This window comes from Melitaea cinxia, chromosome 11, assembly GCF_905220565.1.
Source record: "Melitaea cinxia chromosome 11, ilMelCinx1.1, whole genome shotgun sequence".
Classification (NCBI taxonomy): domain Eukaryota; kingdom Metazoa; phylum Arthropoda; class Insecta; order Lepidoptera; family Nymphalidae; genus Melitaea; species Melitaea cinxia.
This window is the reverse complement of record NC_059404.1, coordinates 10194557-10319619: the sequence shown is the minus strand read 5'-3', so window position 1 is coordinate 10319619 and position 125063 is coordinate 10194557. Positions and strand designations below refer to the sequence as shown.

The 125063-nt window shown below is 34.6% G+C and overlaps 3 protein-coding genes across 3 annotated transcripts; all 3 read right to left on the bottom strand.

Annotated features, from left to right (window-relative positions):
* Positions 1-26886: 26886 nt before the first annotated feature.
* LOC123657783 (solute carrier family 46 member 3-like) lies at positions 26887-75783 on the bottom strand. Its single transcript, XM_045593296.1, has 8 exons — positions 75344-75783; positions 37062-37966; positions 34972-35131; positions 33222-33323; positions 32421-32558; positions 31988-32071; positions 27701-27857; positions 26887-27145 (listed from the first exon to the last, which is right to left on the bottom strand). Exons 2-8 carry the CDS (start codon positions 37947-37949, stop codon positions 26887-26889), a joined length of 1788 nt encoding a protein of 595 aa, XP_045449252.1. The 5' UTR covers positions 37950-37966; positions 75344-75783.
* A 7139-nt stretch (positions 75784-82922) lies between these two features.
* LOC123657695 (angiotensin-converting enzyme-like) lies at positions 82923-106012 on the bottom strand. The gene is made up of 11 exons (XM_045593214.1): positions 105662-106012; positions 104224-104631; positions 103984-104145; positions 100449-100554; positions 99522-99857; positions 97727-97973; positions 97271-97404; positions 95334-95571; positions 86482-86580; positions 84340-84462; positions 82923-83426 (listed from the first exon to the last, which is right to left on the bottom strand). Exons 1-11 carry the CDS (start codon positions 105671-105673, stop codon positions 83054-83056), a joined length of 2238 nt encoding a protein of 745 aa, XP_045449170.1. The 5' UTR covers positions 105674-106012; the 3' UTR covers positions 82923-83053.
* Positions 106013-106184: 172 nt separating this feature from the next.
* LOC123658104 (glutathione S-transferase 1-like) lies at positions 106185-114353 on the bottom strand. Its single transcript, XM_045593571.1, has 6 exons — positions 114232-114353; positions 112483-112663; positions 111838-111896; positions 110850-110991; positions 108302-108466; positions 106185-106384 (listed from the first exon to the last, which is right to left on the bottom strand). The coding sequence occupies exons 1-6, from the start codon at positions 114249-114251 to the stop codon at positions 106244-106246; spliced, it is 708 nt and encodes a 235-aa protein (XP_045449527.1). The 5' UTR covers positions 114252-114353; the 3' UTR covers positions 106185-106243.
* Between the last annotated feature and the right edge of the window lie 10710 nt (positions 114354-125063).

Genomic DNA, 125063 nt, shown 5'->3' with positions numbered 1-125063 from the left:
GTAATTTAAGCATAATCTTAAAAATATATTAGCATTCTGCATTCCTTCTCTATATAAACTATATGTATGCAAAAATTTCATACTGCTCTGTCCGCACAATTTTCGTAAAAAGAGGGTACAAAGTTTTTCCTTCATGTATTAATATTAGTAAATAGAAGAGTATATAATATGCGTATGTGTTAAATACATGGTAGTGTGTGTAATTTTTTTTTTTTTTATTGATTTAATGTATTTTTTATGCACAATTAAAAAAAATATTAGGATTCTGCACTTCTCTATATAAACTAAATAAGTGAGTGAAATTTTATACTCTACCATCCGCGCAATTTTCGTAAAAAGGGGTATTCTATACGAATAATCGACGGGTCCTACGCATAAAGTCGTAATACATAAAAAAAAATTTTTTTCAGGACAAACCATATTTATTACCGTTACTGTTAAAGTTCGTTTGAGATATATCTTCGAGCAGTGTTTTCGATAGTGATTGTGTTTGCTCGCAAACGAAAAAAAAACCGACTTCAATTACATCGACGAGTAACACAACGTAGATCGACGAAAAAATAGTCAAGTAACTACGCGTTATCAAAGATTACTCAAAAGGTGGTTATCATATCTCGATAAAATTTATATGTGACCATATGATAAACATCAGCTTTCGATTAAATTAAAAATTATTAAAATCGGTACACCCAGTAAAAAGTTATTGCGGATTTTCGAGAGTTTCCCTCGATTTCTTTGGGATCCCATCATCAGATCCCGTTTTCCTTATTATGGTACCAAACTAGGGATATTCCCTTTCCAACAAAAAAAAAATTATCAAAATCAGTAAATCCAGTACAAACTTATGCGGTATAATACAACGTAGGTCGACGAAAAAAGCGTCAAGTAAAAACGCATTATTAGATATAACTCGAAAAGTAGTTGTTAGATCTCAAATAAATTTAAATGGGACCAAATGACACACACTTTCGATTGAAAGAAAAGTCGAAATCGCTCCACCCAGTCAAAAGTTCTGAAGAAACATACATAAAAATAAAATACAGTCCAATTGAGAGCCTCCTCCTTTTTGGAAGTCGGTTAAAAAGATAAAGGTCACTGACTCACTCATCACGAGAACAGAAAAACCGCTGGATGGTCCACCCTTCCAGGATGGACAAAGATGAAATTTGGCAGGGAGGTAGATTATAGTTAGTAGACGTCCGCTAGGACCGGGTTTAGCGATATTCCGCCGCTGCGGTGATTTAATTGGGGTTGATAGTTTGTATGAAACATATACAGCAGGGTCGGTTTAAAAGGAAAAAAGCCGTGTTTGCAACCCTATGTGTTCAAGAAACATTTATATTGATCATTTATAAGTAGTACAAAAAAATATATTTTATATAATATGTAACCTTTACGTTACTAGAATAATTTATTACTAGGATATTTTATTTACTCCTGTCGTCACGGAGTCACGGAGGAGCGTGCGTACGCTATTCCGTAGCATTATATTTTAAACATATTAACACTACCATACTATATTATTACTACAGAACCTGGGTGACCGAGCCCAGCTCGGTATTTTTAGTAAATCGTGAAGGATTAGTAGTAGAAGAGAGAGTTAAAATGATTCGCTGCCGGTTTGTATGAAGTCTTTTTTAACCGACTTCAAAAAGGAGGAGGTTACTCAATTCGGCTGAAGGAAACTCAATATATATATATACCTTCGGTGCAACAAAGTCACAATTCAGGACACTTTTTTTGTTATGTCTTTTATTAGGACTTATTGATAATTTAATATAAGATTTTTAAACTATAGCAAAGAAAGTAAACTATTAATTTTATAAAGATTTCAAACCTACTATAAATAGTAATCCAGAAATGAGGAAGTAAAAGCGAAAAAAATAAAATAAAAATCCTCTCCTGTGAAATTAAGAAATGAGCTGTTTTAACTTTGTTGCACAGAAGGTGCGATATATATCACTACATAGCATAAAACAAAGTCGCTTTCTCTGTCCCTATGTCCTTATGTCCCTATGTATGCTTAAATCTTTAAAACTACCCAACGGATTTTGATGCGGCTTTTTTAATAGATAGAGTGATTAAAGAGGAAGGTTTATATGTATAAAAACATCCATTAATTTTAACAGTATTAGTGGAGAAATACTGTTATTTTTGAGGTTTCTAATGTGATGTCGTAAATAATTACATTTTTTCCGCTTATATTGCAAACGCAGCCTGAACCCTACGAGATTAATCAAAATAATGTACTAAGTATTATACACATAGAATTAAGATATTATAGATTGAAGATATTATAGATTAAAAAATTGAGATACTTAGCGTTTGCGGCAGTTCCGGCCGGCTTTTACTCTAAAGTTAACGCGTGCTGGCCACGGGCAGTAATGAATAAATCAAAACTACTGGATCGATTTTAATCATTTTTTATGACATAGGCTATAATTATATTTTTTACCCGTGTGAAGCCGGAGCGGGTCGCTAGTATATATATATATATATATATATATATATATATATATATATATATATATATATATATATATATATATATATTAATGTATGTTCGGGGATAACTTCGTCGTTTATGAAAAGATTTTGATAATTCTTTTTTTGGTGGAAAGGAGATATCCCTGGTGTGGTAGCATGATAAGGAAACCAGGATCTGATGATGGTATCCTAGAGAAATCGAGGGAAACTCTCGAAAATCCGCGTAAATTTACATTAACTACATAATACTTAACAAACTACTGGGTGTACTGATTTTGATGATTTTTAACTTAATTGAAAGCCGATGTTTATGTGGTCATATTTCATCGAGATCTGATTACAACTTTTGGAGTAATCTTTGATAATGCGTATTTGTTAACTATTTTTTCGTATACCTACGTTGTATTACTTGTCGATATAATTGAAGTCGTTTTTTTTTTCGTTTGCCTGCAAACACAATTATTAATAATTAATTAACGCAAAATAAAAATAAAAAATAACGACAAATTAAAAATTAATATAAAATACACAATTACAACGCTTCAGCCTGTAATATACCACTACTGGGCATAGGCCTCTTTCCCCATGCAGGAGAAGGATCAGAGCTTAATCCACTACGCTGCTCCAATGCGGGTTGGCGGATATATTCCCTACTAAGCGAGTAACGATCGCTATCAGGTGTACATGGCAAAAACCGGGGCCGACGGTTTAACGTGCTTTCCGAGGCACGGTGGGGAGACCCACAAGGACTGCACAAACACCCAGACTACGGCAAACACCTGTATGGCCAATACAAATGTTTGTCACGTGCGGGGATCGAACCCGCAACCGCCAGCGCAACAGGTACAATCCATGGCGTAACCGTTGCGCCAATGCGTGTCACACACAATTACAAGATTGAGAGTAATTGCTTCCCAAAAAATGACAGGCGTTCCAACAAACCGTGTTTTTTTTTCTGAAAATCATATTTAAATACGAATTACATATTTATAAAATATTAATAATATTTTTTTTACCGACAATAATAAAAAATATAAATAAATATAAAAAATAAAAATTAAAAAATAATAATGATAAAATATGAATAATATTTTTTAATTTTACCAACATAATAATAAAAAATAAGAACAGCCTATTTAACTAAAAAATAACGAGTGCAATTAGAAAAAGAAAAAGAAAAAATAATTGATCAGAGACATGGGGATTTGAACCATGATCTTCTCAGTTGATGCCGACCGGCCGATTTCCCACCGAGCTATTGCAACTAAATTGATAAATGCGAAATTTACCTTCGTATTCTAACGATATTTTTTTCACTCCCTAAAAACAAGAATAAAACGACATTTTCTGGAAATGAATCCTAGCTAGATAGATTTATCTCCCCCGAAACCCCCTATATACTAAATTTTATGAAAATCGTTGGAGCCGTTTCCGAGATCCAGATTCTATATATCTATAATCTATCTATAATATATATAAATGCGAAAGGTCACTCATCACGAAATCTCCGAAACTATAACACCTACAAACTTGAAATTTGGCAGGTAGGCTCCTTATAGAGTGTAGACATCCGCTAAGAACGGATTTTACGAAACTCGATCCCTAAGGGGGTGAAACGGGGGTTGGAAGTTTGTAAGTCCCATGTTTTTTAAGTAAGAGACTTGAAGTTTAAAGTGTATGCTCTATAGATGGTGAGGAGGTGCCTTAATAATGTATCTTTAGAAATAAACTCCCTTTTGGGGTTAAAACGGGGGATGGTAGGTTGACTCTCTAATCACGAAATCTCCGAGAATATAACAGCTACAAACTTGAAATTTTGCAGATAGGTTCCTTATAAGACGTAAACATCCACTGAGAACGGATTTCACGAAACTTGACCCTTAAGGGGATAAAACGGGGGTTCAAAGTTTGTATGAAAGTGCTATGTTTTTGGTCACCAACCCGCCTGCTCAGCGTGGTGACTATGGGCAAAACACACGAGTTCACGTTATTTTTGGCGTAAACTTGTGGAGGCCTATGTCCAGCAGTGGACTGTATAGGCTGTAATGATGATGTTTTTGAAGTGAGAGACTTGAAATTTAAAATGTATGATCTATAGATGGTGAGGAGGTGTCCAAATAATGCATCGTAATCTAGAAATATAAAAGGGAAAGGCCACTAACTCACTCATTACGTGATCTTAAAAACCGCTGGATGGTCCATCCATCCAGGATGGACAAAGATGAAATTTGACAGGGAGGTAGATTATAGTTAGTAGACGTCCGCTAAGAACGGATTTTGCGATATTCTACCGCTAAGGGGGTTTAATTGGGGTTGATAGTTTGTATGAAATATATGCAGCAGGGTCAGTTTAAAGGAAAATAGCCGCATTTGCAATCCTATGTGTTCAAGAAACATTTATATTGATCGCTTATAAGTAGTACAAAAAAATATATTTTATACAATATCTAACCTTTACTTTACTAGGATAATTTATTACTAGGATATTTTATTTACCCCTGTCGTCACGGAGTCACGGAGGAGCGTGCGTTACGCTATTCCGTGGCATATATTTACGTAGAACCATATTAAAAACTAAATTGCATGCAGTATATTTTAAACATATTTACACTACAATACTATATTATTACTACATTATTTTATACCACAATTCTGATGAATTCAACGAACCATTTTGTTCGACGCGACGCGCGCTTCACGCGGACGTAGTCGCGGGCAACAGTTAGTGTCAACAAAGTCCCCATAAATGTATGTAATCGATTCCCTCAAAATCTACTGAACGGATTTTCGTGCGGTTTCACCAATGGAGAGAGGGTTCAAGAGGAAGGTTTACGGAACGGTTAAGCCGATTTTGATGAGAGTTTCACTGGAAGTTTGCCGGGAAAACTTTGTGACACACTGATTTCAACGCGAGCGTAGCCGCGGGCACAGCTAGTATATATATATATACAAGAATTGCTCATTTAATAGTATAAGATTATTTCATACCACAATTCTGATGAATTCAACGAACCATTTGTTCGACGGGACGCGCGCTTCAAGCGGACGTAGTCGCGGGCAACAGTTTGTGAATTATAAAACAAAGTCCTCAAAAATGTATGTGATCGATTCCCTCAAAATCTACTGAACGGATTTTCGTGCGGTTTCATCAATGGAGAGAGGGTTTCAAGAGGAAAGTTTATGGAACGGTTAAGCCGATTTTGATGAGAGTTTCACTGGAAGTTTGCTGGGAAAACTTTGTGACACACTGATTTCAACGCGGGCGTAGCCGCGGGCACAGCTAGTTTAATATAAAATTGTAGGTAAAATAAAGTAGTAGGTACGATTTAAAAAACGAAACAAAAATTATTGTTAACGTCATTCTTGTAAATCGATTTATTCATATAACAAATTAAAGTATGTTTATAGGACACAAAATATTAAGTTTTAACTTTTATTTTTCTCAACAGCTAAGCAGTTTTAAATTTGATTACCTGTGCATACGAAAACAAACAAAAAATTTAAAAAAGAATCCTATATATTTAATTAGTTCAGTGCGTTTACATACCTTTCAATTATAAAAATTTTGTTCACAACCAAGTTTTATCACAATCACTGAATTAAGTCTGTATTATTATCCGTATAATATTTATTTTGTTTAAATTTTAATACTGTCGCAATAATGTTAGCTTATTTTTTATTTTTTTTTGTTTTCGTCCAGTTTTTTTTAATCAATCACTTAAATACAATTTGCATTCGTATTTCGAATTCGTCGCGTGCGGTGTCAAATTCACGAGCCGCGTCGCGGATTGTGCGTTAGCCGCAAGTGGTATTATCTACTGTGCTGACTTTCTATCGATCTCTATATATATATATATATATATTATTGCAAAGTTGATTATAGGGATACAATAACCTTGAACGACCGAATATATCTTATTATACAAACAAGAGTCAAGATTGTCATATTCGATTTAACTCTACAGACTTTAAGCACAATTGATAGATCTTTAGCGATCAATAATTAACAGTTACGAAGGAAAGACTCCATTATTCTGATTCATTATTTCGATAGTAGAAGATTTCTTCATTTCATGCTTTTACTTTTTTTTATTTTATTTATTTAAACTCATTTTACATTAAAGAAAATTACAGTAATACACTCTAAAAATCGCAGAGATTTGTCCGGAGTGTTAAGTTTCAATACAGTTCATTTAGGCAATTAAAAATAAGGTGGGTAGTTCTACAAATTAAAGTAAGTAGGTATCTTTTAATTAGGTGTAAATGCGTACGCGGGGAAGGCGATCGAGACGCAATACCGGTTTGTTACAAACAGTTACAGGATGTTCAGATAATACGACTTCAATTCATTTCTTAAATTTTTTGTAGTGATTCTTTTCTTAAATGCCACATCTAATCCATTCAACAAACGAGGAGTCAAATATTCAGTGCTCCTTTCACCATATACGTTATTTGTTGCAGTTGTTGTTATAAGTTTTTGTTTTGTTATTTGTCGTGTATTAATTTTATGGTGAATTTTGTAACAACTAATATAATACGAATATTACTAGTGCTATAATTTTAATTAATTATTTATTTGCATGATCAAGAAAATATGTACACAGTCTATTCTTTTAAGATAAGTAATATTTCGTTTTATTTGAATAGAATACCACTGACATTCGTGACCCGTTGAAACGTGTGTAACGTAGGTATACTCGTATCACTTTTTATTTAATTTAATTTGTTTTTAAGTTACGCCTAATTATCTTGTCTATTATTTTATTGTATTTATTTCTACTTTCAGTACAACATAGTTTTTTAGGTTGGGTGTCGTAAGAGGCGAGCGACTAAGGTATAACACAGTTCCGCTACCACCTTGGAACTTAAAAAGCCGACCGGTGGCGGGATAACCATCCAACTGCTGGCTTTGAAATACACAGGCTGAAGACGGGCAGCAGCGTCTTCGGTGCGACAAAGCCAGTACTGCGGTCACCAACCCGCCTGCCCAGCGTGGTGACTACGGGCAAAACACATGAGTTCACGTTATTTTAGGCGTTAACTTGTGGAGGCCTATGTCCAGCAGTGGACTGTATAGGCTGTAATTATGATAGTTTTTTAGGTATAGGTCTGTGTTAATGAGGGTGACCTTATATTGGAAAAACTGAAATGGTTACTTAGGCCATACCATGCAGAAGATTATAGTTTACACCTTAGGAGAAGAATCTCGGATCTGTAGAGAAGAAGTCGCTATTAACCAACAAAAATGTTTATATTCTCTACGAAATCTCTCTTCCACAAAAGCTAGCTTTTTTTATCCCATTACTGCCTACACCTTGCGATTTTACACTTGTAATTTCCGATCCCGTGGAAATGTTAGGATAAAAGGTAGATAGATATTACTCTTGATCTATCGACATATTAAGTTTCATTACAATTAGTTCAGTAGTTTTGCGTGAAAGATTAACAATCATCCACTTAAATATCCTAGCATAATTTCGCATTTATAATATTTTTATAGGACTTTATGACTATAATTTTAAAAGTTTTAATACATTTTTGTACTAACTAGCTCTGCCAAGACGTGTTACCTAGCTAGCTAGTATACAAGACAACAAACAGCAAGACATCTGAAAGCGTAACGTATCTTAAATATTATAGTTTCTCCCGTTCCTACGTTTCTCAAATCGGAATAACTGTTTTGGCTGTTGTGCTGTTATTACACTAGACCGCAATGAAAAAGGGTCGGTTAGAAACTCTTCAATATCTTCAAAAATACCTGACCTATACCTGACCTTTATGGAATAAAGACTAAATTAAAGAATATTTTAATATGCTTAAAAGATAAAAAAATCAATCAAGATTTTTATTTTTATTAATATAAAATAAATAAAAATACGTAGTTTTTCCAGTAACGTAATGTAGATTCGTTACTGATGTACCGTTTTCATGCATTCGAGTACTTTGTGTTGCCTTCGCGAGCTCGCAATACCGATGTTATGCGATTTGGTATACTTTCTAATAGGTTTAAATAAACTGCTTTATTCATATGCTTCATTTATAAAAGGATAAGCTACAAAATCCTAACAAATATAGTAAATATTATAATATTTTTTATCCCCCCTTTTGAATTTAGGTAAAACACTTCTGAAATGAAATTATTTACTTCACTTATAACAATATTTCTTTTGATATATATTAGATGGTGAGCTACGTCGTTTGTGTATTGATATTGTGTTTGGAGGTGTTGGACAACAACGAAAAATACCACCGCAAGCAAATTTGGGCCTATAATTACGAATATACGAGTATGTGTGTGTGTATGTATGTGTGTGTGTATGTATGTATGTGTGTGTGTGTGTGTGTGTGTGTGTGTGTGTGTGTGTGTATGTGTGTGGGTGTGTGTAATAAGTTGGCATTATTTGGAAAAGGTGGTCACAAAATTATACACATTGATGGCACGTTAGTTATTTATGTGTTTAAAACGATGACAAATGTACGACGTGACTAACACTGATAGAAAAAAAATTGTATTATTCGTATTAAAACTTCATGCGCTTATCTCATCTTTGATCGACCTTATCATATCTGAATAATTTGAAATTTCCTCTTTGTTTTTGACATGTAGAATGACAGAGTGATAATTTTACTTTACTGTATGTACCAACTGCTTTGAGTAATCGCTAGAATCGCTTATGGTAGATTGTTTAAAATGTTTAACTCTAAATAGTTACTCACGTTATAGAGACACAACGCATAAAATATAATATAAAGTATTAAATAAATACATTTGTACATATATGCTGGTAAAAAATTGCTGTCCTATAAAAAACGGTTATTTTTTTAAAAATGATCTCATTGGAAAACCGCAGAATTTTGCTTGATTGTTCTTTTCTTTTCAAAATTTTACAAAATGGCATAAATTATCCACAATTTCTTGAGAGGTTCCATATCCGCGTGTCGAGAACTTATCCTCGAACTCCTATTTCTCCGCTGTGCCCGCCCTTGCCCTTTCGCAAAACAACTCTGGGTGCCAACTCATCGGTACCGAGGTTGTCCAGACTCCTTAACGTAACTAACATCGATGTCTTTGCTGACTCATTTACCAAGCTCAGACGAGAATTGTGCGTGACATGGGCGAATTGTTTTTAAGATCGCTACTTCTTATGTATAATTGATGACTGTTGATTTTTATACATTTTAAATATGTTTTTTTACATTGGAATGTAACGCTTCTTTTTGCATGTGGTGTCCACCTTAAGAAATTGTAACATTTAGCTGTGTAGTATTTATTATGATTAAGTTTACGTTATTGCGTAATTAGTGTTAACAATTACTGGTGATCCTAAATAAATAAATAAAATAATTGTGTTTGCTCGCAAACGAAAAAAAACCGACTTCAATTACATCGACGAGTAATACAACGTAGATCGAAGAAATAGTAGTCAAGAGAAAAAATAGTCAAGTAACTACGCGTTATCGAAGATTACTAAAAAAGTAGTTATCAGATCTCAATAAAATTTATATTTGACCACATGACAAACATCAGCTTTCGATTAAATTAAAAATTATTAAAATCAGTATACCCAGTAAAAAGTTATTGCGGATTTTCAGGAGTTTCCCTCGATTTCTCTGGGATCCCATCATCAGAACCTGGTTTCCTTATCATGGAACTAAACTAGGGATATCTTCTTTCCAACAAAAAAAGAATTATCAAAATCGGTACATCTAGTAGAAAGTTATGCGGTATAATACAACGTAGGTCGAAGAAAAAAGCGTCAAGTAAAAACGCATTATTAGATATAACTCAACGTAGGTCGACGAAAAAAGCGTCAAGTAAAAACGCATTATTAGATATAACTCGAAAAGTAGTAGTTAGATCTCAAATAAATTTAAATGGGACCAATCGACACACACCACCTTTCAATTAAAAAATTGTCGAAATCGGTCCACACGGTCAAAAGTTCTGATGTTACATACATAAAAAAAATACAGTCGAATTGAGAACCTCCTCCTTTTTTGGAAGTCGGTTAAAAAAATATTCATGCAGAGGCAATTTGCAAAACAGCAAGTTATAAAGATGTAGGTTTACATATTGTATTTCGATTTATTTTGAAAATTTTCTATAACATATTCTTTCATCATTTTAACACCTATTAAAATAATATACATTATCCGTAAATAATAGAATGCTAATAATTGTCATCTTAGCAACGCCGCAGCAAGATCTAAAGGGAACAGGATGCCAAGTCAGCCAACATCAAGCCAAAGTTGCCAAGCCAAAAGTTGTATTATCTACCTCCATCACCCCCTTGTCGGGCGGTGATGATAGCGGCCAGAGCAGTGGGCATAGAACTTGATCTCATACTCACTAATATAATGGAGGAACAACATAAAATACCGGAATTTTTAAAGGTAGCTAAAGTGTTAAAAATAATCTCTGATAACACGAGTATCTAATTAGATTCAATGTTAGGTTATGTGTTGGTAAATTTATTGTGGTCGCTAGCATTATCATGAAATGTGAATCTATATAATTGTTTGGTGAGATACATTCCAAAATCAGTCAGCATCATATCCTGAATTAATGAATATGGAATTTGTCAACATATAGGTAGCACAGTTATGTAGATACAATTTCAAGAGAACTGAATTTCCGCACGATTCGGCGTTTTATTCTGCGTAGGTACATCGCTTTATTCTAGGCGTTAGGGCAGATTAGCGTACATATTTTTCTACCTCAATACCTCCTACGGAGTCTTTTGACACGTTAAGCAGAACTCCTCAACTGTTGTTAATTCATCAAAACTGCTTCGAGATTGTTGCTTTTAAAATCGAAATAGTTTTTTTTTTTTTTTGGTATTTTATATTTTCGCATACTTTAATACTTTTTTCTGATTTCTAATCTGTTTAGTGGGTGTCGTATTATTTCATACAACACAATTTTAATAAAACCTACGCAAGTTTATGTAATAATGTAATAACTAAAGAATTTTGTTTCTAGATGAATCCACAACACACGATACCGACTATGGATGACAATGGTTTTATGTTATGGAAAGGTCTGTATTTAAGTCAAATGGTTAATTTATATAATAGCTATTTTTTATTTGATATTGATAAGATTGATGGTGGACAGTTTCGTAGGTTGGAGGGTGTCGGAAAGGCTATAGCCACGCACGAAAGAGGGGCGGCAAAATCACGATTTCTTTTTTGGCAAAAAAAATACAAAAAACACAAAATATAGGAGGATTAAGAATCCTTTATCGAAGTCGGTCAATGATCATAATGAAAATTGTGCTTGCAATGAGTGTGTTAAAAAAAATTGGTAGGAGCGGCAAATTTTCGGTGGTGTTAAATAAGAATTATCAATATGGACATCCGTTAAATGACAACCTGTCGAAATACAATAGTTAAGATTGTGAGTCAGAAACAACCATTGCAATCATCGGACAGTTATTACTTATCACAAGATAAGACGACAATGACACATCCGGTATAAACGTAACATTGACCGTTTATTTATTTTGTTTACATATATGTGGTCATTTAAAACAACTATTTTATCACCAGCAACATTTTAATTTTTAAATTATATTACTATACAACGTCATCGCACATGACTTTCGATATATTCAAGTTGAAAACGTTTAAGGTTTAATAAACACGCACAAGGAGAACTGCACGAATACTTTTGCCCTTTTCCAACTTGTTTCAACACATAGCACTTCACATCCACCAAACGCCTGCTTACAACAGTCAAGTGTAACATATTCAGTCACTTTAATGTTATAGTGTTAGACATTTGTCAACCATTTTGTATTCAGTTCCACAAACTTATTTAAATTTATGCTCCTGTGTGGTGCTATTGTGTTATCTTGTGACTCACTGACACGAAAATAGTTCTTTTTAGTAAAACACCATTATCAAGTGAGTACAGCTTTGGTTGAAAATTCTCTTGAACTTTTAATTTTTTTCTTGAAACTTCTCTTGAATCGTTGTAATTTCATGTTATCTGGCAAGGTATCTTCATCTTTTTTGTCTCATATTTACGGTGCAAGACTATGTGCCTTTAACAAAAAAGACGGTAGTATCCGTCCAATTGCTATTGGGACCACATTTCGCCGTCTGGCGTCTAAATTGGCATGTAGACTCCAGCCTAAAAACAAAAAAAATTTCAAAAATTTTAAAAATTTCAACTAATAAAAGTGGGCTTTGGAAGCAAAGGAGGCTGTGAAGTAGCAGTTCACGTGGCTCGTACTTTTTTAAAAAGTAATGAGGCTGAAGTTCTGCTGAAAGTTGAGTTATAGAATGCTTATAATTCTTTAGACAGAGCAACCTTGCTTAACGAAGTTTCATTACATCTTCCTGAAATTTACCCTTAGGTTTGGCAATGTTACAGTTCACCATCTAAACTACTTTTTAGCGAAAATACATTTTTTTTCTAATGTCGGGGTTCAGGAAGGAGACCCACTAGGTCCGGCTCTTTTTAATCTAGGTATCCACAAATGCATCTCGAATTTAAAATCAACATTGAACATATGGTACCTAGATGATGGAACCATAGGACGATGTCGTAGAAGACAATCAAGATTAAAAACGAGTTTGATAAAATTGGTCTCAAATCAATTTTTTTTCACATATATCACTTTCCAAAATTAATTTGGCAACGGAATTATTTGATAAAATTGCTCCTAATTTAAAAATACTTCAAAGAAGTACACTTTGTCTTCTAGGTGCACCACTTTTTGATGAAGGCATACAGCCAATTTTGGATAATAAAATTAAAATATTCATTGAAAACACTGACAACTTGGGTACTCTAAATTCTCATATTGCCTACACTATATATGGATATAGTCTATTTGTCCATAAATTAATGTATATTTTACGCGCAAGCACAATTTGGAAATTTCCCGGAATGACCGAAAAACTTGCATCGGCGTGAGAAAATTTTCTAGTGTCGCTCTTCCTGCGTTTCTTGCTTCTGTGCATAGTATCAAGGGTTTATTTATGCTCTGATATCTTAAAATCTAATTCAGTCCAAATTACAGATGCTACAGATGCAATAGAAAACTGAAAATTAATGTGTCCTAATGACGATATCCCGAAGGACGTTACAAAAAAAACTTTGTGATATGCCTATTATTTTACCTACTATTTTTGGCCTATTTATTTACCTACTATTTTTGACCTATAGCAAGTCCAAACATATTCGTTTTTCAAGAAATAAAAACATAATCCCATCCACCTTTTCGCTGGGAGATCATATACTCAATACTGAAACGTCGATTCGTGGCTTACGTGACGTGGTGTTTATCTAGATACAAAGCTTACACTTAATACACACATTGATCATATAATAAAAAAATCTTACCGCATATTAGGTTTTATCTGCGAAAAGAAACATTTATGCGTCTTTACAAAAGTTTGGTGCGCTCACAACTTGTGTACTTATCACCCATTTGGAACCCTTACTACGATACATACAAAAATCGCCTAGAATTTGGACCGGACTTGCGACCTAGGTGTAGGTTTAAGGAGATCCCCTTTGAGATGCGCATCAACGCTCACCTTCACTTCTCGAGTTATACGCCCCGCCTAGCCAAATTAATCGTAATAGATAACAATTAATTCGTTTGCACAAATTAATTAGTGAACGAGTCTAGGTTAAGCTACTAGCAGGATACAACAAGTGTATCGCGCCAAGCCAGAGCCAAGACTGCCTTAGCGGCGGTTGCACCGTTCGTTTCGTACACGTCAGAATAACTCGAGTAATATAATAAATGAGGGTAGATGACTATCGAACGATGTGCTAGGTGGCGCGATCGTTGCATCTGTTGTTTATAAATTCCTTTCTAATTGCGTATGACAGCGCTAATATTGACATATATAATTTATATATATTTCATAAATATTTATACAATCTAATTATGTCAGTCCGACAGACAAGTTGCAAAAAAAAACCGAAATTATTACAACTAATTTATTTATTACAATTACAATTTATAAAAATTAATATTACATGACAATCGTGTTCGATGTGAGAACAGAAAGTGAGGTACAAATGCCGTGAACTTGATTCCATTGTTTTTCGCAACTGTAGGTCACGTTGAGCCGATTCAGCGTTCCCACACTCGTCGCCAGACTGATGCAATATTTATGAATAATGTAGTCATTTCCCTTATATTGCGTATTCCATGGAGTCGGGATACTTAACATCTCCCTCTCAAAGATCAGCGACTATTCGCAGATTGGTTTGAGAATAGCGCTGATAATTCAGGTAGAGTCGAATTAGTATTGGTAGCAATCTCTGCATAGACGTTGCCTCGTTCCATCTCGCCATTTGCACGTTCAACTGTAACTTATGATGAGCGCTGCCTCAAGTACTTTCGTAATTTGAAGGCGATACCCAGTACACTTGCATCTAATAGTATCAAGTATAGCGGCGTTATAGTATAGTATACGCTACGCAGATCGATATTGTTTAGGGTCAGCGGTGCTTCTATAGATATTTCTTTAGCAGCGACATGGAGGCTGTGAAGATCTGCGGAGTTGAGTGTCAGTCTTCTAGTTTTGAAGTTTTCGATGGTTCTGTTTGCAAAGGAGGTGTTCATTATTTTCAAAACTTGCCCTTTCAGTCGGTTGTCCTTGTTCGTTAGTGTTAGATCCGGTGTTTGTACGATACATCCTTTTGGAATTATAATGAGGTAACTGCCTTTTATAGCATTATATTGAGTTTCAGTACAGGACATGCAGATCTTCGTGGGTGCAGGGAAGCTTGCTACGTAGTGGCGGTCGTCGAGTACTTCTACAGCTTCAGTCTTCAGCTCGGTAGTGGTGTATTGGCATGATTCGTCGATTTGTTGCGTGGTTATTTTTTTTTTTTTTCTTTTTTTTTTTTTACAAGTCATATACATCCACGGGCTTATAAACCCATGTCCTTTTTTATTCTAAATACATGCAATTTTTATTTTTATTTTTTTTGTATTTCAAGGTAGACGTTACTCAGCAACATCGCTATTCAAGTCAGACTGTTTTTAATGTCTCCAAAAGAGACGCGAGTCCACCGACCGGTTCTTAATCTAATGTATGGTACAATTTTTTTTTTGTATTATTATTATTTCCTTATAATACTATACTTACATCTAGCTAAATCTTACATTATTTACATGCGTAATAATCGTTTTCTTAAAAATATTTTTTTTAATATTGTCTATATTACTACCAACTTACTCCTCCCAAGCAAAGCAACCTATTCCAATTTTATTTTGACATCTCGAGAATACTCTCAACGACGGCGGTGTCTCTATTATGAATCGCCATCTTGAGACTATGCTCGAGGATGTCTTTTCCCGTAGTTGCGTGGTTATTAGACGATGGATACATTCGCCTTGGCTCTTGTAATGTCTATTGATGCTATCCTCGCAGAGATAGTACTGGCCGGACTTCGGGCATTCTGCCTCTATGTACGTAAAATCTTTGTCGTGAATTGCTAGGAAGGGATAGGATGGGATTAATGTTTTATTATTTTTATTGGGGACTATGGATAGTTTGTAGAGGTTATAAGTAGTAGGAAAAACGACTGGCAGCTTAAATACTAACACCAAATTTTTCATTATTATAATAGTAACCTTTTTTTTTTTTTTTTTTTTTACGTGGGGAAAATCCATCATGGATACCCTCCAGCGCGGGGGCGCCAGAGGGTTATGTCAGACTCCTACTGACTAAAAACCACCACGTGTTAGCAGTCATCCGCCTGGGTGGGGCGAGAGGGGTCGCGCTAGCATTCGCCACCTCGCCTCAGCGGTAGGCCCGGACAAAGCTTCCGGGCCCCGGCATGATGGTGGGGTGGCCTCGCTCACAACAAGGCCACCCCCAGGCGTATGGGGTCGTGTCGTCCGGCCGGCCGAAGTCCCCCGACTATCGGCCGCCGACCCCACTATTACGAGGGAGAGGGAGGGGAGGAGGTGGGCAAACCGCCTTCTCCTTGCCCCCGTACGTCTGCGCCGGAGTGGGCCAGCAGAGGCGTCTTCCTCTCTGGCCCGCTCCGCGGTCTCCTTCTGCGTCATTACCTCTTCGCAGAAGGAGACCACCGCCTGCCACGATCTCTCGCTGTCAAGCATGGCCTTTACGACACTCGGCAGCGAGAGATCCCGTCCGATAACCGCTGAAAGCGTGCGCCGCTGCGGTTCCCAAGTGGCGCACGCCTCCAGCGTGTGGAGCGCCGTATCTTCTGGCGCTCCACACTCGTGGCAGGCTGGAGTCGCCTCCCGTCTCGCGATTTGGTGCAGGTACTTACCGAAGCACCCATGTCCGGAAAGCACCTGCACCAGACGGAAGGTCAGCGGCCCGAACCGCCGCCTCACCCACTTCCGGAGGACCGGCTTCACTGCGTCCACCGTCCACTGCCCGGGGACTGGCGAAGCCAAGTCCTCCGTCCACCGCCGCAACAGGGTGTCCTGCGCCAGCCTCTGCATGCGTGCGAGCTCCTCCCACGTAGGAGACTCCCCCCGGGATCTCCTCGCCGCCACAAAATGATATGTTTCGGCGAGGATCTCCGCCTGCAGTTCCCAGGGGGGATCGCCGGCCAGCACGCACGCCGCCGTCCAGGACACCGTCCGGTAACCGCGTATCGCCCTCGTCGCGATGACCCGCTGCGGCCGTCGCAGCTGGATTTTGTTGGCGCGACCGAGGGCGTCCGCCCAGATGGGTGCCCCGTACATGGCCATACTCCGGATGACCCCGGAGTACAGCCGACGGCAATGGGCACTCGGACCACCCACGTTCGGCAGCAGCCTTCCCAGTGAGGCGGCGGCTTTCACGACTCTTGGGGCTAGCTCTGCAAAATGAGCCCCAAAAGCCCACCTCCCGTCCAGGGTGAGACCCAGGTACCTCATCTGGGTCCCCACCCGGACCGAAACCCCATCAACAGTCACCCGCGTACCTGGACGGGGTCCCCCTCGAGGCCCATGGAACAGTAGGGCCTCGGTCTTCGTCAGGGCGACTTCCAGCCCCAGGGCTCGTATACGGCCGACCACAAGTGTTGCGCCAGCCGTGGCCAACCGCATTACTTCCGCGAGGTCCCTTCCTTTTGCCACGACTAGGGTGTCGTCGGCGTAGCACGAGACCCGCACACTTGCGGGCAACGTGCCCCGAAGCACCCAGTCGTAGCCGATGTTCCACAGGAGCGGTCCCAGCACTGACCCCTGTGGAACTCCGCTCGAGACACGACGTCGCTCGCGCCCTGGCAATAGGACCTCGCGACCCTGGAGGTAGTCGCCCAGCAGCGTCCGCAGATACAGAGGCACCCGGTGGTAGCGGAGTGCCTCCAGTATCGTCGCGTGTGGTAGGCTGTTAAAGGCGTTAGCGATGTCAAGCGAGACAGCCAACGCCTTCTCCCCGTCGCGGACCGCCGCCTGCGTCCATCTTTTAAGCCAGAACAGGGCGTCTAATGTGGACCGCCCCGCTCTGAACCCGTACTGGGCCTCGGATAACCCGGGCTCAGTTACCTCCAGGTGCCGGACGACACGGGAAGCCACAACTCTCTCCAGGAGTTTGCCCGCGTCATCCAGCAGGACGATGGGCCTGTATGCGGAGGGCGAGTCGACGGGTCGCCCCTCCTTCCGCAACAGGCACAGCCGTCCCTTCTTCCACGGCTTCGGGAATCGCCCAGAGGCGAGGCAAGCGCTGAACAACTCCCGAAGCCGATCACCCATCTCCTGGAGGGCGATTCCCAGCACCCGGCCCGGGATGCCGTCCGGGCCGGGCGCAGTCCTCTTTCCATGCAGGCGGCGGACTGCAACCTCCATTTCCGCCTCCGACACAGGCGGGATGGAGCCCTCGTCTAGTTCCTCGACGAGAGGGGAAACGTCCATGAGCGGGGGGGTGTGGTTGGGGTCTCTTGCGGGGAAAAGCCCGCCCAACACCCTGTTCAGGACCACGGGGTCCAACGACTCGGCGACCGGGGGCGTCTGATGCCGGAAGTTTTTCCGGGCAGCCTTGTACGGACGCCCCCATGGATCCCTGTCGAGGCTCGCCAGGGCTTCGTTGAAGGCTTGTGACTTGGCCTTGACGATGGCCAGCTGTAGTTTGCGCTTGGCGTCGCGGTACGCCTCGTATAGCTGGCGCTCGACCTCCAACTCCACGGCTGGCATCTGCTCGTCTGTCCGGCCGTGGCGTCGCCTCCTACAGTGTCCGTAGGGTCGCCTTGCCGCTGTGCAGGCGGCTCGGAGTTCCGCGATCTCCGAGCTCCACCAATAGACCCCGCGGCGTTCGGGACGGTGCCGGCACCTCGGCATGGCCGCGTCGCACACGGCCGTCACCGCATCGCGGAAGTGATCCGCCGCAATGTCTACCTCCGGGTGCATAGGAGTAGCGGACCACAATTGGACGATCGCCGCTTCCTTCGCCAACTCCACGTCGAGGCGGGTGACGGCCCAGCGCGGAAATTGCAACGCCGCGTGCCGAGGCGCACCTCGGCTGTGGGAGGTGGAAACCTCGAACCTCACGTACTTGTGATCCGAGAGAGTCTCCACCTCCGACAGCACTCTCCAAGTTTGCACACGTGCGGCGATGGACGGGGAAGCGAACGATAAATCCACTACGGACCCCCCGTTGTGTCGCACGCACGTGTGGGCCGACCCCGTGTTTAACAGGGTCAAGCCCGCAGTGACTGCCCACTCCCTGACTACTTCCCCGCGAGAGTCAGTGAAGGGGTTGCCCCAGTCCCGGGCCTTGGCGTTCAGGTCGCCGAGGAGGACGACCTAACGTGGTGCCTGTCTTCCAACCGCAGCGACTAGGAGGTCTAAGAAGGCCTCCAGCTCCGCTACGGTTTTGTTGGGGGAGAAGTATGCGCCCACCACAGCATACTCTCCCCACTTGGCCACCACGTACCCGGGTCCCCTCTCTTCGACTGAGAAGGGGAGGCTGCCGTCATTGGATCGACTCACAATGGCAACGGTGCCGTTCAGGTCCGCAGCCCAACAAGGGTGTGAGCTAGGAACGAAGTACGGTTCCGCCGCCACTGCCACGTCTATGCGCCACTGCGCCAAGGCCTGCATGAGCAGATCTTGGGCCCGGGCGCAGTGGTTCAGGTTCGCCTGGAGGAAGTTGTGATGTCTGATCTGGTCCATACTATTCAGACATCACAACCTCCTCACCGTCCGCCACCGAAGGGACGACCCCTTCCTTGCCGATCTGGCTCGCAGCCGCTGGGGTGGCCCGGGCCCCTGCGGATCTACACTTTATCTTCGCAGGCTTGCACCTACGACCGCCCATCCTGTGGTCGGAGGGCTTGCCGGACTCCACGCAAATAGCGCAGCGCGGGGTGACCTCTTCACACGCAGCTGCCTTGTGGCCTGCACGTCCGCATGTCCGCCGTCGGCAGTGCCTCCAGAGCCGTCACGCGTGCTGAACTCCATCCGATCAGTAGCCTGCCCTTTTCGGTCAGCGTTTTCGCTGCCGAAATCGGGCAGGAGACCACGATGGAGCTCGTGCCATAGAAGCCGGAGCGTAATGCTCCGGCCTTTACGAGCCCGACGTCAATTCCCGTTGCTTTGGCGACCACCGCTGCCACTCCCTCCTTAGTGGCCGTTTCGTCCAGGCCCGAAATCCGCACCTCCGCAGATTTGACGGGCCTGACGATATTCGCCACCCCAGACAGGGCTCCACGAAGCGATTCCGCGAGCCTGTCCGCCTTCGCATTCCTTTCAGAGCCAGAGATCTCCAGCATTCTCGCCGCCGTGGCCGTCTGCCGGGAACGGATTTGGTCGATACCCAGCTCTTGGAGGTCGACTTTTTCCTGGGCCGTCCGAAGGACGGAGCTGTACGTCAGCCCCCTTTCCACGGCCTCCGGCTGCAGCTGAAGAACGACTGCCGCGGTCTTCGGCGTCTTTAACTTCGGCTTGGCAGTCGCTTTCGCAGCCGGCTTTCCGGACGGCATGGCGGTTGACTTCGCGGACGTCTTCGCGGTCGACTTGGCGGCCTGCTTTGCAGACGATGCAGTGGTCGGCTTGGCGGCTGACTTCGTCGCAGGTGCAGGGGCAGGGGTGGAGGACTTTCCCTTCCCCTTGCCCTTTCCTTTCCTAACTACTGTTGCCCAGATTTCCTCCTGGGCGGCAGTGGACGGGGCCATCGAGGGAGTGGCTGTCGTCTCGGGACCACGAGGTGCAGGTGACGTCTTAGGTGGTGTGGATGCCACTACCTTTGCCCTTGGTGTAGGACACGAGGTCCACGCTTTGACCTCTACCTTCAAGGCCTCCACTTCCAGTTTGAGGCGGCGATTTTCGGTTCTCAACCGCCTCGACTCCTCGGCTTCGCTTCGGCTCGAGAGCGCGTCAACCACCTCGGTAAGGGTCTTGGCGGACCTCTTCAGTCGGGCCACAAACTCCCCCTTGAGGTTGCCGGACTTTTTGGCAACCTCTATAATGCAGGCAAGGCCCTCACCTGCGCGCGCACGCAGCTCCTGCGCATTTAATGCGCTGGTATCCAACGCCGCTAGGTAATCGGACTCGTTTCCAGAGGAAATCGGAGTCGTCCCTTCCGTAGCGCTACCTGGCCTGTACTGCCTGCCACGCAGTACAGCCTCCAGATCATCGAAAACAGTCGCCGGAGCAGATTTTAAAAATTTTGCCCTTGAACTCGAGCCTGCTTTCGAGCCCAACGGCCTCCCACGCCTGGCAGTGATAGTTTTCGAGACTTCCGTCTCCTCCGTCTCCGTGTCCGAACGAAGAAAACGGAGGAGGACGATCGCTTCTTCGCCTCGGTACGGCCCTGAGAAGAGCCCTTAATAGATACGTCCATTTCGAGGTCAGACTCGACGTTAGACTCGTCCAAACGACGGTCGGCCTCAGCTTGGCCCTGAGAAGGGCCTTGGGGTTAGCCCTGAGAAGGGCCTTGGGGTTGGCCCTGAGAAGGGCCTTGGGTTTGGCCCTGAGAAGGGCCGTTGGGTTGGCCCTGAGAAGGGCCGTTGGGTTGGCCCTGAGAAGGGCCGTTGGGTTGGCCCTGAGAAGGGCCGTCGGCTTGGCCCTGAGAAGGGCCTTTGGTACGGGATCGCAACAGCATCGCGTCAAAATATTCGTGAAGCGCACACAACAATCGATCACCAAGTATAGTTTGCAAGGTTCAGTCACCCGCCTGCCACCTGCGTTACCGGGGTCAGGACGGGGTCCAGGGGAGACGACGAGGACGTACTTATCAAACACTTGGGGACTCCCCCATTATAATAGTAACCTAACTTAACTATATCGAAATATTCTCTAAAACTAATATTCAGTATTTGTTCTCTGCTATAGAGCGTATTAATTTGGTCTATCATCCTATTAAATAGTTCTCACTTAAACATAAGAAAATGTGTGCTTTTGGCACGTATAAATGCTAATAAATTTTCTAATCTTAGTAATTCATCGGATTCAATGTTATCTGCTAACATTATAAGATATTGAGCTAAGTGCCCAATTACATACATTACATATTAAACTAAATCTTTCTCGCTTTTTACATTATTTAACATAATTCCATCGACAACTTCTCTAATTTTATTTTGATTTTGAGTCAATTTATTTAAAATTTCTGAATTTTCTGTCATCTAATGTTTATTTAAACTAACACGACTATTTAATTCCGTAACAATTTTATTATCATTTTCTTGTAACGACCTGATAGCAGTATCATAGCGAATCGCGTCGGTATAATCTAATTTTCCAAATATGCTTTTTATTACCGAACCCATCGAATAGGGCTCGTTTAGCGCAATGAGATTGAAACAGTTTTACTTGCTCGGATAACTGTTTAACCTTACTATACGGGTATTCGATGTGAAGCTGATATAAAGAAAGAGTTTTATTATGAAACTGAGGCGAAATATTATCTAACTGGTTCTTTACTAAATTAACATTACTACGAATAATATCTAGGTTAACGGGTTGAATGAAAGAATGATAGTGAGAAATGATTTTTGTTTTTCCTAACAAAAAGGGTAAGATTCCGGGTTCGCTATCCAAATTATTCAGGGTTATGTCTTCCGCTCGTACTGGGCTCAAGATCAGAAGGACAATCCTGTAACAACCGACTACTATTAGGGACTCGCTTCAACCGAGACTTAGCGACTGGCCCCCGTCTCTTTTTAGTATAAATGTGTATTGGCGTGTCAGCTAAGACTATGTCACTTGCATATCTCGGGGCTAATTTTTGACGGTTGGCCATTTGGGTTCCGTACAAATATACGTTGATCTGGGGAGTACTTTTACTCTTATTGCTACGTACAAAGTTTACAATCATATTCAATACAGCTTACAATACAATCAATACAACTTAAATTAAAATCACCTTTTATGCATGTATACATATTATTATGAAGCTCTGATACACGATCACAATTGCTAAGGAAACCACCGAGAGTTTTTTAACGAGTGGTGGAAGATACACTGCACGGAAAGCAATTGAACGGATCTCTCTCAGGTTTGGAGTGTTTATAGTTATTCAAATATCCTCATTTTCACTTTCCCATTCATATTTTCTATTAGCTATTAAGTTCTTTTTTACAGGAATTAGAACTCCTCTACCATCCGTTTTATTGCCAAGCCTACAGGAATTTCTATCTCATCTATACACATTATATCTACTGTCAAAAACGTTTCATCCTGTAATATCCCACTACTAGGCATAGGCCTCTTTCCTCATGTAGGAGAAGGATCAGAGCTTAATTCACCACGCTGCTCCAATGCGGGTTGGCGGATATATTCCCTACTATGAGTAACGATCGCTATCAGGTGTACATGATAACAACCGGGACCGACGGCTTAACGTGCTCTCCGAGGCACGGTGGGGAGACCCACAAGGACTGCACAAACATCCAGACCACGGCAAACACCTGTATGGCCAATACAAATGTTTGTCATGTGCGGGGATCGAATCGACTGTCAAATAACTCACTGCTAAATATTGAACAATTCAACTACGTTTCAGTAAGAATTACAATATCGAAATTGTTAGAACTTACATTACGGTACACATCATGGGTCTTAGTTCTCAGGCCACGAACATTTTGGTAAAATATATTTAGACGAGAATTTTTACACAAACATAACTTATAATCATGAATGACTTCGGAACTGAGAAACTCCATGTCCTTAATTATTTTAGGGTCAGAACTGTCACCTTTTAAGACAAAAATGCGGCCGTTTCTTACCCACACGTATTTGTAGCCCTTTTCTTTTGCCTTGATTCTTGTAGCGGCGTGAAGAGCTTTGTTTGCTAGGGATAAATGTTTCATCACACAAATAGATTTTTTATGCCTCCTATGCATATATGCGTTGTATTTGGTTTATCGTTAGAATGATTCTTGTTATATTTGATCACCGAGGCCACAAAACTATCTCGCACATACAGAAAGCTGAACTGGACAACGATAGATCCGAGTATAATTTAAAACTTTATCATGATGTAGCTCTGAGCCAACGACACTACCCAATTGTTTCATAATCGCTAATAGGTTTTCATTATTATGTTCTGGGACGCATTGGATCTCCAAGTTCTTTTCTCTGGCACGCTGTTCAAGATCGTTGATGCGAGCTTTCAATTCGTTAATGTCCGTTTGAACCTTGACATTTTCCTCTTTCACTTTCACTTTGATAATATTAATATTATCCTTGTGTTCCTTAATAAAGTCATCATATTGGCTATCAATGAAGTTAATCGATGCTTTCATTTCGCTTAGCTCGTCCCTAATAAGTTTTTATTCATCGTTTATAGCAGATTTAATTAACACTATCAAGCACAATTCTTACAATTTCTCTGAGTATGTCGCGGTATTCAAGATGCGATATTGCACCGCTTGAGGTCAGAGTAGGCGGTGAGGAAAGTGCCATCCTTTTTTTTTGTTAATCGCTTGTTGAGTTTTGCGTCCGAATTGTCCGGCTTGGTATTTACAGGCATATTCTCATTGTTTCCCTTTGACCGCTTCGGTGTGCAGGTAGGACAGTACCACACTTTTGTGGAATCGAAGTTGTCGGATACTTGTTTTTGTAGTTTGTTCCGTATATTATATTATTTATAAATTAGTAAGCAAATACAGGATACACGTCCGATCACACACGCATGTGCGCGGGTATTTTTTGTGATCGTTTGTGTTGTTGTAACTGTTTGTGTTGTTGTTACTATTGGTGCTGTTACAATCGTTGGTTTTGTTGTTACTGCGGGTGTTGTTGTTACTGCAGGTATTGTCGACACTTCTGTAGACCCAGCGACATTATCATTATCCGACGTGTTCTGCTCTCTTGTTATTTGGAGTCCTTGATTAGATTAAAGCAATATAACCAAATAACCAATATAAAGAATATTAGGATACGTAAACGAATATGTCTAAAAATGTTTTTTTAGGGATTAAAAAAGTTATAGTATATGATACTATAGCACTGTTTTTTTTTAATAATTCAATAAAATTAATAAAAATGACGAGTAATATGTATGTCATACACACAAATAATACTGAAAATTATATAAGATCCAAGAATAACTTAACATAGCTCAAAAAATAACTAATATTATAGAAAGAAATAAGTAAAACAGTCCTTTTTATCATCACATTTAATGTCCATTTTTTTATTATCTATACATATAATAAATATTTTATATAAATATAATAAAATATGACCCAAAATAATAAAGAGTATGAAGTATGATAAATCAGCACGTGTGTAGAGTCTGACGAGTCTGTATAACTCATGAGAATTTATCCTATTAAAATAACAACATTAACAGATTTACTCAAAAAAAATATCTACGACTAATTAACTATTACTCGCTAAAGGCATTCATCTTTAGTAATATGTTTAGGCTGAAGAGTTTGTTTTAACGCGCTAAACTCATGAACTACTCGTTCATACAGAAAATTTGCTTGTATTCGATAGGCCATTATTTACCTTTAAAAATTTCTTATATTTATTATAATATAAGTATGATGTTTGTAAGATGATGATATCTACAAAAAGGAGTATTATGTTATAGTATCCATACGATTACAAAAAAATTAGGGAAATAGTAATAATTATATATAAAATATCCATAGTCTATACCGTATAATAAAACAAAAATTGTAAAACAAATAATTTATTTAATTTTCAACTTAAGTTATACGCCTATATTTACTGTGTTTACTGTATAAGTACTTAATAGTCATCATAATTTTATTATATATTAAAAACAATAGTTACCTAATACTCAAAATGGAAATCGATTTTATACTCCTCAATATAATAATATTAATTAAATAATGTCTTAAGTACCTAAATAAAAAATATATTTAAATCGATTTTAATAATTAGAATCACAGGATTAATATCTGTAAAATAATATATTATTAACAATAATAATTTCTTCAGATTAAAATTATTAAATCCCATCACAGTCATAATATCGTGGCTATATAAAATATTTATAAATTATGTAATATATATTAAAACTATTTTTAATAGTATACACGTTGTTTTAGCATCATTATACATATCACAGGCATCTTTCCGTTTTTAATTACTTACTATAATTTCAATGTCGCATTCTCGTCTGTTAAGGGGAAAAATTATATAATGTAGTCGTATCACTTAAAACAATCACATGTACCTAGGTACTTGTTTTTGTTTTTTAAAATAAAAATTGCATTAAAAAGTAGCAAATCAATTATATGAGTAATTCTGATGAATAACTACGATTTTGAAAAATTCAGTATCGCCAAAACTTTTAAAAGAAAAATATATATTTATTGTTCTATATTTAAAAATTTTGCTAAAAATGTGAAATAAATATTTCTAAAATATTATAAATATAAAATAATATTTAAATTATCTTTTAACAAAATTTACAAGTGAAATGATACCGATAAACAAAATAATAGAAAAATTATAATGTTTATTGAATTTTGACCAGCCTGTATCAACTTGATAACACCTAAAATACTATTTTAATCTAATAATAACTTAATAAGTAAGTTCGAATTGGAGCCGGTTTTATGGCTTCCGTAACCATAGAATGAAAAATATTGACAAAACGCATGCATGTGAAATGGTCCTTGTATGAATAAATAAATAAATATAACATACCCTCAGGGTCAACAGTTCCTATGTTAAGCAACTTAATGCTTGTGTTACAGGTAACAGCCGACTGTTGTAGCTAAATATTTACTATAAATATACTTACATAGAAATAATACATATATAAATTTATAAATACATATATTACACCCAGACTCAGGCGGGAATCGAACCCGCAACCCGCGGAACAGAAAGCAGAGCCAGTACAAACTGCGCCACCGGGCTAGTGAGAAATTCCTTTTTGTTGGTGTTAGTCGGTGAAAATTATAGTGCTAAATATTTCACTGTGGTGTGGAGCCCTGTGCTTGTTGATTTTGTGCTACATCTTTAAATGCTACAATTTACTAGTACAAAGCATACTCTCTGTAAAGCCCATTTCGATTTGAGATTGGCTGACGGTTTTTTCGAACTTTTCCGTATCTTCTAACTGATTTGACGGATCAGTATTGTTCGGTATCTTACTCTTGTCCTCGTTTTCGAAAGCTTTGTTGTCGATACCGATCTTTTCCGGTTTATGTTCTGCTACTTGAGCTTCTCTAAGATTTTGTTGAGAATTGGCGTCATTATATTTCTTATTTGCCAAATATAACCATCTGTCAATAAATAAAATTTATTACATTAGCATTAAATAAGCCTACATTTAAGTTTTACACTTTCTTGAACCCTGCTTTTGGACAAAGATAGAGGAGAGCTGTAGTCGTTATGAGATTCCGGATAATACTCGGGTTGCCCGACTAATACTGAAGTTCTTTAGTCACATCTATAGAAATGAGAACTCTTTGGAATGACTGGTAGTTCAGGGTCAGTTGGAAAGAAAGAGTGCACGCGGTCGATCGCCAACCCACTGGATAGACGTTATCATAAAGTCTACTGGGTCCTAACAAACGAATATAGAAGCATATCGCCAGAGGAGCTACCCTCGGAAATGTTATCGACCCACCGAACATCCCACCCTGTACCGCGGCAGCGCAGTATCAAAAGTATTCGACTAAAAAGAAGAAAATTTGATCGAGATCGTATTACTACTTATTGAGTAATCTTTGATAACGCGTGTTTACTTGACTATATTTTCGTGTCCCTACGGTGTATCACTTGTCGATGTAACTGATGCCCTAAAATATATGTTCGTATGTGTTACAAGTACTCACAAAAATATAAGTACAGCTGGTACAGTCAGCCCCCCACCAAGGAGGAAGAAGGCCCCAGGGAAGGTTTTAATAGTTGCACTGTACACCGTCGTATACATAGGAGCATACACCAGGGGCATCATTGCTTCTGCCACTCCGAAGAAAGAGTTCACCTTCCCTGTAAACAAAATACCTTGTTTAAACTGTTTTAAAAGATTATAGATTAGGTTGAACTTTTTAAATTATTTGATAACACATCTAGACTACTTTCAGGAGCAGCTTTAACTATAGTGCAGGAGGTATTATAAGTAAGTATATTACGAAAAAGTCACTGAAGTAATGTCGTTGATATTTCTATTTTTTCAGCATAAATAGGCTACTCATAAAACGTAGATACAAATATGAGTAAATGTTACGTTGAAATGAAATGAAATGAAATTTATTAAACAGAAACAGAAAATATTTTACAATTTCAGACATATAGTTGTAGTTACGTTATAAAATACAGACAAAACAGTATATATGTAAGGAAGTTCTATTTCTAATCTATTCATTACGTATTTCCTTAATCCTTTAATCATATTAATTTATTTTTAAGTGCTCGCTTAAACTATAAAGAACCTTATTGGTGTCTTTTAAGACTCTTGGATTCATAGACTTTATATGCTTATTTATTTTGTATATGCTTATTTTAATTATTTAATAATATATCTGTGCACTGAATTTTAAACCCCTGCCGCCTAAAGTAGGAAAGTCCTGTATCTTAAGCAGGCAGTGATTCCTCCAGTAATTATATATAGCACAAGTTAGATATATGCATATGTTTGGTGTTTTGTCTTATTATACAAACATATTTTTTACATATATATTTTTATACATACATATATATATATATTCTTTTTTTCATATTTATGACATGTATCTGGAGTGATGTGTGCCTGTCCGCCAGTAACAGTGTGAGTGAAAGAGAGAAAGAGAGAGTGAGTTTGTGTATGTGTGTGTGTGTGTGGGTCTGTGTGTGTGCATTGTATCTGCGTGCCGCCCCTGCCAGCCCTACGACTAAGTTCTTGGGATCGGGTTAAACCACTGACCAGAGCAGACCAAGATATAGATTTCAAATGCTTTCACTTAAGCAGTTCCTCGGTATCATTGTAGTTCAATGTAAGTAGGAAATTCTGAGCAACCTGTTTGACTTTTCTGTAGGTAAGTGAATAAATATGTATAATCCTGTCAATATTATTGTATACTTTGGAACTCAAAGCCCCACTTTGGTTACTAGCCCACGATGTACGACATCTAGTATGTGGGAATTGATGGAAGCTATATTCTTCTTGATTTAGATTGAACAGAAGCTTGTGCAAAAGGGGATGAGGAATTTTTACGAAGTATCATACGAATAACGGCCAACTGTCTAACGGTGAGTACTTTACATTGAGAGTAAAGTTGGTCAGTTGGGTATGTTCGCTTTTGTCGTATTATGGACCTTCAGGATGGCTCGTTGAGCACGCTCGAGTGTGAGCAAAGAAGACTTATTAACACAACCCCAAACTGATATACAGTAAGACACAATTGATTGGCATAACCCACGGTAGACCAAGAAAAGGGTGTCACTATTAGCTGAATTGCGGAGATTTTTGAAAACATAAATCTGTCGCCGAACTCTCACTGTGATATTATTTACATGGACATGCCAATCAAGTCTCCTATCCAAAGTTACTCCCAAATATTTGACAGTGCTTACTGTTTTAAGAGCTTTGCATCCGCATAGATTTGAACTCTGCTCACAGGAGTGCAATGTGATGTTGTCAAGAAATGCATCCCTTTCATGGTTTGTTTTACTTATATCAAATTTAACAATTTGTGTCTTATCCTAATTTAGCGTCAGACGATTTTCAGCAAGGCATTCCATAACGACCCCCATAGCATTTATGACATGATTCCTGGCAGCCTCAAAACTATTACCAGAAACCAGTAGGGCTGTGTCGGTATGTTTTGATAGTAATTTTTTTTTAAATATTTTGTTCTCTACTAACCATTACATCACATAGGTACCTACTAATTACGAGTAAATAACGTAGGTACATAACGTAACCTAAACAAAACGACATACTATTTATTTATCATCGAAAAATGGAATAAAAAAGATTTATTAAAAAAGATAAGTACATAATTTAATTATCTTTCGTAATACTATGTTAATCGTCAGCTAAAATAAAAATCTTTATTAGGCAGCTATAATTTCACAGTAGGTAAGCGAGATGAGGTTTCCGAGAGGTAATGTGCTTATTATGAAATAATACAACGTAGGTCGACGAAAAAAGCGTTAAGTAAAAACGCGTTATTAGATATAACTCGAAAAGTAGTTGTTAGATCTCAAATAAATTTAAATGGGACCAATTGACACACACCACCTTTCAATTAAAAAAAAAATGGTCGAAATCGGTCCACCCGGTCAAAAGTTCTAATGTAACATGCATAAAAAAAATACAGTCGAATTGAGAACCTCCTCCTTTTTTGGAAGTCGGTTAAAAAATATATTTGATGGACTTTTTTTAAGTTTTGACTTATTGTGTAGCTAAAATCTTAGTTCTTACTATCTGATAGCAAAAAACACAAGGTTATAGTCAACCGGATGTGTAGAAACAGACCAAGCTATTAAAATCGAAAAGAATTCCTAAGTTTTAAGCACATAACTATTGGTTCAAATCAATTTTATTGCATTGTATTTCTCACTGGCCGTACGTTTATGCCATACATTTGCATCACTTTAATATATTTCGGCATTTAATTCTACCTACTGATTGCTAGTATCATATATATATATATATATATATATATATATATATATATATATATATATATATATATATATATATATATATATATATCTTTGATAGCGCGTATTTTCTTGACTATTTTGTCTACCTACGTTGTATAACTTGTCGATGTAATTGAAGAAATGCAACTATGTAGGTAAGTATCTACTTTTTTTGTTGTTTAAAGTTTGTTGTTTTAAGGAATAAAACCAAATCATTCGTAGCTAAGTAACTATTTATTTATAAATAACTTTTTACTTTTGTATTTTTAATAAGCAGATGACAAGTGCGTGTGTGCAATTCATACATCATAGAAATAAAACTTGAAAAGTAGCCTGTGAGAGAGAGGGAGATTACCAAGAATATAAATACTGGGTAATATATTCTATCTCATTCTCTCCTATAACACACATATATGATGTGTTTGTTCCTTAACGTGACACATTTTCGTTTCGTTTCAGCCTGTAATATCCCACTGCTGGGCATAGGCCTCCTTCCCCATGTAGGAGAAGGATTAGAGATTAATCCATACACTGCTCTAACGCAAGTTGGCGAATAAATTCCCTACTATGAGTAACGACTCCTATCAGGTGTACATGATACATAACATGCTCTCCGAAGCACGGTGGGTAAACCCACAAAGACTGCACAAACACCCAGACCACGGCAAAAATCTGTATAGCCAATACAAATGTTTCTCATGTGCGGGAATCGAACCCGCAACCGCCAGCAACAATAGCAACAAACCAGTGCTGTGACCTTTGCGCAAACGCGGCGTCATTTTTAACCTACTTCCAAAAAAGGAGGAGGTTCTCAATTCGACTGTTTTTTTTTAATGAATGTTACATCAGAACTTTTGACCGTGTGGACCGATTTTGACAATTTTTTTTTAATCGAAAGGTGGTGTGTGTCAATTGGTCCCATTTAAATTTATTTGAGATCTTACAACTACTTTTCGAGTTATATCTAATCATGCGTTTTTACTTGACGCTTTTTTCGTCGACCTACGTTGTATTATACCGCACAACTTTCTACTGGATGTACCGATTTTGATAATTCTTTTTTTTGTTGGAAAGGAAATATCCCTAGTTTAGTACCATGATAAGTAAACCAGGATTTGATGATGGGATCCCAGAGAAATCGAGGGAAACTCTTGAAAATCCGCAATAACTTTTTACTGGGTGTACCGATTTTAATAATTTTTAATTTAATCGAAAGCTGATGTTTATCATGTGGTCACATATAAATTTTATTAAGATCTGATAACTACTTTTTGAGTAATCTTTGATAACGCGTAGTTACTTGACTATTTTTTCGTCGATCTACGTTGTATTACTCGTCGATGTAATTGAAATCGGTTTTTTTTCGTTTGCGAGCAAACAAAATTATCGATTCATCGAGTTTCAAATCACAACGATTCTAAGGTAAAGAAAGTAAGTAAAACTTCAATTTCAAAAATATATTTCGTAATAATTGTAACAATAACACTCACCTAATTCATCCTTTCCCACTAGTTTTGAAACCATCGACCTCATTGCAATGAACGAAGTACCATTGAAAATTTCAATTAACGGTGCTAAAAAAAACAGTGGTTAATAAAAAAAATAAGAATTTTTTTAAATATCTTAGCAATTAATACTTATCACTAGCCTACCTATTACAAAATTGATATTCACTTCAGCCTATCGCAGTCTACTGCTGGTCATAGGCCTCCAATAATACGATTATGATAATAAATTAATTATGTAAAAATGGCAGTATTATATTGTAATATTTATATTGCATTTTACTACATTTTAAAATATACCTACTGTAATAATTTATGTATTCCTTAATTAAATTGCACTGTTTTTAAAGTAGATAAAAACTTCAGAAGAACAAAATTACCGTACATCAATATACTTATTAAATAAAATAAATCGTACCAATGTATATTTGCCAAGTTTTTGTTGAGAAGGCGTACATAAAGCCTGATAATATCTTGCTCATGCAAGAGATCACTCCGATAATAGCATCATCAAATTTTAACAGGTGGCTGAACACTCCAACGGAAAATAGCGTCCCTGTGAACACGCAAACGACAATATGCATTTTTTTTGTTTTGTACATATTTGTAAAATTATATATACATATAAATACTAAATAATATAATAGTAAACTCGAGCAACTTCAATCAATTACAATGGTTACAATCAATCTTACATTGATAACAATCAATTATTAATTAAAAACATTCCTGAATCGAAAATATGAAAATTATTTCTAAAATGTAATTAGTTTTTATTATAATTAGCAAAACAGTCATCAACAATGAATTAAATGGTTATGAATGTAGATTTTTTTCTAGTTTGGAATAACGTTTTACGTGTTTTTATGTCTTACTGTTTTAAGTTATTTTTAGATACTATATCATTAGTAGTTACCTACTTAAGAATTTCAAAAATGCTTATTTCTTTAAAATAATCATTATACCTAATTTTAATTTTAGTTTTATAAAGATACATCTTACAAATTATTTTCAATTATTGTGGTTAAGTTGAAAAATATAAAAAAAAAATTTTACCCTTATGGTTTATATAATTTAAAAATAAGAATAACGTGAATCTGTCTCCATACAATGAATCCATTATCTTTTATCAGATAAGTTATAAGTTGTTACTAACGTCATCTATCCAACAAGGAAGCATTGTTAATCTCAATAGGCATACTACCGCAATATTACGTACCGACGAGAGAAGTGCACATGGCATAAGTCGAAAACATGCTAAAATCCACTTCGTTCCAGTTAAACCGGTACCTCGTGAACAGATACATCACGGATAACTCTCCTGAAATTTAAAAATTGAAGTCAATTAGGTATGTATGTAACATCAGAAGTACGTACCTACTTAATACGGTTCCTAAATAAAAAACTGTTTGCAATTACTGTTTGTTTACAAAACAAATTTAAGGTACTTTTGGGGGGTTTTTAGACTAAATTGTTAGGTACTTTGTTAGTCACTACAAATTGTGGTACGAAAGGTATCAATTAATAATTACGTAAACCAAATGTTTTATAAACAAATATTTTTATGTCATACATCTGTACAAATGTACAAGAGATAACATAGCTTTCATAACCATTGCCTATAACCAACAAAAATAACAATAAACACAATTTATTCGTGTCTTAAGAACATTTCGATCCAATTTATACCAAGTCATTGTAGTAATTATTATTTACGGGTCACTTTTTATTAAAGTTTTTACACATTTTCAATTATGCATATTGAAAATGAATGACGCAAACGGCTGTCAACAGCAGGAAATAGTGGACAGTCGAGAGTAGCGTTACGTTGCAAAATATTCACCTGATTTAACTTATATATTATACAACGATACCATTTTAGTACCCTTGACTTTGATTTATTTTAGCTGTTTACGATTTAAGACAAATAGTATTTGAAATGTCGATACTTGCGTTCACGCGGTTTGTCAGAAAAAAAAATCTTTTAAGAACGTTTTGCATGAAGTCAAAAAACTATAATATGTTATGTTATGTATATGTTATATATTATGTAATTTGGTTCAATTTATTTACATACTACATACAGTTACGTTAATTGACCGATACATATTTTTAGCTACAGCATGTAATATTCAATTTCATATTATAGTCCGTTCAAATTAGACAAAAATGCAAGGAGAAAGCGAAGTCCTTTTGAGATTATCGCTTAAGAGAAGTCAATTTCTGCAAATACTTGAGCGCAATCAATTAAATCCTTCTTTGTATATTTTATGCGTATAAGAAACACAGGTTGGCATTATTATTTAGATAATTTTAATTTAATATTAAGAGCCTGACTATTTATTTACGTGACATTTGTGTGCATATAATGCAGAATGTAACAATTTTAGATCCGCGATATCTTAGGATTTAGACCAGTGCAGATAGCTTATGAAAACCAAAAAAATAATTATAGTAGGATGAAACCCATTATAAAAGAAAGAGAATACAACGAAAATGAAAGAAAAAATAAATTACGGGCGATCTGAGGTCGAGAAGATGACGATTCTGAATTCCAGTAGATCTATCTGGATCCAGATAGCCTAGATAAAATATGTATAAAAATTGTATGAAATTTTTGGAATCCCTGTTTCAAACACACGATAGTTTACAATAACTTTCAATACAGTCATCGATTTTTATTTGGAACTTTTAGCAGGGGAGGTTTTGATATAACGGGATCTACCGTCAAGTATAAACAGGTTTCAATAGTACAACACTAACAGCTCTACCAATACTGTGGTAGAACCTGTCTATCGATTTCCTAGAGATAATAAAACTTTAGGTTGGTCAGCAACAATAATACCTATACCTAATTGTTCTCTTTTAACTGCGATTCAGCGAAGTAGAATTCCTATTTTAAAAATAAAGACTGGGCTTTTCAAATTAGTTTATTATATTTTTAAATGTTATATAGTCTTTCAACTTACCGTAAATAGGTCCAATTACAACACATAAAACAACGACAAGCATTATAACTCGTAGTCTTCTATTGTTGGGACCGCGTTTGAAGGCAACCATCAGGGTGTCTTTAACGTAACGCGTGTCAAAGAAATCTCGCAGCCATTCACAACAGTTACTTGTCTTTTTCTAAAAAAAATAGTATGATGGATGTTTACTTGTTTATTAGTAATACTTTTACATGTATAGAAATACAATGTCTCCAACAAAATGTTAGCTTTACTGTAGACTGTACTTAAAATATACGAAGGAAACACGAAAAAGGAGTTACTTACTACAGACTAACTGGAGTGTAGCCTAATTAAGTTTATTTTATTTCTTTATAAGAATGTTAGTTTCGTCAGTTTGACGATGCCACTCACACAGGTCTTATTAAAATATGTAATACAATCTACGCGTATTAGTTTCATATTTTGTACAGCTTTTTGAACTCCTGTGATAGAAGGTAAGCCAAAATGCAGTTAGTTGTTGTTGTTCTTTTTTGCGTGATTGGCTGGGGGGCACTATTCGTGCAGTTAGTTAAACTTCCCGTTCCGTTTACCCGTCAGTCGACTTCATTCCGTACACATTCACCGTAACGTGATATAGGTCTTCCATTAAACAAAACACAGAATGTACTCTTAAATTACAATGTCAATATTAAATTACTACATCATCAAATAATTTTCAAACAATTCACTTAATAATTTTAATTAAATAATTTATATGTACAAAGGGTTTCTTGATATTAGTCTACAATAAATATTTAATTTTAGGCATAAAATGATTTATAATAGATATGTGACTTGTCGTCTACTATTCGTGTGCTAAAACAAAATATGCTTTTAATCTTTATTAAAATTACAAAATGGTAAAACGAAAGCTTGATAATCTTATAAAAAAACAAAGTAATCGCTACGGACAATCGAATTCAATCTAAGTGCTATTAATCTAACCGTTAGATTCTAATATAATTTTACGTTATGTTTTCTGCTCTGCACATACAATGAACCTAATTATGAGCCAAATCTAACTATCTTTCCACTTTTTTAGTACTTTGAAACATACGAGTGAGGACTTTATACGAATGGTAAGTTTACCATTGCAACTGCATTTTGTGTTTGCATGTCCCTTACATTAGCCTTGAACCCAGCTCATGAGCTTTTAACCGAGGTAGGGCACAGCAGGAATTTCCTGCTCAAAATATGGAGCAGCCCGACTGGGGTAGTACCTCGACCTTAGAGAAGATCACAGCTAAATAATACAGTTTTCAAGCAGTATTGTGTTCCTGTTGGTGAGTAAGGTGATCAGAGCTCCTGGGGGGATTGGGGATGGGGTCGGCAACGCGCTTGCGATGCTTCTCGTGTTGCAGGTGTCTATAAGCTACGGTAATCGCTTACCATCAGGTGAGCCGTACGCTTGTTTGCCGACCTAGTGACATAAAAAAAAAGAACTGCAAGGACTTAGGTACACTTGATTCTAATGTTATTATATCCTAAATGAGTCAGAAAACTTTGACTTTTGGATACGTAGTACATTCCAGAAAATATTTATTTACTTTTGTCCTTCCTTTCAAGCGAGATTGACACCAAACTAGGTCAAGTTGATGGACTTTTTCTATTGTTACGCTCGATTATTATCTGATTTAGTCATTGAACTCGTGGCCTATTATGTAACCGAAGACGCAACGCCAATTATTCATGGCCATATCTCGTTCCTACTTTATTTCTTATCGATGGACTTTTTAGGAATAAAAATTCCTTTTAAACCTTATAAGTTTTAGTAAGTTAACGTGTGGTAAAGTTAAATGTAGATATATGTAACTCCTTTTAATAGTGAATGCTTTATCCAAACAGTTATTAGGAACATAAATGGTAATAGGGAAAATTAAAATGAGACTGTTTTAATAAAAGACAAATATTAGTATGACTTTTAAAAGATTTCCAAAGACATATAACATTTTTTTACTCTAATAAAACTTTATAAGTTGAAACTTAAAATTATTTATTAAAATAAATTCCGAAAATCCCACTTAACATCAATAAGATTTATCAAAAAAAAACCTGAAATGTGTACATACCAACTGAATATCGCTTCTTTTGACCTCTTTAATCCTATAATATCCGTAGAAGAAGCTCAATACGTAAATAGTTGCACTTAATGAGAAAACACCGTATAAACCAATTTTTCGCACCAATATTCCACTAAGAGCCGCACCTAACGGCACTCCTAAAGAATAAAATAGGTTCACAATTCCAATTCGTAACGTCCTTTGTTCCTCCGTAGTCACATCCGCTATGTAACTGAATACGCCTATAAACATGGTAAACCAGCCTCCAGTTAAAGCTGGAAATATTGCTTCTGTCACAGCAGCTACTTCGACTGGTAGTTGGTGAAAGAAATAAGTATTTACAATAAGACCTATACTAGTTAAGAATTCTCCGACGATAGGTAAAAGCATACAAAATTTTCTTTGTCCAATTCTATCACTATACGCTCCGACGAATATTAGTATTCCACATGGTAAAAATGATTGTAATACTGTTTTCCATCCAGCTACTGAAGCTACTAAAGTTTGTACTGCTTCTTCTTCAAACGTATAATTAGCAGTTTCTCTTTTAGTCAGTGCGTCACATATGTGGTGTTCAAACCCCAAATTAACTCTACAGGCCTTATCCAGATACAAGTTCTGTGTAGCTAAAGCTGACAAAACAGACGGCATAACAAAGCATGCTAAAATTGGTTCTACCGTTATTAAGGAGATCATAAGTTTTGCTTTTTGGAATATACTTAGACCTTTTAAAGGATCATTCTCTGTATCATCCTTTTTAATTTTTAATTTTTCATTATTTTTTATAAAACTATTTCTTAAAGTTTCGTTTGCTATTACGTTTTTATTACTATTAATTTTATTTGATTTATCCATTTCATTCTTTTCTTTTTTATCCGTTTTCTCATCAATCGTCATTATTTTGGATTAAATATCTGAAACATATAAATAAAAATTAGAAAACAATTATGGAGTTATATATATTTTAACTATGTGATGTTAAATCTACTTTTATATGTTTGCGAGATGTTTCTAAAAAATTATAAGTTTTGCTAATACTTTACCATTTAAAAATTACTAGTAATCGCCTTGTGGTCAAAATTCGACCATAATTATTTTATATTACTACTTTAAACATTATTAAAGTTCTGTTGTTAAAGATGTTTTTTTTTTTATTATTGATTTGATTAATTTTTAAGCAAAATATAAATATATATTAGCATTCTGCATTTTTTCTCTATATAAACTATATGTGTGCAAAATTTCATACTGCTCTGTCCGCGCAATTTTCGTAAGAAGAGGTACAAAGTTTTTCCTTCACGTAATTAATATTATTAAAAAATATTTTTTAACAAAAAAAAACCGACTTCAAAATGGAAACTAAAAAGTGAAAAATAAATTTACTTAGTACAAAGTAATTCGTATTATGATTTAGTTAATCAGAAATGATTAAATAAATATTTTATAATTTTGAAGTCGGTGCCAAGTAAAACATTAACTACTCTAGTATCTACTCGTAAGTTGTATGTAATTTGTTTCATTGACTATTAGGTTGAATACTGTTATTATTCTGTTATTGTTTTGACATATCTAATAATATTTTTTGTACTTGTTTGTTGTGTGTGTGTTGTTTGTATTTGTTGTTGTAGCCAGGTTGTTGTAGTATTTACTTGGCACCAACTTCAAAATGAGTAGTATGAGTAAAGTTCGCTATCAGGTGTACGTAATAACAAACGGGACTGACAGCCTAGCGTGTTCTCCGAGGCTAGGTTGGGAGAACCACAAGGATTAACAACTAGACCGAAAATAAATATTTGTATAAACATAAATATCAACTCCGAGCGGGAATAGAACCCGCGACCGTCGGTGTTTAGGCGCCGCCGACACGGTACATGCACCATTATATCAAAGCGGTCGTCAAACAGCAAAAGGTAACTGCTGTAAATTGTTGAGAAATTCCCTGGAGTGTTTATGGGCTCCATCATCAAACCTGGTCCTGCGACACAGATGATAACACAGCAGGTAATTGCTTTAAATCGTTGAAAAGTTCCCTCGACTATCGTTCGTCTCCATCATCAGACTTTAATGGCACTTGTAACTCATATATATGCAAAGTTCTCATCAATAGAAACGAATTAAGTTCAAACAACAGGTAATTGCTTTAAATCGTTAAAGAGTTCCCTCGACTAACTTTCGTCTCCATCATCAGACTGTAATGGCACTTAAAACTCATACAGGTGCAAAGTTCTCATCAATAGAAACGAATTAAGTTCAAACAGTAGGTAATTGCTATAAATCGTTGAAAAGTTCCCTCGACTATCTTTCGTCTCCATCATCAGACTTTAATGGCACTTATAACTCATAAAGGTGCAAAGTTTTCATCAATAGAAACGAATTAAGTTCAAGAAGCAGGTAATTGCTATGAATTGTTGAAGAGTTCCCTCGACTATCTTTCTTCTCCATCATCAGATCGACTCCAGACCTTTATTAAATAGTAGTGATTTATAGTACTTAATGAAAACATGATTAAATTTACTAGTTACCCTTACGATTTTTGAAAGTTTCCCTCGGTGTCTCTGGGATCCCATCATCAGATCCTGGTTTCCTTGTCATAGTACCAAACTATGAATATCTCCTTTCCAACAAAAAAAGAATTATCAAAATCGGTTCATAAACGAAGAAGTTATCTCCGAACATACATAAAATAATTGTGTTTGCTCGCAAACGAAAAAAAACCGACTTCAATTACATCGACAAGTAATACAACGTAGATCGACGAAAAAATAGCCAGGCAACTACGCGTTATCAAAGATTACTCAAAAAGTAGTTATCAGATCTCGATAAAATTTATATGTGACCACATGATAAACATCAGCTTTCGATTAAATTAAAAATTATGAAAATCGGTACACCCAGTAAAAAGTTATTACGGATTTTCGAAAGTTTCCCTCGATTTCTCTGGGATCCCATCATCAGATCCTGATTTCCTTATCACGGTACCAAACTAGGGATATCCCCTTTCCAACAAAAAAAGAATTATCAAAATCGGTACATCCAGTAGAAAGTTATGCGGTATAATACAACGTAGGTCGACGAAAAAAGCATCAAGTAAAAACGCATTATTAGATATAACTCGAAAAGTAGTTGTTAGATCTCAAATAAATTTAAATGGGACCAATTGGCACACACCACCTTTCGATTAAAACAAAATTTGTCGAAATCGGTCCACCCGGTCAAAAGTTCTGATGTAACATACATAAAAAAAAAATACAGTCGAATTGAGAACCTCCTCCTTTTTTGGAAGTCGGTTAAAAAATATATACGGTCGAATTGAGTAACCTCCTCCTTTTTTTGAAGTCGGTTAAAAAGAAGAGTATACTCATATATTATGCATGTGTGTCAAATACATGGTAGTGTGTAATGTATTTTTATGCATAATTAAAAACATAGGATTATGCACTTTTCTATACAAACAATAAGTATGTGAAATATGTACGATTTTTATTTTTGTGTTACCCACAATTAGGAATTCTAAACATTTTTGAATATCATATCAAAAATTGACCGCTCCAGCGGGATTCGAACCCGCGTCTTCGACATACCGTGTCGACGCTCTAGCCAATTAAGCTATGGAACGATATACTCGCTAGAGCGAAACTTTTGATATGATGATTTTTACTTTTCGGTTTAAGCGAACCGTGGCGCCGTCTATAGTGAGTTCTTTACAGAGACTCGTAACTATTCAAAGTTTCATATTACAATGAAAATCTTTGACAGGAGACGACACCATGCTATTTTTAATATGTACGATTTTTATTTTTTGTGTTACCCACAATTAGGAATTCTAAACATTTTTGAATATCATATCAAAAATTGACCGCTCCAGCGGGATTCGAACCCGCGTCTTCGACATACCGTGTCGACGCTCTAGCCAATTAAGCTATGGAACGATATACTCGCTAGAGCGAAACTTTTGATATGATGATTTTTACTTTTCGGTTTAAGCGAACCGTGGCGCCGTCTATAGTGAGTTCTTTACAGAGACTCGTAACTATTCAAAGTTTCATATTACAATGAAAATCTTTGACAGGAGACGACACCATGCTATTTTTAATATGTACGATTTTTATTTTTGTGTTACCCACAATTAGGAATTCTAAACATTTTTGAATATCATATCAAAAATTGACCGCTCCAGCGGGATTCGAACCCGCGTCTTCGACATACCGTGTCGACGCTCTAGCCAATTAAGCTATGGAACGATATACTCGCTAGAGCGAAACTTTTGATATGATGATTTTTACTTTTCGGTTTAAGCGAACCGTGGCGCCGTCTATAGTGAGTTCTTTACAGAGACTCGTAACTATTCAAAGTTTCATATTACAATGAAAATCTTTGACAGGAGACGACACCATGCTATTTTTAATATGTACGATTTTTATTTTTGTGTTACCCACAATTAGGAATTCTAAACATTTTTGAATATCATATCAAAAATTGACCGCTCCAGCGGGATTCGAACCCGCGTCTTCGACATACCGTGTCGACGCTCTAGCCAATTAAGCTATGGAACGATATACTCGCTAGAGCGAAACTTTTGATATGATGATTTTTACTTTTCGGTTTAAGCGAACCGTGGCGCCGTCTATAGTGAGTTCTTTACAGAGACTCGTAACTATTCAAAGTTTCATATTACAATGAAAATCTTTGACAGGAGACGACACCATGCTATTTTTAATATGTACGATTTTTATTTTTGTGTTACCCACAATTAGGAATTCTAAACATTTTTGAATATCATATCAAAAATTGACCGCTCCAGCGGGATTCGAACCCGCGTCTTCGACATACCGTGTCGACGCTCTAGCCAATTAAGCTATGGAACGATATACTCGCTAGAGCGAAACTTTTGATATGATGATTTTTACTTTTCGGTTTAAGCGAACCGTGGCGCCGTCTATAGTGAGTTCTTTACAGAGACTCGTAACTATTCAAAGTTTCATATTACAATGAAAATCTTTGACAGGAGACGACACCATGCTATTTTTAATATGTACGATTTTTATTTTTGTGTTACCCACAATTAGGAATTCTAAACATTTTTGAATATCATATCAAAAATTGACCGCTCCAGCGGGATTCGAACCCGCGTCTTCGACATACCGTGTCGACGCTCTAGCCAATTAAGCTATGGAACGATATACTCGCTAGAGCGAAACTTTTGATATGATGATTTTTACTTTTCGGTTTAAGCGAACCGTGGCACCGTCTATAGTGAGTTCTTTACAGAGACTCGTAACTATTCAAAGTTTCATATTACAATGAAAATCTTTGACAGGAGACGACACCATGCTATTTTTAATATGTACGATTTTTATTTTTGTGTTACCCACAATTAGGAATTCTAAACATTTTTGAATATCATATCAAAAATTGACCGCTCCAGCGGGATTCGAACCCGCGTCTTCGACATACCGTGTCGACGCTCTAGCCAATTAAGCTATGGAACGATATACTCGCTAGAGCGAAACTTTTGATATGATGATTTTTACTTTTCGGTTTAAGCGAACCGTGGCGCCGTCTATAGTGAGTTCTTTACAGAGACTCGTAACTATTCAAAGTTTCATATTACAATGAAAATCTTTGACAGGAGACGACACCATGCTATTTTTAATATGTACGATTTTTATTTTTGTGTTACCCACAATTAGGAATTCTAAACATTTTTGAATATCATATCAAAAATTGACCGCTCCAGCGGGATTCGAACCCGCGTCTTCGACATACCGTGTCGACGCTCTAGCCAATTAAGCTATGGAACGATATACTCGCTAGAGCGAAACTTTTGATATGATGATTTTTACTTTTCGGTTTAAGCGAACCGTGGCGCCGTCTATAGTGAGTTCTTTACAGAGACTCGTAACTATGCAAAGTTTCATATTACAATGAAAATCTTTGACAGGAGACGACACCATGCTATTTTTAATATGTACGATTTTTATTTTTGTGTTACCCACAATTAGGAATTCTAAACATTTTTGAATATCATATCAAAAATTGACCGCTCCAGCGGGATTCGAACCCGCGTCTTCGACATACCGTGTCGACGCTCTAGCCAATTAAGCTATGGAACGATATACTCGCTAGAGCGAAACTTTTGATATGATGATTTTTACTTTTCGGTTTAAGCGAACCGTGGCGCCGTCTATAGTGAGTTCTTTACAGAGACTCGTAACTATTCAAAGTTTCATATTACAATGAAAATCTTTGACAGGAGACGACACCATGCTATTTTTAATATGTACGATTTTTATTTTTGTGTTACCCACAATTAGGAATTCTAAACATTTTTGAATATCATATCAAAAATTGACCGCTCCAGCGGGATTCGAACCCGCGTCTTCGACATACCGTGTCGACGCTCTAGCCAATTAAGCTATGGAACGATATACTCGCTAGAGCGAAACTTTTGATATGATGATTTTTACTTTTCGGTTTAAGCGAACCGTGGCGCCGTCTATAGTGAGTTCTTTACAGAGACTCGTAACTATTCAAAGTTTCATATTACAATGAAAATCTTTGACAGGAGACGACACCATGCTATTTTTAATATGTACGATTTTTATTTTTGTGTTACCCACAATTAGGAATTCTAAACATTTTTGAATATCATATCAAAAATTGACCGCTCCAGCGGGATTCGAACCCGCGTCTTCGACATACCGTGTCGACGCTCTAGCCAATTAAGCTATGGAACGATATACTCGCTAGAGCGAAACTTTTGATATGATGATTTTTACTTTTCGGTTTAAGCGAACCGTGGCGCCGTCTATAGTGAGTTCTTTACAGAGACTCGTAACTATTCAAAGTTTCATATTACAATGAAAATCTTTGACAGGAGACGACACCATGCTATTTTTAATATGTACGATTTTTATTTTTGTGTTACCCACAATTAGGAATTCTAAACATTTTTGAATATCATATCAAAAATTGACCGCTCCAGCGGGATTCGAACCCGCGTCTTCGACATACCGTGTCGACGCTCTAGCCAATTAAGCTATGGAACGATATACTCGCTAGAGCGAAACTTTTGATATGATGATTTTTACTTTTCGGTTTAAGCGAACCGTGGCGCCGTCTATAGTGAGTTCTTTACAGAGACTCGTAACTATTCAAAGTTTCATATTACAATGAAAATCTTTGACAGGAGACGACACCATGCTATTTTTAATATGTACGATTTTTATTTTTGTGTTACCCACAATTAGGAATTCTAAACATTTTTGAATATCATATCAAAAATTGACCGCTCCAGCGGGATTCGAACCCGCGTCTTCGACATACCGTGTCGACGCTCTAGCCAATTAAGCTATGGAACGATATACTCGCTAGAGCGAAACTTTTGATATGATGATTTTTACTTTTCGGTTTAAGCGAACCGTGGCGCCGTCTATAGTGAGTTCTTTACAGAGACTCGTAACTATTCAAAGTTTCATATTACAATGAAAATCTTTGACAGGAGACGACACCATGCTATTTTTAATATGTACGATTTTTATTTTTGTGTTACCCACAATTAGGAATTCTAAACATTTTTGAATATCATATCAAAAATTGACCGCTCCAGCGGGATTCGAACCCGCGTCTTCGACATACCGTGTCGACGCTCTAGCCAATTAAGCTATGGAACGATATACTCGCTAGAGCGAAACTTTTGATATGATGATTTTTACTTTTCGGTTTAAGCGAACCGTGGCGCCGTCTATAGTGAGTTCTTTACAGAGACTCGTAACTATTCAAAGTTTCATATTACAATGAAAATCTTTGACAGGAGACGACACCATGCTATTTTTAATATGTACGATTTTTATTTTTGTGTTACCCACAATTAGGAATTCTAAACATTTTTGAATATCATATCAAAAATTGACCGCTCCAGCGGGATTCGAACCCGCGTCTTCGACATACCGTGTCGACGCTCTAGCCAATTAAGCTATGGAACGATATACTCGCTAGAGCGAAACTTTTGATATGATGATTTTTACTTTTCGGTTTAAGCGAACCGTGGCGCCGTCTATAGTGAGTTCTTTACAGAGACTCGTAACTATTCAAAGTTTCATATTACAATGAAAATCTTTGACAGGAGACGACACCATGCTATTTTTAATATGTACGATTTTTATTTTTGTGTTACCCACAATTAGGAATTCTAAACATTTTTGAATATCATATCAAAAATTGACCGCTCCAGCGGGATTCGAACCCGCGTCTTCGACATACCGTGTCGACGCTCTAGCCAATTAAGCTATGGAACGATATACTCGCTAGAGCGAAACTTTTGATATGATGATTTTTACTTTTCGGTTTAAGCGAACCGTGGCGCCGTCTATAGTGAGTTCTTTACAGAGACTCGTAACTATTCAAAGTTTCATATTACAATGAAAATCTTTGACAGGAGACGACACCATGCTATTTTTAATATGTACGATTTTTATTTTTGTGTTACCCACAATTAGGAATTCTAAACATTTTTGAATATCATATCAAAAATTGACCGCTCCAGCGGGATTCGAACCCGCGTCTTCGACATACCGTGTCGACGCTCTAGCCAATTAAGCTATGGAACGATATACTCGCTAGAGCGAAACTTTTGATATGATGATTTTTACTTTTCGGTTTAAGCGAACCGTGGCACCGTCTATAGTGAGTTCTTTACAGAGACTCGTAACTATTCAAAGTTTCATATTACAATGAAAATCTTTGACAGGAGACGACACCATGCTATTTTTAATATGTACGATTTTTATTTTTGTGTTACCCACAATTAGGAATTCTAAACATTTTTGAATATCATATCAAAAATTGACCGCTCCAGCGGGATTCGAACCCGCGTCTTCGACATACCGTGTCGACGCTCTAGCCAATTAAGCTATGGAACGATATACTCGCTAGAGCGAAACTTTTGATATGATGATTTTTACTTTTCGGTTTAAGCGAACCGTGGCGCCGTCTATAGTGAGTTCTTTACAGAGACTCGTAACTATTCAAAGTTTCATATTACAATGAAAATCTTTGACAGGAGACGACACCATGCTATTTTTAATATGTACGATTTTTATTTTTGTGTTACCCACAATTAGGAATTCTAAACATTTTTGAATATCATATCAAAAATTGACCGCTCCAGCGGGATTCGAACCCGCGTCTTCGACATACCGTGTCGACGCTCTAGCCAATTAAGCTATGGAACGATATACTCGCTAGAGCGAAACTTTTGATATGATGATTTTTACTTTTCGGTTTAAGCGAACCGTGGCGCCGTCTATAGTGAGTTCTTTACAGAGACTCGTAACTATTCAAAGTTTCATATTACAATGAAAATCTTTGACAGGAGACGACACCATGCTATTTTTAATATGTACGATTTTTATTTTTGTGTTACCCACAATTAGGAATTCTAAACATTTTTGAATATCATATCAAAAATTGACCGCTCCAGCGGGATTCGAACCCGCGTCTTCGACATACCGTGTCGACGCTCTAGCCAATTAAGCTATGGAACGATATACTCGCTAGAGCGAAACTTTTGATATGATGATTTTTACTTTTCGGTTTAAGCGAACCGTGGCGCCGTCTATAGTGAGTTCTTTACAGAGACTCGTAACTATTCAAAATTGAAGAAAAATAAATACCGGTATTCTCAAAAAAAACTTGTTATAAAAATGCCTAGATACACAAAACATTGTCGGTCAGTCGGAGACGCGGGTTCGAACCCCGCTGGAGCGGTCAATTTTTGATATGATATTCAAAAATGTTTAGAATTCCTAATGTGTGGGTACACAAAAATAAAAATCGTACATATTAAAAATAGCATGGTGTCGTCTCCTGTCAAAGATTTTCATTGTAATATGAAACTTTGAATAGTTACGAGTCTCTGTAAAGAACTCACTATAGACGGCGCCACGGTTCGCTTAAACCGAAAAGTAAAAATCATCATATCAAAAGTTTCGCTCTAGCGAGTATATCGTTCCATAGCTTAATTGGCTAGAGCGTCGACACGGTATGTCGAAGACGCGGGTTCGAATCCCGCTGGAGCGGTCAATTTTTGATATGATATTCAAAAATGTTTAGAATTCCTAATTGTGGGTAACACAAAAATAAAAATCGTACATATTAAAAATAGCATGGTGTCGTCTCCTGTCAAAGATTTTCATTGTAATATGAAACTTTGAATAGTTACGAGTCTCTGTAAAGAACTCACTATAGACGGCGCCACGGTTCGCTTAAACCGAAAAGTAAAAATCATCATATCAAAAGTTTCGCTCTAGCGAGTATATCGTTCCATAGCTTAATTGGCTAGAGCGTCGACACGGTATGTCGAAGACGCGGGTTCGAATCCCGCTGGAGCGGTCAATTTTTGATATGATATTCAAAAATGTTTAGAATTCCTAATTGTGGGTAACACAAAAATAAAAATCGTACATATTAAAAATAGCATGGTGTCGTCTCCTGTCAAAGATTTTCATTGTAATATGAAACTTTGAATAGTTACGAGTCTCTGTAAAGAACTCACTATAGACGGCGCCACGGTTCGCTTAAACCGAAAAGTAAAAATCATCATATCAAAAGTTTCGCTCTAGCGAGTATATCGTTCCATAGCTTAATTGGCTAGAGCGTCGACACGGTATGTCGAAGACGCGGGTTCGAATCCCGCTGGAGCGGTCAATTTTTGATATGATATTCAAAAATGTTTAGAATTCCTAATTGTGGGTAACACAAAAATAAAAATCGTACATATTAAAAATAGCATGGTGTCGTCTCCTGTCAAAGATTTTCATTGTAATATGAAACTTTGAATAGTTACGAGTCTCTGTAAAGAACTCACTATAGACGGCGCCACGGTTCGCTTAAACCGAAAAGTAAAAATCATCATATCAAAAGTTTCGCTCTAGCGAGTATATCGTTCCATAGCTTAATTGGCTAGAGCGTCGACACGGTATGTCGAAGACGCGGGTTCGAATCCCGCTGGAGCGGTCAATTTTTGATATGATATTCAAAAATGTTTAGAATTCCTAATTGTGGGTAACACAAAAATAAAAATCGTACATATTAAAAATAGCATGGTGTCGTCTCCTGTCAAAGATTTTCATTGTAATATGAAACTTTGAATAGTTACGAGTCTCTGTAAAGAACTCACTATAGACGGCGCCACGGTTCGCTTAAACCGAAAAGTAAAAATCATCATATCAAAAGTTTCGCTCTAGCGAGTATATCGTTCCATAGCTTAATTGGCTAGAGCGTCGACACGGTATGTCGAAGACGCGGGTTCGAATCCCGCTGGAGCGGTCAATTTTTGATATGATATTCAAAAATGTTTAGAATTCCTAATTGTGGGTAACACAAAAAATAAAAATCGTACATATTAAAAATAGCATGGTGTCGTCTCCTGTCAAAGATTTTCATTGTAATATGAAACTTTGAATAGTTACGAGTCTCTGTAAAGAACTCACTATAGACGGCGCCACGGTTCGCTTAAACCGAAAAGTAAAAATCATCATATCAAAAGTTTCGCTCTAGCGAGTATATCGTTCCATAGCTTAATTGGCTAGAGCGTCGACACGGTATGTCGAAGACGCGGGTTCGAATCCCGCTGGAGCGGTCAATTTTTGATATGATATTCAAAAATGTTAAGTATGTGAAATTTTATACTCCACCATCCGCGCAATTTTCGTAAAAAGGGGTATTCTATACGAATAAATAAAATTGGAATATATGTTTGTTATATTAAAGTAACCGCTATTTACTAAATGTATTTATCCATATACACTAGTATATACCAATACATATACCAAAATAACATTTTTTACAATTTTTGTCTGTCTATCTATCTGTCTGTCTGTCTATCTGTTTGTTCCAGCTAATCTTTGAAACAGCTGAACTGATTTCAACGGGACTTTCAGACAGATAGCTGATGTACCTAATAAGGAGTAACTTAGGCTACTTATATTTCAAAAATTTATTTATTTTGTAACTCTATTAATTTCTATCAATATTCTAACAATATTTTTTTTAATTCCACTAAGACGAAGTCGCAGGTACAGCTAGTATATAGACAAAAGTGTTGTGTATAATTCATCTTCATCACACGTCATACAATTATTTGCAACAATTGTTGAAAATACGTTTTTCAGACCAATTATTTATATGACAATTTTAAATGCCTCGGTGACCACAAAATTTTGTACCTTTAATTGATTAATGCTTTAATGCAGCTAATACCGGATGCGGTAATCATCTGATGATTACTGCGTGCTTATTGTTATCGTTTGAACGCTGGACAGAATTAACTTAACCTAGTCAACGTTTTTATCATACATCACTATCATACTGTCATCTAACAGTTTTACAAGAAGCATTGCTACAATTAATCCATCTTATTATTAAAAACAATCAGACCAAACAATAATTAGAAAAACTGCACCTACTAGGTAGGTATTAACTGTAGATATTAACTGAAGACGACGCGTTGTCGCAACGGTCACAGCACTAGTTTGTGGATTGCGCTGACGGTTGCGGGTCCGATACCCGCACTTGACAAATATTTGTATTGGCTATACAGATGTTTGCCGAGGTCTGGGTGTATATGCAGTCCTTGTGGGTCTCCCCACCGTGCCTCGGAGAGCACGTTAAGCCGTCGGTCTCGGTTGTTCTCATGTACACCTGATATATCGTTACTCATAGTAGGGAATATATCTGCCAACACGCATTGGAGCAACATGGTGGATTAAGCTCTGATGATTCTCCTACATGAGGAAAGAGGCCTATGCCCAGCAGTGGGATATTTATTACAGGCTGAAGCGTATTAACTGAGGACAGAAATTTACTTTGATGGTTCAGTAAATTTGGCGGGCTGAAAAAATTGAAGAATACATTTCCGTTTGTAAAACAACGTTTGTTTGAATATAAGTACTATTGAAACATTTCAAATACGTAGGTATATACATATTAAATATCAATATATGATCGATAACAGTTAGAAATGCCACGATGTGTGCAAGATGCAGTAAACGAATCAATATTTTTTAAACTATCCCAATTATGTAGAAAACTGCGTCAAGATCTATTAAGTAGCAAAACGTGATTTACATGTAAAGACAAACAGACGTGCCTGGATTACTTCATGACTTTTGTATTGTAAGATTAAATATCAAGAAGTTACTATAAGAGTTTATGTATATGTGCTTAGAGATTGTATTGTTGACTAGGTTTTACTCACAGAGAGATAAATAAAGTATGAAATGAGTAAATGGTGTGTGAATGAGAAAAAGAAGTGAACTAATTGATCCAAATAGTCGCAACTAACTTGACTGGATTGCGGTAGGCCACAGAAGAGTATATCTTGCTAAATATCTGGAGCAGCCCATTTGAGGAAGTATCTTAACTTTAGAAAAGATCACATCTAAATAGCATTGCTGTGTGTTCCTGTGGTGAGAACGGTAGCCAGAGCTCCTAGGAAGGGTCATGGATAGGATAAGCAACGAGCTGGTAATGCTTGTGGTGTTGCTGCCACTTGTTTGCCACCATTGTTATAATAAAAAAGACAAGACCTATGTAGTCGAATAGTAAAATTATAACACAACTTTCATAATAAAATAATATAATAAGTAGTAGTAGTTAGTAAAGAAACCGATTTTTATTTTTCATTCGTTTTTTATACAAAAAAAAATAATCGGTTGAATTTGTAACTAAACACGTAAAGACAACTTCGAATTGACAAATAAAGAAGAAAGTTAAAAAAGTGTGTGTGTCAGCTCCGACGCACGACTGGAGTTTACTCATTCAGACTGACTGTCTAAATTGGCACAAAAAAGGCTTACTATTCTAAGAAAAAGACTAATACCATATCAAATTCTAAATAAACGAATGAAATAACGTCATCTATCATCATCTAAGATGGCATTATTAAAAAACGTCGTTACGCCATCAATCGGAAACCTATTGGAATCCGATAGATGACGTTACAGAAAACGTAACGAAGTCATACGTTCAGTAGATTTTACTCCTGCTATTTTTTTCATACCGGGGTCTTATATGAAAATCGATTTCTAAAGAGGAGTAAACTCCAAAAATAATGCTTCATATACTAATTGTAAATGATAAATAAGGTACTTTACCCTAATCTAAAAATTTAGAAGAACATTACATAACTGTCGCCAAGTGCCAAGCGATTATTGTGGGCAGTTCTCGGCAACTGGCCTTGATTGATACAAATTCTTTACCGAACCTGATTTTTAATAGATACTCAATACCATTTGCCTTAAAGGTTAAGGATCTGGGCATAATTATTGATAAATCCCTTTCCTGGTCCGATCATGTAAATGAAGTTTCGCGTAAATTCTACTCAACATTACATCCCTTACTACACATTAAGCATTTCTTACCAACTAAGGCCAAGCTCCACTTTGTGAATACCTTACTCTTGCCCATAATCGACTACAGAGATGTGTGTTGTGTGGACCTCAGTCAGGTCCAAACTTGATCGATTGCTCAACACCTGCATTCGTTTCATTTTCGGGTTGCGGAAGTATGGTCATATTTCCCATTACATATCTCTCCTTAAATGGCTACCAATCCGTGAGCGTAGGAACTTGAGAATTCTTTGTTTACTCTTCACTATTCTATCCAATCCTAGTAACCCTTCTTACCTTAAATGTAACATCACTTTCCTTTCCGAATCTCATGAAATATCTCTCCGCTCTTCAAATAATCTATCTCTTTCTACTAATATTCATCGGTCTGGGTTTTGTCTGATTCGTTTGCTGTTTCTGCTGTTCGTCTCTGGAATTTGTTACCCGAGTCCATCCGTAAAGCTATTTCACGTGACTCATTTAAGAGGCAAGTTAAGGGGTTCTTCTTAGCCAAAATTTAATCTAATTTAGTGAACTCAATAAACACTGTAATTGAGTTTTGGTTACTATTGTCGTCAGCTTATTAGGTATTATGTATGTAGGTATGTATGTATGTATGTATGTATGTATGTATGTATGTATGTATGTATGTATGTATGTATGTATGTATATGTGTATGTATGTGTGTATGTATGTATGCAAGGTTGTATCTGTTTATGCATGTTTATATTTTTATGGTATATATATATATATATACGAATTTATTTGCTCATGTATATACTAAGCCACAAACTTTACTTTATATTTCCTCCCTTTTTTTCTTCTTTATCTGAATTTTACTAATACCCGATTTTTTCACACCTACAAACCTTTGCTCTTATACGTCCTAAGGTTGGGCTGGTAGAGAATGCTTTTAGCATTAAGCCCACCTTTTGTACAATTCGTTAATGTATTGTGCAATAAAGTATTAATAAATAAATAAATAAACATTTTGCACAAATATGTTGTACTGCATGCCCGTACGATAGGAGAAGCTGGGTATAAAATTGCACGGTTCATTGGTTTGTATTTTTTCAAAGTTATTAGTATCAAATGTTTATTTTTTTTATTTTTTCATACTTTTACTATGCTTACGATGTAATATAATATGCTAAACCAAAGTATATACCGGACGCGGTAATCACATGATGATAATTATTTTATAATTTTTACGAACGTACAAAAATCGTACAATGAATACCTTGAGGACATCACCACAATACGCGCTAACAAAAACTATAATATGACAATCTCATCGCAGTGGCCTCGTTCGGTTGATTCCGTGTTCCTTATCAAGGTTAGTGTAAGGAAATAGGATTCGTGAAATGTTTCTTTTGAAGGTACTTAATGCTAATCATTTGTTATATTTATTCCTTTTGATGCTATAATAAATATGTAATATAAGTGAAAAAAACCGCAAGCAAATAATATCTGGAAAAAAAAAATATTTTTAATTAAAATTAAACATGGTAAAAGTGTCGTTTGGCCAATAACACATTACGCAGTAAATTGATCTTTAAAAACTGTACTTCGACCTGCTCTAAAGCCAAGGCTCGGGTAGAAGCTTGTATTAAATACGACGTTACATTCGAAATAAAACGGAAAATACTAGAAACTTGTGTTCGTAAACGAAAAAAAAAACAAACTACAATTACATCGACAAGTAATAGACGTAGGTAGTTGGTAAAACGCTAAATTAAATACGCATTCTTAAGGATAACTCAAAATTTTCTAGTCAGATTTCGACCTAATTTTAAACTTTTTGATTGAAAAAAGAATCATAAACTCACAAAAAAACTCAGTCGAATTGAGAAGTCGCCTTTTTAAAGTCAGTTAAAAATGTTACAAGATGTTTTCCCTTTGGTTATTTTAATTGTTTATATTTAAGTTCGCTTCATTAAACACACAAATAGTTTCAGTAGTAACGAGTTTTTGTTGACGCTAAGCGTGAAAACTAAAAAAAAGTAAAATTAAATCCGAAGCAATTAATTTTTTGTTTTATTTGTTATAAAATCTTCGATGTCTCTACCGACCTTTTTTGTTCTTTATTGGAGCCATACAGTCTTAAAGACTAAGTCGGCTCATAAGTCTTAAATACTAGATCTGTGTACAATGATTTACATAGCTTAGGTCATCTAAGTCTGATTGTCTGAGAAACGTAGAGTGAATTATGAAGCTGAGGGTTCTATCACTGAAAGTTGTTGTAAATTTAGAGCTATAAGCGTTATGAAAAAAAGAGGTTTTCCCTGCCACAATAAATTTCTGTTAAGAGTTCCTGCCTCAAGGGTTTATTTCTGGTAGATTCCATGAATACGTGGTAAAGATCCTCATGAGAGCCACAGACGATACAGTTAGGACTATTAGCTTTACACATAAGATAAACAAAACAATTAAGTGGAATGTGGTAGGATCGAACTCTTAAAACAAGTACAAGGTATCGTTTACTTAGTTTAATTTTACAGAACCACGGAACATTTGGCAGTTTATCTGATAAAGTTCGGTACCACAAGCCACATGCTTAGTAGGCTATTTTCTTGATTATACCCAGGAAATCTGTGTAATCACGCCAATTGGAATCCCATCATATAATGCTATTTTTGAGACGCTACCGTTTTTTTATTAAAAAATAATAAAATCTAAAATAATTTTATTAATAAAATAATATAATATAAACAATAGATTGTTAAAAAATTATAAAGAAGAAATTAAATTACAATTGTTGACATCTATCAAAAAATATTTTTATAAAAAATAAGAAAACATTAAATGAAGTTTAAATTATTGTTCTGATATAAAAAGTTTGTATATATGATACCCCACAGTTTAATGTAAACTAGTGGTCGCCAGTGGTCGAAATTCGACCATAATTAATTTAAATTATAAGTTTGAATATTATCAAAGACTATATACTTCTATAATAATAAACAAAAGAGTATATATGCGTGTGTGTGTGTGTGTGTGTGTGTGTGTGTGTGTGTGTGTGTCAAATACATGATAGTGTGTTCAATGTATTTTTTTATTGATTTAATGTATTTTTTTTTGTATAATTAAAAAAATATTAGCATTCTGCACTCCTTCTCTGTATACTGTGTGCAAAATTTCATAAAAGTTTTTCTTCACGTATTATTGTATAATTGTAAATGAAGCGTTAATTTTGAATAAGACGTGGCTCTGTGGTACTCGTAGGTATTAGTAAATATTAGTTATACAATATTGTTAAGTACGTGATTCTTCACTACATAGTATAAAACAAAGTCGCTTCCCACTGTCTGTCTGTCCCAGTGTATGCTTAAATCCTTAAAACTACGCAACGGATTTTAATGCGGTTTTTTTTAAAGATAGAGTAATTCAAGAGGAAAGTTTATATGTATAACACATGCATAATAAAGTAGAGAAATACTGATAATTTTAGAGGTTTCTAATGATATCATAAATAAACACATTTTTTGTAAACCGTACGAGATAGATCAAAATAATGTACCACAGTATTGTACACCTTAAAAACGTCTACCAAAAATCAACAATGGTATACGTCTATATCTTAGGGATAACCCATAATTACCATTTTTTATCCTTTACTTTTTACGAGAAATAATGACTTATTTACGAAGCGATTTTAAGCAATACAGCATTAATCCTTATCGCATTGTGCATTTAATATTGATCAATATGGTCCTTAACAGCATGTAATTTTAATTCATATTTTCGAAGATATTACAGATTTAAAATGCAGGAACATAACGACTGCGGTGGTACCGGCCGGGGAGCCAGCGCCAAAATATTTTCGAATTTGTATATTCGTACTTTAGTCAATATTAAGGTTAATTATTAAACTACATTTAAAGTAATTACATTAGCTTGGATATGATTAGACTAAAACCATAATTTTACCAATTCAGGAGTAATCTCTAAAGATAACGTGTTTGTATTGTCTAATGACAAGCTGTGAACGTAGACATTCTGTATTATTTCTGATTTTTTTTTACTTCATTTTATATGTTTTCAATGAATATGTCGATATCAATAAGTTATAAAGATTAAATTTCTCAAAGTGCACACTACTTTTATTTATAAAATAATAATAGTTACATTTTTTTGTAAATAGTCAAATACACTATACTTTTATAATAGATAGAGGTATTTACCTCTATCTATTATAAAAATAGCGAATTTTGCCATAACTAATTGACAACAATGTTATTTTATTATATTATATTTTAGTAAAATGGACAAATGATAATTGAATGAAGTATTTTTTTTTAACTACTATTACTTTTTAAACATTTGTTTTAATATTGGTATACCCAGTCGTGACACGTTTGCAGGACGTGTCACGGTGCTGCACGGCTGATTGACAGAACAATGGGTAATTGTAAAGTTAATATGATTTTCTCTTGATGTTCTCGTCCTTCCGAAAAGTGCTTATTTTAGAAGAACCAGGAGTCTCACTAGTAGTTTTAGCGGTAAGACCGCCTCTTCTTTTTTATAACCATATTGCTAAGTAAGTATATTTTCATGTAGAATAAAGTGTATAAATACATAAAAATAACTAAAAATACATACTTATTTATTTAATTATCGATAAACTAACATCATAACAAACAGTACGTTAACAACATGTTTGAACTTCATATTTTACAAAAAAAAAAAACAATAAAGCAATTTACTATAAAGATTTTTTTTACTTAATTTACTTTTTTTATATTTTTTACATTAAATTTACTTACATTCTTAAAAGTCTAGTAAACATAATGAAAATTACTGTTTAATATTTTATTATAATATTTAAATGTTTGCCAATTCTAACTATAAAATTATTAAGATACAACGAAACAATGAGGTCAAAACATGGTAAATACATATACCCGTAGTTGAACTTTAGAAAGATTTTTTTTTTAAATAACTGACGAAAAAAAAAACAGAAAGAAATTAATGACTTCAAACCAGAGTGTTTTAACAAGTTATCGACAACATCATTAACACAGTCATGCTATATGTACCTAATAGTAATAAGGACGAGTGATAAGTATATCTAGTTAATATCAACAAAATTCTTGTTGTAAAGAATAGTAGGTACAGTAAACATTCACATCTATAATTGTCTAAAAATGACTTAGAATCCTTTAAAAATCTGCTAACTCACTAAGACAGCCATTAATAAATTCATATTATTAACCAAACAAGTCAACGCTAAAAAAATAAAAACATTTTTAACCGACTTCAAAAAAGGAGGAGGTTACTCAATTCGACCGTATATATATATATATATATATGTATGTTCGTGGATAACTTCGTCGTTTATGAACCGATTTTGATAATTCTTTTTTTGTTGGAAAGGAGATATTTCTAGTTTGGTACCGTGATAAGGAAACCAGGATCTAGTGACGGGATCCCAGAGAAATCGAGGGAAACTCGAAAATCCGCATAACTTTTTACTGCGTGTACCGATTTTGATGATTTTTAATTTAATCGAAAGCCGATGTTTATCATGTGGTCATTAACATTAGTACAGTAACATTTAAATTTCATCGAGATCTGATTACAACTTTTGGACTAATCTTTGATAATGCATATTCACTTGACTAATTTTTCGTCTACCCACGTTGTATTACTTGTCGATATAATTGGAATCGGTTTTTTTTTTTTCGTTTGCCTGCAAACACAATTAATATTTAAGTACAAACTTTATTTTTATTTCTTAAACCATAAGTTTAAAATCAAAATGAATACAAGTGTAAAAGAAATTTTGTATACAAATATTTTATAGGTAATAAGTAAGTATTTAGTCATCATTATTATCATCATCATCACTTCAGCCTATCGCAGTCTACTGCTGGACATAGGCCTCCACAAGTTCGTGCCAAAAATGGCGTGAACTCATGTGTGTTGCCCATAGTCACCACGCTGGGCAGGCGGGTTGGTGACTCCAAGGCTGACTTTGTCGCACCGAAGCCGCTGCTGCCTGTCTTCGGCCTATGTATTTCAAAGCCAGCAGTTGGATGGTTATCCCGCAATCGGTCGGCGTTTTAAGTTTCAAGATGGTAGTGAAACTGTGTTATCCCTTAGTCGTCTCTTACGACACCCACGGAAAGAGAGGAGGTGACTATATTATTTATTTCGATAGCCACACAGGTTATATTATATGCTATAGTCATATATTCTTCATTTTATTAACTTTTTATTAATTCACAGACAGCAGGAAATATCCTGCTCAAAATTTGAAGTAACCCGACTGGGAAAATACCTCGACCTTACAGAAGATCACAGCTAAATAACACTGCTTGCAAGCAGTCTTGTGTTCCTGTGGTGAGTAAGGTGACAAGAGCTCCTGGGGGCGATTGGAGGTAGGGTCGACAACACGTTTGCAATGCTATTTGTGTTGCAGGCGTCTATAAGCTACGGTAATCGCTTACCATCAGGAGGGGTGTACGCTTGTTTGCCGACCTAGCCTGCCAGACCTTTATTAAAAAAATATCTATTAATAAGGAGCTAAAAACATTGTGTATTAAACATATTACGCTCAACGGACCCCAGTTTAATGGGGAACTCTTGTGAAGGCCCATGCCATGACAAACATATTAATAGCTTATAAAACCATTTGTCAACCCGCGGTCCTTAGCGTTACAGTAATTACGCTTGACCATTACGGCAATCCACCGTCATCATACCAAGTATTAATAATGTTATTTGCGGAGTTAAATAGCGTTACACCAAGACATATATAATTTTTTTAATAATACAACAAAATCTTCTGATTCGTTTGTTTTTTGATGACAAGTAATACGATCATAACAATATAAAATAAAACAAAAGCTTATTTAAGTTGATTGCCGAGGGGCTATTAAGGTCTTTAAAACTTGATCTGAATTTATAATAATGGTGCAGCTCGTCTGATCTACGCTTTATTAACTAATTTACAATGTCCATGTCGATGGCATCAGTAAACCTATCTAAGACACCGGTGCGAATCGAACGACAATACAAACACACCAAACACAAACACACACACACACACTTACAATACAATACAATATACAATAATTACAATAGTTTATTAAAGCAACAATATTTATAAATGCTTATTTCACCACAATTTAACCCAAACAAATTCCCTCTTTTACACGTAATAGTGACAATTTTATTTCTAAATGTGTTTCTATTTTAATAGAAATTCGAAAAAAATCTGTATCTCTTTATTCATATTAACATCGTCAGCACCATCATCATTCATTAACAAGGATGATAAGTTTCGTCACCTTACTCCTCTGTATATCTTAACATCATAAGTACATTCATAAGTACAGTTTCCTCGCGGTGTTTTAAACCGCTAAATAAGAGAGAATTTTGAAATAAATTGAACACTTAAAACTCAATTGTCAGCGTCTCTAGCACGAATTAAAATTTCCGTCCGACAGTGCTAGTTGCAATACAGAAATTAAGCTAATATTTTATCAAAACAAACGAACCTATCTACAAAAACTAATAGATTGAATACGTTTAAAAATAATAACTGAAATACACGGTGAATCCAAATGTATATAGGACATACCCTTCCTTTAAAGTCTGAAGTATCAACAATAAGAAAGACCTTGTCACCGTTATTCGATTACTCCTACTTACATAATAGACAAGACTATATATTTTTCGACAGTGTCTAAGATCATATCCGAAAATGGCTTAATTGAATATTTCCAATTAATTTGAACTGTTTGATCGAAAAATTAAGTTGATGTCTGCATTTTTTTTTTCAAAATGATGCATTAATTTAAAATCATTTCTACAACATTTTAATTCGTCCTTGGTATTTAAATAAAGAACAAAGTGTTTCTTTTTAAGACGGTGATAACGCACGTATTTTCGATTAACCTCAGTCACTATCCTGTTGTTTAAATATGCGATAAGCACAAAAAAAATAACATCACGATTCATAGGAAATTCCGCTTGTTTCTGCTGGTATTTGGTGAATGTTTTTTGTTCAATTTTCAGCGGTCATTCCCATGAATTAAAAATAAACTACTATGAACTAACGAGTTGTCGGTATTTGTCCAGCTGTGTACTATAAAAGATATTGACGAAACTGCATTTCATTTCATATGTCGCTATTGATAGAACTTAAAACAAAATCTTCTATACATATAAATAAAATTAAAGTCTGTGATTTCAAAATAACAGTTTTGTAAGTGCTTATAGTTAATCCAACGATACTAAAACACAATCAAACGATTTTAAAATGTTTGTCTATCTTCTTGTTTATCTGGGCTAATTTCCGGAACGGTTGAGTTGATAGAGGAGGGGGTGAAGCAACATCTAGGCTACTTTTATTCCGGGATTTTTGCGAAAGCGGAATTTCGGCGAAAAAAACTTCGTTTCGCGCGCGTGTAAATACGGACCAAATAGATATTACTTAACTTAACATTTTTCTATTAAACACGATTTTCTTTTCCGGACAAAAATAGTTAAAGTCCCAAAATAAGATAAAAGAGGTCACATAAAAATATGCTCCACGGGATCAGGATCAAGCTGTTAAAATTTTTTATGAGTTTCCAGATACAGTCTACTCACATGAACGGAGTCGCGAATACAGCTAGTATAAATAATTTTGTTTGCTCGCAAACGAAAAAAAAACCGACTTCAATTACATCAAAGAGTAATACAACGTAGATCGACGAAAAAATAGTCAAGTAACTACGCGTTATCAAAGATTACTCAAAAAGGAGTTATTAGATCTCGATAAAATTTATATGTGACCACATGATAAACATCAGCTTTCGATTAAATTAAAAATTATCAAAATCGGTACACCCATTAAAAAGTTATTGCGGATTTTCAAGAGTTTCCCTCGATTTCGATTTATCTGGGATCGCATCATCAGATCCTGGTTTCCTTATTATGGTACTAAACTAGGGATATTTTCTTTCCAACAAAAAAAGAATTATCAAAATCGGTACATCCAGTAGAAAATTATGCGGTATAATACAACGTAGGTCGACGAAAAAAGCGTCAAGTAAAAACGCATTATTAGATATAATTCGAAAAGTAGTTGTTAGATCTTAAATAAATTTAAATGGGACCAATCGACACACACCACCTTTCGATTAAAAAAAATGGTCGAAATCGGTCCACCCGGTCAAAAGTTCTGATGTAAAATACATTTAAAAAAATACAGTCGAATTGAGAACCTCCTCCTTTTTTGGAAGTCGGTTAAAATAGACTTATTCATCTCTTCATTTAACTCGAGATTGTCTTTCGGAATACACGGCCTTTCTTGCAACTAGAGTTCATGTCCTACAAAAGAGTTTTTGCTACCATCGAAGTTCCTGCTTTTATCAAACCTACTGGAATAAGTCGCGATGATGGCACGGAACCCGATGAATTAACGTAGATTCCCTGGGAAAGAACGCCTTTGCGGGACGCAACCTGCGTTGACACACTTGCTCCGTCTTATGTCTGGGAAACAGCCTTAAGAGAGAAGTCACTGCGAAAAAAGCTGAAGCTACTAAACGGCACAAATATTCATCACTAATTTCAAAACATGGACTTTGAAGTAGCAGTGTTAAATTTTTTTTTTAAGAAATAGTTTCTCCTCTTATTTCATCCACTGGTGACAAGAGGGCTTGTGGATTTTGAGCCTAGAGAATCGGCATAGCGATTCAACGGGGAAAAGCTGCCAGCATAATTGGTATCATTCCACGCGGATATGCTTTATACCATTATACCTTAACTATCTGTAATTGTTTAGTCCTAAAGTTGTGAATTGTAAATATATATGTCGGCGCGAGACACTCCGATGTCAAAAACACGTTTCTACGATTTTCTTCTACTTATATCAAAGCGATATTACAGTTACAATTCGTGATTAAACCTGTTTGTTCCACAATATAACACCTATTTTCGTGATATATGAGAATAGATGAAATTTTAGACGAAATGTTCTTACATCGTTCGATTTTACGAAAAAATGAACGATGCTTTTATTATTGGTGCGGTGTCTGTCTGACGGTCGCGCTACATCCATTTGTTATTCTTATTGAAGCCGTCTGACTATTAAACATTACTATTGTTTTAGTATAAGCGTTACAATTTATATTCATTTAAATATTGTTATCAAGTGTAACGCTTAAGTCATTGTTAAAAGTGTTGTAAAATTAAAGTGGTTGTTTTGCATCCAAAATAGTTTTATTATGAAACGCATTACCAAGAGTATAGCACGAACATGATTATTTTGAAGATAGTGACGTCATATTGCTGACGTTACCTTATATGTAAATAAACGTTACTTAAAAAAAATGTATAAACAAATACATAAACATAAGATTTCTTGCAAACGTCTTTATAATTATATTTAAATTTTATTAATATGGAATCATTACTTGTTGCCTTGTTTAGGCGATTTTTTGAAATGAAAATATAGACGATGTAGACTATCCCTAATTTTCAAATCAATGAATTGTAAAATACATTGTATTATTATATATTTTTATACGGCTATATTTTTCAAATCCACCGCATGAATGATTGTAGTAAGGCAAATATTGTCTCCTATGCGAATAAATTGAACTTATAATATTTATATTAATATAATACAACGATAACAAAATAATAATTAGCTGATCAGGATTATGATTATTATATATTTTTTAATATGTAATTGTTGTTTTATACATTATTATCTTTTTACGGAATTCGCATTGTGTTACAAAAAAAAGAGTGTGGTCTAAAGCATAATAACGTGTGTATGTTTATATCTCAATAGAAACAAAAATGCTGACGTATGATATATTTGAAATAAACACACACGAAAAAATGCGAATTACATAGTAAGGTTCAATTGCAGATGTTAATAGGTGATGAGAAACATTTTTGTATGTTTCCTTTTCTTTCAGACGAAAAAAAATTGCGTACTATAATAATAAGTATATGTTCACACAAGTTGCACTCGCAAAAAAGCAAATCATACTGGAATTTTTTGTCAATTGGAGTAAAGTACTAACTGGTGCTATCCTGTGTTGTTCGTGTTACAATCTTAATTGTAATAACTTCTGTTACGTTTTTATCTCAGCTTCTTGAATAGGTATGTTGAAATATGTATGAAAAACTACATGCGTGAACTGTCCTCGTGACAGTGACATAATATAAAAAAAAAATTAAAGGTTTTGAATATAGAACAGCTTAGCGGTAATCGCTTACCATTAGGTGAGCCGTACGCTTGTTTGCTGACCTAGTTGTATATATGAGAAACAAATTGAAGTGAATTTGAAATGAGGGATCTTAGACTATTAAAAAATAAAAACAGACTCTCTCTTAGACTATTAAATAGTAAAACACTCGTATTCCACCATATATACATATTGTATACATATTGTACCTACAAATAGAAGTTTGTCAAATTTTTTTAATGTAAAGATTCCTTAAGCGGAAATAGAAATCTTTTCACCTACAAAGTACAAATTCCGTAGCTTTTATCAACGGAAAAGTAATAAGTAACCTTTAACTTCTCAGACGTCTAATATTGTATTGCTTTAATATCTTGCAAATATAGTGTGCGATAGTATGTTAGTAAGAACTATTTAAAAGGTACGTAGATTAACAGACAGAAGCTAGCAAACATAGCTTGCTTTAATCCCTAACAGGGGCAATATAAATTATTTATTTATATTGCCCCTGTTAGGGATCCGGGGATAGGGGGGGGATGTACCTATTTATCTATTTATTCATTATACGACTAAGGTAACAAAAAAGCGTACGGCCTTTCTAACGGTACGTAGTTACCGTAGCCTATAAACGCCTGAAACGCCAGTCATTTTTTTTATCTGAACCTGAAAAGTGAATATTCATAAACCATTTGCTTGTAAATAAATTTAGGCAAGTCGATCTGTGGTATCGATATTTTAAGGTGAATTGTCGATGTGAGTTTGAGATTCAAAACCTTCTTGATTAATTTCTATGAATCTTCGTAGGCATAAAACTCACTATCCTACTGGGTATCCGATCCTTGTAAGATATCATCAATTTGTAAATACAAAGCGTTGATTGCATTCCAGCGCGTTTTTATGTTACGTAATTCATCTTGCAGCTCCCCTTTTTCCTAGATTTCATCTAATTTCAAACAATTTACTTGTCGATGAAAGGCTCGGAAGTTTGTTCTTTGGAGTGTCATTAATTCGTTTGCCTGACCTCGATCCGTCGGTGAGGTCATAATTAATTATGACATATATATTAATTGATGTAATCGACAAAAACCGTTCGTTCAAGTCGGATATCGATATTCAATTGGACCACCTTCAGGGGTCCAGACCAGTCTCTATATCTTAGTGGATCGTGCGACCTTGTTGCGCCTTCTCAATTAAACTGGTGGAACTCGCTTCTGGGAATCCAGCTAACCGATTCGCAGTCACAAAAATTCGAAGATAGAATCCACAAGAAAATAGGCAAACGTGAGCGTAATGGCCACTTTATCTGGGTTATCCATACGTCGATGGAAAACCCGCAGAGTTTGAAGTCTTAATTGACTGTAGTACTCTTGTTTGGCTGAGAATTGTCTTGTAGAAGAACTGTGGTTTTCTTAAAGAATGATTTTCTCTCAAAGAAATATATTTTTCGAAGGATCAAATAACTGTGTAGTTCGAAGGTCCAAAATTGCTGTAACGTTGTCTCTTGGAAATACTGTAGTATTCTTAAAGGTCCAAAATGACGATAATGTCGACAGCAAAACCGTTTTCTCGAAGAACCAAATATCTGTAAAGTACAGTCTACAGTGAGATATAACATGTGAGGGAAATACAATATTATGTACAAAACCGAGTACTGACGTACGTCATATATGCTGAGTGATGCGTTTTCCTGATCCTTGGAATTAATGATGTGAGACTTCATCTGACGACACAAGGTCTCGTGATCCTCGGGTGTGAACAGTTGGTAATCCGAAATATTTATGATGAAATTCATTACTGAATACTGGTTGGGATCGTTATCTTTTCCTTACTGACCTGAATGTATCTATTTCGACCGAATATAGAGAATATTTTATTGTACAACCATGACCAATTTGTAAAAGATCATTCCCGGTCAGTGTCGTCAATACGACTCCAGTGTCAATGCAAAATATCCGCATGGTGCATTTCCCACAGCAAGAATAAAGGCACTTGCTATTGTTATGTAACTTGACGCAGCGCACGCGAGACGGTGCTTCCTTTGTTCTACATATTATTGTATTATGTATACTCAAATTACAAACTCCACTGGTTATTTGTGATTCGTATATCGGCTAATTGAGAGAGCATAATAATTTGTTTGTCTGTTTATGGACACAACTTTCTACATCTGGTTCTGTTAGGACGAGTAGTAGGTCCTTTTATGTATTAAATGCAATGTTTGGTGCGATCAATTGTATTTTATGATGCTAGGAAGGTTTATTACTCTATACAGTTCATTTTTTTTTAATTACCAAAAGAATCTTGATTTCGATTATCAAGTAAGAAGAACCGATGTCATCGTTTATCTTCATTAAGTGATAAAGTTCCTTAAAATCTTTTTTATCGGCAGGTAAAGTCAGGTTATTTAGTATAAGTTGGTATATGATATTTAATTGATCTTCCAATTGTCCAGGAGGCAACAAATGTGCGTTTAAATGACCGTTTAATATAATAAATAAATAATCATAGCTTAGACGGGGGATGATAAAATTTGCAATTCATTGTTAGTCGCTTTCTCAGTTCAATTAGTAACAAAGGTAGCTAAGATTCTTTAGACATTTTTGTATTATTCCGAATTGCTTCATTTTTTTTTTTTAATTTCTCAGAAGAATATTATACTGCGCTTCTACTGTATATATACTGTATTTGGAGACTTGTATGATTTTTTTAATAAGAATCGTAGGTGGTTCTGGTTAACAATTTTTTTTTCTATATCCTTTTCATATTTTTAGCGAAACGCTCATCCAAGACACCAATTAATGAGTTCGCTACATCTTTTTATATATATATATAACTTGGTCGGCAAACAAACGTACGGCTCATCTGATGGTAAGCGACTACCGTAGCTATAAACGTCTACAACACCAGAAACATCACAAGCGCATTGCGGACCCGGTAGCTCTCAGGTCACTTTACTCACCAACAGGAACATTACACTGCTTGAAAGCAGTATTATTTAGGTGTGATCTTCTGTAAGGTCGAGGTACTTACTACCTGGTAGTCGGGCTGCTCCATATTTTGAGCAGGTAATTTCCTGTATGCTTGTTTGCCGATTTAGTTATATATATATATATTAAAAAATTATACTCTCCCAATATTTTTTCTTATTTTTATTACATATGTAGCTATATCAGCCGGCTGCTACCTATAACACAAGCATTAAGTTGCTTACTTTAGGAATAAATGACCATGTGTGCATGTTAAAGATATTTATTATTATAACGTTTTTTGTATACAATTCTTTTTTTTCTTGGTCTTTTTTATGTGTTAAATACTGTATTTGGAAGACTACATAATAATCTAAATTACATATCCGTATTATTAAAATAAAAACGTATGAAAAGGTACGGTATGGTACGGTTTTTATTAATTGTATTTATTACTACTTACTATATTACAAATACACTTTGAACATTTACAAAAAGAAAAAGAAACGAGTGTGCTTTAGACCACACGACTGAAGCAAAACTTACGAAACGTAACTCTCTCACTGTCTCTCTTTATATCTTCAGTAACATATCTCCTTCTCAACTTCCATTCGCCTCACTCAATCACACTTTTCGTAACGCTCTCGTCACGCAGTCACCAACTTAAGCTTAGCGTGCTTAAAGAAGTTTTACTTTAAAAAACTTAATCTAAGATTTTAAACTTTCACATTCATTATGACCACTTTTTCTTTTAAGGAACATACCACTATTTTCTGCCGGTCACGAATGTTAGCCATGACCATGGCGTCTGCAACGTCGCCGATATATCAGAAGTTAATCTCGTAATTCACCACGCTGCTCCACTGTGTTTTAATAAAAGTTATTGAGTCTAAAAGAGGCTAAAAGAGACGCATTACAATTTGGCAAAATTGTGAGAGGCAGATATAATACAATTTTCATATTAGAATTATTCGAAACAGATTTCAAGCGAGTGGAGCTATGATAATTTTTTATGAGACACGTACTAAAATCTCCAATAATAATGGAAGCATAGAAGCATACATTGTCCAGCATTTCCCGACACCAAAACGCTTCCTCGCCTCTAAGAATACATCGTATTCAGATTTCATGAGGAATTCTGACTCGGTGATACCCGTGACTTTCAACTTGGTTTTAGCAAATAAGACCTTATCACGTATCACTATGTCAGTAAATTTAACATCATTGTCTATAATATCTAATAAGACAAAAATTGATGATTGATGTTATATTTTTAAGTTAATATAAATAAGTAGTGATTATTTTGATTTTTTGATTGGTTCGTTCTCTATGTAGGTACAAATATATATCCATTGCGTACGGGAACCAAAACCCGCAACCGCGTGTGTTTAGGGGCCTAGACGGCACACGCAACTTTAGTAGGAGTAGTGTTTTATATTACACCTTTATTGGCTGTTCAAAAATCAAAAAAGGGATTTTTCAAACAAAATATGTACTAATCATGGGATCAGTTTCTATATGAATAAAGATATTTCTTTTATTTAGAACATTTTTTTCGGTATTTTTTAACCTGTAATACCAGTATTTGATTATTATTTATCCCAAATAACTTTATGGTTTTGCGAACACTAAGATAATACCATCAAGCATTAAAGTTAAACCAATTTGTCACATATGTATAAGTATCAGGCACCGTAGTTATATAAACCTTATATTTGTTCTCTAATCAATTATAACTCACAATGCTGATAAGTGCAGTACAATTTATATAATTTATATGTGAAGTTGGGTAACAATGGAATAACAGGCTTTGTAGCGGACGAGGTCACGAGGAGACTATGAGAGGCAGATGCCATCATTACCATGGCGTTTATACTCGACAATCTTTATTACATAATCATTTTCTATTAGTACAAGTGTCGCAACAATTTTAGCGTGAAGTAATAAAGCATATGTATTAAAAATTAGTATTATGCTTTATATTAAACTATTTCGTAATAAAATCAATAGTATTATTAGTAGTGTTAACTTTTATCTCGGCCCTGTCAACGAAAGTTTTCAGGCTTAAAACGTCGTCACTAACTTTTATATATATTTAGTACAGTAAGGTTTTACAAACGCTAGTATTTATGACGCTTTTATCTTGTCCTTAACTGCCCATTTCACCGGGATTCGGCGTAGTCTATTTTCTTTTTTTAGGCCATATTAAGAAAAGTAAGGTAATATGTAGACGTGGAACAAACAAAATAAACTTATCTTCGGCTTTATTATATAATGTTTAAAATAATAAACCACCGATTTGTAAACAAACTATATTCTTTAGAAATATCTTAAATATAGACCTTCATTTTCTTGAATATACAACTGAATACTTGTAAATTTTGTTTAGGCACTGCTCAGAAGTTTTTGAATAAAATGATTTCAGCAATTACTGCAACGGAAAGGCGACACGTGACACACGCCGTGATGACGTGGTGGTGATGACCGAATAAATGTGGCGATTCGAACAAAGGAAACGGATTAAAAAAGTGGTAGCAAAATAACTCTCCTGAAGGTAGAGAAATGTACAAAGCTGCTGAACGAGCCAGTAAGACAGCAGTAGTCATAGCTAGCAGCATAATTTTATCACCACTATATGGTAAGCTTGAACCTGTGAAAGGCAAAAGCTTATTTACAAGCTGGTACGTGCCCGGGACAAAGCGACGCAAGACGTCACAAAATGTCTTTGCGTTAGGGACTATCAGGGCGCGCTTCTTTGTTACCACGCCTCTGTTAAGGAGAGGTGAAGTAGCTAATTCCAGGAGCTGCTGAATAATACGTACCCGTACAGTCTTCCGCACAAGTCGCCATCCACCTAACCTTGGGTTTGTTGTTTATTGAAATTCGTGATTAATTCTTTTTTCAAGGTGCGTTGACATGACTGTCCCTGGAAGTAGAACTACCGGACCTCCAATATAGCGATGGCTAAATGTCGTTGAAGCAGGACATGAGATTCAATAGTCTAATCCAGAATGGTCCAATAGATCGCGCAAAGTGGGGAAGCGTTAGTCGGAAAGCAGACCTTAGCAATAAAAGCCGACATTAATAATGCTAAGCAAAAGAAGAAGACTTCTAGTAAATTTTATTAAAAGATGATTATTTTTAGTTAGTATTATGTTTGCGGAAAAAATAAAAGATTTTAAACTAAATTATAACTTCAAATAATCTTTTTGAGCGTGTTTTAGTTGAAGCGATATAATTCTCGAGTTAAAAGATAAAATTTAAATATATGTATTTTTGTAACAGCAATAAATATACTGTAACAATCGTCTACATAAAATAGAATTTTATATATTATATATATATATATATATATATATTCAAAAACTAGCTGCCCGGACAAACTTCGTTCTGTCAAAAGTTAATAATATTTTTTTTTTTTTTTTGTATTAAAACTTTCCGTGGGCCTTAAGGAAAACACAAAAAATTAATTAGCCGAATTAGTCGAGCCATTCTCGAGTTATACGTTTAGCAACATTCATTTTTATTAATATGAGATTATAACTTGAACAAACACTCGAATAAATGTCGAATTTTCAAATCACGAATACTTTTCAAATTAAATCCAAAATGATATGCATTAAAATATTTAATTTAATTTTCTTCTATATTCTCCATCTAGTTTTATTTAATTCCTTTTTTTACATTAGTATATATTTAAAATTCGACCTACTTCTGTCAGAGCGTGCCAGACCATGTATATTTTGTACGAGTAGATTGTTTGGATAGATATAATGTGAATGCAGCATAATATGCCTTTTACTAATAATATATAATTGTAACAATATTTATTGACCAATAACCAGCCTTGAACCAGTAACGCGTCAAACATATTCAACGAGTAATATACGTGAGATTGTGTTTTCATTGCCTTGAACTGTTTGGTATTAATCACACAGATATAAGAAATTTAAACCTTAGTTGATAAGCTTAATAAAAATCTCTTCAAATATTAGTCATATGTTTGACTGTTGCTCTTGTTTCTTCTTCGATAAAATTACAAGTTCAGTAGATACTCTTCCACATATTAAAAAAAAACCTTCTGAATTACTTGTTACGCTTTCAGTTTTAAAATTACAATTTAATTTCACGTTTTATACGTAACACAATTAAAAATTAGGGCTACCGCAAATATATCATGTATAAATTTTAATATATTAAGGAGTTATCAAAATTTGCTCGAAAATTGTAAAATACATTACGGCCAGTCTACTACTACTACGGTTATCTAATATATAAAATTCTCGTGTCGCGGTGTTGGAAGTTAAACTCCTCCGAAACGGCTTGACCGATTCTTATGAAATTTTGTTTGCATATTGAGTAGGTCTGAGAATCGAACAACATCAATTTTTCATACCCCTAAAATATAAGGAAGGGGGAAGAGGGAACTAAGGGGTTACGCTTACGCTTCAACCTGTAATATCCCACTAAAGGGCATAGGCCTCTTTCTCCATGTAGAAGAAGGATCAGAGCTTAATCCAGCACACTGCTCCAATGGGGGTTGGCGGATATATTCCTTACTATGAGTAACGATCGCTATCAGGTGTACATGATAACAACCGGGACCGACGGCTTAACGTGCTCTCCGAGGCACGTTGGGGAGACCCATAAGGACTGCACAAACACCCAGACCACGGCAAACACCTGTATGGCTAATACAAATATTTGTCATGAGCGGGGATCGAACCCGCAACCGCCAACGCAACAGGTACAATCCATGGCTGTAACCGTTGCGCCAACGGGGTGGCCAAATCCACTAAGGGGTTAATACAATGTATACCTGTGAGTGAAATATAAATGGCAAATTAACATTTGATGGGTCAGCTAGTATTATATATAACTGTGTTTGCAGGCAAACGAAAAAAAACCGTCTTCAATTATATCGACAAGTAATACGACGTAGGTAGACAAAAAAATTGTCGAGTAAATACGCATTATCAAAGATTACTCCAAAAGTTGTAATCAGATCTCGATGAAATTTAAATGTGACCACATGATAAAAACCAGCTTTTGATTAAATTAAAAATCATCACAATCGGTACACCCAGTAAAAAGTTAATCGGCTTTTCGAGAGTTTCCCTCGATTTCTCCAGGATCCCATCATCAGATCCTGGTTTCCTTATCATGGTACCAAACTACTAATATCTCCTTTCCAACGAAACAATAATTATTAAAATCGGTTCATAAACGACGGAGTTATCTCCGAATATATATATATATATATATATATATATATATATATATATAAAGGAAATATTCGTTTGTTTATATTCTGGTAAAGTCTGAAACTGTGACTCAGATTCTATTAAGTCTAGCACTAACTAGCGTTACACACCGATGCATAAATTAAAGCTATTTACTTTTTAACTGACTTCAAAAAAAGGAAAAGATTACTCAATTCAATATATATAAATATATATATATATATATATGTAAATATATATATATATATAAAGGAAATATTCGTTTGTTTATATTCTGGTAAAGTCTGAAACTGTGACTCAGATTCTATTAAGTCTAGCACTAACTAGCGTTACACACCGATGCATAAATTAAAGCTATTTACTTTTTAACTGACTTCAAAAAAAGGAAAAGATTACTCAATTCGACCGTATATAATATATCAATTCGACCGTATATATATACACTAGCGACCCGCCCCGGCTTCGCACGGGTGCAATGCTGATACTAAATATACTACAGAATGTCTTTATTTATAGTATGAAGCTAGCTTATAGCATGGTTATTAACATAATAACAACATTCAAATATGCGTCGTTAGATTACACGTTGTTACAGAATGCGTTGAAGATATAAAGGTTCACTGCTAGTGATAGCGTGATAATTTGTAGCCTATATGTCGACGCGACTTCTTAATAATATTTGTGCCAAATTTGAAGTAAATCCATGCAGTACTTTTTGAGTTTATCCCGGACATACATACAGACAAACAGACAAACAGACAAAAATGCTAAAAACTATATTTTTGGCTTCGGTATCGATTGTAGATCACACCCCAAGTATTCTTTTAAAAAATATTCAATGTACAGTTTTGAATTTCCTACCATTTTACTATATGTATAAACTTAAAAAATTTGTATTTGCTCGCAAACAAAAAAAACTGACTTTAATTAACATGGACAGTTAATAAAATGTAGGTTGTTGGAAAAATAATCAATTACATAAGCATTATTAGGAATAACTCTAGGTCGAACATATAAACGACAGCCTACCTTTTCTATTAATGGAACTTTCAATTCCGTTATCATTATGTTTTATAATCCACGATGTTTATTTAACGAGATATTGTTTATTATGTAAATATCTAACAATCAACGATTTCAAACGGTTAACTAACCAACTTTGAATGAAGAAACTTACAGGTGTAATCAATAATAATTAATTTTACCGTGACGAATTGGAGGAATTTGAAATATCGTCAGAAACGAAAAAGAAGGAAATTAAATCATCTTCATAGTAATCCGTTTATATTTTTCTATTAATTATACCACTAAGGTGGCAACAAGTGCATGGTGCACTTGATGGTAAGCGGTTACTGTAGCCCTTAGACGCCTGCAACTCTTAGAGCATCGCAAGCACGTTGCCAACTCTACCCTGTCGTTGTAGAATGTTTTTCGGTTGTAATTTTTAAAAAGGTTAAGGTAAGCGTCGCAGTCCCGCATTTTGACCAAGATATTTCTCATGACTTTACGCTTGTTTTTTAGGTAACGGCTGACTGAAATATATTCATATATGTGCATAGGGTTTCCTTGGGGAAGATAACTCACTAACGATAAGGACGCCTTTTGTACTTATCTCCGATTTTTGTTTTTTTAATTTTGATTATCATTCATGGTATAATAAAGAAAAAAATTAACGATTTTTATTTCATTGCTTATTTTACATATGAATTATACAATATATAAATAATATATAAAAAATAAATCCCACCTAGATTTAGGGAGGGAATCGAATCGATAACCCCCGAAAAATAGGGTATCTGCAAACTGTGCCAACGCGTCAAAGATGATAGTAACAGGAGCAGTAAGTACGTCAATAGTGCCTACTAAACTAATGAAAATCTATAGCTCGACCACTGATTTCCCTTACATCAATAAAAAAGAAATACACAGTAGAAGTAAGCTTAATTAGCACGACGGACAAAGAACACGTGCAAGTTTTAAGTGTGACAAGCAAATCGCAGTCTAAATTACATTTAAAACATAATTTATTCTTATAAAATAATTAATTTATAAAACTCATTGTACAGATATTATTATTGTGATTAAATTATTACATATTATTTCGTGTCAAGATTTATATAAAATTTTTGACGGTGCCGTACTCATGATGTGTTTATTAATAGCCTCATACAAGAATAATTGTGTTTGCTCGCAAACGAAAAAAAAAACCACTTCAATTACATACAACATAAGTTGACGAAAAAAATAACAAATGCACTAGTCGTCACTATGATTTTCGAGGGTTCCCCTTGATTTCTCAAGGATTTCATCATCAGATCCTGGTTTCTTTATCATGGTACCACCCCTGGAATATCTCCTTATCAACAAAAAAGAATTATCAAAATCGGTTCATAAACGACGAAGTTATCCTCGAACATACTTTAAAAAAAATAATATATATATACGGTCGAATTGAAAAAGCCCTCCTTTTTTGAAGTCGGTTTAAAATAAATTTACGTTGTTTTTATTTCCATTATTATAATATACTTATATGTACATATGAACCGAAATTATTGTGAACGTTTTCATGTCTTTTTACAAATATTCTATGTTCTAAATAATGTATGTATATGTGTATGTAAAATCGATCTTATTCCTTGATTATTTAGAATCAAAAAATAATTAATATATGTATGAATTAATGAATAATATAAAAGAAATTAAGATTTATCAAGAATTAATATAAAATAATGTAAAAAATTATTTAAATATGATTTATAAATATTTTTACTATTACATTACTAGTTTTTTCAAAGTATAATACAATGTTATAATAACACGAGTAGTCAAGGGGGTGTTAAATTCAAAGCTCCATACAATTTTGGGATACAATTTAAAATGAAAATGCACGAAATATGTTTTTTTCGTTACAATAGTTTTTGAATATTACGATATTACTGGACTAGAAGAAATAATAATACGACAAGTAAATATATAATATAAAGTTATGTAACTTATGTATTCAAACTACTTGTGAAAGGCGTAGTCACATTGCAGTTTTAATGTTTTAACACCATGTATTTATCATAGCATTATAATTTTGATTTTCCATCCAGTTTTAGTGGCAAAAAAAATCAAAATAAGTAAAATCTAAACGTGCGAAGTACAATCAATTCTATGATAACAGTTACAACTTGGAAATATGAAAAAAAAATGTTAATAAAAAACGTAAATGTTATACGTCCGTTCATGGCTCGCTGCGCGTAATTAAATCTACATTAAAGTTGAGTTGACATGATGCTTAAATCTTACTCAAATATGTTCTAAAAATACTAGACAATAATATTTATAAAGTAATTTATCGTATAAGAATTTTTTATTTATAATAAATAGTTCAAAAACTATAGTTAAAATATCTTCTTATCTTATTTCTTCTTCTTACGTTATCTCTTCTTTTGTGGTTCCCAATTAGCTTCGTGACGTTAATAGTCTTTTTTTTTAAATTTAATTGACAGTAAATTTTGATCTCAAGTAATAGCAAACTAATAAACTAAATACAAGGGGTAAAATTGTAAAATTGACTTTAAAACTTTAACTTTTGATCATGTCACAGTAATTTTAATAACTGAAATTATGGTTATTCACGTAATATTATGAGACAAATGTACGAGTATACTTTTTAGGTGCTTACTATGCATATTATATTATTGAACTTTAAGTTTAAATCAAGTTTATTTCATTTAAGGAGGTCTTTTTACAAAACGAGTTTAAGATAATGTATGGACTATTAATTATTGTTGTAAGTTTTAGTATATAATATAATCCCATGCATGTTAAGTTAAAAAATATTTGAACAAAATTAAGTTTTAATATGAGATTGAGAGACCAAGATTTTTTAAGAGTGAAATTTATGAATTATCTTTAAAAACTTCGTACGTTTTTATTTTTGTGCTACCCACACTAAGGAATTCTAAACAATTTTTAATATAATATCAAAAAATCGACCGTTCCAGCGGGGATCGAACCTGCATCTCCGACTGGCGGGTCGGTGCTTTAGCTAATTAAGCTATGGAAGGACATCGTTCCATAGCTTAATTGGCTAAGAAACGGTCGATTTTTAAGAGATTAAAAAATTATATCAATCGATAATAGAAAGCTAAGAATAATAAATATAATAAAGATACTACATCTTCGGAATATAATATTTTAAGCTTATTTCTTTAACTATTATGAAATTAATTTTTGTTAAACATAATAATTTAATAGAAAATTGTAGGTAAAATAAAGTTGTAGGTACGATATAAAAAACGAAACAAAAATTAATGTTAACGTCATTCTTGTAAATCCATTTATTTATATAATAAATTAAAGTATGTTTATAGGACACAAAATATAAACTTTTAACTTTTACTTTTCTCAACAGCTAAGAAGTTTTAAATTTGATTACCTATGCGTACGAAAACAGGCAATAAAATTTAAAAAAGAATCCTGTATATTTAATTAGTTCAGTGCGTTACTTACCTTTCAATTATAAAAATTTTGTTCACAACCAAGTTTCATCACAATCACTAAATTAAGTCTGTATTATTATCCGTATAATATTTATTTTGTTTATATTTTAATATTGTCGCATTATTGTTAGTTTATTTTTTATTTTATTTTTTGTTTGTGTCCAGTTTGTTTTTTTTAATCAATCACTTAAATAAAATTTACATTCGTATTTCGAACTCGTCGCGTGCGGTGTCAATTTCGCGAGCCGCGTCGCGGAGTGTGCGTTAGCAGCAAATGGTAACTGTCGGATGATTGCAATGGTTCTTTCTGACTCGCACTCTTAACTATTGTATTTCGACAGGTCGTCTTTTAACGGATGTCCATATTGATGTACGAATCATCCATCGCTGACTTTGCATACGCAATGTTTGATTATTGACGTTAAGTTTTAATGATTGTCATTTTTCGACTATAATACTTAGATTGTTCTATACAATGCATTCATTCAGTCTGTAACATCCCACTACTGAGCATAGGCCTCTTTCTCCATGTAGGAGAAGGAAGGTTTTAGAGCATAGAACAAACATAAGACGAGATATTTTATGTAACTTAAACACAAACAAAAGATGAGATATTTTGTTTATGTATATATCTTTTTTTTTAAATATTTATCACTTTTAGTTATGATAACTAAAAATTATTGGTGTGTTTTATACGGCGCAATAAAATATTGCTAAAGTATTATACATAAATTAATGCTATTACTATAAAAAAATCGTAGTTATAATAAGATAAATTACATTAAACTAAAAAAACCTTAAGTAAATATATATACATAATATAATAACTAAAAAATATAATTAAAAGGAGTCCCTTTAGGCAAGGTTCCGAAGATACTGGCAGCGTTCCCCCTATGAATAGCTAGACTAATTCTTTGTCCGAAGTAGCTTCCAGCTCTTCGGTCTCCTGTGACGTCGAATAACCTTTTTAATATTTCCTTAAAAGGTCTTATAGCGCTAGGACCCCACGGACCAAGTGTAAATTAATTAAATAAAAATAAATAAATAAAAATTTGGGACGAAAAGACTGTATTTTAAAATGCAAAGTGCATAATGTGGATGTATATATATATATACTAGCTGACCCCGCAAACGTTGTTTTGCCATATATGTTATTAACACCCTTAATCCCCCCCCCCCTCCCCGTTATAACTTAGGGGTATGAAAAATAGATGTTGGCCGATTCTCAGACCTACGCGATATGCCCACAAAATTTTATTAAAATCGGTCGAGCCGTTTCGGAGGAGTTCAATGTTTAACACCATGACACGAGAATTTTACATATTATATATATATATGTGTGTGTGTGTGTGTGTTTTTAATAGATTTAATGGCAATTTAGATCAAATGGCAATATCAGGACAAACTACTTTCTTGATTTTGATAGTAGCGATGGATTTTTAACCGAGTTCCGAAAATGAGTAGGATCTCAATTCGATTGTATCTTTTTGTGCATGTTACCTCCGAACTTTTGACTGGATGGACCGATTTCGATGATTTCTTTTAATCAAAATGTGGGGCATGTCATGTTGTTCCATTTAAATTTAATTAAGATCTGACAGTATTTTTCGAGTTATAGGTGCTTCCGTTGTATTATATATAAACTTTATTTAAATACGACGTACATACTGATGAAAGATGAATAATATTTTTCGATGTTATAATAATAAAAAAATATAAACTGGTTATTTAGATTTAAAAAAAAACACAACTAGAAAAAAATGAAAAATTCATTGGTCTGGAAATATGAAGAATTGAACCGTGGTCATCTCGTATTATGACCACCCGATATCTCCCACCTGAACTATGACTATAATAATGACTATAATAATAGCTTTGCAAATTATGGCGAAATTTACTTTCCTATTCTAATTATATTGTAGCCAATTTTTTCATTGCATGAAAACATGGGTATAAGGACATTCCGTAAAACGGGGTGTATAGAAATTGCGGGGTGAATAGAAAAAATATCAGGAAAGTTTTCAAGGCTGATATTTTATTACTTTTTGTTGAATAATTTTGGTAGAATTTTAGATTTCAATATATTAACATTTTTTCTTTGCGTTGGCAACAATTTTTAAATGTCGAAATTTACATTTTTCCTTCAAAGTGTATTCAAAGCCTACCGTCTGTGAACGTGTTTTAATTAACTGCCGAAACTCTTGGTTTTATGTAAAAAAAAACTTGTGACTTGTACTATTTACTGTGTTTATCTCATTAGGTGTGCGATAAATTATAAAAATACAGTGAGGGTAAGTGAGAATCCGTTACTAAATTTAAAAAAATATTTAAATTACAGTTGTGTAAATTTACTGTTTAAAAGGGGTCAATATCCATTGAAGGGTAAATAGAACTATAGTGTGGGTTTAATGGAAGCCTAGTATTGAATAATAGAAACGATTAATGTGTGAATAGCAACTGATGAGGGGTTAATAGAGATAAATAAATAGGGTTGTCAAAAACTCTTAACAGAACTTAATTAATTAATTCTGAAAGGGTTCTACACCATACCAAGGCTTCCGTGTCTATTATGATGGCTGATACCGCGATGGTAAAATGTTACCACCATATGTGGTATATAAAGCAACTCATTTATATGATTCTTGGATCCAATATGACCCAGAAGGTACTCGATATAACAGGTCGACATCTGGATGGTTTGATGGAACCACTTTTGAGGACTGGGTGCAAAATATGGTTGTTCCATATTTTAAGGATTTACCAGGCAGGAAGTGCTTAATTGGAGATAATTTGTCTTCACATTTATCTGCAGACTTGATGCAAACATGTAAAATGCACAACATCGATTTTGTACTTTTACCAGCCAACTCAAGTCACCTGACGCAACCACTTGACGTGGCATTTTTTTCGTCTAATGAAGCGTGCCTGGAGGCAATTATTATTAAAATGGAAAAAGTAAGATTTTGGACAATTCCAAAAGGTTGTTTTCCAAAACTATTAAAATTGTTAATTGATGAACTTCAAATGAATGCTTCAAAGAATATCATTGCTAGATTTAAGAAAACAGAAATTAGCGCTTTAAATGAACATGAAATATTAGCTAGACTTCCCATTGAAGACTTAGACAAAAACTATGAAAGTGCTGTAGAAGATTCTGTTGTAACACTCCTCAAAGAAATGAGATATGGTTCCATAAATATTGTAGAGCCCAGAAGAAAGAGAAAACTTAATTTATACCAAGGTGAAAGTGTAGCCCCAGAGGAAATTGAAGATTATGCGGAAACTGATGTTGACACTAGTATGGCAAATCTTAAAAAAAAATATATGAAACAAGCTGTTCATCAGGTTAAAACAATAAAAATAAAGGAAAGGTAAGAAAAAATACAATTACAAACTTGAAACTAAAACCAATTGAAGAAAAAGAAAATTGCCCTAATAAAATAGAACCTTACACAAAGGAAAAGGCAAAGCATAAGGGAAAAAACTCAAACCTCCAATTTGCAAGCAAAAGAAATACAAGAAAAAGACTATTTCGAGAATAATATAAAAGATAATGAAATTAAAGAAAAGGATATGAAGGAAATAACAAAAACTTCAAGTTTGAAAAGAACAGAAACAGAAGACAAGGACAATAAAGATAACAATAAACTATGGAAAGAATTATTTCACAAAAAAGCAGAAAAAGAAAAATACGGAAATACAGAGCAAGAAAATTACATCACGGATTACGACAATTATGTTAATAATATTGGTCAGGAAAATTACGATAACGTCACGGCTTACGAATATTATGATACTAATATGGGACAACAAAATTATAATAGCATCACGGAAACGGAAAATTACAATAATATCTTCGAAGAATTAACCTACCAAATACCTAATGATAACATAAACAGTCTGCCTATTCTCTTTTTGACAACATGTGTGAAGAGGTTACGATCAATACTGGAAAACCTGTTGATGATAATACTATTATGGAGAATAAAGTAAAAATAATATCGAATGAGCTAGTGAATGACAATCAGTATAACAAAAAAATACAGATTACCTATTATAAAAAAGATCAAGACTGTAGCGGTAAAAGATCTCATTAAATTGCCAAAGAAAAACCATACAAAAAATTACTACAATAATAGTACAAAATATTAAAAGTTTTAGAAGAAGATGATGACATGTGAAAACTTTGTTATAATAATTCTTAAGTTGGAAATATTTAGAATTTGTTTGTTTTTTAAGAATTTTGATTACTTTTACATAGTAGTATAGTATGCTTAGTGCGAGTTTTTTTTATGTTGACGCGATAGTAACGTTCAACTGTGTTTGTCGCTCTCATTGGTTGAGAAAACTCACACTAAGCACACTGATTCTATAAAGCTATAACTTTGTTATCATAATATCGACAAGTACAAAAAACTTGGAATTTGGGTTTTTTTAAAAAGAATTGTGATTATTTTTACGTAAGTCATACTAATTCTACAGTCATAATGTAGGCTGAAGTTGATTACCTGTGATAACTTTGATATGATAATTGTTAAGTTCGGAAAATTTATAGTTGTTTATTTTTCGTCATATCATCATCATCATCATCATCATCATCATCATCATCACCATCATCATCATCACCATCATCATCATCATCATCATCATCATCATTACAGCCTAACGTCATAATGTCTATGCCTAGCCTTTCGTCATATATGTATAAGCTTTAAATTCAGAAAAACTAAACTTTTAATTCAGAAGGTTCTTTTTATTTTGTTATTTTATTTATAAAATTCAAATAAAAATACGAATAAGAAGTATCTTGTATGATTTATGGAAAAGATCATTCAGATATCATTCCATAAAAATAAAATTAGTTAAAAAAGAAACATACTTTATTATTTATGTTTATACGCATATATAGTTTTACTCATAAATTTTGGATTTCATTTAAAATTTACAAACCAAAACAACTTTTAAATATACAACCTTACATTTTTTCATTGTTGGATAAGTCATTTTTGGTAGCCCTAACAGTTTTTCCATTCCATCTTTACGCATTTCTATTGACCCCAATCGTCGGGTGAATAGAAACAGTGCATATTTTTTTTAAAATCTGGAAAACCTTTGCTTATAGTTAAAAAAGTATTCTTTCAGCATTTTCTATAAGGTACCGGACATGATATAAAATAACCTGATAAAACAAATAACACACAACGAATTCTTAAGACAAAGTTGAAAACCACTGCTATTCACCCCGTTTTACGGTTTTCTAAGGTACGGTTTTTCTTGCATATCTGCACATCTGCATACCCTGCATAATAAATATTTACTTATATATATATGATCTGAATCGAATTGCTCTTTAAAGGTATTAGCTAGCTTTTCGCCGATTTTGATGATTCTTGTTAAATTTTATCGATTTATAATAAGTACTTTTTTGCAATGTTTGATGACGCGTATTTACTTGGCTATTTTTCATGTATTATTTGTTGATGTAATTGAAGTCGGTTTTTTTTTTCATGTGCGAGAAAGCACAATTATTTGAGAAAGATATTTATCTTTCTCTCACACATACATAAATTCTGATACTAGTGTATTTTATTAATATATTTAAGCTTGCTTTAGTTGCTTCAATTTAAAAATTATTATTAATGTACATACACTAAAATCTTAAAGTCATTAGCATCTATACGTATATAATAAAATGGTATGTCCGGGATAAACTCAAAAAGTACTGCATGGATTTACTTCAAATTTGGCACGAATATTAATAAGAAGTCGGGTTAACATATAGGCTACAAACTATCACGCTATCACCTACGGGGAACGAGCAGTGAACCTCTATTTCTTCAACGCATTCTGTAACAACGTGTAATCATACGACGCATATTTGAATGTTGTTGTTATTATGTTAATAACCATGCTATCTGAGCTAGCTTCATACTATAAATAAAGACATTCTGTAGTATATTTAGTATCAGCATTGCACCCGTGCGAAGCCGGGGCGAGTCGCTAGTTATAAATACAATATAATTTACATTAAAAAGCATCGACTTCTAATAGTTATAGTATAGTTTTAAATAAAATAATTTACTCGAGTAAAAAATACACTTCATAGAAAAACTTAGAAGGGATTGAAGCTAAAAACCACATACATTTTTTTTTAGTTACGAGCTTTGATAATAGGACTAAATATTCAAATATATTATACAAAAAAGTATATTTCTTATCTCTTTGTTATCTTCTTATATCGCTTTATCCTATCTCAATCCACTGCTGGATATAGGCTTCTCCAAGTCAGTTAAATTAGATACGCTACAAATAGAATTGTTGAAATAAGATTTTGTAACTAATGTCAATAAATAATTATAATTATTGCCAATGAAAACAAATAAAAGAAAAAGATAAAAAGAGTCCTTTTTTTAACCAAATTTCAAAAGAGGTCTGAATTTAATAGAACTAAATTGAAATCAAGGAGGAAATATTTAATTCTAATCAAATATGTGTACATTTATTGTTTTCTAATGTTTACGCGAATTTTACTCATTTAATAAAACACTTTTTTCGGATTTTATCGCGGTTTATTGTTAACTTTTGATTCCCGACGTTTCGGATACTTTACAGCAACCATGGTCACGGGAGGACAGTCCTCTCGTGACCATGGTTGGCTCAAAAAGTGTTTTATTAAATGTGTACATTTAATTTTACCTTCAACGCTTAGGAGTATAACTTAAGAGTTTTCCCGCTTCCTAGACGCCGTATATAGAACATTCGTGTAGAGGTCCCGTGTGATTCGCTCTCTTGTATAATAAAATAAAAAAATTAAAAATAAAAATAATAACAATATTTGAAACACTAGGATATGTGAAATAAAATTCCTAAAAATAACAGAGAATGCTAGATTGCTTTACTAAAGATTAACTGAAATTTAACGTTAAGATACAAACTAAAAAAGTCATCAGAAAAATGCTTCAGCCTGTAATATCCCACCTACTATAATAGCCCCTGTAATATACCAGCCTGTAGTATCAGAGTTTAATCCACCACGCTGCACCAATGCAGGCTGGCGGATTCATTCCCTACTATGATCACCGATTGTTATCAGGTGTCATGATAACAACCGGGACCGACAACTTAACGTGCTCTCCGAGGCACGGTAGGGAAACCCACAAGGACTGCACAAACACCCAGACCACGAAACATCTGTATGCCTTATACTAATGTTTGTCATGTGCGGGGATCGAACCCGTAACCGCCAGCGCAACATGCACAAACCAGTGCTGTGAGCTTTTTGCCAACGCGTCGTCCTGGTAACGCGTCATCTGAAGAAACAACATACATGAAAATATACGACCCAATTAAAACCTGTTTAAAAAAATTCTGGATATCAGTTAAAGACGTACTAAAATTGAAAGTACATAAATTAAAAAAGCGAACAATATACTATAAGAAAGTAAATAAGATAATTTTGATAACATTCAACAACATCCTTATATTATAGTTAATTATTTCCTTTTTTCAGTCGTATACGTTTTATTACCTACTTTAGTTTATTATTATAGATGGAGCTTATTTATTATGGAGGTAATAAAACAAAGTAATAAATACAGAACACGATTATAATTTTATTGTGAGATTCCAATTATGTAATACCTAGTATTTTTAAATCAAACTTAACTGAAATATTTAAAAAATACTAACTAAATAAACTTATGTATATATACTTGCAATTTTACAGTTTAGCCTCGTTTACACCAACTGAACTATCATTTGTTTTACATTGCGATAGGTCATTGGTAGCTATATCTAAAGAGCCGTTTTTACTAAAACCACAAAAAGAAAGTAATCTACTAATCGCATCTTTTTTCTTCACACAGTATACTATAAACATCAAAACAGTCAAAATGACAACAATAATTCCTACAACAATGGGGGCACTTTTGTCCATATCTTCATCTGCTAAAAGCTTAGCATTTTCTTGTTTAAGAAAATCGTTAAGAGGTGAAAAGTATTCAAGAATGCCTTTTGTGGATAATTCTGTTTCACCAGTCATTGTATGTAGCACCGTTTGCCAGTCTTCGCTCGCCCCGAGAGACATTCCATCGCTAAAATTAACAAATACCATATTTAACAAGACTGTTCAAATTATTTGTATAAATATTTATATTACCATATTTTACAGTACATCCGAAATTTTCCAATACTTATTAATACGTCAATAGATATATTATACCAGATAGCAGATAAAACTGTTCTGTGTTTAACTATCTATGTCATTGGTGTCATTATTAGAAATTTAAATATAAAAATATTGATTTGTAATATTTATAGTTTTAAATAAAATAATTGATCGAGTAAAAAACACACAAAGACACACACCATAGAAAAACGCAGCAGGGCTTGAAGTCAAAAAACATTTTTAGGTTACGGGTTTTGATAAAAATGCCAAATATTCAAATAAATACTAAAAGTATATTTCAATAAAATCGCTTTATCCTATCTCAGTCGACTGTTAGACGTAGGCTTCCTCAAGTCAAATAAAATCAATTTCATAGATTATTAGTTTTAAATAAAATAATTTACTTGAGTAAACAACATAAATCATAGAAAAACGTAGAAGGGCTTGAAGCTAAAAATCACATACATTTTTTAGTTACGAGTTTTAATAATAAGGCCAAATATTCAAATATATGATGCAAAAAAGTATATTTCAATAAAATCGCTTTATCTTATTCCAGACCACTGTTGGATGTAGGCTTCCCCCAAGTCAGATAAATTAGATACGTTAAAAATAGAATTCTTGAAATAAGATTTTATAACTATTGTCAATAAATAAAAGTAGTTATTGTCAATGAAAAGAAATAAAATAAAAAGACAAAAAGAATCCTTTTTTAAACAAATTTCAAGAGATCTGAATTTAATAGAACTAAATTTAAAAAGAGGAAATATTTAATTCTAATCAAATATATGTACATTAAATTTTACCTTCAACGCTTAGTAGTATAAGGAAGAGTATACCTTAAGAGTTTTCCCGCTTCCTTGACGCCGTATATAGAACATTCGTGTAGAGGTCCCGTGTGATTCGCTCTCTTGCATAATGATAACAATATTTGAAACTCTAAGATATGTGAAATGAAATACCTGCAAATAACAGAGAACGTTAGATAGCTTTACAGAAGATTTATATTTAATCAAATTGAACCTTAAGATACAAACAAAAAAGTCATCAGAAAAACTACGAAGGGAATTGAATACATTTTACGATAAAATTGACATTGTAGAGTACACAATTCTGTAGAGTTGTACACAATGTTCTTATACGATGTAGAAATTATACAGGTAATATACATTGTGAAATTAAAATATGTCTAATAAAAGAGAATAAATGATGTATTAATTTGTATCATCCTATTGTAGTCCACTGCTGGACATAGGCCTCCCCAAGTTCACGCTAGACATCCGGGTATTTCGCACTCCTCATTCAGCCTCCACCGGCGTCTTACGTAGATCGTCGGTCCAACAGGCCCGGGCCAAGACGTCTCACAATATATTTACCAACATGCGATCTCCAATCCAAGACACGTCTGCTCCAGCGGCCATCAGTCCGGCGATACAGGTAACTAGCTCACTGCCACTACAACTAGCTAATTCTGTGGACTTTGTCGGTCACTTTCGTTCTCTCGCGGATAGTCTTATTTCTAATCGTATCTTGGAGAGAGACCCCACATATAGCACCATTTACCCCACATATTGCACGTTGAGCGACTTTAAGCTTGTGTACTTGTACCTTCGTCATTGTCCACGTCTAGGCATCGTATTTTATAACAGGCAGGGCGTATTGCTCAAATACTTTTGTCTTTAAATATTGCGGAATCTTCAAAGTGCAGACTCAACTAAGCCCACCAAATGCTTCAAAGATATCCTCGAGCGCAGTGGTAAACAGTTTCGAAGACAATACATCCCCCTGTCTTACCCCTCGACCAATAAAGATGGGACTTGTTCGCTGGTCTTTTATATAGACAATCATCATCACCTAGTTGTACATATATTTGAGCATGGCATATATTTGATATCGCCAGTCGATACGACATCTCTCCAGAGAATTCAGGACAGTCCAGGTCTCGATAGAGTTTTTCACATCTCGACTTCTCGAAAGACTTACTCGTAGTCCACAAATGCTGGGCTGGTTTTATCGCACCGAAGAAGCTGCTGTGCGTCTTCGGTCTGTGTATTTGAAAGCTGGATTGACAGATGGATTTTTATCCCGCCATCGGTTGGATTTATTAGTAGAAGAGCTTCTTTCGAAGGCTCTATTCCGTGCCGTAGCCACACAGAAAATTGTATTTTTAAGACACTGACATTTTTAATTTATATATTTATATATTAAATTCACTTGCAAACAAGGTTATGAAATAAAAGCTGAGCTTCATAACTCAAAGATCTTTTTGAGGAAATTAATTGTTTCCTTATTCCCTTCAGGCAGCTTAATTGTTACCCATAAAAGTAAGATATCAAACAAAATTAAAAGTTAGAAGACTGTCACAAGATTTCACATAATAAATAGTACCTGATAACAAATTTACAAAAAAAATACAATTGAAAAAAAATTGTTAAAAATTGCTCAAATATAATTATTTGTTGATTATAATAGAAAGAAAATATAAGCTTTGAAGACTCTTCTAAGTATGTATTTTACGATGGATAGTTACAGAAACCTACTCGCGTAGTGTTACACTATAGTTTTATTTAATAAAAAGACCTTGAAAAAATGTATTTATACATAAGATAATTACATTGTATATAAATAGCCTGACGCTTTAAGACATGCCGAGTTTGGCTCATTTGTTTCCACATAAAAAATGCGGAATTATTTTTATTTTTGAAAACGCATTCAGGAAGACAATATCACCTGTTTAATGTAAAACCTTTTATAATATATCATTTAATGGTTAAAACTATGATTTATATAAATATAGTGTACAAAATTATTCTAATAAGATTACTTAAAAAACGAAGCAGAAGTATTAAAAATCCTAAATCATCGCGACATGTTCCATATACAATTTTCTGAGATTTTTTCACAGATATAGACTCAAGCTCGCAAACCTGAGCTCATAAGCTAGTATTTGTATATTGAAATAAATTACGTTATTATCTTACGTTATGTATTGGACGTGTGAAACAACATGGTACTTGGCTGCAGGATCCAAATCACTTTCATTGCGGGGAACAGGAGGCGATATACCACTTTCTTTTGTCCTGAAAATTAAAATAAAAAGCTATTTATTTACTGAACACGATATAAATAAAGATTAACATAGCTTTTTTCATCACAACTTTTATGGATATTGAGTTTCTATAAATAAATATCTTATAACATTCACACACGTGCTAGTCAAAATTTCGAGCAAGAAAAAGTTTTAGAATGGTGATCGTTAGGCAAAGTATTAGGATAGTATTAGATAGTTAAGTATTAGGGCCATTTTTGTAGATGATATGATCTACTATTTTTGTACTTACCGTTTTTGAAACAAATTGGAAAAATCAAAAATTTAGACCTTGAATAACTTTTTTAGCACATAAGATTAATAGAGACTCTTAGCACTTTATTTCTATTGGTGCACTCAAGGTCTCTTGCAAAATTCAGCTCTGTCGCGTTTTTGTAATTTGAAATGTCTATTTTGTCCGGACTAATAGTTGTTAACTTTTTTTAAAATAATAAACTATTACATACACCAATACAGACATATACCAAAAATATTTTTTAACTAGAAGCGTTGCTAGCATATAAGCATTAAAAGTCTTGTAGAATTGTGGATATTTTTTTAAATATTATATAATACTTATTTAAATTTTTCTTCTTTACTTTACTTAAATAGGTAGTCTGTTGCTGTAGAAATAGAGTTTTTAAGACCCTTGCCACTAATCTATAGTGTTAAGCATATTTTGTTTCATAGTATATACCTATTAGTTGTTTGGTCAAGGTCGGTCACCAAGTACTACTTACCTACTTGTACTCGATATTCGACTAAGCCTAGTGGTTTCGTAGTATTCGTTACTTTTGTTTCGATTTTGAAAGATTTTGAAAACGTCTTCAGAAAATCAAATACTTAATTTTCTAAATTGATCAAGTTGAAAGTTAGATATTTACGCACGTTTTTATACGATACAATACTATGAAGTAGGATTACTTGTGTAACCTCAAATATATGGAATACTAATAGTTGTTTAATAATAAATCGAAACAAACACAACAACAATTAGAATCGATATTACTTCATGGTCATTTTCATTTTTCATAATATAATGTAAATGACACGTAAAACCTAATAATAAACATTAAAACAATACAAACGATAACGAAACTATACACGAAGCAAACATATTAATTTAATACGTGACGTATCTTGCATGTTCAATTATATAAATTTTTATTAGTAAAAAAAATTTAGTTATTTACTGTAATAATAAAACCTTCAAACATTTTTATGAATTAAATCTGATAATTATTTTTAGGTGTAAAAAATTCAACGTAATTTTATTGCAGGGTGTATATATATATATATATATATATTCGTATATCTTAATATATATAAATCTCGTGTCACAATGTTTGTCCTCAATGGACTCCTAAACTACTTAACCGATTTTAGTTAAATTTGCACACCGTGTGCAGTTTGATCCAACTTAAAAGATAGGCTATATTTTATTTTGATATATTATGTTATTATTATATTTCAGAAAAAAATAAGGTGATACGAAGTTCGCTAGGTCAGCTAGTATGGATTATATAAGTTAGAATAAAGTACAATAGTTTTCAATATTAAATATTATTGATTTTATACTTACATCCACATTTTGATGCTTCTATTAACAAGTCAATACCAATTGTTACGCTACTTTGGATCTTTAGCAAAAAAAGAAGTATCTGAGGCCTTTGCAAAGTTACAGGTTAGTCGGTAGGTTAGAAATCGTTAATAATTTAATTGCATAGTTAATAAATGTCACAGTTTAAAAGTACGTAAGTAGTAGTAAGTAATTAAAATTACTATTTTACATTTCAAATTTAAAATTTTTAGTAGGTATATCATTACATAGTATAGATAAAACAAAGTAGCTTCCCGCTGTCTGTATGCTTAGATCTTTGAAACAACGCAACGGATTTTGATGCGGTTTTTTTAGTAAATAGAGTGATTCAAGGTTTATATGTATAATACATGCGTAATATAGTAGATATATGCGTAATATAGTAGAGCCATTGGTCTTGGACTAACATCACACAAGACCATTAACCCGGCCCCGGGGGAGGTAGAGTCACCTTCTCTATCACCTACCGGGGTAATTCCTGACCGGCGCGTCCAAGCCGCGGGGGTGGGCACCCCTCACTCCAGTAGGCCGGAGTGGGACGGTGGCCAAGTTCGGGCAGGGACCCAGTCCCGCGGGGTATATCGCGGAGCCCGTACCCAGGGTTACGGGTAAAGACCTCAACGGCTGAGAAGGCGGAGATGAAAGGCATCAGTACGGTGGATCAGGCGGAAGAGGCAAACGGATCTGGGGTACCGTAGGCGACATTAAGGTCCAACCTGAATAAGTCGGCAGCCCCCGCAACCAAACCGGCTCCTCACGTAATGACTCGTCATTCCTGGGGAAACAGTCGGAGAGGTCGAGAGGAGATCATGGATGATGGGCATGTCCGTGCTCTCACAACTGCGTCCCAGGCATGCAGCGCCTGTGGAGAGGTCACTCCACCCGTGCTTGAAAAGGTGCGGATCACAACACGGGGAGCCGCAGTCACCGGTGATAAGCCTTGCGCAAATAGGCGTGTGCGCGGGCGCCAGGGGTGGCTCCCGACGGTAGGATAGTCCATCGTGACTAACTGTCCAGTTACCGCCTGCCTCAGCTGGGCAGCCCCCGGCCAATAAGGTACTGGTCCGCCTCTCATCTTGCGCTCCTATAGGTGTATGGAGCAGCAGGCGTGTTACAGCGTCTGTATAACAGGATGGGTATTGATGCACCTAACAATAAAAGAAGGGATAATAATAATAATAATAATAATAACAAAAACAATCACCTAAATCCTAAAAATAATCCCAGCAACGTCACAAGATTTGCTACATGGAACGTGAGAACCATGCTACCCGGATCCGAAGATTTGACGACATCAACCGTGACCACTGCCGGTTCACCAGAGCTCAGAAAGACCACCATCATAGATAGAGAACTTCTCCGGCTTCGTGTTGACGTAGCTGCTCTACAAGAAACTCGTCTCCTAGACGAGGGCAGTATACGTGAAGATAACTACACCTTTTTCTGGAAAGGAAAAAATGACGGAGATAGGCGAGAACACGGGGTTGGCATCGCCGTTCGTAACTGCTTTCTCAAGTGTACTGAAGTGCCTTCATGTGTGTCCGAGCGCATAATGTCCATAAGACTATTAACAGCTTCGGGTCCGATCACTCTTATCTCAGCATATGCTCCGACTCTTAAGGCTCCTGCCGCTACCAAGGACAAATTCTACGAAGACCTACGCAAATGTCTGGAGGGTGTTCGGGCATCTGATAAACTCCTTTTGCTTGGCGACTTTAACGCAAGAATAGGAAACAAGTACGGCGACTGGACCGAATGCGTCGGGCGCTATGGAGTCGGCAACATTAACGAGAACGGGCAACGCTTGCTGGAGCTTTGTGCATCGCTGTCTCTTTGCGTGACTAATACCTACTTCAAGTGCAAACCTATTCACAAAGTGTCGTGGAGACACCCCCGTTCAGGCCATTGGCATCAGATTGACTTTATTATTACAAGGAGGAGGGATCTGCGTGACATCCTTAACTCTCGTACTTATCACAGTGCCGACTGCAGCACTGACCACTCTCTAGTGATGGCAAAGACTCGTCTTACTCCTAAGAAAATTCACTCAACTAAGAAAGCTCCCCGTAAAGTTGCACTGAACACCGCAGCTATGCGTGACAAAAATCTATGTAAAGAACTAGAGAATCTGATGAAGGAGAAACTTTCCAGTGAAATCTTAGACGGAACAGCTTGTGCCGAAGACATGTGGCAGGTCACAAAGAGAGTAATCGCAGAAACCGCTGAAAAAGTGTTTGGCAGGAAAGCGAAGACTGCTGATGACTGGTTTGCCGAGTACGAACACATTCTGCTCCCATTAATAGAGCAAAAACGGACAGCTCATATAAATCTCATAAACAACCATAGAGATCCTGTCAAACTATCAATATACAAAGCAGCGAAAGCAAAAGTACAACGCACCAGTCGTAGCTGCGCGAATGAGTACTGGGTCAAACTATGTCAATCAATACAAAACTGCCGGGATGTGGGCGACTTTAAGGGTATGTACCGAGGAATAAGAACTGCAACCGGTCCTACTAAAAGGAAACGTGCCGCAATCAAAGACCTTGCTGGAAATCCGATCGCAGATAAGAAAGAAGAACTTGAAAGGTGGGTACAACACTATTCAAACCTGTACTCACAAGAGGTTGCTTTACATCCTGAGGCACTGACCACTCTTACTCCTCGACCTCCGGTGACTGAACTCGATGACCCTCCAACGGGCGAAGAATTCCTTCTCGCTATCCGAAACCTGAAATTAGGCAAGAGCACAGGTCCTGACAACTTACCAGCTGAATTAGTGCGACTTAGCTGTGTTTCATCTCCCCTGTACGCTCTATTACAGCGCTGCTGGGATGAGGAAACCATACCTCAAGACATGAAGGATTCAGAGATAGTTACCTTGTATAAGGGCAAAGGAGACAGAGGTGACTGTAACAATTACAGGGGTATATCTCTACTGAGTATTGCGGGAAAGGCATTTGCTAAGGTTGTTTTGAGAAGGCTGGACATATTGGCCGCTCGGATCTACCCAGAGACACAATGTGGGTTCAGATCTGGCCGATCTACTACAGACATGATTTTTACCCTTCGTCAACTGCAGGAGAAATGTCGAGAACATCAAGTACCGCTATACATGGCCTTTGTCGATTTAAATAAGGCATTTGACACCGTGAGTAGGGATGGGCTGTACGAAGTATTAAGCAAAATCGGGTGCCCTCCAAAGCTTTTAAACATCATACGGGCCTTCCACGACAACATGAGAGGCTCTGTCATATTTGATGGAGAAAGATCAACGCCTTTCAACGTTAGGCGCGGAGTCAGGCAAGGCTGCGTACTAGCCCCTACCCTCTTTGGGATTTTTCTATCAGCGCTCCTCTTGACTGCGTTTGAGGGTTGCGGCGTCGGAGTACATCTGCACACAAGAAAGGACGGAAGACTGTACAACATTAATCTACTGAAGTCCAAAAATAAGCGTCTGGATCTAATTGCCAGAGAACTCCTGTATGCGGATGATGCTGCACTAGTCGCGAACTCTGAAGGCGAATTACAAGAATTGGTGACGAGATTTGGTAACGCCTGTCATCTGTTTTCTATGAGCGTAAATACCAGGAAAACCGTCATCATGGTGCAGGGCGTAAGTCAGCCTCCTGAAATCACACTTGACGGCACCATCCTTGATGTAGTGGAACACTTCTGCTATCTTGGCTCCACCACCACCTCCTCACTCTCAAGCGACAGGGAGATAGATACCCGGATTGGCAGAGCATTGACCGCTTTTGGCAAGCTATTTGACCGCGTTTGGAGAAATAACAGGCTTACTACTCATACTAAAGTCCTTGTATACCAGACCTGCGTTCTTAGTATACTGTTGTACGCTTCGGAAACATGGACTACTTACACAAGACAAGAACGCAAACTTAATGCATTGCATATGCGCTGTCTGAGGACTATTCTTGGAGTCACTTGGAGAGACAAAATGAGCAACGAGGTAGTTCTCTCAAAAACAGGCTGCTGTAGCATCACCGCAATGCTGAAACAGCGTAGATTGCGTTGGCTTGGCCACGTACATAGAATGGCCCCCGAGAGACTTCCACGTCAAGTAATGCTGGGTCAGATAGCGGACGCGAAGAGACCCGCAGGGCGCCCAGTGCTACGGTTTAAAGACTCCTGCAGGCGGGATATGATCAGCTTTGGGATCCCGACCGAATGCTGGGAAAATCGCGCCGAAATGAGATCCAAATGGTGCCATGACATCAAAATCGGAGTTGCCAAGCACGACGAAGACTGGCTCGAGAATATCAAGCAGAAAAAACTGCGCTATGCCTCATCTCCTCCTCCAACGGATTCGCGATTTAAGTGCAATCGATGTGGCAAGAAGTGCCGGGCGGCAATAGGGCTCTATAGCCATCAACGACGATGTGGGATCCTACCAACACACTAGCGCTGCAACAATCATCTGCAACAGATGCTGTGGCCAATATATAATATAGTAGAGGAACACTGATAGTTTTTGCAACCGTGCGAAGCCGGGGCCGGTGGGCACAGCTAGGATTTTAATAGTTCAAATATCTCAATACAGATAACAGACAATCTAGCCCAAGTAACACTTTGATTACAATCGTACTTACCTATAATGGTATAATATACAAAGAAGTGATAGAAGTAGAATTCTAGTATTGTAAGCAATAACATATTCTTTGTTATATAATGATATATAATGATTAATATATAACACAAGTGATATAGACAAAATGAAAATAGCAAATCAATGAACTAGCTACCATTACAATAACAACTTTCACAAACTATTCTTAAAATTTCCGGTTAATATAGCACGGACGCTTTTAGCCTACTGCCAGTGGTTCTCAAAATTTTTATATAAAGTACGAAGCTTTAAAAATCGGTAGAGTTTAGAATTTGGGATGTCTTAGAACTCATTTTTGCACACTACACTAAATACTACTACGCTGTCTGTCCGTGGATCGGTCTAGTCACAGAATAAAATATTTTTTGTTTAATCATAGAAAAAAAAGACACCAATTAACACAATTCGCATTTAATATATAATAAAAATAAAAAACGATGAATCTTGTGACTTAAATTTGGTAAAAAAAAAAAAGTAAAAAGGTTGACAATCTGTGAATACGGCTGTCACTACACCTGTGTGAGCGCAAGATGTTTATACGCGAGCGACAAGACAAAAGATGAGGGGTCAATGTATGAAATTCTTCGTGCTCCGCGTCCGTGCTCTAAAAACTGGTTGTCACCCAGTGGTCACCCAGTCCTGTATTAATAATACGTGAAGCAAAAATGTTGTAACCTTTTTTACGAAATTGCGTGGCCGGAGGAATATGAAATTTTTTATACTAGGTAATAGTTTATATAGAGGAGGAGTACAGAATGCTATTTTTTTATTTATGTATAAAAAGTACATTAAATCAATAAAAAAACACTACACACACCACCATGTATTTAACACACACACATGTAGGAGAAGGATCAGAACTTAATCCACCACGCTGCTTCAATGCGGGTTGGCGGATATATTCCCTACTACGAGTAACGATTGCTATCAGGTGTACATGATAACAACCCGGAACGATGGCTTAACGTGCTCTCCGAGGCACGGTGGGGAGACCCACTAGGACTGCACAAACATCCAGACCACGGCAAACACCTGTATGGCCAATACAAATGTTTGTCATGTGCGGGGATCGAACCCGCAACCGCCAGCGCAACAGATACAATCCATGGCTGTAACCGTTGCGCTAACGCGGCGTCGGCGTCATATACATATATATATATATATATGTGTGTATATTATATATATATATATATTGTAGCAAAACTACTTTCGTTCTCTCGCGGATAGTCTCATTTTTAATCCTATCTTTGAGAGAAACCCCAAACATAGCCCGTTCCATTGCACGTTGAGTGACTTTAAACTTGTGGACCAGTCCCTTCGTCAGTGTCCACGTCTCGGCTCCGTATGTTAACACAGGCAGGACGCATTGCTCGGAGACTTTTCTCTTCAAGCATTGCGGAATCTTCGAAGTGAAGACTCGACGAAGCCTACCAAACGTCTCCCAACCAAACCCAATCCTCCTGTTGGCCTCCTTCTCGAAGTTGTTGCGGCCTAGTTGGATAGTATAACCTAGGTAAATATAATCCGGAACAAATTCGAGAAGGGTACCATCGACCGATACCGATCTTGGTATGACTTGGTTGTTAAACATAACTTTCGTTTTGTCTAAGTTTATACAGAGACCAACACGCTGGGAGGACTCGTTTAGGCCGGCCAGCATCTGGCCTAACTCATCCAACGTCTCCGCAAAGATGACAATATCGTCGGCGAAACGAAGGTGAGAGATGAATTCACCGATGACGTTAATGCCTCGTTCTCCCCAATCTAAGCGCTACTAACACATTTTACTATTCATTTTTATATATAAAATTATTTCTATGTATATTTATCAAGAAAAAATATAAAGTTATAACATTCGGCTGTTACCTGTAACACAAGCATTAAGTTGCTTACCGTAGGAACACACGACCGTGTGTGTCTGTTATAAAATATTTATTATTTATTTAACTTATAATTTAAATTAATTACGAGCTGACCCAGCCACGCATTGTAGTCAGTAATTGTAATTTATTAAAATACATGTAAATTCTATATTCAAACGCACTAGTTTCGGAGTTTAGCGCTAGCATACACCGTGACACGAAATTTTTATATATATAAATAGATAGGCGAATTTCGACCACTGGGTGACCACTAGTAAAATAAAAGTGTGCGAAATTTTTCACGTATATATATAATATATATAGATAGATAATTTATGAGGTGAAATGATAATGAATGCTTTAGGTATTTACGACATTGATTCAAAACAGTTTTACGACTACTACTTGATGATAATCCACAGAAATGAGTGAGGACACGCGATGAATGCAAGTTTACGTTATAAGATAGTGCTAATTAAAATTAGTATCATACGATATTTTACTCTAAGGAAATTATCATCAAATTTTATTGTAATAATAATATCCGTCAATTACTAAAATATCGAGTCGATGCTATATAATGCTATTATCCAGGTACTAAATAAAAAAAATGTTAAAAAATATTTTAAATGATTATTATAAAAAAATACATTTACCTCAGTTCCCACCAATATTCATTCCAGTTTTCTATACTACTGTCTGCAAAAATGTCCCATCGCCATTTATCCAAAACATATGCGTATGCCATCAAAGGGAACTTCTCAAGAGCGAGCCAAAGCAAGTGATTGATAGTAGATTCAACGCCGGTTGTAACCTTCACGAAGCTCAAGGTTTGCAGATACTTTGGCGAGGTTAACTGTATAGCTACGATGTCGGAGATTGCATCGTGGAAGGCTGCGATAAAGCTTGTTATTCATATTACATACTACTTAATATATGATAACATCAAAACGTCAACGTCTGCTAAATTGAAACCAACTATTGTACATACCTACCTATTTGAAATACATTAAGCTAACGGAATAATAACATTTGTATCAAACCTTAATTTTATTTATAATTATATGTTTTGTTTAAAATTTTACAAAATTAGATTACTACTTAAGTATTTACTTGAAGATTGTATCTTACAAAGTGGCAGATGTAAAGAATATTGTCCTTGACTATATAATTGTGAAATTTCATACATAAATTATTAAGGATAAATAAGGAAGTTTAACTGAAACATGGCTCAGCAGAAAATATCATGCTTAAAATCTGAATAAGCCCGACTGGGGAAGTACCTTGAACTTACAGAAGGTCACAGAAAAATAATACTGTTTTCAAGCAGTGTTGTGTTCCTGTGGTGAGTAATGTGATCAAAGCTCCTGGAGGTAGGATCGGAAACGTGCTTGCAATATTATGGTATCGCAGGCGACTATAGGCTACGGTAACCACTTACCATCAGGTGCATGGGCCGTAAACTTGTCTAGCGACCTAGTTGTGTAAAAAAAAATCTTGAACTTGTAGTAGTAGAATGTTAAATTATTATTGTTTATTTAAAGTATATCTCTAAAAGAATATGAAAATTATATTTTTTCTACCGCTGTTAACTTAGTATTTATAGCAAAGAAATTCCATTATATATCTATAGCGCACGCACTTATTTTCCGCACTTACAATAAAATTTACAAAATTGAATACCTTAAAGCTGTGTCTGTTATTTAAATACCGAAAACTAAATGTCACATACGTATTTTGAACTTGAAAAACAACAATTTTAAAGTAAGTCGCTGCTACATTTTTTATTCTTATGTTTGATTATTCTTTTGGACGTGATTGATTGTTTGTTATTGAAAATAAAATACAAAACATCATGACTTTAATAGGTCATGTAATTACTAGAATGATAATGACTCGGTAATTTAAAACTTCAAAGTGAATGTTTAATTGTAACAGCTTTGTTAACAGGGAAGGCCTTCATTGAGATAATAAAATACAAACTTGATCGCTTTTGTTAGGATTTAGGCACTGGAACTAATTCAAAGGTTCCTTTTGGGTAACTTTTTTACTGTAGAAAGATGTTAAATCCAATACGACGTAATAATATCGCGCATAATACTTTTTATTTACAATTTGAATGAAAAGCCAAATCATATAAGAATAAAGATACTTTATAATTATTTTATACAAAACGACATTACATTCATGGATTAGAATTAATGACTTCGAATAATGCAAAAATAACGTGGATTATTACGCCAGTTTCATGTGGAATTACCACTAAAACGGAAAAAATTGTATGATTCGGTCGATTATACAAACTCATATTATATATATGTATTCATTACTAGACTTAGACTAAGCTATATGCGTGCCAAATTTTATGGCGATAGGTGGAACAAACAAACTCACTTTCAAATTTATAATATTAGTATGGATTGTTTACGCTTACGCTACGATTCAGCCTGTAATATCCCACTGCTGGGCCTTTTTCTCCATGAAGGAAAATGATCAGAGCTTAATCCACCACACTACTTAAATGCGGGTTGACGGATATTGATTCTTTATTATTATTTAATTTTACTTTTAAACAATATCAAAGTATTCATACCAGGATTCGGTCCGTCCCTGTAAAGAGGTTGAAGATTCCGATAGTGCATGAAATATTGGACATGCCCAAGTAGTCTAGCCGCTCTCGACAGTTCTAGAGTTATGTCGCGTACATGATCACCACACCATTTGATTCTATATAAAAATACAATATACTAAATAGTAAAGTCTTCAAGTCAAAACGTTTATACAAAATTTCAGTTCAATCGGTTAAAGGTATAATGCTTCAAAATTGAGTTGCAAGATTACACAATAACAAACGTACATACATACATACATACATTGCAAGATAAATAAAAGCTTAAAAAAACTGTTGAATTAATCAATAAATTCTTGTTTTCTGGTTATATACTAAAAAAGATTGAGTTAATTTGGGATGTGACGCTCTGTGTGTACAATGTTGTAAAAACGATACAGTTTAATTGTGCGTTTTAACAAATGGTCATATTTTGCTTACTTGTAATGGACACCATCACACATATCATGACTTGAAGGTAAGCAATTCGCTGTTGACGTTGTTTCTCTTATCTCTCGATATGTATCATTTGAACTGTCAAAGCCAAAAGACTGATGAAAATCATCCACTGCACTGAACAGATCCGCTGGCAGCATGTTCGCTTCTTCAGCAATTGAAGGTCTTTCAATGTTAGGATATGCCGCTACTTTTGTATAAATCGCCTGCCATTCTTGAGCCCACAAATTACCTTGAACAGAAGAATCAACTTGCTAATATTTTTTCACAGGAGTTTATTTAAGTAGGTATAAGTTTTGGTTGGTTTTCATTTTTATTTTATGATTCTTGATAGTATGGACCTCTGTTGATCAAGAGTTATATTTATCTTGTTAATGTTAATAGCTAAAAATTAGTATAAAATACCCTAACACGTAAAATGAAATTTTTAAATACCGTGCTATTTTTGTGTCATTTTTGTTCCTGGGAATCAGGTTATTAATACTACTTTTTTTTTATTCTTTATTTATAAAGCCATACACCTATTAATACTACTTTCAAGATTGAATTTATACTTTTAGATCAACGCTCTATTACTAACAATAAAAATTCTACAGCATGAAACAAAAATTCTTTTGTTTCATGTTGTTTTAATATCTAGTACCTGGGTGACTGAGCTTAGCTCAGTATTTTTAGTAAATCGTGTTTTTTGGAAATCATATTTAAATACGAATTACATATTGATAAAATATAAATAATATTTTCCGATTTTACCGACATAATAATAAAAAATAAGTACTGGTTATTTAAATAAAAAATCATGAATGCAATTACAAAAAAAGGAAAAAAATAATCGATCTGGAAACGTGGGGATTAAAACCTAGGTCTTCTCGGTTGATGCCGACCGGCCGCTTTCCCACCTCAGCTAGTTTTTTTTTTTTTTTTAATAACAACTTTATTGATAGTTGCGAAATTTACTTTCGTATTCTAATATTGTAGCCATTTTTCCATTGCCTAAAAACTGGGATAACGACATTTCCTAAAAATGAATACGTTTGTATTATTATTATTTATCGCCCCCGAAATCCCCTGCATCCTAAATTTCATGAAAGTCGTAGGAGCCGTCTCCGAAATTCAGATTATATATATATATAACAATCTAAATCAGAAGTATTGACTTTTTTCGAGCTAATAGCATTTGAAACCGAGACTTCAACATACGATTCGCATTATTTATCAATGGAAAGCGATTATTGATGAATCACAACAGGTCTCATATTTGTTTAAACTTTTACATGGCGTGAATGGCTAGATTTGATATAGCAACTTAGCAACACATTATAACCGTATAATGAAGTTAAAATTGTAAAGTGTGTTTTTTTATTATGCGAAAATCGCAGCTATTCAGCGTTATATTTAAAAATATTTGCTTTGAATTTAAAGGGGATTAACCACTTAATAGTTTTTTTAATTTTATTTAAAATAGATTAAAAATAAACAATTTTTGTCAACTTGACGATGTCTCCCCGTAACTCTTTACACATTTTACTTAAATCGCTTAAACATTAAAAATATATTAATTAATACAATCAATAATAAATAATAAATATTGGGTAGTGTTGCTACATCTGAAACGATATAGGTTTTTAGCCTCTTCCGAAAACGGAAAGGCTAAAAAAATTATTGCAAATTCATAAATTACAAATCTTATCTCTAAAAAACTCTTGTCTACTGGACTGGTTACACCTATAATCATTGTAATTTACAAAATATACCTATAAAAATAATAAACAATTCATACCTAAAATATGAGCTGGAATTAACTTGTTTTCAGCTTCAAGTTCTTTCTTGTAATACATTTTCAGTTTAGCTCTAACATAAGTGTGCAAATTATCATATAAATGCTTTACTTCTGCCCATAATCTATTGACAGTTCCGCGAAAATCTTCATCTTCAAAAGCATATCGCCACATTTCACCAGCATCAGTAAAGTTTTCAGATTGTGCCACATCATTCATTTTTACAACATAATCTTTAAAAATTGGCCGGATTTTTTTACCAGTCGCGTCTCGATAGGCTTTCCAATAATATGCTAATTCTTCAGTATTGTTACTAGTTTTGAATGTTGTTATGATGTCTAAAATAGTAAAAAATTAATTTGAAGCGTTTTAAATCATAAAATGTATCTTTATGGGCAGATACTAATCAGAAATTAGTGCTTCTTTAATCCCTTCAAAAATAATAAAAATATAATAAAGTAAATTTACGACTGTTAAATTAAAACTATAAACAGTTATAAATAATAAATAAATAAATAATAAATAAATATCTATACAATACACACACGGTCGTCTGTTCCTAAAGTAAGCAACTTAATGCTTGTGTTATAGGTAACAGCCGACTGGTATATAGCTACATATATTTTTTTTTCGATAAACATACTTATAAATAATACATATATAAATAAATATTTATATTACACCCAGACTCGGGGTGGGAATCGAACCCACAACCCTCGGAGCAGAAAGCAGGGTCACTACAAACTGCGCCAACGGGCTAGTCTATATATAGTTATACTCATATTAATAAGTTTCACGTAAAAGGAAAACAAACAAAGTTATAGAAAGCAAACGAAATCACTATTGTAGCAAGGCAGTCAAACAATTAATAAAATTAAGTATGTACAACAATCTATTAAGACATGCAAATAATAGGTCAAGTAACACACCACTCATTGTTTTTAGTAAAGTCTCAGTATCACATTCAGTTACATTGAAGGTGCACACCGTACTTCGACTCCAAATACGCTGCATTGTGTCTATTTCTTCTCTTTGCTAAAATTAAAAGTACTTGTTTCATTTGTGTCATCTAAATTACAAAGGAGAGTTTATGTATTTTTTCAATAAACTAATTACATGAGCGCAAGTTCATAAAGAAAGTTTGTAGCTGTTTAATCTAATTGTAAGTGTAATTTTGGACATTTTTACATTTACTTCATTAATTATATAAATTTAAAAAAATCGCCAAAATGTAAGTAAACGTATAAATTCCGAACAAATTTACTATATTAGATAATTCTTATTAGATATTCTATAAGAATATTTTAAAAACAACCGACATAATAAAAATAATATGGCAGTACGAAGTTCACTGTGTCAACTAGTAAAGTATAGAAGACAAAAAACATTTTATTTCAAAATAGCAATAAGATTAAATACAAAAATAAAATTGAAATTTGGGGTACGTTTTGGCATATCCTCTCTCTCTTTGAATTATTACCCTATTTAGTATAGTTACTTACGTAGTCGTCGAAAAGTATTATAGGTAAAAATGTCACTTACATATACCAAATATGTACTACTTACTACTTTATTGCTATTTTATATAACCTTCATACATCACCAATCAAAGTTCGTTGGTCTTGTTATTTAGAATTGTAATCATTGCATTGTGAATAATAAATTATAATCCATAAAAAAATCTATTATATGTCGGATTGAGGGTAGATCTCTCTCGCTCATCGTCCCACAGTACTCGGTGTACTGTGGGCTTCAGTGGTCAATGTTGGCACAAGTAAACACAATTTATAATATCACCTATTTATTATGACACAGGAATCACTTAACAGAAGGGTGACGCAGCACGGAACGCGGGATAGTTATTAGTTAACGGGGGGACACGAAATTCTAAGGATTCAATGGTTTCACTGTGCGGGTTCCGAGTCCATCGTGTGGCAGAGAGAGTAACTCAGAGCGGTGCCTGGGACTTGCGACATAGGTGTAGGTTTATGGAGGCCCCCTTTGAGATGCAAATCAACGCTCACCTTCACTGCTCGAGTTGTCTGCCCTGCCTAGCCAAATTGTAGATCGTTATATAATAATTTTTAATTTATATTTATGTAACAATTAATTCGTTTGCACCAATTAATTATTGAAAGAGTCTAGGTAAAGCTACTAGTAGGATACAACAAGTGCACCGTGCCAAGCCAGAGCCAAGAGTGCCCCCTTTCTAAATACTCAAACTTCAACTTCAAATCAATCACTACTGACATCTGCCACGATCTGTATCGAACATACACAAGCACACTGCTTGACGTTTTCGACAATCAATGTTAGACGGCTTTATTGAAAGTAATCAATCTAATTTTTAATAACTACGCTACGCTACGCTACAGCCTGTAATATCCCACTACTGGGCATAGGCCTCTTTCCCCATATAGGAGAAGGATCAGAGCTTAATCCACCACGCTGCTCCAATGCGAATTGGTGGATATATTCCCTACTATGAGTAACGATCGCTATCAGGTGTACATGATAACAACCGGGACCGACGGCTTAATGCTCTCCGAGGCACGGTGGGGAGACCCACAAGGACTGTACAAACACCCAGACCACGGCAAACACCTGTATGGCCAATACAGATGTTTGTCATGTGCGGGGATCGAACTCGCAACCGCCAGTGCAACAGGTACAATTCATGGCTGTAACCGTTGCGCCAACGCGGCGTCAACGCAGCGATTTTAATAACTACCTGCATTGTCTGCAAGTATATACAGATAGAATGGTTCTAAAGTGTCTCTTTTTCAGGCTTAGAGTACTTTTCTATCAACATTTAATATAATTATGGAACTTGATTTTCCAAACTATTCCATACGGACTATTGAGATTGTTAGAGATCAAGAGAAAACTAAAAGTACCAACTATAGAGAATACTGGTTCTTGATTCATTGTATAAAGATACTAGCGACCCGCTCCGGCTTCGCACGGGTATAAAATATAATTATAGCTTATGTCATTCACTGAAAAAATTATTAAAATCGATCCAGTTGTTTTGATTTATTCATTACTGCCCGTGGCCCGCACGCGTTAACTTTAGAGTAAAAGCCGGCCGAAACCGCCGCAAACGCTACGTACCGCAATTTTTAAATCTACAATATCTTCGAAAATATTCATTTAAATCATATACTGTAAAGGTCCATATAGATCTATATTAAATCAACAATGTATTTAAGGTATTTAATTAGATAAGGATTAATGCTGTATTTGTTAAAATCGCTTTGAAAATTAGCCATTATTTGTCGTAAAAAGTAAATGACAAAAAAATGTTATTGTGGGATATCCATAAGAGATAGACATATACCATAGCGGAGTTTTCTGTAGAACTTTTCAATGTGTATACTTAGTACATTATTTTGATAAATCTCGTAGGGTTCAAGCCTCGTTTGCAATGTAAGCGGCAAAAATGTCATTATTTACGACATCACATTAGAAACCTCAAAAATAACAGTATTTCTTCACTTTTTGACTCTAGGTATATAATTGTTTGTATTTTATTATTACTATTATTATTATTATTATTTTTTTTTTTTTTCTAATTACCTAAATTTTCTTGTTGACCTTTTGGGTCTTTGTTGGCAATTACTATAAATTGGTAAAACAAGTTTACATATACCTTCATCTGCGAGGCTTGTCTCCATTTGGACAAGTTGAGCACATGATCCTGTATTCTTAACTTTGGGGGGGGGGGACCTGGTGACTTATAGTACAGGTATTTTATACCTTTTTTGAGCACCAGTCCTTCGCTAATCGTGTTGTCAAACTTTGTGTAAAAAACTTTGTGTAAAAATTACTTATAACTTATTTTCCTCATAATGTAATCTTCATCTAAATAAATATTATTATTATTATTATTATTATTATTTAATGGATGGTTTTATACATATAAACCTTCCTCTTCAATCACTCTATCTATTAAAAAAACCGCATCAAAATCCGTTGCGTAGTTTTAAAGATTTAAGCATACATAGAGACATAGGGACAGAGAAAGCGACTTTGTTTTATACTATGTAGTATAAAGATATTACTAACTAATAGCCCGCCCTGGCTTCGCATAATACGATGTACATACATTTCGCTGGCCGCAGCGGCCGGTAGTTAGACATATGATGTCGCGATACTTTTGTATATAGTAATGTATTCTGCAAGGTCGTAGCACATTATGTTTTTCTATCATCAATAGTTTTCGCAGCGCACGCGATGTAAAGAATACGGTAATTATTTTATACCTTGGGTTACATTGTAGAACTTTGAAAATATAATATAGCTTATGTCACCCGTGGTTAGTGTAGCTTCCCAATAGTGAAAGAATTTTTCAAATCAGTTCAGTAGTTTCGGAGCCTATTCAATACAAACAAACAAACAATCAAATCTTTCCTCTTTATAATATTAGTATAGATAAAAACTTGATACACATCTTATGCTTACTTTGCTTTGAGGCATTTGCACATTAGTTCCTCGTTCCTTGATGATTCTTAATTTTCTCTTTAACTTTAAATCGTTTATAATTTGTTGATCATCTAAATATTTTTTCTTTAATATTCGCCAATATTGTTTTTTTATTTCATCTTCTTCGGCAGCTACACGTATCTGAAAATATAAAAAAATAAGGTAGAAGGCGCAAGACTGTAAAATATTAAAAATATTTAATTTGAGAACTTAAAATACCATTTTCTTTTTCTTATTCTCATTATTAATATCCGTTACGAAAGCCCATAAAGCATCTTGTGACATTTTACATACTTCTAAGCTAAGTTTATCCATTTCTTCAATAAATAATTCTAAAGTTGTATTCTCTTTATCTATTTCTTGTAGCTGAACTTTAAAATTCTCAACTAGGTCGTCATTTTTAACTATTACCGTAGCAGGATCTAATACTGCTTTCATTGCATCTTGTAAGAACTTCTTACTATCCTCAACGTCTGTTTCCACTTCATGTCCGCTTTCATTTGATTGGTCACTTTTTTTGTTTTCACCTAAAAATACTCTTTCATCGGCAGACATCGCCGATGTTGGATAGTTGGGATATTGAACAGCCTTAGCTGCAGTCACTAATATTATTATATTAATCACCTTCTGAAAAGTAAAAAGATGACTAATAAAAATATAAATTTATTATATAAAGAAATTGTATTAGTTAAGCTTATAGTATTACACGTATATGTACAAAGATACTAAGTAAAAAAGATTTTCTTTTTCAATTTATACTACTTTTCCTTCTAAAGTTCTAACTTTTAAGTTTATATTAAAAAATGCATTTTTGTTGAGTTATATTAACAGGAGTAAAAGATCTCTTTTTGTTCGACTATTTCGGCACCGTAGCCTATAACACAAGAAACATCGCAAGCGCGTTTTCGACCGTATGGTCGTGGGTAGCCGCGACCCTGCCCAAGACGTCACCATAGGAACACAACACAGCTTGAGAACAGTACTATTTAGCTGTGATCTTCTGTAAAGTACTTCCCCAGAGATGCTGCTTCAGACTTTGATCGGGATATACCCTCTCATGTCCTACTCGTACCGTGTGCAACTCTTCATGTCGCTTCTTGATAAACATTTTTGGTAACAAAATATTATGCAATAAATTTTATGATATAGTAACAAAAACTTTTAACTGTTATAAATCAGTAACTTACTAAGTAATGTATTCTTTAATATTCAAGTGAAATCACAACGGAAGTCTAGCTAATGTATATAATTAAGTTTGTTACCTATTAATCATAAGTTTAACATTACGGAGATAATTTTATAAAGACACACATTTTCATAGGTAGTTCTTAATTAATTTGCATTATATGTCAATTGTAGCCCTCTGTAGTTAATAATGAAATTCTATTGTGTCTACATGTAACTTGGTAGCATTTAAAATTTAATGACCTATGATAACAACACAATTGAGTCCTAGGTTGGATATTAAATAATGATCACATCCTTTATGCAGACAGTTATATATGACATTGAATTATTATCCTGGCTATAATCTTTAAATGATATCAATGTCATAAATTATTATTGACTATTTGATTTAATATTATCATCATCTCACTGCATCTTAAGATTAACACACACTATATTTTTGGATTTTAAATTTTAAATAAATACCTACATCGTACAGCATTATGCTACTCGTACACAATCCAGATGTACACTTTAATATCACAACGAAACACAACACCAACTACATTTTTCCAATTATGCGTTTGTTAAGAATACTATCACGTTACTACAGTTATTGTTAACACATCGTTCTCGTCCGGAATTCAGTTGCAATGTTTGTGAATAATGACTTATGTTTGATCGTTTTGTAGTGATTTTTTTTATTGAAACAATCGAGTTTCAATGATGTTTTGTAAACGTTGGAACGTTATGCCACGGTCCGACTCGTCTGCGAGCAACGACACATTGTTCTGAGAGAGGTGCCCACCTCGAATCAAACTGTCAACATGTTAACGTGAGACCGGATACCTTACTACTATCAACATTTTAATACCCCATTGTTATTGTTATCAATAATAGAGCCGTTAATTAGATTCAGAACTAATCAATGAGTCCTTTTAGTCCTTAACAGTTTTGAACTGCTGCGTGCTAGGTTACACAAACGTTGATAAAGAAAATAATAAAACGGTTCGTACGGTAACATTTTTATTGCGAAGTTTTAATGAAATAAACGATAAAATTTGTTCAATATTTAATCTTTCTTCATAAATGAAGCAAGTGCATGTGCTCCTGCTTGATCGATTTCTGCATAGCCATAAGGTTCCAGGGTCTTTTTAGTTCGGTCAAACCATTTCACAACGTTTTCATGGGCGCTGAAGTCGAATCCGAATGCCTGAAATATTGACCGGCATTTACATTTAGACTAAAAAAGTCGATAACATTATCTGTTATGAAATGAAATGTAAATAATAGTCAAAAATATATAAATGGAATAATATAAAAATAAAATGTATACATTTTTTTATATATATCGCTACTATTTATATTACAAACATCGAATCGTAATATAAAACACAAATATGCAATAATTGTGATCTTGAAAATATCATAGACTTCTGTAACAATTTACGACAATTCTACAATATATTATTTTCTTGTTTTTATTTATTAAACAAATTTAAATTAACCCACTTCATATATTGTACAAAAAATCAATGTTCTAAAATTCATATGTATAATAACTAGGTATATACGTATAGAGAAGTGGTACTTAGTCTATTTTAACACCTATACAGTGCTTAAATTGTTTCATCCTATTTATTAGCTCGGCATTTGAATGAGTTCAGATACCTGACAGTATAGATCTACTACATTCCGAGTTCAAGGTGAATACAATAAATAGTGCTTAGTATACTATAGTATACCTACTCAATATTCTGTTTTCATACGTGACATAATATGTTTATTGCAAAATATTCAAATATTTAAATTAAATTCCTGATTTTTTTTAATACTAATAAGAATTTTATACTTTTCTGCTTTAATAAAATGTATAGGCGGATAACAATAGACATTGACCGATATTTCATTAATTTATTTGCATCTACTGGACGGAATTAACCTGTAAACATCTCACAGCTGGACAAAGTAATTTTTTCCTACTGGGAGTTGGGAAATAACTGCCCCACCATGAGTAAAGTTATCAACTTATCAAATACCTATTATAACAACCGGTACTAACTTTACATGCATTCTGAAGCGCAGTTGGGAGATCAGTAACGATAAACGTCCAAACCAGAAACAAATACACAAATACAAATATCTGTCTCGAGCGGGAATCGAACCCACAACTACCTGCATTAATGCAACTACTCCCTTCATTGAAACCGAACGTTACTACATTATTTTTTACCCGATATACTAGTAATACAAATATTGCACAAGAATGGATTTATTTATTTTTATTTATTTATTTATTACTTCTTGCACACATATAATCAAACACTTTTACGTAGTAAAAAAAGGAAAAAAACAACAGTACAGAAATAAAACTAAACAAAAAGTAGTTACAATGATAGCTTGCAAAGGCGGTCTTATTGCTTTAAGCAATCTCTTCCAGACAACCTCAGGTAAATGGAGATTATAAGTACCAAAGTGCGAGATTATGCAAATAGATAAATATAAATAGAATTATAAATACATAAAAACATACATACATACACATATAGAAGAATAGGATCAACATACAAAATCATGAAAATAAATAAATTTACGTAAACCGTACGTACGTAAGAATATAGATACACATATTAAATACCTTACAACATATACAAAGTACATACATACACACATACATACATACATACACACATACACACATACATACATACAGACATACATACATACATACATACATACATACATACACATACAACATAAGTACACAAATGCATATCACAAAATAATATTTAAAAAAAAAAACATTTAAAGCGATAGGTAATGTTTGTATAGGCGATTTAATACAATCTGCACCACACATTAAACAATCACAGACTTTGTCCTATCTTACGAACCGTCAGACGTGTTAAATTTAAATTTTATTTAATTTAATTTTCTTAAATGTTTATTCGTAAGAACCTTTTACAAACGTATAATAAAATTATTAAAAACATTTAAAAACTGGTCCAAATTTATAAATCAGACTATTAAAAGATAAAAGGATTTGAAAAAACTGATGTATTCTGAATATGTATTAATTATAATTTATAAATAAAGTTGTTGATCTAATTTGTCTTATTTTAATCTTTACCTCTAAGTTACTGAAAGTGACGACTATAGAAATATCGGCAATGGTGAGGTTGTCTCCAGCGACGAACGCGCGTCCTTCCAACATTAAGTTCAACCAACCCAAGGCTTCGTTCAACTTCTCAGCTGCTTCCTCGTTATACGCCTCGCCCTTGAAGAGCATCGGCATCTACAACCGACAGTAAAACACAAAATCATTCTATTACATTTTATGACTACGCAGTTGATACACTGCACTTTCATTTCAAGAGATTGTTAGTTCAATTCCCGCCCTGAGTTTGAATGTAAAAGGTGTATTTATTTATTCGTATACTAATTAAAAATGTAACTATGTCATTGAGCTGTTACCTATAACACAAACATTATCTTAGGAACAGACGATTATTTGCAACGCTTGACAGCTTCTTTAATATATTATCTGGGTTCTAGTTTCCGCTACGATGACTAATAGATAAGCAGTGTGACCACCTACTCTGTTCTACTAAGCTAGTTCATGCAATATAAATCTTAATCTTCTATAATATAAAAATGAATCGCTGAATGTGTTGCTAAGCGCAAAACTCGAGAACGGTTGGACCGATTTCGCTAATTCTTTTTTTTAAATATTCCTTGAAGGACGAGGATGGTTCTTACGGAGTGAAAAAATCTAAAAAAAAAAATTAAAATTTCCTGAAAAAGTCTAAAAACAACACTTTTCTATACTCCCATACAGAAGATAAAGTTTGTGTTAGGCGATACGAAGTTCGCCGGGTCAGCTAGTATTTAATAACTAGCTTCCACCTGCGGCTTCGCTCGCAAGGAACACGGAGAAACATTTATGCATGTAATGCTGAAGCTCAGCCTTGGTACAACGAGTTCAAAGAAACTCTTCGGCTTTATAATATTAGCGTAGATTTTATATGCAAATGTACATTATGTACAAGGCCTTTCTCGATATAATTATTTATTAGAAAATTCAATGAAAATTCCCTATTCATTTTAAATCAAAGAAAAGCCACATCTGTTATCTGTGAATCTCTTGAATAATTTGGGCAGAAATATGCTGTTTCTGTCTAACGATTAAACTTTAGCAGGTTCTCATAGAAACTTTACAATTGATTAAATGCCTTCCCTATATGCAAGAAATAACTTGTATTTTAAATCCACCGTCTCCACAATTCATTCATGGTTCAACTTCTCTACCATGACTAGCGATCAGTATAAAGAGACTGTTATAACAACCAAGACTGACAGCTTTTACGTACTTATTATTTTACGTATTAGAAACAAATATTTGTATAAATGAAAATATAACCTGAGCACAAATCAAACTCTCAACCGTCCGTTTAAAGACAACTTCTCACACAACTCTACCTGAACATTGTATTTATTTAGGTAACGATGTTTTTTCATTTAATTTTATTTCGAACCGTTGTCATGTAAACATATAGAATACCAGTTTCTATGTGAACAATAAAATTGATTAAATAATGTGGGAACGTCCACCGCTGTTATTCACGTATCTTTGTTATCGATCAATGAAAATATAGAGTCATTCATTTATTCACACTGTCTGTGACAACTTTATGTACAAATAATTTTATAAGTATAATATGTAATATATGTAGATACAACGTTATTGATACACACCAACAACTATAACTAGGTACTTTACTAGAATTTAATTAGTTTTAGCGTTTTTTGGCCTGTTTTATTGGTTACCGTTAACGATATTGGACAGATTATAATATCCAACGAATAAAAGTTTATATGTTATTATTTTCCACCATCGATTTCTACTATATTTATGACATGTTCGTTGTAGCTATTGTAAATCTAATAGTTTTAGTTTCTTAATTAAGTCGAAACTGTTCCTAACAAACTATTCTACCTTCTGCTATTAAAGTCTAATCAGAACTTATGTATACGTAGCATAAACTTTATACACAACGTATGAAACAGGCACTATATATCATAACGACTAACTTATTTCTGGATAATACACCTTTCTAACGGTGTAAAAATAAATAAACTCGGTTTAGTAATTTAATAGTTCATCGGTAGTAAACAAAAACGTAACCTATATAAACGTATTCTAGTATACATACTAGAAAGTTTATTTTTCTCTATGTAAAAATTCTGAACAGAAATAGAAACGGTCTTTTTTCTTTTAATGATTTTAATGATTATGTACCATAAAATACTATTCAGATACTATAGTGACTCTTTTATACTGTAGTCCAAAGAACGTATCTAAGTGGATCTATCCCATTGAATATACGGAGCGCGCTACAAGAGTATTGAGGTGATATTAAACCAATGATACCGGTATTCTTCAAAACTTAAAGAAACGTTAATCGTACAAATTTAAGAGAAATTTATAAAAAAACAATTTGAAATTTATGTCTGTTTATAGAAAAATTAATATTTACTTCGAAGTTCGAACAGTCTAAATTTACGAAAGAGTGTTAAATTGTTGTCAACAAAATTTTGCATTTTCCTAAAGACAGTAAAACATATGTAAAAATAATCACATCAAGTCCCATTTAATTTAATGAAATTTGTATACGTACATAAAGATCCAAGTACCGCTTGAAAAGAGTACCTAGATCGAAGTTGAGACGTTGGTCAACGAGCGCTCTTTGACGCGGGTTCTTCGGATACAGAGAGTCATCGCGACCATATGCGTTAACCAAATATGCCATTATTGCTCGGCTAAAAAAAAATATATACTAGATATCAAAAAGTAACTCTAAATGTGCCACGAATAATCTAAAAAGTCTTTCATACGATCGTCTAAGGGGAGACTAGAATCTAAGCACAGCAAAAGGTCAAAACTAAACAAATCAACCTTATGACGAATCCCAAAGCTTCAGACCAATGTACTGTATGTGTCTTTACATTTTGGTCATTCTATAACACATGTAATGTTTCTGGGAGTTTTCTTGATGTTCATAATATGTACAAATGAAATAAATAGCCAAAGAAGATGTAAGACCTATTTTATTTTAGTTTTTTTTTTCGCGTATTTTAAATTCATTCTGATTAAGATTTGTGTAATCGCCTCACGCAATGTATATTAATGAATTATAACTTAAAATGAGTATTTAGTGGGATGTTTCATTGATTGTTCTTGTTTCTTATTTTTAACCACGAAACTTTCTGTTGACATCTTTCTTTTCTCTCTCTCTCTCTCTCTCTTCAGCCAATCTCACAATAAATCGCTAGAGTTGTGTCAAACATCCCAGTTTACCGCAATTCTCATCTAACCTCCTGATTTTTTGCCGCCCGGTGCCCACCGAAAACACACTCATTGCAAGCACAATTTTCATTATGATCATTGACCGACTTCGAAAAAAGAGGTAGTTCTTAAATCTCCTGTATTTTATGTGTTTTTGGTATTTTTTTGCCAAATAAAAAATCGTGATATTGTCGCCCCTCTTTCGTGCGGGGCTATATTCCCGGCACCCTCCGCCCTACGCAACTGTCCACCATCAATCTTATTAATATCAAATAAAAAATACCTATTATATAAATTAACCATTGGACTTAAATACAGACCTCTCCCATAAAATAAAACCATTGTCATCCATAGTCGGTATCGTGTGTTGTGGATTCATCTAGAAACAAAATTCTTTAGTTATTACATAAACTTGTATAGGTAGCATTAAAATTGTATTGTATGAAATAATACGACAGCCACTAAGCCGATTAGAAATTAAAAAAAAAGTATTAAAGTACGCGAAAATATAAAAGACCAAAAAAAAATTTCGATTTTAAAAGCAACAATCTCGAAGCAGTTTTGATAAATTAACAACAATTGAGCAGTTCTGTTTAACACGTCAAAAGACTTCCTAGGAGGTATTGCTCATTTATAAATAGAAAAATATGTACGCTAATCTGCCCTAACGCCTAAGAATAAAGCGATGTACCTACGCAGAATAAAACGACGAATCGTGCGGAAAATTAGTTCTCTTGAAACTGTATCTACATAACTGGGTTACCTATATTATGTTGACAAATTCCATTTTCATTAATTCAGGATATGAAGCTGACCGATTTTGGAATGTATCTCACCAAACAATTATATAGATTCACATTTCATGAGAATGCTAACGACCACAATAAACTTACCTACATATAACCTAAAATTGAACCTAATTAGATACTCGTATTATCAGAGATTATTTTTAACACTTTAGTTACCTTTAAAAATTCCGGTGTTTTATGTTGTCCCTCCATTATATTAGTGAGTACGAGATCAAGTTCTATGCCCACTGCTCTGGCCGCCATCATCACCGCCCGACAAGGGGGTGATGGAGGTAGATAATACAACTTTATAGGCTGACTTGGCATCCTGTTCCCTTTAGATCTTGCTGCGGCGTTGCTAAGATGAAAAGTAGTAGCATTTTATTATTTACGGATAATGTATATTATTTTAATAGGTGTTAAAATGATGAAAGAATATGTTATAGAAAATTTTCAAAATAAATCGAAATACAATATGTAAACCTACATCTTTATGGGATGTATATAAAGAATAACTTGCTGTTTTGCAAATTTGCTCTGCATGAATATATTTTTTTTACAATCATATATGTACAAATGTAGTTATTTAATACTTTATATCATATTTTATGCGTTGTGTTTTTATTGCGTGTGCAACTATATAGAGATACAACATTTTAAACAATCTACAACAAATGTATTGCACATTCCATATTGTCGGCCTTATCACTAAAAAGCTATATCCGTATTACTTCTAGCGATAACTCAAAGCAGTTAGTGCATACAGTAAATTAAAATTATCAATCTCAATGTTTCTACATGTCAAAAACAAAGAGGAAATTTCAGATGATTTAGAAATGATGTCGATTTGTAAGTGCATGACGTTTTAATGCGAATTATAAAATTTTATTAGCAGTGTTAGTCACGTCGTACATTTGTCATCGTTTTAAACACATAATAACTAACGTGCTCTGACTCAATGTGTATAATTATGTGACCAACTTTTCCAAATAATGCCAACTTATTATACACACACACACACACATACTCGTATACTCGTAATTATAGGCCCAAATTTGCTTGCGGTGCAGTATGAGATATAAAATATTTTAATAAAAGTTTTAGAAAGAAAGTGCAAAATTAAGAATTATAAAGAAATTTCTCAATAAATATTCGAATTAAAATTGTTAAAAATGATAATTTTTCGTTGTGGTCCAACACCTCCAAACACAATATCAATACACAAACGACGTAACTCACCATCTAATATGTATCAAAAGAAATATTGTTATAAGTGAAGTAAATAATTTCATTTCAGAAGTGTTTTACCTAAATTCAAATGAGAGAAAAAAATATTATAATGTTTACTATATTTGTTAGGATTTTGTAGCTAAACCTTTTATAAATGAATCGTGATAAGTACAACTTATAGGAGAATCCTACAAAAAAACGTATTTTTGGGGTATTTAATTAGGTCTTAAAATCTACGTTTATAAAAAGTATACATGACTGTATAAATTCAGTGTGCACAAAACTCTTCGTAAACAAGTCTGACTCACAATTTTTTCCATCCACAAATTTAACTGCTTGTAAAAATAAACATAAAAATGTTACACAAAAACAAAAGATATAATTTATTCTAAATTGTCGCCTACTTTCGAAAAAAAATAATGAAACAATTATCAGCCAAAACGAACCGTAACAAAGAACACAAAAGAAAAGAGCTCCAGATATAAATTTCGAATTTCGTGACTCACTTTGCCGCTTGTATCTTATCCAGAACAGACTTATCCATACATTGCCCCAGCTTGAATAAGTTTTATAAATTCTTTTGCCAAAAAAAAAAACTAAAAAATGTATAAAGATTACGATAGTTCGTATAAGTATATTTAAAAAATGACTTTTACAATTAAAACTCTACGTCTGGAAAGCAACTTAAAAACTTACTTCTCAATATGGTAATGCATTAACTAAACTAAGTATTAAACTAAGCACGTCTCTTACAACGATGTTTTCAACACAACCACTGAGATGATATTCCAGTCACGCCAACGATCAGTTAAGTTATGAGTTAAGCTTGTTTTATACCATGGTTGTTATTATAGTGTTTTGATTACGGGAACTATGGAAACGATGGGCGGAACAAATAGGCAGTCAGAATGACGATTCAATATATCCATGGTCATTCGTGATGTGCTTTTGTTCAAATTATATGATGAACGATCTCTTAAATTGAGCACCCATAGCAAAAAATACAATGGTCGAGTCACTTTAAGTAACAATAAGCAAATAGAATTTTTAGCGCAATCTGATCAGCTTTAAAAAATCAAAATTCAGTGAAATTAAGCGTGTAGAAAAAACTATAAATAAAACTTACTTTCGGGTCATTAATTAATTCTGCTAATAATGCAGTTTATTTAAATCTATTGGAAAGAATACCAAATCGCATATCATCGGTATTGCGAGCTCGCGAAGGCAACACAAAGTACTCGAATACATGAAAACGGTACATCTGTAACCAATCTACATTATGTATATAAATATATATATATATATATATATATATATATATATATATATTTATATATATATATATATTTATATACATAATGTATTTATATTTTCACCATCGAATTAAAGACAATAAGCTTTAATTCGTAATTTGAAACATGCAGTGTTGAAAATATTACGCCTCAACGTTTTGACAATAAAAATGTAAATAAAAAAAGCGTGGGCACTTACAGATGTTCAATAGAAAAAAAAAAACAATATATTACGTTACTGGAAAACGTATACGTATTTTTATTTATTTTACATTCATTAAAATTAAAAATCTTGATTACATTATACATTTAAGCACATTAAAATATTCTTTAATATAGTCTATTCTATTAAGCTAGGTCAGGTATTTTTGAAGATATTGAAGAGTTTCTAACCGACCTTTTTTCATTGCGGTCTAGAGTAAAAAACACAACAGCCAAAAAAGCTATTCTTACTTGAGGAACGTAGGGACGGGATGGAGAACTTACGCTTTCAGATGTCTTGCTGTTGTCTTGCATACTAGCTAGCTAGGTAGCACGCCTTGGCAGAGCTAGGTACTACACAAATGTATTAAAACTTTTAAAATTATAGAGGGATAATAGACCAGGCCCTGTGTTCTTCTCTACCTTTGCATTAGTATCAAAAGTGAAAATATCGGTTATATGTTCATTGACGATACTCTATTGAGAAGTCAAGTCCGTATCTTCAAAAAGTCCTATCAGAATATTATAAGTGCCAAATTTTGCTAGGATATTTAAGTTGATGCTTGTTAATCTTTCACGCAAAACTACTGAACTAATTGTAATAAAACTTAATACGTCGATAGCTGGAGATCAAGAGTAATATCTATTCTACCTTTTATCCCAACATTTCTACGGGATCAGAAATTACAAGTGTAAAATCGCGAGGTGCAGGCAGTAATGGGATAAAAAGCTAGCTTTTGTGGAAGAGAGATTCTGTAGAGAATAAAAACATTTTTGTTGGTTAATAGCGACTTACTTCTCTACAGATCCGAGATTCTTCTCTTAAGGTGTAAACTATAATCTTCTGCATAGTATGACCTAAATAACCATTTAAGTTTTTCAAATATAACCCCACCCTAATTAACACAGACCTATACCTAAAAACTATGTTGTACTGAAGGTAGAAATAAATACAATAAAATAATAAACAAGATAATTAGACGTAACTTAAAAACAAATTAAATTAAATAATATACCTACATTACACACATTTTAACGGGTCACGAATATCAGTGGTATTCTATTTAAATAAAAACAGATATTACTTATCTTAAAAAATAGACCCTGTGTAAATATTTTTTTCATCATGCAAATAAATAATTAATAAAAATTATAGTACTAGTAGTATAAGTAAAAGCATGAAATGAAGAAATCTTCTATTATTGAAATAATGAGTCACAATAATGAAGTCTTTCCTTCATAACTGTTATTATTGTTGATCGCTAAAGTTCTATCAATTGTGCTTAAAGGCTGTATGGTTAAATCAAATATGACAATGAAAATTATTCGATAATAACTCTTGTTTGTATAATGAGATATATTAGGTCGTTCAAGGTTATTGTATCCCTATAATCAACTTCGCAATAATATATAGAAAGGTCGATAGAAAGTCAGCACAGCAGATAGGTACTCCGTTATCAGCTAAATTAATACTTATAATAAAATCGAAAATTCAACAAAAGTGTTAAGGGTACATATAATACCTTTGTACATTATGATACTTTGAAATCATCCTACCTATCATTTCTATTTTGGTGTACAATAATGTGTATTGTTATGTTATGTTATAGCTGACGATACTACTATGTTAATTGTGATAAAGTTTATACTTTGTTTTTCATTTTAGTCTTGTCGCAATTTACTTAATTTTCATATCGTAAAAAAACCATCATGGCAGAAATACTCCATGCACAACTACTGATAAACAAAAATTTCCATACATAGTTCCAAATGTTTTCCACGTTTGTTTTTTTCATCAATTCGTATTTACAAGTTTTCTTCACTTATATGCTAAGTAATAAAATAATTTTATAACCATAATTATACAATATTATTTATAACAAATACTTAAAATGTACTATTATTTTAAATAAAAAACATCATGAATTTGGCAACAAACACTTTTACCTATAAACGACACAGATCTAATCTCTGTCATAACACCTGATATGTAATAATCCTAGGAATATGTAGTCTTAGCTTAATACTTTATTCCACTGTATTCTAGAAACTATTGGCGTCATAATAAAACTATTTTGAATATAAATGAGTATATTTATAAAACCATTACATTCAAATATTCACAATAATGTATAGAAGTAACCTAGTTGGAGATTTCACTGATTAAATAGACAGTAAGGTATAATGTTTTTTTATTTGGCACAAATTCACTTATCATCTAAAACTTCTACCGTAGACGCGCTGCTTGCATTGTCGTTACTTTTTTCTTCCATTTGTTCAGTACCAGTTTCAACTTCAGCATTCTTTTGAGGCTTGTTAACGTCAGGAGCATCAGTCCTAATAGAATTTATACGCTCACGATTTCCTTCCGGCTGTTGTGAGTCATTTTGGGTAATTTTCATTTTTTTGCTTTTAGAGTTCCCCATTTTGTGTGCTGTATACACCTGATCTCATATATGACTGATAGTTAATATTGTGTTGTGGTTTCCTATCCACAAAGATAAAGTCTTGATAACAGCTAAAACCTCTATAATTAACAATGCTCGGTGGGCCGGTGACGTTATTTTGATAAGACTGGAACGGTTAGTGTACCGCGGACACACAATGCAAAATTGCAACTGATGTAAATATTTTGTAAAACATACGGTATCACACGCTCACAAGATAAGACGACAATGACATAGCCCGTATAAATGTAACATTGACCGTTTATTTATTTTGTTTACATATACATATATTGTCATTTAAAACAACTATTTTATCGTCGGCAACATTTTAACTTTTAAATTATATTACTATACAACGTCATCGCACATGACTTTCGATATATGCAAGTTTCAAACGTTTAAGATTTAATAAACACGCACAAAGAGAATTGCACGAATACTTTTGCCCTTTTCCAACTTATTTCAACACACTTCACATCAACCAAACGTCTGCTTACAACCGTCAAGTGTAACATATCCAGTCACTTTAATATTATAGTGTTACACATTTGTCAACCATTTTGTATTCAATTCCACAAACTTATTTACATTCATGCTCCTGTCTGGCGTTATTGTGTTATCTCGTGACTCACTGAGACGAAAATAGTTCTGTTAGGTATGACATCATTATCAAGTGAGTACAGCTTTGGTTGAAAAATCTCTTGAACATGTGTTCTCTCTTTAACATTCTAAATTTTTGTAGGTACTCAGTAATATTTCACAACAGACTAACTTCAATTTCATTCAATACATTTATAACTGAGATTTATAATATATATTTTTTTCTTTTTACTTTCTTTTTAATTGCATCTATATTTTGCATACTTTTTTGCAATTTTAATCACATTATTTTACTTAAATTGTATCATATCAATTCATATTTTTAATTAATAATATTCATTATCGACGTCGATATATTTGATTACTTGACTAAAGGCAATAAGACAGTAACCGTTTTACTGGTGGCTAAATTTAAAATTGATAATTTGATCAAACAGACGATAATCCTCATATTACATAATTAAATTTCGCATTTTACGATAATTGTTTTTCTCGGTAAATACTTTAATTGTTTTTGATGTGATCACCATTTTATTATCACTATAATTTTGTTCCATCATTTTCGAATAAGACTTTTATCGATAAAAATTTTTATTTATCAAAATAAACAAGCATATTTTTTACAATATCGAGTATTTTTTTTTATGTATATGTTCATGTCGTCACATTAAGGTACTTAGAGTGAATGCAATTCTTCCAAGAGTTTCTTTAGTTTAACAATTTAAATAGTTTTTCAACCGACTTCCAAAAAAGGAGGAGGTTCTTAATTCGACTGTATTTTTTTTATGTTACATCAGAACTTTTGATCGGGTGGATCGATTTCGATAAAAAAAAATTTAATCGAAAGGTGGTGTGTGTCAATTGATTCCATTTAAATTTATTTGAGATCTAACAACTACTTTTCGAGCTATATCTAATAATGCAATAATATAATAATAATATAATATATCTAATAATCCCTAGACTGAGTAGGCTCTACAGAGAACTTACAGTTAAAAACAAGTCATTAGACATCTTTGCAGATAACTTAGCTGTATTTAAAAAGAAACTATTAAAGTCATTTGATTCCTCAAATCAAAAGTTATGTAGCACTAATATTAACTTATCTTAATTTATAATAGTAATAGTTATGTATTTAGTTCTTTATTTTGTATGTATTTTTTTAATTTAAATCCTATATGTTTAAAATCTTTTGATGCTGATGACTCAATTGTCTAAAGCGCATGCTGTAACTACCTTTAAGAGGAATTATATGTATATAGGTACTTAATACCTTTGCATATATCTAATTGTAATTTTTTTTAACATGCAATTCTGTTGGTGGTTCTAATTAAATAAATAAATAAATAAATGCGTTTTTACTTGACGCTTTTTTCGTCGACCTACGTTGTATTATACCGCATAACTTTCTACTGGATGTACCGATTTTGATAATTCTTTTTTTGTTGGAAAGGGGATATCCCTAGTTTGGTACCGTGATAAGGAAACCAGGATCTGATGATGGGATCCCAGAGAAATCGAGGGAAACTCTCGAAAATCTGCAATAACTTTTTACTGGGTGGACCGATGATATAACATATAAAAAGTGGTCACATATAAATTTTATCAAGATCTGATAACTACTTTTTGAGTTATCTTTGATAACGCGTAGTTACTTGACTATTTTTTCGTCGATCTACGTTGTATTACTAGTCGATGATACTGAAGTCGGTTTTTTTTTTCGTTTGTGAGCAAACACAATTATTTTCTCTGCATAATCATTTATATTTTGTACAAGTACAATCATAAAAATTATATACTTATTATTTAGAGTAATTTATGACTTATTCTGATTGTTTCTCCTATTATTCACTTTATACATATCAGAGCTTGTAGTAAGTTTAAATGACGAGGACAGCAACTAACTGTTGCCTAGCTGTTGCGTGGTTATTGAAAAATATTTGCAATGGTCATTTATGTCTTTACTATGTTCGGACTTTTTTGTTCTAAGTGTTCTTTTAAGGCCCGATTTAGATTGCGTATCCTACTGATGGTCGTTGATTGTGACGCACTTGAGTATTAAGGGTAAAAAAATTAGCTCCAATTAATTGATTGTTTTAAAATAAAAACGTGTTACTTGTATGTATAAATATTTATTTTACGGCATAGTCGTGTTGTTTTTTAATATAAATTCTAATTATGGGCCAATTCTTTTAATTTCTTTTTCAAGTAAAATGGCTGCTCTTTTTAATCTTTCAGGATTTAGTAAAGAAGATAACTGCGACATGTTGGGTAGAGATCCAATGTTGTAATATTTGCTCATTGAAGTCAGATAGCTAGACGGTAAACTTATAAATCCAGATATAAACGACAACCCAGCGGTGATAAACTTTATAATCAACTTTTTCACGAAAATGATAATTTTCTGCAAACAAAAAAAAATCTTTATTACCTAGCTAAAATGCTTATCACTATTTATCTTAATGTGGAAGTTTTTGTTGTTTTCTCTACAATTTAAAATTAAACGTAGTTCACTATCAAATCACTAACAAATTCTAGATAAAAGCTTAACAATCAACAAGTAACTATTTATCAAATGATTAACTCTACAGATTATAAGTTATAATTACAACTGTTTATAATATAATTGTTTTTTACAATGCATTCTCATAAATTATTATAGAAAGAAAAATAAAAAGCCGGTTATTAATTATCTAATTGGAAAATAACTAATTAATGATGCAACGAATACGTTATTCTTAGTTAATTTAATTACCGTTAATTATATGTATGTTGTAATAAAAATATTACTTTTAATCAGTCTTGTTAATTAGTGCTGTGGTCAAAAATCTATTACGAATACCATTATTGGTTCTTTACTTTTAAATAAAAAAGTTTGGTCCTAATTTTCGCAAGTATATTCGTATGTACGTATTCAGATAATATGCCTTTGGTGTTATTACTAAGTTTACTTGTCAAAGGTTAAGTTTGCTCAAACTACAACTAACCACGCGGCTTTATGTGCGTTGAGTATTGTTAGCCTTCAGATTAATTAACATATTATGCACTTACTGCATCGCTACAATACTATTATACTGGCTGTAACTTGAAATTTGATAGTTTTGCAACATAATTTGATGAGTGAGAAAAATGATTATATTAGCTCAGGGTTTTTAGTATAAAAGGGCTATTGAAAAGTTTGTGATGTTTGTCAATTAAAAAAAACAAACATGATAATAATAAATTAATAAAAAAAATCAGTTACCAAATCTTTCTTACCCATATTAGTGAAGAGATTAATCCTGGTAGTGTAGGAATTGGATCTACCATTTGTGTCTCTGTTGTTGTTGTAACAGCTGGCGTAGTTGTGATCGTTGGTGTTGTTGTAATTGTTGGTATTGTTGTAACTATTGGTGCTATTGTAAGTGTTGGTGTTGTCATAACTTTTTGTGTTGTTGTTACTGTTGGTGTTGTTGCAATCGTTGGTTTTGTTGTTAATGTGGGTGTTGTTGTTGCTGCAGTTATTGTCGACACTTCTGTAGACCCAGCGGCATTATCATCATCCGACGTGTTCTGCTCTCTTGTTATTTGGAGTCCTCGATTAGTCTTTATATTAGGATACGTAAACGAAAATGTCTGAAAACGTTTTTTAGAGATTAAAATAGCTATAGTAAATGACACTAGTGCCTACTATAGCACTGTTTTTTTTTAATAATTCTATAAAATTACTAAAAATAACGAGTAATATGTATTTGATACACATAAATAATACTGAAAATTATATACCATCCAAGAATAACTTGACATAGCTCAAGAAACTAAATAATATTATACACAGAAATAAGTAGAACAATCCTTTTTATTATCACATTTAATGTCCATTTTAATATTATATTTATGTATTAAAATATACATACATACATACATATAATCACGCCTCTTTCCCGTAGGGGTAGGCAGAGACCACTTCTTTCCACTTGCTACGATCCTTACTTATGTCTTTCGCTTCGTCCACTTTCATTATTCCCTTCATACATGCTCTTCAGTATAGGGTACTCTTGACCTGGCCTTTTTTCAAGACGTCCCTTATTTGGTCTCGGAACGTCCCGGAGGGGATTCAGACTCTTACTGAATAAAAACCGCAACGTGTGTCCGCCTAGGCGCCTATGTGGCGGGGTCGCGGGGACGCTGTAGCATGCTTCCGCAACTCCACCGGCGCTTGCTCTTGCGGGCCCACCGCGGTGCAAAGCACCTCAGAGGGCGCAGTTGAACACGAAGCGTGCCCTCCCCGACTGGGGGACCATGCAATGCGGACGACGAATCCTCCCTGTCCACCGTGCCCTACGGCACCATGGACGCCACCTTCCCGCACCGCCCCGGCGCCCCAGGCCTAGTCCGGGCGAACCAGGCCCAGCCCGGGGCGGACAGTGCCGACCGGAGCCGACAAAGGCCAGGGTAGCCACAGCCCACATACGGGCTGGCCGCGGCCTCGGTGCGAGAGCGCGCTTTCGCACGCCTTAGGGCGGGCGAGTGAACCCACCCACCCCGTTCTCCGCGTGGGGGAAGGAAGAATCGACCCCCACGTCACCGCGCCGTCTCAGCGCCACACACACCTCCGCACCTCCGTGCCAACACACCTGCGCTCACAGGTCCACTCTGATGACAGGGCGGTACCCGGAGCACATCGTCTGGTTTTGGTCCGCGAAGGTCCGAAGACCCCTACCACCCGCAGGTGACGTTCCCCTATCCACCACCCGAGCGACGCGCCCAGTAGAAGTCCAGCAACTCCTCCCCTTGGAGCCTAGGTCCCAGACCTCAGTCTGAGGCCTAGGCTCAAAAAAATTATCAACGACATAGTTATCGTTGAAATATGGAAAAGTTTGGCGCAGTGGCAGGGCAGTGTCAAATGGCTGTATGTATAGCCGTACGCATTACTTTTCGTAACTCGAACTTCTGTGTCGTGTGTCTTTCTGAACCCACGACATAGGCTTTAGTTCTGAAGAGGATGTTAAATATGCGGATTTAGGTATTGTTTGATAAAATTAGCTAAACAACAAAATAAAAATTAAAACAATCGAAAAATCTTACACAAAATATTTTCAACACATAAGTGACGACAATAAGTACTTAGTGGCATAATCTAATCGTAGTTTCAGAGAGAGATTGTTACACTGATTGCTAAATTGACGTGATATTTGTATACCATAAGCGATTATAAAACGGGCCAATTAGCGACAGCAATTTTCTTGAGTAACAACTGGAAACGACAACTCTATATTTTATAGTATTTACAAGAATTATAGTTTTGACCAAGGTCATAATAATTTATTATTATATATTGCGTTTACAGTGAATATTGCAGCGAATGGATATTGGCAAAAAAATACTATTTCATATATCAATTATTTTTAGTAATTTTATGTAAATCAATAGGTATAATAATAATTTTATAAAAAAGTGAGTGTCAGTTCCGACGCACGACTGGAGTTTACTCCTTTAGATCGGTTGTCTTAATAGGCACAAAAAGAGAGATCATACGTTCAATAGATTTTAGTCCTCATATTTTTTCACACCGATGGCCTTACATGAAAATCGATTCTTAAGGAGTAAACTCCAAAAAAGGACAACATCTTAATGCACAAGAAGAATCATAAAAATACAGATTACTCACGTTTTTTGGGGCATCTTCAGATTTTACCCATTGATTACCTATGTATGTGTATTTAGCTCCACGCACAGCACATAAAAATGCGACAAGTATCACAATTTTCAACATCTAAAAAAGAAATTATGTTTTAGGTCTGTCGCTGCGTCACCAATTAATAACAATTTTCATAAATAATGTACTATTTTACTTACCATAAGAAAATATTATTACCGACAACACTGATACTGGTATATTGAAAAATGCTTAAAAAGTCAATGAATCTTGTTTAAATACTAAATTTTAATGAAGTCAATTATTAATTACATTTTAAGAAGTCATTAATATCTATAAAATTTAGTTAAGTTGAACTCTTAGCCAATGTTGATGATTCATTTACTTGAACTTGGTTCTAATAGAAGGGACTATACTTAAATATAATGATAGTAAGTTATAATAAGTGGTAATAAAATTCATTGTGACATTTCCCTGAACGCAACATTCGTAAACATATTGTTTGAGAATTCGCAAAAAGATACAGAGAGAATGTTAACGACTTAATTTAAAAAATCTTTGTTTTAAACACAAGGATTATAATGATGCAGTATTTCAATAGACCTTTTATATTATTAACTATTTGACATTGCTTCATACGCGGTAATTTTCTCCCCTGATATGTGGTTATCGAATTATATGCATATACGTTTGTGATACTAACTTTGTGAAAAAGTAAACTTTTAAACTTGATTATTTAGGGACAACTAATCTTTCGACTTAATGAATAAAATAATTCTAATAAAAAGTTTTTTTTTTGTTCATGTTAGTAATAAAACTATGTAAGTTCTCTACTTAAAAAATTAAGTTTTATTTATGGTAAATTGAATTCAAAAAGGTTTATTCGGATTAGTTATTAACAAACTAAAGTGTAGGTATTCTAGATACTAAATGCTTGTTTATGTTCTGTATTTAAAGGTACATATTTTGTATTATTGTTTCAATTTCATTAGGTATATAAAATCAATGATGTATTATCATGTCCAAGCAACTTCGAATCATACAGCTAGAAGCACTTTTTGATTAGTGTATTTATTCCAGTGTGCAAAGAAAATATTGACTTTACTATTATTTATTTCTATAACATTATGTAATAACAACCGCTCTGGTGTAGTGTCTTTTAGTGAAATTTGCAGGTGCGATTCCCGCTCGACATAGATATTTGTATTAATAATATTTCTTAATATTTCTCTTCGGTTGGTCTGTCTTTGTGAGTCTCCCCACCGTGCCTCGTAGAGCACGTTAACCTGTTGGTCCCAGTTGTTATCATACACACCTGATAGTAATCGTTAATCATATTATAATCTCTAT

Coding starts and splice junctions, on each gene's coding strand:
- LOC123657783 (XM_045593296.1), bottom strand. CDS start 37,949: ATGACGATTGATGAGAAAACGGATAAAAAAGAAAAGAATGAAATGGAT. Junction 32,559..33,221: donor CATGTGCACTTCTCTCGTCG/GTACGTAATATT, acceptor GCGTGTTCACAG/GGACGCTATTTTCCGTTGGA. Junction 32,072..32,420: donor AACTTGGCAAATATACATTG/GTACGATTTATT, acceptor TGTTTTTTTTAG/CACCGTTAATTGAAATTTTC.
- LOC123657695 (XM_045593214.1), bottom strand. Junction 104,146..104,223: donor AGAATAAGAAAAAGAAAATG/GTATTTTAAGTT, acceptor TTATATTTTCAG/ATACGTGTAGCTGCCGAAGA. Junction 84,463..86,481: donor TCACACGTCCAATACATAAC/GTAAGATAATAA, acceptor TGTTATTTGCAG/GTATTTCATTTCACATATCT.
- LOC123658104 (XM_045593571.1), bottom strand. CDS start 114,251: ATGCATTACCATATTGAGAA. Junction 112,664..114,231: donor ATGCATTACCATATTGAGAA/GTAAGTTTTTAA, acceptor TTTTCATCTTAG/CAACGCCGCAGCAAGATCTA. Junction 106,385..108,301: donor TCACTTTCAGTAACTTAGAG/GTAAAGATTAAA, acceptor TCAATATTTCAG/GCATTCGGATTCGACTTCAG.